Genomic DNA, 144,179 nt, shown 5'->3' on the forward strand with positions numbered 1-144,179 from the left:
GTGCTGGAGAGAAGGTGATATCAATAACATGATCAGAATACTTCACGAGTGCAAGGATCTGAAGACACTGAGGGATCTGTATTGATTTAAAATCCACGGCCATTAGTGGGATAGTTAAAATAAGCCTCAAACATGTAGGCTAACTGTGTTTTTTATTCGTGGGATTGCTAACGGCACATGCATAGGTTAGGATTGTCTTTTCTTTTTTAGGATTGTCATTCTGGGATATGGAATTCAAGTTAGTTTTTGTTAAAAAAAATTATACCATGAGAATTTTTTATAATAAAATTGGAATATAAATTTTTGGAGAATTGGAAATTTCTTTCCACAGATTGGATTTAGATTCAGTCTTATTATTGTTTATTATTACAATTATTTTATAAATATTACACATTAATAATTATGGGTATAATTATTTCATAAATGTTACAACTTGACAAATCTTGGTTACTTGGTGCAAGGGTTCGGAGTGATGATTGAGGTTATGTGATTCATTTCATTGGTTTCAATCCCACTTCTTCACCCCACTTAGCATCACCCATGCAATGAGTGCTAAGTGGACTATTCAAAAATTATGAGAAATTAGTGCTACCTCTCATTGAAATGGTCATAGATGAATGACTTACTTAATGCACTTGAATCCCAAAAAATGATATGGGATCTGTGAAAACCCCTCAATACTTAAATTCAAAAAGAGTGAAGGGAACTCTACTTGAATGGTTCATGAAGCACAATAATGGGGTAGCAAGCTAAGTGGGCTTGATTATGGGGAAAACTGCACAGCTAAGTGCGTTTATGCCAGAGGCGATTTGGGATGGGTGACCTCTCGGGAAGTCTTGGTTACTGGGTGCAAGCCTCGGGAGTGATGATTGATGCTATGTGATTCATTTCACTGGTTTCAGTCCCACTTCTTCACTATGTGAGCATCACCCAATAATTAATGCATAATCCCAAGGCTTTGTCTTTCTTCCGAGCATATAGTGGCTAAATCTGAAGTCAGGTTACGGGTTCAACATCCGGAGCTCCATGTGACCTTGCATGCCCATATCTAACAACTTTGTAGCTTATTTAAGTGTTTTAATCAGAAATGAAAACTTTAAACTCCGTATCTGCCACCCTGTGTATAATTAATATAATCTGGGTTTTCTTTCAGTATTGCAATGATTTCTTATTTTCTGTTTAATAGGTTTGTAGGGTGTTACAAATGGTATCAGAGCTCAGGTTCGTACACTGAGACTCTTTGGGAATTATATGTACATGAAATGGATGTGATTTCTTAAAATTAACTAAGTAAATATCTATGTGAATTGAGAGACCTACAGCAGTACAAAAAGGGTCAAAATGCAGAGGAGCCCACGACCACCAAACCCACCAGAAACAACTTATGTGAATGCTAACCCTGATATTTGGATACTGTTGGGAGAAGAATATCTTCGAGCTAATGATGTTTTACTAGAAACTGTTCAGCAACTACATGCTTAGATGACCAATTTAAGAACAGACAATGAATGACTACGACTAGAACATGAGAGAATTATAAGACGTCTATCAAATCAACAGAACCAACGAGATCCAGACACCAGTGCTAAAGACAGAGAGAAGACCCCAATGGCTCAACATGGAGAAGAAAATGTTGAGTGACAGAGATAAGAACCCAACGGCTCAGCATGGAGAAGAAAATGTTGAGTTAGCTGAAAAACATGGAGAAGACAAAAAAGGATGTTCAAAGAATGTTTCCGATCAACGCAAGACAAAAAGACGGAAATCTGAATTACAAGGAGAATTTAAAAAAAATTAAACCGTCACTCTTTGAGGGGGAATCTGAAGAAGTGGCTGAAGCTTGGTTAATAGCTATGAGCAAATATTTTCAGATTTATGATTACACTCATAAATTGAAAGCACATTTGGTAGTTTATCGGTTAAGGGGTAAGGCTACCCTTTGGTGCGAAGAAATCAAAATAATGAGGAAAATTGATGAAGAACATATTACATGGAAAGAGTTTCAAAAGCATTTGAAGGATAAGTATCTAACCGAAAGTTATTATAACGAAAAACCAAAGGAATTTCACGACCTAATATTGGGAACCTTAACGATGGACAAATATGTAAAACGATTCACCTCCCTGCTGCGCTATGTGCCTTATATGCAAGAAGAAAAGGCCAAAATTCTGCATTTCATTAGTAGCCTACCCAATTTTATGAAGGAGAAACTTGAGTTTGACTACCCAAAGACAATGGAAGATGCAGTGTGTAGAAAGTCAGCATCTACTAGCAGCAAATGAAATAGAAAAATGAGGGACCTAAATGTACAACGAAACCCATCAGTGAATTCCCAGTAAGGAACCAACCCGAAGTTGAATATTCTAGAAATAGACAGTCAGAAGGAGCTAATAAATCGGTTAATGACTAGCAGTCAAAGCCACCGCTGTAATGTTGGGGATGCGAAGAACCCCACTATTAGAAAAATTGCCCGCATAAAGCAAGAACGGAACAACTATCAAATATGTAGGAAGCATCCATGATCGTAGAAGTAGTGAGGAGCATGCCCAAAATTAATGTTGCTTTGGATGATCATCAAGCAAAATACCAACCCACCATGATCGAATGTGAAGGTATGATCGCTAAGCAACCTGTCTCTGTTTTGTTGGATCCCGGTGCTAACCTAAGTTATGTTAGTCCTAAGGTGGTATAAAAATCTCAGCTGCAAAGCAGTAAGTTTCCAAGACCTTGGTTAGTCTAGTTAGCCACCGGGACAAAAAGAAGGGTAGTTGCAAAAACAGAACGTTGTCCTATAACAATCTCACAACAACCCATTCACGTTGATCTTAATATACTTCCTTTGGGTTCATACAACGTTTTAATTGGGATAGATTGGTTGGAAAAATGTTGGTCCCTAGTTGACTGCAAGCAGAAAACCATTAACTTTATCACTGAATCAGGACAAAGGAAAGAACTTCAAGGAATCAAGACAACTACCAAATTGCGTCCTATTACTGCTAGTGAGCTAGGAAGATGTATTAGGAAGGGTTGTTAGATATATGTTTAGGTGAGATTTACGAACACCAAAAACAAAATGACCTTCTTGGAAAACATTCTTTCCATTCAGGAATTTGTTGATGTATTTTTAGAATCCATTTTTGGATTACCACCCAAGCATGATATTGATTTCACCATTGAACTAATTCTGGGTGCAGTCCCTGTATCCAAGGCCCCATATCGCATGAGCATATATGAGTTAACATAACTCAAAATGTAGCTCTAAGAGCTTTTGGATAAAAAGTATATTGGCCCGAGCGTGTCCCCTTAGGGAGCCCTCGTATTGTTTGTATAGAAGAAAGATAGAACCTTGATATTATGCATCGATTATCATCAGTTGAATTCAAAAAAATGTTATATGATATTTAATAGATGTTACACATTGGTAATTACAATATGTTTCTATGTATTTTAACCCAAACAAATAATTAAAAAAAATTATTTACTTTCATTATTACATTAGATTAGATTGACTATTATTATTAATACAATTATTTTATAAATATCACAAATTAACAATTATAATAATCAAACTAACATATTTTTTAACACAACTTTTAATTATAAATTATATATTAATTTATTAAATTTAAAATTTACAATAAATATAATATTTATAATAACTAATCAAACTGGACTTTGTTTTAAATAATCTAAAAAATAATACTTTATCCCAACAAATTCCTTATATCTCAAAACTTTCAGCGTGAATGGTACAAATATTAATAATTACCATATATCTAATTTATTTATTAAATATTCGTAGAAATAAAAATATATATTCTTTATTATATTATATTTTTTTAAAACTAATTTCATATAATATAGTTTTATATATATATTTTTAAATATTATTTTAAACTGTAAATACATTTTCAAAGGTATAAAACGGGTAGAGTTTAGATTTGAAAAAAAAATTGACTTTTCGAAACTCGTTTTCGTGATTCGTTTACCTAATTTTTATTTGAAGAGGATTTCAAAGATTAAAAATAGAAATGTACATTTTAAATTTTAATTAAAAAATTAAATTATTGATGTGTAAGATATATTTATTTCTTATATTATTGTTCATTCTTACTTAATTATAGTTAATCAAATATTAAATCTAACTAGTTTTAAAGTTGACGTTGTAAAATAAATTTTTTATTTTCTTTATTTTTTAGTTTTATTTATAGCGTTACAGCGTAGTTGTTAGGATATTTCGACACATCGGAAATAGTTAAGTACAACTTGGTCTAATATAGAGTTAGGTAAAGTGTGTTTCTTTACTATTTATATTTTGTAACTTACAACCCCACGATCACGATATGTAGTGATCCGACAGTTCATTCTCTCCTCGGTATTACTGACACTTGATCTGTGGCTTAACACCCGATTGGTCCATGATCTCTATTTAAAGAGCATAGAGGGTCACTTGTAGGTTAACTATTCATGAGAGAAGCTTATGTAAATTTTCATTCTTTTATTAATAAATTGTCTGAAGTGGCCGCGTTGGCTCACGCCGTGGACCGTTTCCCTCTTTGAGGGTTTTAACCACGTCAAAAGTACTGGTGTATTGATCTGCGATCTGTTTGTGATCGGTGTCCTTTGGTGTTCTGTCTGAGGAACTTACCCTGTAAATTCCTACATGGTATTAGAGCTATTTGAGGGCCGCGTCAGTTGGTGATCCAAATCTGAAGCCGGTAGAACTGCATCCGACTACCTTTTCCTAGATCTACTGTTTCTGACTGCTTTCGGGCCGAGAGGACTGCTTTGTTGTGTTGGGAGCATCTGTTCGAATGAGGAACCCCTTTGGTTTCACGCGAAAAGGTTTTCGGTAGCCCTAGCTGCGTCATTTTTGAGATCTGGAGGTATACAGTGTTTATTTGCAGTTTACAGTTATTTTCTCTCTGTTTATTTCGGTTTTCGGTTCATTTATCTTTTTTTATACCAGATCTATACCTTTCATTTCTGGGTATGCTCTTTGCCCTGCGACTCTGTGCGATCTGAGCAAATCAGAAACAGAAAGGAAGGATTTTTCTCATGCGTGTGCTCTTTTCTGTTGTGCCTTAGTGTGATTTCGGAAAATTAGAAACATTGAGGAAAATATTTAGTTTCCGGCTAAAGCTAACTTCGAACCTCAAGGTTCATTTTTTTTTTGTATGTCCGTGTTGGGTTTTTTGTTTTTTGTTTTGTAGGGAAAAAGAGCTTTCTCAAAGCAAGCATGCAACCCAAAGCATCAACCTAACTCTCTCTCTCTCTCTCTCTCTCAAACTTTTTGTATAGCTCACTTGGTGCAAAGCTAATTTATGAGAGTAGAGGTCTTGGGTTCAAGTCTCCATTTTGTGGGGGCGGATTTTTCATTTCTGCGCATTCCCGCACTTCGTCGGCGACTTCATCAAATTTTCTTCAAAAAGCCATAACTTCTTCATCTGGAAGCCGTTTTCAGAACCATTTTTTTTGAAACAGCCTAATTTTTTGAGATCTTTCCATTGAAACACTTAGTTTTAGCATCTATAGCTTCAGTTTTTTTTAAATAGAAAGTCCATGCCAAGTTATTCTTGACAGCACCAACTACTTCCAATGGTGGTCCTACATTGTGGATTTACTTAGAAGTAATGGTCTTTACAAAATAGCCACAGGCCAAGAGACCAAACCGAAAGATGAAGACAAGGCAACTAAATGGGAAAATAGGCAAGACCAAGCACATGGGTTGATAGGGATGTCTATTTCTCCATATCTTAGATTCCATATTGCAGAACTTGATACTCCTGATGAAGCAATGAAACAGATTACTAAAGTCTTTGGATTTAAAAATGAACTTAAAGCCCATCAACTCGAAAATGAATTGTTTACATTGGACCCCAATAATTTTTCTTGCATTGAAGATTTTTGTCCAAGTTCAAGACCCTTAGACTTCTCTTTGAAGGTGTTAAGGTTAAGAAAGAAGATAGTAGCCTTATCTACTCCATTCTTACTAAGTTGGGACCAACCTATTCTGTGTTTGTTTCTGCCTTCCATTCTACAAGAGAAGCCTTCATTTCTCAAGGACAAGCCTACAAGTCCCCTTCCTTTGATTCCTTTTGTGATTCTTTAATAAGAGAGCAAGAAAAACTCTTACACCTCGGTCTTCTTATTCTTGGAAACTATTTCAAGAAAGCGTTAGCTGCCCAGCAGCAACCAAATTCAAAGAATCCTAAGAAGTCGTATCCTAAAAGGAATGGTCCTAAACCAAACAAGGGTCCTAAGCAATTTCTGCCTCAAAATGAAAAATCATTTCAACAAAATGATAAGACAAATAAAAACAAATGGAAGAAGACTGATAGACATTGCAACTTTTGTAATCGAGATGGCCACTTAGAATCCAAATGCTTTAAGAATATGGAAGCCTTGGAAGCAGCAATGAAGAAGCATCACATCCATTTGGAGCAATCTTCAACTCCAACTACATATTCAGGAATGGCACTTTCTGCATGTGGTTGTCAAGCATCTCGGTCTGGCTATGCACTAAATGTATCTTCTTCTTCTCATTCTCATGAGTGGCTCATTGATTCTGGAGCTTCTTATCACATGGCCAAAAACAAAGCCATGTTTTGTTCTTTAAATGATTGTAACACCAAAAATATATATGTTGGTGATGATAGATCTCTTAGTGTTGTAGGGACTGGAACTGTTCATCTAGACAATGGTGAATTTAATGATTTATTATGTGTTCCAACCTTATCCTGCAACCTTCTATCTATATATCAGATAACCCATTCAGGTGAAGGTAAAATCGTTGAATTTTCACCTCACGATGTTGTAATTAAGGACCTAAGAGATCCTAGACAGATTTTAGCTACTGGCATTGCTGATGATTCTACAAGGTTGTATAAGTTTCACAACTTTGGGTCATCAAATATTCCCTTAGTATTTGTTGCTCATAATGACGAAGTGAGAAAACTTTGGCATGAGCGATTTGGTCGCTTAAACTATCGCTCTCTTCAGAATCTATGTAAAGAAAATATGGTGATAGGTCTTCCAATGGTATCTTGCAGAGATGGTGTTTGTTCCGGATGTGTACTCGGAAAACATCATCAGGATCGTTTTGAAAAACGTGCCTCTTGGCACGCCTCAGCCCCTTTACAGCTTGTGCATAGTGATTTATGTGGTCCACTTCCAATTGCTTCATTCTCTAGCTACAAGTATTTCTTAACTTTCATTGAGGCTTTCTCTAGACGCACTTGGGTATACTTCTTAAAACTCAAGAGTGAAGTATTTAACATGTTCTTGGCCTTTAAGGCCTTTGTTGAAAAACAATCTGGACATCAAATTCTTAAGCTAAGATCTGATAATGGCGGAGAATATGTTAAAAACACATTCATCAACTTTTGCACTGAGAATGGAATTCAAATGCAACATACTGTTCCATATACTCCACAACAAAATGGTGTAGCTGAAAGGAAGAATCGCACCTTAAAGGAAATGGCTAATTGTATGCTTCAATCTAAAGGACTTAGTCTTAATTATTGGGCAGAAGCAATTAACTGTGAAAATTAAATAATAAATGACACTCCTACTAAGGTTTTAAAGAATATCACTCCAGAAGAAGCATGGAGCTCAATCAAACCAGATGTAAGTCACTTTCGTGTTTTTGGAAGTGAAGCAGGGCCCATATTCCAGATGAGAAACATAAAGCTTTAGAACCTAAGAGTGAAAAATGTATTTTTGTTGGATATTCTGAAGATGTCAAAGGATATAGACTTATTCCACTTAAGTCCAAAAATGTTATCATTAGAAGAGATCTAAAGTTTGCAGAAAATATATCGGCCTGCGAGCCTAGTTCGGCGAATGTGCCACCTCTCCCTATCTCTTCTACTTTTGAAAATATTTCTTCTTCAAATATTGGGAATTTCACGACTTAATATTGGGAACCTTAACGATGGACAAATATGTAAAACAATTCACCTCCCTGCTGCGCTATGTCCCTTATATGCAAGAAGAAAAGGCCAAAATTCTGCATTTCATTAGTAGCCTACCCAATTTTATGAAGGAGAAACTTGAGTTTGACTACCCAAAGACAATGGAAGATGCAGTGTGTGGAAAGTCAGCATCTACTAGCAGCAAATGAAATAGAAAAATGAGGGACCTAAATGTACAACGAAACCCATCAGTGAATTCCCTGTAAGGAACCAACCCGAAGTTGAATATTATGGAAATAGACAGTCAGAAGGAGCTAATAAATCGGTTAATGACTAGCAGTCAAAGCCACCGCTGTAATGCTGGGGATGCGCAGAACCCCACTATTACAAAAATTGCCTGCATAAAGCAAGAACGGAACAACTATCAAATATGTAGGAAGCATCCATGGTCATAGAAGTGGTGAGGAGCATGCCCAAAATTAATGTTGCTTTGGATGATCATCAAGCAAAATACCAACCCACCATGATCGAATGTGAAGCTACGATCGCTAAGCAACCTGTCTCTGTTTTGTTGGATCCCGGTGCTAGCCTAAGCTATGTTAATCCTAAGGTGGTATAAAAATCTCAGCTGCAGAGCAGTAAGTTTCCAAGACCTTGGTTAGTCTAGTTAGCCACCAGGACAAAAAGAAGGGTAGTTGCAAAAACAGAACGTTGTCCTATAACAATCTCAAAACAACCCATTCACGTTGATCTTAATATACTTCCTTTGGGTTCATACAACATTTTAATTGGGATAGATTGGTTGGAAAAATGCTGGTGCCTAGTTGACTACAAGCAGAAAACCATTAATTTTATCACTGAATCAGGACAAAGGAAGGAACTTCAAGGAATCAAGACAAGTACCAAATTGCGTCCTATTACTGCTAGTGAGCTAGGAAGATGTATTAGGAAGGGTTGTTAGATATATGTTTACTTGAGATTTACGAACACCAAAAACAAAATGACCTTCTTGGAAAACATTCTTGTCATTCAGGAATTTGTTGATGTATTTTTAGAATCCATTTTTGGATTACCACCCAAGCGTGATATCGATTTCACCATTGAACTAATTCTGGGTGCAGCCCCTGTATCCAGGGCCCTTATCGCATGAGCATATATGAGTTAACAGAACTCAAAATGTAGCTCTAAGAGCTTTTGGATAAAAAGTATATTGGCCCGAGCGTGTCCCCTTAGGGAGCCCTCGTATTGTTTGTATAGAAGAAAGACAAAACCTTGAGATTATGCATCAATTATCATCAGTTGAATTCAAAAAAATGTAATATGATATTTAATAGATGTTACAAATTGGTAATTACAATATGTTTCTATATATTTTAACCCAAACAAATAATTAAAAAAAAATTATTTACTTTCATTATTACATTAGATTATATTCACTATTATTATTAATACAATTATTTTATAAATATCACAAATTGACAATTATAATAATCAAACTAACATATTTTTTGACACAAATTTTAATTATAAATTATATATTAATTTATTAAATTTAAAATTAATACGAAGAGCTTCGGCGTAAATCACATAAAGAGAGACATTTGTCGACGCGTTTCGAACCAACCAGTGTGGTTCATCATCAGGACAAGTTGAAGAAACAGATCCAGCTTAGCAAGTTAAATAGACAGAGCAGAGCCTCCAACGGTTAAAAAGACCAATAGCTGCTTTGGACTGGGTACCGGGATCAAAACCCCTTTTTTAAGGAAAAAGGTACTCTAGGGGGACCAATCCCTTAAAATAAAATAAATAAAAATAATATCAAGATAATAGTTAGATAAAAATTAATAAATAATTCAATAATAAGTAAAAAATTAATTCATGATAATAGTTAGTTAAGATAAAGAATTAAAAATTATATTTAAGGGAGAAAATTACCCTCGGGGGACCAATCCCTAGAATAAAATAAATAAAAATAATTTTATGAATAAAATTATTAATAAATAATTATTAATTTAGTAAAATTATTATAAATAACTAATTTTATGATATAATTGCAAAGTTGTGTTAAATTAGTAATTAAAATAATTTATGATAATAGTTAGTTAAAATAAATAATTAAAAAATTTTATTAAAAAAATAAAATAAAATAATAATAATAATAATTACCCTAGGGGAGCAATAAAATAAATAAAAAATAATTTAAAGATAATAGTTAGTTAAAAATTATTATTAAAAAAAAGAAGAAGTCAAATTAGTAATAGAGGAATTAAAAACAAGATTAAAAGAAAGATAAGGTATTAATGAAAAATTAAAAAATAAATAAATAAATAATATAATAATAATAATAATAATAATAAAATTAAATTAAATTAAAAATTAAATAAAAATAAATAAATAAATAAAATAAATATAAAAAATAAAAAATAAAAAAAATAAAAAATAGAAAAATAAATAAATAAATAAAAATAAAAAAAAAAAATAATAAATTAATTAATAAAATAAAAAATAAAAAAGAAGAAGAAAAGCGACTAGGACGAGAGTGCTGGGACCCAACATCGACTGATTTTCCAGCCATCATCTCTATTGAGATTATTCGGCCTCTTTTCAATCTCCAGCGCTACCCTAAATTTCCGATGATAAAAGCGCGGAACCTTAGCAATAACACTAGCTTCCTCAATACAAACATGATGATTGGTTTTCTCAACATGCTCAGCTAAAGCGAAAGACTTAGTTCACATATACTCAAGGTCTGCTGCAAGCTCAATAACTGATTATTGTAAATTTAAAATTTACAATAAATATAATATTTATAATAACTAATCAAACCGGACTTTGTTTTAAATAATTTAAAAAATAATACTTTATCCCAACAAATTCCTTATATCTCAAAAATTGCGTGAATGGTACAAATATTAATAATTACCATATATCTAATTTATTTATTAAATATTCGTAGAAATAAAAATATATATTCTTTATTATATTATATTTTTTTAAAAGTAATTTCATATACTATAGTTTATATATATTTTTTTAAATATTATATTAAACTGTAAATACCTTTTCAAAGGTATAAAACAGGTAGAGTTTAGATTTGAAAAAAAATTTGACTTTTCGAAATTCGTTTTCGTGATTCGTTTACCTAATTTTTATTTGAAGAGGATTTCAAAGATTAAAAATAGAACGATGTAGATTTTAAATTTTAATTAAAAAATTAAATTATTGATGTTTAAGATATATTTATTTCTTATATTATTGTTCATTCTTAATTAATTATAGTTAATGAAATATTAAATCTAACTAGTTTAAAGTTGATGTTGTAAAATAATTTTTTTATTTTCTTTAGTTTTTAGTTTTATTTATAGCGTTACAGCGTAGTTGTTAGGATATTCCGACACATCGGAAATAATTAAGTACAACTTGGTCTAGTATAGAGTTAGGTAAAGTGTGTTTCTTTACTATGTACATTTTGTAACTTACAATCCGACGGTCATGATATGTAGTGATCTGACGGTTCATTCTCTCCTCGGTATTACCGACACTTGATCCGTGGCTTAACACCCGATTGGTCCATGATCTCTATTTAAAGAGCATGGAGGGTCACTTGTAGGTTAACTATTCATGAGAGAAGCTTATGTAAATTTTCATTCTTTTATTAATAAATTGTCTGAAGTGGCCGCATTGGCTCATGCCGTGGACCGTTTTCCTCTTTGAGGGTTTTAACCACGTCAAAAGTACCGGTGTATTGATCTGCGATCTGTTTGTGAGCGGTGTCCTTTGGTGTTATGTCTGAGGAACTTACCCTGTAAATTCCTACATGGTATCAGAGCTATTTGAGGGCCGCGTCCGTTGGTGATTCAAATCTGAACCTGGTAGAACTGCATCCGACTACCTTTTCCTAGATCTACTATTTCTGACTGCTTTCGGGCCGAGAGGACTGCTCTGTTGTGTTGGGAGCATCTGTTCCAGTGAGGAACCCATTTCGTTTCAGGCGAAAAGGTTTCCGGTAGCCCTAGCTACATCATTTTTGAGATCTGGAGGTATACAGTGTTTATTTGCAGTTTACAGTTATTTTCTCTCTATTTATTTCGGTTTTCGGTTTATTTATCTTTTTTTATTACCGGATCTATACCTTTCATTTCTGCGTATGCTCTTTGCCCTGCGACCCTGTGCGATCTGAGCAAATAAGAAACAGAAAGGAAGGATTTTTCTCATGCGTATGCTCTTTTCCGCTGTGCCTTAGTGTGATTTCGGAAAATCAGAAACATTGAGGAAAATATTTAGTTTCCGGCTAAAGCTAACTTCGAACAGCAAGGTTCGTTTTTGAAAATATTTAGTTTCCAGCTAAAGCTAACTTCGAACCTCAAGGTTCGTTTTTTTTTTTGTATGTTCGTGTTGGGTTTTTTGTTTTTTGTTTTTTGTTTTGTAGGGAAAAAGAGCTTTTTCAAAGCAAGCATGCAACCCAAAGCATCAACCTCTCTCTCTCTCTCTCTCTCTCTCTTTGAAATGTTTTGTATAGCTCACTTGGTGCAAAGCTAATTTATGAGAGTAGAGGTCTTGGGTTCAAGTCTCCATTTTGTGGGGGCGGATTTTTCATTTCCGCGCATTCCCGCACTTCGTCGGCGACTTCATCAAATTTTCTTCAAAAAGCCATAACTTCTTCATCTGGAAGCCGTTTTCAGAACCGTTTTTTTTGAAACAGCCTAATTTTTTGAGATATTTCCATTGAAACACTTAGTTTCAACATCTATAGCTTCAGTTTTTTTTTTAAATGGAAAGTCCATGCCAAGTTATTCTTGACAGCACCAACTACTTCCAATGGTGGTCCTACATTGTGGATTTACTTAGAAGTAAAGGTCTTTACAAAATAGCCACAGGCCAACAGAACAAACTGAAAGATGAAGACAAGGCAGCTAAATGGGAAAATAGGCAAGACCAAGCACATGGGTTGATAAGGATGTCTATTTCTCCAGATTTTAGATTCCATATTGCAGAACTTGATACTCCTGATGAAGCAATGAAACAGATTACTAAAGTCTTTGGAATTAAAAATGAACTTAAAGCCCATCAACTCGAAAATGAATTGCCTACATTGGACCCCAATAATTTTTCTTGCATTGAAGATTTTTGTCCAAGTTCAAGACCCTTAGACTTCTCTTGGAAGGTGTTAAGGTTAAGAAAGAAGATAGTAGCCTTATCTACTCCATTCTTACTAAGTTGGGACCAGCCTATTTTGTGTTTGTTTCCGCCTTCCATTCTACAAGAGAAGCCTTCATTTCTCAAGGACAAGCCTACAAGTCCCCTTCTTTTGATTCCTTTTGTGATTCTTTAATAAGAGAACAAGAAAAACTCTTACACCTCGGTCTTCTTCATCTTGGAAACTCTTCTAAGAAAGTGTTAGCCGCCCAGCAGCAACCAAATTCAAAGAATCCTAAGAAGTCGTATCCTAAAAGGAATGGTCCTAAACCAAACAATGGTCCTACACAATTTCCGCCTCAAAATGAAAAATCATTTCAACAAAATGATAAAACAAATAAAAACAAATGGAAGAAGACTGATAGACATTGCAACTTTTGTAATCGAGATGGCCACTTAGAATCCAAATGCTTTAAGAAGATGGAAGCCTTGGAAGCTGCAATGAAGAAGCATAACATCCATTTGGAGCAATCTTCAACTTCAACTTCATATTCAAGAATGGCACTTACTGCATGTGGTTGTCAAGCATATCGGTCTGGCTATGCACTAAATGTATCTTCTTCTTCTCATTCTCATGAGTTGCTCATTGATTATGGAGCTTCTTATCACATGGCCAAAAACAAAGCCATTTTTTGTTCTTTAAATGATTGTAACACCAAAAATATATATGTTGGTGATGATAGATCTCTTAGTGTTGTAGGGACTGGAACTGTTCATCTAGACAATGGTCAGTTTAATGATGTATTATGTGTTCCAACCTTATTCTGCAACCTTCTATCTGTATATAAGATATCCCATTCAGGTGAAGGTAAAATCGTTGAATTTTCACCTCACGATGTTGTAATTAAGGACCTAAGAGATCCTAGACATATTTTAGCTACTGGCATTGCTGATGATTCTACAAGGTTGTATAAGTTTCAAAACTTTGGGTCATCAAATATTCCCTTAGTATTTGTTGCTCATAATGACGAAGTGAGAAAACTTTGGCATGAGCGATTTGGTCACTTAAACTATCGCTCTCTTCAGAATCTATGTAAAGAAAATATGGTGATAGGTCTTCCAACGGTATCTTGCAGAGATGGTGTTTGTTCCGGATGTGTACTCGGAAAACATCATCGGGATCGTTTTGAAAAACGTGCCTCTTGGCACGCCTCAGCCCCTTTACAGCTCGTGCATAGTGATTTATGTGGTCCACTTCCAGTTGCTTCATTCTCTAGCTACAAGTATTTCTTAACTTTCATTGAGGCTTTCTCCAGACGCACTTGGGTATACTTCTTAAAACTCAAGAGTGAAGTATTTAACATGTTCTTGGCCTTTAAGGCCTTTGTTGAAAAACAATCTGGACATCAAATTCTTAAGCTAAGATCTGATAATGGCGGAGAATATGTTAAAAACACATTCATCAACTTTTGCACTGAGAATGGAATTCAAATGCAACATACTGTTCCATATACTCCACAACAAAATGGTGTAGCTGAAAGGAAGAATCGCACCTTAAAGGAAATGGCTAATTGTATGCTTCAATCTAAAGGACTTAGTCTTAATTATTGGGCAGAAGCAATTAGTTGTGCAAATTACATAATAAATCACACTCCTACTAAGGTTTTAAAGAATATCACTCTAGAAGAAGCATGGAGCTCAATCAAACCAGATGTAAGTCACTTTCATGTTTTTGGAAGTGAAGCATGGGCCCATATTCCAGATGAGAAACATAAAGCTTTAGAACCTAAGAGTGAAAAATGTATTTTTGTTGGATATTCTGAAGATGTCAAAGGATATAGACTTATTCCACTTAAGTCCAAAAATGTTATCATTAGAAGAGATGTAAAGTTTGCTGAAAATATATCGGCCTGCGAGCCTAGTTCGGCGGATGTGCCACCTCTCCCTATCTCTTCTACTTTTGAAAATATTTCTTCTTCAGATGATGAAAGAGAGGATGAAAATCCTCGCCCACCTTCTCAGGATCCTCCTTCAGCTCCTCAGCTTCCAAAATGGGTCCATGCTACTCGGGATGCAGCAAGTGATCTTGCTGGTGATCCTACAGATCAGCGATGTACACGTTCTCAATTAGAGAGAGCCTCTTCTTTACTGGCTCAAGATTCAGTGAATTATGATCCTAACACCTTTGCAGAAGCTTCAGGCCATCCAGATTGGGAAGTAGCTATGAATGAAGAATATCATTCATTATTGGAAAATGATACATGAGATCTTGTTCCTCTACCAAAGGGAAGAAAATTTGTTAGATGCAAATGGGTTTACAGAACCAAGTATGGACCAGATGGGAAAGTTTATAAACATAAAGCTCGTCTTGTTGCTAAGGGTTTTTCACAAGTTGAAGGCATTGACTATACTGAAACCTTCTCCCCTATTGCCAAAATGATCTCTATCCGCCTTGTTCTTTCCCTTGCTACCTCTTTCAAATGGGAAGTCCATCAGATGGATGTTAAATCCACCTTCTTGCGTGGGGAATTGCATGAAGAAATCTATATGGAACAACCTGTTGGCTTTATACAAACAGACTCCATCCTTGTATGTCGGCTTAAGAAATCCCTTTATGGTCTCAAGCAAGCTCCTCGAGCTTGGTATGCCAAAATGGATAACTTTCTTTTAGAAAATGGCTTTTCTAGGTGTCATTCTGACAATACTGTCTACACCAAGAAAGTGGGCAAGTCTCTTATCATTCTTGTTCTTTATGTTGATGATCTTATCCTGACTGGTAGTGATCCCAACCTTATAAACCATGTGAAGTCTAGCCTTAAAAGGAAGTTTGAAATGACAGACTTAGGACACTTACATTATTTTCTTGGTCTTCAAGTCTTGCAATCCAAGGAAGGTATTTCCCTTTCCCAATCCAAGTATGCATGTGATATTCTACGCCATTTTCACATGGAAGGCTGTAAGCCAGCCCCTTCTCCCTTTCAGTTTGGAGTCAAACTTTCAGTCACTTGTACTTCTCTTGAAGTTGATGCTACCTTATACCATCAACTTGTAGGAAAACGTTTGTATATAACCCATACTCATCCTGACCTTTCCTTTGTTGTTGGCCTTGTTGCTCGGTTTATGCAAAACCCACGTGAAAGTCATTGGAAAGCAGCTAAAAGAATACTTCGTTATGTTCGAGGTACAACTCAGTTTGGGATTCATTACAGTGCCGAAGCATCTCCTCTATTGGTTGGTTTCACTGATTCCAATTGGGCTGGTGACCCTGATGATCGGAAGTCTACTGCAGGTTATGTGTTCACTCTTGGTCCAGGACCTATTACATGGGCTTGCAAGAAACAAGGTGCCATTTCTCTTTCTTTAGCAAAAGCAGAGTATCGTGGTGCCGTAGAAGCTAGTAAGGAAGCCTTGTGGCTTCGTTAGAGTTTGGATTTTAGCAGCAGTATCTGACTACACTTTGGTGTGATAATCAAAGTGCCATTCAACTATGTAAAGATCCAGTCCAACATCAGCGCAACAAACACATTGAACTGCACATGCACTTCATCAGAAAGCTCATTCATGACCATGTTCTTGAAGTGCAATATTGTTCAATAGATGATCAAGTTGCAGACATCTTTACAAAGGCTCTCACAGAGGTGAAGTTCACTAAACTTCGATTTATGGTTGGAGTTCAGGAAGTTGTCACTAAGGGGGATAGGCTCTAGTGCCTCCTTCCTTCTCCTATTATGTCATATTTGTAAATCCTTCAATCCTATCCCAGGTTTTTCTTAAGGGGGGATGTTAGGATATTCCGACACATAGGAAATAGTTAAGTACAACTTGGTCTAGTATAGAGTTAGGTAAAGTGTGTTTCTTTACTATGTACATTTTGTAACTTACAATCCAATTGTCACGATATGTAGTGATTCAACGGTTCATTCTCTCCTCGGTATTACCGACACTTGATCCGTGGCTTAACACCCGATTGGTCCATGATCTCTATTTAAAGAGCATGGAGGGTCACTTGTAGGTTAACCGTTCATGAGAGAAGCTTATGTAAATTTTCATTCTTTTATTAATAAATTGTCTGAAGTGGCCGTGTTGGTTCAGGCCATGGACTGTTTCCCTCTTTGAGGGTTTTAACCACTTCAAAAGTACTGGTGTATTGATCTACGATCTATTTGTGAGCGGTGTCCTTTGGTGTTCTATCTGAGGAACTTACCCTGTAAATTCCTACAGTAATATGAGGGGATGTGTAATTTTATCCGTTAACATGTTCCTATTTAAAAAATAAAATAAAATTATGCTCTAAATAGAAAAAAATATCCATTATAAAATATATATGTGTGTGTGTGTGTGTGTGTGTGTGTGTATAAAGAAATTAGAAGTAAAAAGCATGTGAGTAAAATGTTTAAATCTTATACTTTCAAATATATTTCAAAAAGAGATATAAATTTTAATATTTATGCTATTTAGGTTGATGTCAATTTCATATATATCTATATATAGAAAAAAATTGTTAAAATAAAATATTTTAATACAAATTAATATTGGCATATGCTTAAAAATATATTAATAATAAAAAAATCATTTTAATTTACACTATAACATGTATTGATGTACATGTTATATAAAATATTTTAATATCAATTATTCATATATTATATATTATTTTATTTTATTTTATGTATATATCATGAAAAAATTAAGTTTTATGATTAAAACCTATATTTGGTCCTATATATACTCTATATAGCATTCAAAAATACAATTTAAACAAGGAAAAATAACACTCTAAAGAGGATTATACATGAAGAAATTTGATCCCTCTCGCCTCATATTAGATCCATACTTAAGATGGATATATGCTAGTTTAGGCTATAATTGGTTGAGAGGGGTAGATCTTATTTAGCAATGATGACTTGCATCATCGAATGCCATGTTTGTAGGTTTGTTTAGTTAATATAATTTACAATTAGCACAGAGATTGGAAGTTTGAAAGGATAGTGCCGGTGTGTATTTACTTTTTACCTCCATGTGTTAAATAGAAACATTCTTTTGGAGTGGTCGCGTGAAACTATGAAATGCACACAGTGTTGGACATTGGATAAACCAATGCTCTGTGTGTTTCACGACATGGACTAATTTCCTATCATGGACCCTTATCTCTGGAAATGCATTCATTGACTAACACCTGCAGGTTTTGGTCTAACGACAATCATGATTCCCAACAAGTGGTATCAAAGTGTAGGTCATGAGTTCGATACACACCCAACTCACTTGGGGGGGATTGTTGCACATTGGATAAACCAACATTTCTTGTGTGTTTCACGACATGGACTAACCGCCTCTCATGGATCCTTATCTCCGGTGATGCGTTCATTGACTAACGCTTGCGGGTGTTGTTCTAATAACAATGATGATTCCCAACACACAATGCCAAGGAAATTCAAGAGTGGCACCTGAATATTGTCGACCTTCCTCTGTCGCATGAGATTTACTCCAGATGACCAACTGTTGACTATTCAATGGATCGATTATCTTTTCTGTACACAAAGGTTTCTTATTTGTTAGTCTAGTCCTTAGCCTGCGGCCTATTCAGCCTCATTCTACTTTGTTGGTACATCAAGCTTGCCTGACCGAGGCACAGTCCACACCTTGACTAAATTTAAAATATCTATATACAACAATTTGAAATATATATATATATATATATATATATATATATATATATATATATATAGATATATATATACCTCTTGACAGTTAATAGTGGCCCATGTAGTAATATAAAATTCTAACAACCTCGTTCATCTTGCATGTGGTAGTTTCTCAGTGGCCCAGGTGGTAATAGTTAGCTCAATGGGTCGATTTTTGTTATTTATGGGCCTGACTCGTGACCGAGTCAGGGTCAGTCCCCTTCATTGGTGCATCGAGCTACTTGAGCCGAGCGTAGTCCCAATTCTGACTAAATTTAAAATATTAATATACAATAGTTTGATACATATATATACACACACATACACCACATGGCAGTGATTCAGTGACCCACATGGCAATATAGAATTGTAAAAACGTCGTTCACCAACCATGTGGTAGTGGCTTAGTGGCCCAGGTAGTAGTAGTCAGCTTAAAGACCAGTTAGAGTTGGCCCTATCCATTTACACACCTAGTTTCTTTTTTTTAGGCATGACCCCTGACACTTGAGCTAATCATGGTTGGTCCCCTCCATTGGTACATCAAGATGTTTGACCCAGGTGCAATCCTGACACAAACTAAATTTGAAATATTAATATATAATAGTTTGGTATATACATACACACACACACACACACACACACACACACACACACATATATATATAGATATATCCCACATGGCAACGATTAGCTGGCCCACATGGTAATATAACATTGTAGCAATGTTGTTCAGTTTTCCTTATCCATTCGTGTGCACAGATTTGTTATTTCTAGGCCCAACCCTTGACCTCCAACATAGTTGGGGTTGGTCCCCTTATTGGTACATCAACCTGCAAGTCAGACACAGTCCTAACCATGACTAAGTTTAAAATATTAATATATAATAGTTTACAATATATAATAGCTTAATATATATAGATCATGTGCTAGTGACTCAGTGGGCCACGTGGTAGTATATCATTGTAACAACATCGTTAATCTTCCACGTGGCAATGACTCAGTGGCCCAGGTGGCAGTAGTCAATTCAAAGGCGAGTCAAGGGTGGCCCTATCGATTAGTGCGCATAGTTTTGTTATTTATGGGCTCGAACCCTCACCCCCAATGGTCTGTTGTTGTGCTCGTCTTAAGAAATCTACCTCTGGCCATGTCACTCCTTGTTTCATCTGATAGTGATTGGGTGATGCTTATGCATTCAATCCATAGTTGCCATGATTAGGTCGTCATTAGACTTGATGGATAAGGGTTATCTGATTATAACTATAAGGTTTCATTCTCAACTAGCTTCTCCGTCATGTGACTCTGTGCAGGATGTTACCGTGGTCTGATTGGTTGATGACTTGGTTTAGGCTATGATTGGTTGAAAGGGCTAGAGTCTTATTTAGCAATGTCAACTTGTGTCATCAGATGGTATGATTGTAAGTTTTTTTAGTTGATATCATATATGATGAGCACATAGATTGAAAGTTTGTAAGGATAGTGTTGATGTGTATTTATTTATTTCCTCCATGCACTAAATAAAACTTCTTCATTTAAAGCAGTTGTGTTAAACTCTGGAATACGCACAGTTCTAAGGCAAGTTAGGAGTCGGACCCAACTATGGTCAACCTTCCTCTGCCACATGAGCTTTAATTTGGATGACTTACTGTCGACTATCCAACGGGTCAATTTTCCTTTCAATGTACACAATTTTACTATTTGTGGGTTGAATCCCCAACCTTCGATCTAGTTAGGCTCATTTTCCTTCATTCGTATATCAACTTGGCTAACCAGGACAGGGTCCAAACCTTGACTAAATTTAAAATATTTATACAAAATAGTTTGAAAAATATATATATACCACGTGGCAGCATGTTACTGGCCCACATGGGAGTATAACATTGTAACGACCCCATTCATCTTGTGTTATGCTCTTAACTGAAAAAAGATACCCAAGTACAGAATATGCGAAGAAAGATACCCAGAACATAGAATAGTGCGAGACAACAACAAATATCTTATTATTCAGAAAGCAATGTTCACTGGCCTCTTCGAGGGGGCAACCTCCAATAGAGCAGAGCTCGATACAAAAATAAGACACAATGCTCCTCGCAGGGAGTCTCTATCCTTTATATATGACTCATACATGCAATACCAAGGATCAATACCATGGTTTTATTAATACCATCTATCTAATACTACGGCCCATTTGCAACTAACTGTGGTCCCGTCATTAATTGCGGGTTAACCACTTACAATTATTAATATGGGCTTTATTGACTCTTGACTATGACTCAATCCCATTACATAAATAAGGGGGATATGGTGGGACCTTAACATGCACTCCCCCTTAAGACTAACCTTGTCCTCAAGGCTGAAGCTATGGAAACTGCTGAAGAATAGTGGTTGGTTCCCAAGTTGCATCTTCCGGAGAGGTTTCTTTCCACTTGACGAGGACTTCCCTAATCATGCGGCCCCACAGGTGCCTATCTCGTGTGTCTAGGACCTGTTCAAGTTGGAGCCAGATTGACCCTTCTTTGTCCAATTCAGGTAGACTGGTTTGAATTCTGCAATTGTTCCCAATCACTTTCTTGAGGCATGAGACATGGAAAACTGGATGGATTTTTGTAGTAGGTGGCAAAGCCAACTTGAAAGCCACTTCTCCAATGTGCTGAAGTACTTGATATGGTCCTTAGAATTTTGGAGATAGTTTCTAACAACCCTTGTCTTTGAGTGATGTTTGCTTATATGGTTGTAGCCTCAAAAATACTTGATCCCCTTCTTGAAATCGGTGCTCTGAGCGATGCTGGTCTACCTGTTGCTTCATGCGGTTTTGAGCTTGATGAAGATTCTCTCTAAGATGGGCGAGCATGGTTGCGCGGTGTTGTAGGAGTTGATCCACTGCTTGTACCTTTGAGCACTACTTGATATAAGAAGTAGGGGAAGGAGGGAGTTGACCATATACTGCTTCATAGGGAGTCATTTTGGTGGTGGCATGGTAGTTGGTGTTATACCACCATTCAGCCAGAGGTAACCACTGTACCCAAAGATGTTGCTTTTCTGAAGTGAAACACCTAAAGTAGGTTTCCAGACATTTGTTGGCGGCTTCAGTTTGACCATCTGTTTGCGGATGATAGGAAGTACTGAGTTTTAGTTGAGTGCCTTGTAGCCTGAAGAGTTCCTGTCAAAAATTACTAGTGAAGATCAGGTCGCAATCGAACACAATAGAAGTGGGCATGCCATGCAATTTGAAGATCTGATCCATGAAAGATTGAGCGTCCAAAGTTAGTGTAAATGAGTGGGGTAGGGTGCAGAAATGAGCATACTTCGAAAGTCTGTCCACAACCACCATGACGACTGACTTGTTTCCTGACTTTGGAAGATCTATAATGAAATCCATAGAAACCTCCATCCAAATTGATGCCAGGATGGGCAACTGTTGTAATGTGCCTGGTGTGTTAACAGTCTCCCCTTTGTGGCGTTGACAGACATCGCATTCTGATATGAAAGTAAGGATGTCCTTTTTCATGCCTATCCAAAAAAATGATCTTTTGGTGTGAGCATACGTCTTCTGAAAGCCTGAATGTCCTGCAATGGGGGATGAGTGCAATTCTACCAAAATGCGACTTTTGAGGGTGGATGTTGGTGATATTACGACTCTGTCCCTGTAGCGAAGAATCTCATCCTGCCACGAGTAGGCCTTGGTGGAATTTGGATCTACCTGCAATTGAGAAATGAGTTGGGAGAGCCTGGGATGTGAAAACCAGTCCCTGCGAGCCTCTTCAATCCATTGTGGAATGGGGAGGGAAATTGCTAGTAGAGTACTTTCCTCCTCAAATTGGTGAGATAATGCATCTTCTACACTATTGTCTTGCCCTTTCTTGTAAATGATCTCATAATCATATCCCAGCATTTTGGCGAGCCATTTATTTTGTTGTGGGGAGGATAGGCGTTGCTCCAAAAAATATTTAAGACTATGATGGTCTGTGCGGATTTGGAAACGTCGCCCCAATAAGTAAGGTCGCCAGGTCTCTACTGCATGTAAGATGGCCATCATTTCCTTCTCGTAGGTAGATTGGCCCAGATTCTTCCCACTTAGTTGTTGGCTTGTGAAGGCCAAAGGTCGCCCTTCCTGCATTAAGACCACCCCAATACCTATACTCGAAGCATCACATTCAATGACAAAAGATTTGGTGAAGTCAGGTAGTGCTAAGACTGGAGTGGAACACATGGCATTTTTGAGAGCTATAAATGCCTGTTGTGCGTCATCATTCTAGAAGAATGAATTTTTCTTCAGGAGTTGAGTGAGGGGCTTCGCTATGCGACCATAGTTGTGGACAAATTTACAATAATAGCTTGTGAGACCCAAAAATCCTCTCAAGCTCTTCAAGGTCTTAGGTTGAGGCCAATTCTGCATTGCCTGGATCTTTTTGGGGTCCACCTTGACACCTTCACACCCCACAATGTGGCCCAAATACTCAACTTCTTCCATGCCAAACGAACACTTGGACATCTTCACAAATAATTTATGCTTGTGGAGAAGTTGCAAGAGTAGATCTACATGCTGAAGATGTGCGGCCCAAGTGCAACTATAGATGAGGATGTTATCGAAGAAGATAAGGACAAATTTCCTGAGATATGGCTTGAGAATGTGGTTCATAAGGCTCTGAAAAGTAGAGGGGGCATTACAAAGACCGAATGGCATGACTAGGAACTCATAATGGCCTTCATGAGTTCTGAAAGTAGTCTTTGGAATGTCGACTTCCTTCATGCGAATTTGGTGGTAGCCTGAGCGAAGATCCAACTTAGTGAAGAATTGAGCCCCATTGAGTTCATCCAGCAAATCGTCAACCACCGGGATGGGAAATTTATCTTTGACTGTCAACTTATTGAGGGACCTGAAGTCTGGAAACATCCGCCACTCCCCATCTTTCTTGAGCACCATGTCCACTGGTGAGGAATAAGGACTAATGCTGGGACGAATGACACCTGCTTCCAAAAGTTCCTTGAATATTTTTTCTATTTCATTCTTTTGGGTGAACGGATATCTGTATGGGCGCACATATGGGGGTTGAGCCCCTGAAACCAAGGTGATGCTATTATCATGTTCCCCTCTCGAGGGTGGAAGCTCATGAGGCTTGTCAAAGACCGGCAGATGGTTATTTAAAATCTGTTGCATCTTAGGATGAATTGGCAGAGACTTGATTTTGACTACCTAGATGGCATTAAATTGAGCTATAACTCCATGATGGCCCTTTTTTAGGAATTTTTCCATCCTATGCGAGTTGATGATAGAGGGAGCTCCCACTTGGAGTCCACGGATGGTATGTGTGGAGTTGTTCTGCTTAAAACTCATATATAACTCCTGGAAATCCATTGTGATTGGCCCAAGAGTGCAAAGCCATTCAGCACCGAGGACAATGTCGCACCCTCCTATGTGTATGGAAAACATGTGGGTCTTCAACTGATAATCCCCCATTTGAATTTTGACATTTTCACAGCAGCCTTCACATTTCATTGTGCCCCCATCCGCAATTTGGACTTGGAAGTTAGAAACTGCTCGTACAAAACAATGCACTACTTCCATGACTTTTTGATGGATGAAATTATGTGTACTTCCACTTTGAGAGTTTGAGGTGAAGAAATCCCTGCCAGAGCATGCAGGAAATAACTGGTTCATCAGACACATTATCCTTTTGGTTCTCCTCTTCCACCACCTCATGTTCCTCCAGTTGTGGGTCTTCCTCCGATGAGCTGTAATCAGTGGCATCAATTTGAAAAAATTTGGGCTCCTTGCATTTATGACCTGGGGAGTATTTTTCATCACAGTAGTAACATAATCCTTGTTTTCTTCTTTTGGCCATTTCTGCAGGTGACACCTTTGGAACCTTAAGTGTTTGAGTCGTGCTGTGAGCATGTGGGGGGCGACCCTTAGCGATGAAATTTTGGCGATTGTACTGGGCTACTAATGCACGTTCCACGTTACGAGATACCTTACAAGCCTCTGTCCATGTGGGAGGGTGGTGCAGTAAGACGTGGGCTTTTATGGCTTCTTTAAGACCACTGATAAAACATTCCGTGTAGAACACATCTGTGAGACCCCTAGTGCGGAAGGCTAAGGCTTCAAAGGCTGTAATATATTCATCCATTGTGCCAGTCTGTCGGAGCTTAGTAAGACGACCCAAAAAAGAAGAGTCCTGGTCAAAGCATTTTGTAAGAGCTTTTTTGAAGGAGTTCCAAGTCCTAAAATGTCCATTGCAACGTTGGTGCCATTCCCACCATTGCCACCTTTCATTGTCCAAGTACATGCTCCCCACCATAAGCTCAGTCTCATTATCTAAGATGTTATTTAGATTGAAATATTGCTCCATTTGTGCTATCCATGCTGTCGGGTGAGAACCATCAAATTTATGCATATCCAACTTGGGAGGTCACGGACGGGATTGTTGGTGGGGGCCCCCGAGGTGAAGAGAGTGGCCAGACTCACCCCCACTGTGTCCATTGCCAATATACGCCTCCTCATGGGCTTCCTCCTTACCCGTCGGGATTATGCTCAGGATTAGGCTATTTAGTCGGTCAAGCTGAATGTGGAGGGATTGCAAGGATTGTTCAAGTTTGTCCATCCTTTCATTGGCCATAGCTTGAGCTCTAGTTTCTACCATGCACCGACCTGATGTTTTTGAAAATTGGACCACTTAAAAAAAATTTCACTAAGAATTTAATGGTACCACCATGCTCAACTCGCCGTCCTGATTCTGATGGGCTAGATCACCAATAAGCGCCTCGGGAGATCTGGTCTGCTAACTCGGAACTGCAGGATTGATGTCTACTGCTGCTGCACCTCTTTGCGCGCTGATTTGGTAGAGATGACGTGTGATCCCCAGATAGAAAAGGGAACTATAGTCTCAAGGAGTGTCAGGTGCTACAGAGCGCAATATACATAAGGGTCTGATAGTAGTACTTGGCCCAATGTTTCAGGGCTCTAACTAAGGAGGATCAACCGTACCCTTAGCCATACAACCCGACTACCTTATCGTATGGGTGACTAATCTCTCGGAGTGCTGTTCTCGGTGTACTGTAGCAGCAAGAGAGTCGAGGGTTTATCTATGGTGAGGTGGCCGAGGACCTAAGGGGCTTCCGATATACCCAGAAGGTACTTGGAAGACAGTTCGTATGTGGTTCTGTCTAATGCGCTACTACTCGAAGGGGTACCCACAAGGGTTACAAGGGTGTCCAACAAGCGTGACCACCTCTTGTATTTCCTACGTGCATGCCTCCCCAAATCCGTAGGTTTATGCGCTCAACGATAGATCTTGTGGTTTAAAGACGCCGGAACACGTCTCTAGCCAAATTTTTTTTTGCCAAGAAATGGAGATCCTACTGGCCCTGGAAAGTGCTCTGATACCATTTGTTATGCTCTTAACCTGCAAAAAGATACCCAAATACAGAATATGCGAAGAAAGATACCCAGAACATAGAATAGTGAGAGACAACAACAAATATTTTATTATTCAGAAAGCAATGTTCACTGGCCTCTTCGAGGGGGTAACCTCCAATAGAGCAGAGCTCGATACAAAAATAAGACAGAATGCTCCTTGCAGGGAGTCTCTATCCTTTATATATGACTCATACATGCAATACCAAGGATCAATACCATGGTTTTATTAATACCATCTATCTAATACTATGGCCCATTTGCAACTAACTATGGTCCTGTCATTAATTGCGGGTTAACCACTTACAATTATTAATATGGGCTTTATTGACTCTTGACTATGACTCAATCCCATTACATAAATAAGGGGGTTAGGGTGGGACCCTAACATCTTGCATGTGCTAGTTCCTCACTAGTCCAGGTGGCAGTAGTGAGCTTAGCGATCCTAGTCAGTGTTGGTACCCTTAATTGGTACATTGAGTTGCTTGACCTAGGCGTAGTCCCAATTCTGACTAAATTTGAAATATTAATATATGATAGTTTGACACACACACACACACACACACACACACACACACACACATGACAACGATTCAGTGGCCCACGTGGCAATATAACATTGTAACAACGTCGTTCACCTCCCATGTGGCAGTGGCTCAATGGCCTAGGTGGCAATAATCAGCTCAAAGGCCATTTCGAGCCAACCTTAAACATTCTCAATCCCACTTTTGTTCTTTATAGGCCTGACCCTTGACCTATGAGCTAGTCATGGTTCGTACCCTTCATTTGTATGTCAAGCTGCTTGACCCTGGTGTAGTCAAGACCCAGACTCAATTTAAAATATACATATACATATATATATATATATATATATATATATATATATATATATATATATATATATATATATATACCACATGGCAACGATTCACTGGACCACATGGCATTATAACATCGTAACAATGTTGTTCAGCCAGCCATATCCATTCGTGCACCTAATTTTGTTATTTGTAGGCCTGACCCCTGACCTTCGACCAAGTTGGGGTCGGTCCCCTTCATTGGTACATGAACCGACTTCACCCAGGCGTAATCTGGACCCCAACTAAGTTTAAAATATTAATATATAATAATTTTAAATATATATATATATATATATATACCATGTGACAGTGACTCAATTCTCCACGTGGTAGTGTATCATTGTAACAAAATCGTTCATCTTCCTCATGGAAGCGACTCAATGGCCCAGGTGGCAGTAGTCAGTTCGAAGACCAGTTGGGGTTGGTCCTATTCATCAACGTGCGCAGTTTTGTTATTTCTGGCCTCGACCCCTAACCCCTAATGCTTTGTTGTTGTGTCCATCTCGAGAAATATTCCTTTTTCCACATCACTCCTTATTTCATCACATAGTGATACGGTGATGCCTATGTGTTCAATTCAGAGTCAGCATGACTAGGTCATCATTAGGCTCGATGGATAAGGGTTATCTGATTAGAGTTATAAGGTTTCATTCTCGGATAACTTCTCCACAATGCGAATCTGTGCATGATGTTATCATGATCCAAATAAGTTATTGGCTAGTTATGAGCAGTTCGATGGATCTTAGATCCGATGGATTTTATCACGTACTGCTCCATTCTTACGCACTCTACCCATCGAGAGTGGATTTAGCTATGGCTTGGATAAAGTGGTTTTACAACCAGCTAGGCCTATGCCAATGTCCTTAGAAAGTCACAACGACTCACTAAAACATCCACCAGTGCTATCCCTCTCAAGCTTACAACAAGGACACTCTTTCTGAATCCACCAGGTTCTTCGAGTACAAAAAATGACACAAGAAGATTGTACTTCAACACACAAATGGGAAATTCTCCTGAAGGTTCAAAAATCGGCATCGGCTGTATGGACAATGGTGCACTGGGTGAGATTTTGATTTATAAACATTTTCTACTTAGGGACAAGGAATTCTAGGTAGGACACCCCCAACCAATAACTTAATGCCTTCTGAAGGGCCTTCGACTCTATTGCCAATAATAGGGATGTGCTACATATTGTTCATGGTGGGATGACTTCATCTACCTGTTAAATCAATATCGAGGTAGTACATATGGTAAGGCTTTCAGCCTCATGAAGTTCAATAAGAAAGAAATGCAAGTCAATTCCTACCATGAGGTTATTCCCTACCCAAGAGAGTACATTCCACCGTAGGCTACACAAGCCCTCATGTAGAGTTAAAGCCTAAAATCCAAGAGAGAAGAATATCGTCAGAGTTCCTAATCATTCACATTCTGTAACATGGGATTGTGACCCTCATCAACTCACAAACTGGGTTGACAGTATGTACTCAATGTATTGTATTAATTGCAATAGAAAAGGAACTTTGTTAAATATTTTCATAGTTAGTACAGGTCTTGGTGGACTCTGTGAATGCTTTCACACTTTACAATTTATATTCTTATTAATAATTATTTGTTATATTTATATTTATTTTAAAGAACATATTGTTTGTTTTATATTCTACTTTGTAAATTTTCCATGTAGATAATAAAATTTTCAAAACCATTAGTTAACATGAACAATATTTTTTTGGGAAAGAATTTATTGCCATAATTTGTTATTGTTGTTACATTGCTTAAAAAAATAATTTTATATTTTTATTATAAGTCACATATAAATTAATTATGATTCCAATATGTAAGGAATTTAAAATCAACAATGATTAGGATTTTCATGCTTAACACAGTAAATAAAGGCAATATTTCATTAATTACACACTCTGGCTTCTTGAGTGAGCCATTATTAATTGTTCCTACAAGATATGAAGGAAATTTAATATAGAAATAGTGCACTACTAATGGTTCTTTAATATTTGAATTTATTTTGTGTCGAGTTTCCATGTTGTGAAAACATAATTGTTTGAGCCAAATCAATGGCTTAATTTTGGGATGGTGCGAGCGTGATAGTAATAAAAGAAAATATCCCACAGCCAGAATTCCCCAAAGCAAGTCGGGGGTTGAGAATTCTCTCCTTTCGCCAAATTGTTTCACTTCCCACTCTTGACTCTGGATTATGCGGGGAAACAAATTCATATGTTCACTTATTTTATTTTAGTAACTTATTATTGACGACTACCAACAAAAAATCATGATAATATAATTATAATTATCATAATAATAAACAAATATTGAGTTGTTTTAAATATGGATTGTACTGCAAGGTTCAAAGTTTTATGCAATTTTATGCATTTAATGAAATTACCTATAGCATTAACACTTGATAAAAAATTTCGTCCAACTTTGCAAAACTTGCGGCAATTGAATGTGTATCATGGAAAGACATTGTTAATAAAGTATGTGACTCTCCCAACTTGTTTTTTTTGAACTGCAACATATTGATTCATTAATACTCGGTAGCATATTCATTCTTAAAACTTATCTAAAGAGATGAGAAGTTTTAAAATATAAATTAGAAATGACAGACACATATCACGAGTGTACATCCTTTATAACTCAGGTTATTCCATGTGGACAATACTTGTGGGTCACAAGGGAAACAATTCAGGAGTCAGGTTTTATTAGTATGTTCTTTCACTTAATGCACCTCAATCAGCGACGAGGCCAACTATAATCAACCCTGACGGCGTGCTGCACTAGAACATGTCGGGAGGTCATGCCCAACTTAAGGTCGGGAATCAGGTCTCCTTCTCCCCTTTGTTTTCCACATATCTCTGAATGTCGACTAATTTTTGGGCCCACAACATAAGGAATGGAGGTTAGATCTTTGTTCACTAAAAATTAAATAAAAAAATTGCAAACATTAGAAAACATATATATATATATATAACTTCTTAATTATATTTATTTACATTTTTATTGGTTCAAATCCCTTTTCTTCTTATTTTCAAATGATATATGTGCCTCCAGATTGTTTTTTTGGAGGGCATATTTAGTTAATATAGTGTATGATGAGTAGGGTGGAATGTTGTCGGATCATTCGTTTGCAGTGGTTTTGAATTAATACAATGCACGATAAGGAGCACATGTTATCATCTTTATTATTTTGTAGATGGATTGGGACATACAAGAAAAAAATAAATTTAATATTTTATGAATATTTACACAAGTTTCTATTTAGTGCTTATCCTTTTGCATGCCATTGTCAGGAGTTGGCGTTATCTCACTTTATGCATTGCCAAACCAAAATAGGGCCCGACGTCCAAATAGTTGGGGTGAAGGACCTATAACTATGGATCCCACTAGAATAGGTCAATAAGTTAGGGTCGACATGACATAGGGAATTAGCCCTCCTTCTCCTTATTTACTTTTTTGGCCCACATGTTGAAAGTACAACACGAAAATCCTAATTTATTTTTGTCCTTGAATTAAATTAGGAATTAAATTGTAATTCGACATCTCATGACAACTTGTAACAGTTAACTAAGTTAATTGACTTAGTTGGCTCAATTAATTCGGGTTGGGAGTCTAACTAGAGTCATGTAGAGTGTCTCCTACTTTTTAGAATCCATGTTTGAGTTTATTTTGAGTTGCAATTATTTATTTTAGTCTAACTAAGTTAAGTAAGTTAAACTAGTTCTAACTGATGGAGGAATCACTGGGAGATCCAATAGTGGGGTGTAACTTGTAGTGATCAACCAATAAACTGAAGATTCACTCATAATTAGCTCATGCATGTTAGATCAAAGAAATACCTAGTTGCAATTGGAGTTCAGGGACAGTGTACTATCAGTTGTATAATCATTGGAATTGTACAAGTGGTGCATACAATCAGAGGAAGGCCTATGAGGATTGCACAATTCATATTTGTGGAATTTCCCAATTAAAGATGGGCTAATTCCCAAGGAAACTGCGCAAGGAAATAGGAGCTTGGAAGGCAAAAAAATTGGCTAAGTATTATTTTAAAATTTTCTGGGATGCAGTGAGATAGATAGAGATAGTGCAGAGGTTGATCGGGCTTGAGAAAATAATTGTAATATTCTCATATTTTCTAATTAATGCAATATACATATAGGAAGGGTTTTTAGCTTTGGCTTTCCCCCAAAAATTATTGTGTTATGTTTGATTGAATTCTTTCTCTTTTATGCTCCGTGATTTCATCGATTATTTATTATTTCCACTCATGAGTAGAGTAGATTCAAGTCAATTGTTTTAGCATATTACAATATACAGTTTGAATCTACAAGGAATTTCTACATGGTGTTAGAGCTGAAATAACTATAGAAGAGGAGAATATGAGTTTGTCTTTTGTAGGAGAAATCGAATTTATATTATCATACTTTAGAGCCAACAAGATGTTGTTCTATAGATTGAGACTTGAATATGCCCTTGAGGTTAGTTCGAACTATATTTCATGGAAGGATAGGATAGAGACAAAGAGCTTAAGGAATTAAAAAATATATACATATTCCTAAGCTAGTTGATGCTTAGGATCTGGCAGAGTGGAGAAAGTGTATTGAAAAGGAGAGAAGGATTATCCTAGAAGGAGTTCGAGATCACATTGTCTCGAACCTCCACAGTAAGGAAACTCCATTTACAATGTGGAAGGCCTTTACAGACCTGTTTCAAAGCAATAATGGCCATAAGAAGCTGGCATTGAAGGATAAGATTAGAAAAATGAAGATGGAGAAGGGTGACATAATACCGAAGTATTTGACCAAGTTTACCCAATGTCGAGATGAGATTGGAAATGTTGGTGTTATAGTTGTTGAAGATTATATGGTGAGCCTAGCATTCTAGGCCTTCCCAAGAGCTAGCACAACTACTAGGACTTAGTTAATGGGAGGGAGAAGCTAACAAAGGGGGAATGATTGTGGTCCAACTTGGTACAAGAAGAGATTCGATGGGCATCAGAGATGGATCCTCATCCAATCATGATGATGAGGAGAATTTTTCCTTAGTTGGAAATGCAAAGAAAGGGAAGGGGGATTCATCCCATTCCAAATTAGATTCTAGTTAGGGTGGCAAGAAGAAGGACATGTCAAAGATTAAATGTTTTCACTATCATGAGTTGGCACATTATTCCACAAAGTGTCCACACAAGAATGTTGGTAAGAAGCCCTTAGGAGGAGTGACAGTTGAAGCTCCTACATCCTAATTCGAGCTATATTTCACCCTCATCAATTACAAGTTGACATCATTGATGGGTACTATCTGGTACCCAGGCAGTGGAGCCTCATTCCATATGACTGAAAACAAAGAGTTCTTTAGTGACTTGGAGGAGAAGAGCCTCCAAATGCACATCGAGATGGGAGATGATGGGAGGTATTGCGTGACCAGAATCAATATTGTTACCTTTTAGATGGATTCTGGTACTCCTCTCACATTAAAAGATGTCATGTATGCTCTAGCTTTGAAGAAGAATTTGGTTTCAGTTTCCATGTTGGAGGACCATGGCTATGCTGTGATATTTAGCAAGGGAAAGGCTTTCCTTCGTCACATAGCCTCAGGATAGGTGAAGAAAATCAGGGTTCAGGCGAATAACCTATACAAATTGGATGTAGAAGACTATGTTGCTTTGAGCACTAAAGCATAGAAGGTTCATAATTGAGACATCGATGAGTTGTGGCATAAAATATTGGGTCACTTGCACCATGGAGATTTGAAGATCATGCAACAAATTTCTACAAGACTTCCCAAGGGTACATTAGAGTAGAGAGTTACATGGAAAGGGCGTACATTGCGAAAGTACACCAAATATTCCTTTCATGATAAAGAGAGTGGATTGCAAATGATCCTTGATAGAGTTCCTTCATATGTTTGTGGACCATTCTCGATAGCGTCCATGACCAAGCACATGTATTATGTAATAATTGTTGATGATTTCTCTCATAAGTGTTAGATTTTCTTCATGCGGAAGAAAGATAAGACGTTCACTAAATTTTATGAATTTAAAACACTTGTCGAGAAAGATGATGACAAGAAATTTAATGCTCTGAGAAGCAATAACAGTGGATGATATGTGTCGAATGAATTCAAGAAATTATGGTCATGAGAAGGAATTAGAAAAGAGTTAATAACACCTCATAAACCACAAAAAAAAGGGGATGGCTGGAAGGGAGAACAAAAGTATTGTGGGAGTTGCATGGGTGATGTTACATGATCAGGGCCTACTATTGCACTTGTGGGATGAATCATGCAACACAACTGTTTATTTACAAAAAAAAAAGTCCTCATGAAATTATTAGAATGAGTACACCAGAAGAAGATTCTTCAAATAAGAAACCAGATGTGGCACACTTCAAGATATTTCGTTCATTAGTCTATTGTCGTGTTACCAAGGATGCATGGAAAAATCTAGAGCCAACAACTAATTTGGGAATATTTGTAGGGTACACTGATACACCTCAAAACTATCAGGTGTACCTTCCATCCAACAAGATGACAACAGTTTCTAGAGATTTGAAGTTCAATGAAGAGAAGGCCATGACATGTTCCCTTGAGAGGGAGCTTCAGTTACATGCATATGAGGAGATTTTAGTTCCAAAAGTGGAACCTCAAGATGATGTGGAGTAGCTACATGCAGAGGAGAAAACAGTGGAAGAACGCACCCATGCAGAGACTTCCAGAGATGGAAGGAAGTGCACCAAAGAGGTTGATAGATTGATGCATTATGCTAGAGAGAATGTGGGAGCACCAACATTAGAGCGCACATAGAGGATTTCACCAGATTGGTACACTAGATACATGGCTCTGATGACTAAGAGTGTAGACGTTGAGCCATCCTCATTTGAGGAAGAAGTTTAGTAACCCATATGGGTTGATGCCATGGTTGAGGAGTATGAATCCATTATCAGAAATAATTTTTTGGAAGTGATCCTGAGACTAGCAGACAAGTTAGTGGTGAGTTCCAGATGGCTATAAGGTAAAGAAAGAAGCATATGGGAGTGTGTAGAAACATAGGCCTAGATTTGTGGCCAAATGGTTCTATCAGGTGGAGGGAATTGATTATGATGAGACCATTGCTCCAGTAGCAAAGTAATCTACAATTTGATCTATTATAGCACTATCAGAGGAGATGGGATGGAAGATACATCAAATTGATGTGAAGACAACATTCCTCAATGGTATGATTGAGGAAGAGGTGTATATTGAGTAGCTAGAAGGATTTGAGACCTTCAACACAGAATCACATGTGTGTAGATGGAAGAGAGAATTGTATGTGCTAAATAAAGCACCATGTTCTTTGTACGCCAGGATTGACAATTATTTCACTACGTTGAGCTTCACCAAAATCGAAGTACATGCGAACCTTTACCATATTGTGCTTGAAGGTAAATTGTTGATTATAGTATTATATGTTGATGCTTTGATTCTAACATGTGAGAAGAAGCTGATAAAATCTTGCGAAGACGATATTCCAAAATAATTCGAGATGAAGTACCTAGGGCTCATGCATTACTTTCTTTTTATGGAAGTATGGCAAAAATATAAGGAACTATTTATTGCTCAGGGTGAGTGTGCCAACGAGATACTGAAGAAGTTCCACATGGAGAGCAGCAAACCCATGGAGACTCTTCTAACAAGAAATTGAAGGAAGATGCTACTTCAGGTGAAGAACTGGAGGATACTATTTATAGACAACGTGTGGGTTCTCTTACATATTTGGTGTCATAAATTTCATTTTTACGACATTTTCAACTATGTAATGATCCCTCTAGATGAAGTCATCTTTGGCAGTGCTCCTACAAGGATTAGCCAAGATTTGAAAGAGGCACTTAATCAAATAGTATATTGGTTCGTTGAAGAGTTGTTTTTCTATATTAGAATAAATGGGAGTGAGGTTGGCCCACATGTATTTCCAAGGTACATTTCTAAAATAATTTCTCTTAGAGAAGTAGAAAATCAAACAAAATTAAATGGTCAAAACAAAATAAGAGTAAAATTCATAAGAACATTTGGCCAAATTTTCCAATAATGTTTGGAAGAATAAAATTGATGGACAAAGGTCATGCATTCAGTGAAGCTGAAGAACTTGACAATCTATTGTTTCACTCATTACCCCATTTTGATTATGACACTAGTGGAATAATAAATTATCATTATAAGTTTATAAGATATATAAAAACATTTACTCATCAAAAACCTCCTTTTGATTCTGATGTTTCCATAAACATTGATAGTTTTGATCAAGTGAATGAAAGAGGAAAACTAATGAGTGTTGAGGTTAGGGAAAAACCACAGGAATTTAGAGAAAAAGCTTATGAATATTTTCTTCAACATAAAACTATCATGTATTCTATTATAATTGAATATTTGAGATCCCTTCAATGTCTGAAAGTTAATTTTACTCATCCACTTTTAGAACCAATGTCATCTTCTAAACAGTTTCAAAATATTCAAATTGAAAATATGTTAAATTATGTTTCTACTACGGTCTAGCAATCAACGAGTCAAGACACTAGCAAAGATGTTAATCTTAAATAATTTCCACAACAAGTTCATAAAATTAAAGAAAGAATGATAGAAATAGATTAATAACCAGAAACAAGAAGCAGAGGTGCAAGTAACCAAGAAGAATGTCTTCCACAAAGATATTATTGTCCTTGATCCTGCAGAAGAAAACACCCAAGGAGACCTACAATCCAAAAAAGATGATTAAAAAACCAAGGAGTTGGATACTAATGAAAATGAATTACAATAAATTGTTACAAAGAGTTGTGATAAAGAGGAAAATGTGGTTGAATAACACACTAAAACTACTAACCTTCCAGTACTAAGAACATCCCCCACAATTTCCATGACTCCCATCTCCACAAAAATTCCTCTAACTTCATTTCTTTTTAACAATGTCGCTGAGATGGAACCAATATCTTAAATTGTTCCAACTTTAAATGAATATTATTTAAATACACAGAGAAAATACATTGTAAGAAGGGTTAAGAGGAGGAAACTTGACACTCTTAAAACAATATTTGAACATAGATAACAACCAACTAGAGATGTGAGACAGAAAGTTGAATAAACTTCACATGCCTTTGGATCATTTGTTAAGAGTCAACAGTATCATGTCAGTGAAATTCGAGCAATTTATCAAGGTAAGCTGCAAAGAATTAAAGAGTTAGAATTGCAAATCAAAAAGAGCAGATAATTTGGTGAAGAGAGTGCGCAAGCTCATTTTACGGCCCTAGTTGGAGGTTTTACTATTGAAAGAGACAAATTACAAATTCATTTTGGAAGTAGTTGAATGAATTAGAGCTCAATCATTGCCAACTGATTGAGAAAATGAGAAAGGCACATGAACAAGAAAAATGAATATTGAAAGAATAATTTGAAAGCAAAATTAAAGTTATGACTACAACACTAAAATAAAAAATTGAAAATCTACAGTCTCAATTGAAACATGATCATGATGCTAATTAGAGTCTAAATGTAAGAAATGAACAAGGAGTGTAGGTTAACCAAATATTGAAAAAAATGGAGGTAGATTCTATATAAAAATGTATACAATTTGTAGAATTTATCACGAGATTGTGAATCTGAATGAAAGTATTGAATCTTTGGTTGAAGAATATAGAAGTGTTAAAGCAATATTTTCATCAATTATCCAATGGGAAAAACAATTATAACCTCAGCACATTCCTAAAACCACTAAGAAGGAAAAGAGACTCATGTATGCTTCATTAAACCACAGAGAATCAAAAGCAAAGGAAATCCAAAGGAAAAGAGACTCATGTATGCTTCATTAAACCACAGAGAATCAAAAGCAAAGGAAATCCAATTGTGGACCAAGAAAGCCATTGAAAATTACATCAACGTATGGGACATTGGGATAGAATTCATTGAATACTTTGATCTTTATGGATCCAAACCAATAAGGGAGGTTGTCATGGGTTATCTGAATCAATAACAACAACAAAAAATTGCGTAATAGAAGATCTGTGAGAGATGAATGAAACTGAAATTTGGACACAACAAGCTTTTCAAAAAAAAAATCAATTTCCTTTTGAAGAGATCAAAGTAATTTCAAAATTTAATGTTAAGTATAGTAAAAAGAAAATGTTTATTCAGAACTTAGTGTCAATGTGCCAGGTCAATATTATTCATTTCCATATGATTTTCTTTTCTCGAATTTCTCATGTGTATACAGATTGGGTAAGCTTTATCCAAACAAATGATATGCATCTACTAACCATTGAATATAAAGTCTCCAAAGACGAAGACGAACTTTGGAAGAGTTTGCTACTTTTTCTAGGAAATTATCCTTAGAAAAGGACAATATTTCATTTTTAGCATCATCACTGACTAAAGAAAATATTGAATATTTTGTAATTATTTTATCATTTATATGACCTCTTACATTGGTGTAAGAGTTGATGAGTTGTGAACTGAAGACTTGCATTCTATAATCAATTTTTAAAGCAAAGCCTTTTTGAGGGAAAAATTTGACATTGAATCTATTTATGAGTTATGCATATGATGTCTTGTCATTATTTTAATTATTTAATAGATGCACATGCTATTCGTTTTCTAACAATATTGATGTTCAACTTTGATTGAATCTTGCGATATTTTGTTAACATTTGTTAATATATGTTGCAATGTATGTTTATTGTTATGCAAATATTATGAGTTGTTTGTTGTTCATGTTCTTATAAGATGGTGAAATATAAAATCAAAATAGTTTTCATTGTACTTTTATTTTAAAATATTCTTCATAAACATCTTGTGTGGCTAGTTGGAACCAAATTCCAGTGATATTCAAACATACTTAATATTTTCTCTTAAATAATATGTTTGAATGAAACCCTCATCCCACCACCTTCATTGTTCTTTGTTCCATCAAATCGAGATTACTGTGCATCAACACCAGTTTGTATATTTTTTGTAGATAATAGTAAGTACCAACATATGTCATATTTTCCATATTTTTCATTTTAATCCAAATGGACTAATCACTATTGAGGAGCACATTAAATAATTTATGTTATACATGAAACTAGGAGCAGTTTAACATGAAGATAGATTCTTTGTTATATATGTTTCATGTGTTGAGTGATCCTCTAAAAATGTTTGTCAAAATATGTGAACATAGGTCTATGGATGGTTTTTCCAATTTTATATTATTCTAGGTTTGTCGTTAGCTACTCATATATTGTTCTTGTATTTACTCTTAGGAATCTAAATCAAAGGGTCATTTCTACGAACATATATTGTTTGATGTTTTCCTTTTGCTTTGGTTAGATCTAGAAAAATTCATTTTCATCTTAGGTTAACTACATTTAATTATTTAGTTTATAAAACCATTAATGGTTGACCCAAACCATTATTTATAAAATCTCAACCCAGTAATGGGTACAAAGCTACATTTTGATCTAATTGGCCAAGCTTATTTTGACCCATCAACTAAACAAAATCCAATCTTTTAATTTAGGCATATTAATAAATTCTAATGTTACATAGTGTAATTAATTTTTTTTTTAGGAAAGTTGACTATGTCGATTTAGTGTCCACACACTGGAAACATAGCACATTACTAGCCAAATCAACTCATAGTTAGAAATAGTTCATGGAATTATTTGTCATTTCTCAAGAAAAAATATGATTATGAAGAAATTTAGAGTGAATTAAATACAATACAAAGGAATGGAAATGAACCTATGGGTAATTTACTTCAAATTTTATGGGAATTTGTTGTAGTATTCCTAAAAGTAATAGCATCCACCCAATAAATCGTTGACTAGTTTTCATACCTTCTTTATGCCCCTAAAGAAGATGAGTTTCATTTGGGAAATGAGAATAATTTAATGTTTTGAAAATTATATTTCTCTTGACAACTGAAATTTGTAATTGAAATGTTAACAATTGGTGTAGATTCAGGAGATTCAGCAATTGTTATGGTGGTTCCATTACTACTTGGGATATTTTTGAAAATAAATTTATCAAGAAGTTTTGTGGGGATAAAATAAAAGAATTCTTAATTGTGGAAATGTCAAATATTAAAATGAATTCTTCTGAATCAATTGAATATTTCAACCAAATATTCCATTCTATTCTTAATGGAATAATGAAGACAAGGAGATCATGTGTCAACTAAGGTTTATACTACTACCCTTCCCTCAAATGTGGCTTTTTCCACTATTGGAGAAGATAAAGAAATATCAACCTTAAATATGGAACAAGCTTTAAATGTTGAAAAAGAAATTCTTAAGATAAAATCCAACCAACTTTCTGGTCAGCGGAAAACTAAAACAACTACCAAGAAAAACCTTTAACTAGCAAAACTAAAACAATATGTTTTATTTTATTTTATATATTAATTAAAATGTTATGTTTTAATTTATTTTAATAATATAAATAATTAATATACGAATTGCATTTTGTTTCTTTCCCAATTTTTTCACGCTAATTTTTAAATAATAGTTTTCTTTTTTGTAAATGCCCATTATTAATTTATAATTTCATAATAATAAATATAAAATACTTTTAAAATTACTGATTTTTTAAAAACTATTCAATCACACAATGAAACATCAAGGTTAGGTTCTATGGGTTAATTTCGTAGGAAGGTATTAGAAGAGCCGACCTCAACTATGGCATCTTTAGATTAGTTTCACTGCCTCCATGTGATTGTCTTAATTATTGAGATTATTGTCACACAACGATCCTTTGGAGGCATGACTTTACTTCTCACCAACTAGTCTATTACGACCATGTCAATTTAATTTAACCAATACAAAGAAAAAATCAGCTAAGCAACACCATAAACTCAACTAAACAACACCAAACTATCATATCAAACATGCTAAAAAAATATCCTTCGCAAACATTTGTTAAAAAAATAGATTTCTCAAAAGTAACATTATATTAATAAATTTACAAATAAATATTCATTCTTGAGAAAAAAAACTCGTTTTTCTTTTCTTACATCTTTTCAACTAAAATTTCTTCCAAATTAACACCACCAAAAAAAAAAAATTTAAAAATATGATTTTGCAAGTACACTGAAAACGTTGTGCGTCAGAGTCAGCCTCCATTCAAACTAACTTCTATGCAACACCATCCCAATTTCCAACTTTACCACTCTACTAAGCTCTGCTCAACAATGCAATAATTTTTTTTTTTAATTTTCGTGCCAATTACAATCACCTTCTCTTACTTTCAAATTTTTAAGCATGTAAATTATCATATTAAATATGCTCAGAAATATCTTTTGCAAACATTTATATAAATAACATTATATCAACACAATTTGGATTTTTATTTTTATTCTGATTTTTTTATCATTTCTATTTTTAAAACATCTTTTCAACCAACATTTCCTCAAAATTAACATTTCCCTAACAAACAATAAAAAAATAAAAACACTATATCGACATGCTCCAAAAAAAATATCCATTTCGCAAACTAATTTTTCCTTTTAAAGATCTTTTCATCTCACAATTCTTGCAAAACAACAGCACCCGAAGAAAGTAAAATAAAATATATATATATATATATATATATATATATATATATATATATATATATATATATATATATATATATATATATGCAAGTATGGAAAAATGTTAAACCCCGCGGTCAACCTCCACACCAACTAACTTCTACGCAACACCATCTCAACCTTTGACCACTTGTCTACACCTCCAACCACCAATAAAAATTTCACTTTATTGTTTGTTGTGCCACCAATCACTTTCTCTTACTTCCAACTTTTTAAACATGCAAACTTTCATATTTAACATGCTCAAAAACATCATTCACAAAACATTTCTTAAAAAAACAATTTTATTAAAATAACATTTTATCACGACAATTCGAAAACAAATTCCTTTTCTAAAAAAAAAAAAAAATCATTTCTCTTCTAAAACATATCTTCAAATAACAATTCTTCGAAAATAACATTTTCGTAAAAAAAGCATTGCATGATGACTGTGTTGCACATCAGGGTCGGCCTCCCCTCTAACGAATATCCAACAACATCCCACCTCCTGACTACTTGACTAACTTCAACTTTGACCACTAATACACTGCAACACCTTCTACGTCAGGGTTAGGGTCACGACTTTAACCAACTCATATGCATTTCCATCCCGCCTTCCCACTACCCAACTAAGTTCACCTTCGACTTTTTTGGAAAGATTGCATTCGCCTATATTTTAATTAAACCTTCCCTTCTAACACTTCGCCCGACCTCACCTCGATGTTCATACATTATTTCTTGTCGGCAACCTTTTAACAAAATTTTCCTCCTTTCCTCCTTTTTTATTTTTGTTTTGTAACCTCTTGTTCACACCCTCCTTACACTGCATACCTCAAACTTGCATCCATTTACGAAGAAAGAACTTCCATTTGACATTGTTGCTCATAATTTGAAACGTAAATTCTTTTGCTTCCTTTTGACAGTCCACTACATAACAAACAAAGGTGAATGTTTTGAACACCTCATAACAAATTATATATCTAAACAAACACACAATGATTTCTCTTACTATATAGATGAGAGTTCGTCGACAAATTGTTTACCTCTAGTCACTGCAAGAAAAACACTTAAATGACCACCAATAAAATTGACACCTTTACCAATTTGTAGACTAGTTCTACGCTATCAGTATAATGAGCCAAGAGAACCCAAGAGAAAAATTTCCTTTTTAATAAAACTAGAATCATATGTTGTGCATGATTATGCAACCATTCACCTCTTTCTATGTCTACATGCAGTCCCCTAGTATTGCTCCATGCTCATTCCAACCACTCATATCTTCCCTAAAAAAATCTCCCTCCGCTGCAATTACAAATCCAAAAAATCACAACTAAAGAATACTAAATCATTCTTCTCTTCGATCTTTAAAACATTGATCTTCTCTTCGGCACTGAAACATCTCATATCGTCATGTGGTGTTTGCTCTTTCCATGCTATGCTCTCCACCATGCCCACCATTTTATTTTAGATGGACCTTCGATTGTTTGTGGCCACTTTTCCATGCCTCTTCAAAGTCCCTCTTATCACAATCGTCCATTGATATCTTAGATGAAGAATATTCTGCCAATAGTAGATCCTAGCCCTTGATAAATAAATAAATAAAAATTCCATCGATGGACTTCCATTATGATTTGAGATAGATATGCCTATAAGCAAAAAATATTCCAAGATTCATCCAATTGCCACTTTCCCAAACTCAAAATTTTCTATCTCTTCAAGCGACCAAATAGATGTTGAACCATTGTTCACAAGACAAACCAGTTGGTTCGCATGCAATCCTAATTCCACACACCGTATGTTAGGGATAGGAACAAATGAAAAGCCCCATTGGATTCTTATAACATCCAGCCAATATATAATGTATCCATAGAAAGGGTAATCATCATAATATTTGTCTAAATATAACCAACCAATATATAGCCTAGCCATAGAAAGGGTAATCATCATAAGCTTTGTCTAAATATAACGTGAAAATTTTCCCTTTATAAAAGATAACCTCATTTGGGGCCATTACACCACCAAAATGGGGTATCGTCCTTCTCCAAACCATGTCTACACTAGGGCAGATAAGAGAATATGATTCCATGTTTCTGCACACGTTTTAGGACAACCTAATCATTTTTCTGCCAACTAAATTTCTCCAACAAAGAGAAGAATCCTCACTCTACAACACTCAAACTCCCAAGATTTCTAATGGTCTTTGTAAAAGGGTTTACTATGAAAAAATTCTTTGAATGCAAAGACCCTCCAGGTGTAGTTAATAGAACCATCAACCTAACTATATGTTGAATTTTGTACCCATAGTCCAGATTTAAAGGAAAACCAACCGACAGATGCATCCTTTGTCCTTAAGGTAAGATCCAACAAAGAAACTATCCTTGATAACAATTTCCAAAGAAATAAATCCAAATTCTCTGTTGCTACATTGATTGCAAGAAGTAAAAAAAAAGGGGGCTTTCCAATAAGAGACTCCATTTTTTACAGACCAACCAAAATTTTATGAGCACCGATAGAGGAAGCCAATGAAATACAAGCTCAAGAATCTCAAATGGAAAAAACTTCCAAATACTTGGATCCATTAGAAAATGAAAAACATTCTTAAAACCAAACCAAAGATTAGATGTTACATTGCGAAGGATCAAATCTTTAAAAAGGACTCATCACGTCAAACATGCAAATAATCAGATTTAAAATTCCATTAAATATCCTTTGCAAACATTTGAAAAAAATTCAAAACATTCACATTCTTGAAAAACATTTTTTTTTTGTCTTAAAAAATCAATTGAACTAACTATCCTTGGAAAATAACATTACCAAAAATAAAAATAGAATAAAATAAAACAATATTTTGTGAATACATCGTACATTGGGGTCGGACTCCCCTCCAACTAACTTCTAAGCAACACCATACTGAGTTCTGACTACCCGACTGACTTCACCTCTGACCACTAGTACAATATTCTTTCTCTTTTTCTTTTTTGTTCCAACAATAAGTTTCTCTTACTTTCATCTTCTTAAACATTCAAACTATCATATCAAACATGCTAAAAAAATATCATTCGCAAACATTTGCTACAAAAGAAAACTCTTAAAAATAACATTATATTAATAAATTTACAAAGAAATATCCATTCTTGAGAAAAAACAATCATTTTTCATTTTTTACATATTGTCAACTAACATTTCTTGCAAATTAACCACATCAAAAAAGGCAATTCGAAAATATGATTTTGTGGGTACGACGACAGAGTTGTGTGCTAGGGTTGGATTGCGCTCAAACTAAGTTCTATGGAGCACCATCCCAACTTCTGGTTGCCTGACTCTCCTAAGCTATGACCAAAAATACAATATTGTAATTTTCAATTTTCATACCAACAATTTATTTCTCTTACGTTCATCTTTTTAAACATGCAAATTATCATATTAAACATGATAAAAAATATCCTTCGAAAACATCTATAAAAATAACATTGTATCAACACACTGAGGAAAAAAAATCCTTTTTTCTCTTATTTTTTTTTATCATTTCTCTTTTTAAAACATCTTTTCAACCAAAAATTCTTGAAAATGAACATTTCCCTAAAAAAAAAATAACAACATTATACCAACACAATTCGGAAAAAAATTCCATTTATGTAACTCATTTTTCCTTTTAAACATATTTTCATTCAACAATTCTTGCAAAATAACATTGCCGAAAAAAAGAATTAAAAACAAAAAATATGTGATTACGGTGAAAACGTTGCAGTTTGGGGTCGGTATCCATGCCATCGATAGACCTCTGACCACCCGACTGTCTTCATCACCGACCACCATTACAAAATATATTTTATCAATATATGTGCCACTAATCACTTTATCTTACTTTCATATTTTTAAACACACAAAATTTCATATTAAACATGCTCAAAAATATCATTTGCAAAACACTTCTTAAAACAAAAAACATTTTTTTTAAAATAACATTTTATTAAGACAATTTGAAAAAAAAATCCCTTCTTAGAAAAAGAAATCATTTCTCTTTTAAAACATATTTTCAACTAACAATTTTTCAAAAATAACATTGTCGTAGAAAATAACTGCATGCCAACTACGTTGCACATTACGGTCAGCCTTGCATCCAACTAACCTCTATCAAATAGCATCCCGCCTTCCAACTACCTAACTGACTTCATCTATGACCATGAATACATAACAACACCTTCTATGTTGCAGTTAGTGTCATGAATTTAACCAACTCGTGTCCATTTCCATCACGCCTTCTGAGTACCCCACTGAGTTCAATTCTCATTGCGTTTGAAATATTGTTTCTCTAGTTTTTTTATGTCACACCTATCACTTTCCTCTACTTTGTTTCAATCACCTATATTTGATTTAAACATTCCCTATTGTCCCTTCATTCGACCTTACCTTTGTCCCTTCATCCGACCTTACCTCCATGCACATATTTTATTTCACATCGGCAACATTTAACAAACTTTTCCTCCTTTCCTTCTTTCCAATTTCTATTTCATAATCTCTTGTTTGAACCCTCCTTACAATGCTCTCAAACTTGCATCCATTTACAAAGAAAGAATTTCCATTTGACGCTGTCACTCATAATTTGAAACATAAATTCTCTCTTTTCCTTTTCACAGGACATTACGTAACAAACAAAGGTGAATCTTTTGAACAATTCATAACAAATTCTATATCTAAAGTAACACAAAATTCCTTCTCTTACTCCATAGCTGGTGGACAATACCAATTTTCGATGACAAGATTCACTGCAAATTCGATAAGATCACTGACGTGTTGTTTAAATCCACTAACCGCAAGAAAAACACTCGAATGATCACCAATAGAAGTAACACCTTTACCAATTTGTAGACTCATTCTACGTTATCAGTATAATGAGCCGAGACAACCTAGGGGAATTTTTTTTTTAATAAAATTAGAATCATATCATGCGTGTAATTATGCAACAACTCACTAATTTCTATGTTTGCACGTAGTCCATTGGTATTTCTTAATGCTCATTCCAACCATGCATATCGTCCTTGTAAAAAATATCTTCATCGACTCCAATTACAAATCTGAATAATTGCAGTCGAAGAATACTAATCCAAACCAGCAATACAGAGCAAAAATCATCTACGCAAAAATGATAAACCATTCTTGTCTTCAATCTTTAAAACATATATCTTCTCTTCAGCACTGAAACATCTCATTTCATAACGTGGTGTTCACTCTTGCCATGCCATGCTCATCCCCACGCCCAACCTTCACTTTCAGATTACCCTTTAATCCTTTGCCACCATGTTTCCATGCCTCTTAGAAATCCCTCTCATTGCAGCCATCCATGGAGCTCTTAGACGAAAAATATTCCACCAACAATGGATCGTGGCCCTTGATAAATCACAAAAATAAAATTCCATCGATGGACTTCCACCGTGAGTTGAGATATATACGTCTATTGACGAACTAGTAGAACCACATTTACTTTCAATTAAATGTGGTTGGTATATGCCAATAGGTGTATATCGATCAATCACATGCACAACCACATTATTAAATGTGGTTGAAATATGCCGATAGGCAATAGGTTTTATTATTAATATTAATATTATGAAATTAATTTTTTTTTATTCATATATTAATTAAATTTCATTTAATTAATCATTATTTTTATTATTATTCTTAGTAATTTTAGTATTATAATTAATTATATTACTAATTAATTAATTAATATTAATAAAAGCAATTAACAATTAATTAATTAATTATTATTAATAAATTAATTTATAGTAATTATAATTATTATTATTATTAAAATTTTATATAGTATTTATTAATATAATCACCATTATTATAACTAATCATCATCATCATAATCATCATCATTATTATTATTTTATTAATCATTATATTTCTCATTATTTTAATCATTATTAATCATTATTATTAAAACAAGTTGTAGCATGAAAATGAAAAATGAAAAGTATAAATATAAACAAAATAGATGTAAGTTGGAGGTCAGATGTTGGGGTTTCAGCCGCATACCATAACATAATGAAAGAGAAATCTTCTGACCCGACCTTCCAACTCCCGACTTCCCTCTTGATCCGAAAATAAAAACAAAACAAATGTTAGTTGGAGGTCAGAGGTTGGGAGTCGGGCCGCATACCACAACACAATGAAAAGAGCAATCTTTCTAGCTGACTACCCGAATCTTGAATTCCCTTTTAGCCCGAATAAGATGCACGCCACGGTCGGGCTATCCACTAACATAATCATGATATCAACACCGTCCTGACTTCTGACCACCTGACTATCCATCACTATCTGACTTATTCCTAGCTGTCTAAACTAGGGTGAGGTCGAATACCGTAACACAATGAAAGAACAATATTCTAAGTCAACCTCCCAACTCTCGACTTCCCTCTTAGTCCAACTAAGTTGCACGTGAGGGTCACGACATCTGCTGGCATATACATCGTCGCAATTTTCTAACCACTCAACTCCCTACTACAACGGGATGGGACAACATAACTGACCAAAATGAAGTGTGTTGCTCTCACACTTAACCTCCAAACTACCGACCTCCATCTTACCTGACCACAGTGTAGGTCAAGATTTTGGTCACCATTCACAAAATTTTTAATTTAAGTACATCATGACTTCTGACTAACCGACTGCATTCTACTCCTGAAATCAATAAAACATTTTATTTTTCATTTTGCATGCAAACCATAATTATCATTCTGATTTCTTTGAAAAAGATTAAACAAACTCTAAAATGGAAAGTCATTATGTTTCAAAAAAACATTCCCCCCACTCTCACCATGAAACCTCACCTTGATTTTCCCACAACAATGGTTGAAACGTCTCATCACAGTAATGAATAATTAACACGTTTCATGTGAATTTATTGTTAGACATCCCAAGGCTCAAAATAAACTTTAGAAAATTTCCTTCTTGCTACTCTCTATTTTGCACTTTCTTCTATGTACTTTGTTTCTAGTATTTCTATGAAACTTATCCCTAATTAGAAACTATCAAGTTCACATTCACTACAAGGCTTTTGATTTCTGGCAAACGTGCACTACCATACAAAACTACACTAGTAAATTTGATATCTCTCATCAATTTTTTTTTTTTTTTCATTTCCAGGGCGCAACAGGGAAAGAAAGGCAAATCCATGATGTTAAAGAATACTATACAACACATTAGGGAACGCCTAAGGGGAGCATAAAATCTTGAGCCACAGCTCTATAATTTCAACACAACTCTCATCTCCAACACCACCTTCAAAACCTCAATGGGAGGTATGATGAACTGGGAAGAAATTTATAATTTCTTTGAAAACAGAAGTTGGTTAAATTTTTAAACTTCAACTAAGGATGAAAACATAATTTAAAAAAATATAGGTACATAACTCCAAAAAGTTGCTTCTAGAGTGAAATTTTTTCCTTATTGTGACATGGTTGCATGGGCCATGCGACACTAGATTTTCCAACCCATACTATATTAGACTGCAACAAAAATTTTATAGCCTCTTGGAATCTAGGAGTACTTTCAGGAGTTTACAAGCTCTGTTCTCTCAAAGTTTTCTTGAGCACCCATTTTCTCGATAACTTCAACAACACAATATTCAGGAAGTGTGAAGGGAATTATGAAAAATTTGTCAAACATTGGTTGCAAGAAGATAGAGAAGGATACAAACTTAAGGGATCAAAATAATATCCAGTCGTCATTTTCAAATGACCCGTTAGGTTCCACATCAAAATTTTGTCTCATCTACATGGAGAGAAAGACCCTGAGCATTGAAAATTGTGATGGATGGCTTTAATACACAACCTAATCAATGATTCATAGCATTTCAATTGGGCAGATTTTTTTTCTCAGAATTTAATAAATGGCCTTATGTTTTCCATTTTGTCTCCTCCAGGATATGATCAATTTTTTTGCATGTCATCCTATATTATTGAAATTATAATTGCTTTTGTTCTATTTCCTCTCATGAAATGGAATTACCCAGTTGATGAGTAGCTTCCTATTCAGAACTATGCCCCTATTTTTTGGGAAGGTAAATTCAAAATCCATTTTTATGACATTTGTAATTATGTGATGACCATTTCCATCAAAATTTGTTTGGAGAAACCCCTCCCAGTGTTAGTGAAGGCCTTAAAGAGGCCTTACAAGATATAGGAAACTGGTTCATTGAAGAATTATTCTCATATATTAGATTCTACAAAAGTGAAGTTGGCCCTCACCTTATTCCTAGATATATACCAAAGAGGATCAATTTCAGAGAGGTATCCAATCAAACTGCCTTGAATCGTCAAGCTCGAAAATTTAGCAAACTTCAAAAGAAAATATGGTTGAAATTCCCAATTAACTTTGGAAAGATTTTCCTTAAGGACCAAGGACACACATTAAGGAGGTTTAAGAACTCAACCATGTTTGGTTTTATTCATTTCCCCTTCATGACTATGGCCCTTGAGGAATCATCAATCACCATTATAAGGTTGTTAGCTACATCAAAACCTACACACATCAACATCCTCCTTTTGATGAAATTTTCATTAATATTTATATTTTTCACCAAGGTTTTGAAAGAGGAAAGTTGTTGACTAGGGATGATAGAAGTAGACTGCAAGAGTTTATACAATCTCATTATCACGACTAACTTAAACAGAAGAGTCTTCATACAAACACTCTAATCCAAGAGATCAAATATGTTGAGAGTCTGAAATACAATTTCAATGGCATTATTTCAAACCTTGTTTCCACCTCTCCAAAAATAGAAGAATCCCAACTTGAAAATTTCCTGATGTTTGTTTCACAATTCCAGAGACAAGCACAACAAAAGCGAGAACTATTAATGAAAAAGAGTCGGTTACTGAGATAGAACAACAAGGTCAAATAAACAAAAAAATCAAAGGTCAGAAACAACAGAGATTAGAGAAAGAACATGCAATAGAAAAACAGAGTTCCTCTAGTGACAATATCACTAATATTGACGTCACATATGACACCACTAGGGCACATACAAAGTCAAAGAAAATTAATGATGAACTTCAATATATGCATATTGATACAAACAAAGAAGAGAAAATTACTCAAGACCCCTTTGTCAACATTGATTTGTTTCTCTAAAAAAGAAAAAGAGTTTCCTAAGCAGTAAGAACAAAGTACCTAGATATTTATTCCAAAAACTTCTCATGACACATCGATGACACCAATTTCTACAAAAATCCCTCTTGATTATTTTTTATTTACACTTGTCACTAAATTAGAAACTGTTTATGGGAATATCCCATCCTTGACACAGTATTACTTTAATGATCAAACTAAGTCAATTGTCAAGAGAACAAAGAAAAGAAATCTTGAAAGTTTTGAAAACATTTCAGAATTCAATTGGTAGGCAATAGGAAATGTTGAGGAAAAAGTTGAAGAACCTTTCGAGGTTCTAGGAGCCTTTGTCAATTACAACTAACAACATTTTGGTGAAATTTCCACCATCTAGAAGAACAGTCTGTGAATATGAAAATTAGTTGAACGAATTGAAACTTAAACAATCCACATAGATCCACCAAATCCAAGAGGAACATGAACAAAAAATTAGAATATTGAAGGAATAATGTAACAACAACATTATAACAATGAAAATTGTTGGTGTCCAAGTATGAATCATGCAATTCACCCAATCCACATTTAATTTTCAACCTAGGGTTCAACCAATTGTTCCAAGGCTATCATTAATGTTGCAAGAGTCTGGAGAGTTGCGCTCTGCAAAGCCGTAGCGATTAGGGTTTTGCGGAAAGCTACGACGGCGCAGACAGTACAGCACTGGCTCTGCTCTCAAACTAGACCAAATTGACTGGTGCGTAGCAGAATAGCACAGTACTAGAGCAGTTCAACGGAGTATCCTCAGGGGGGGGCGTCAGAGCCCTCCCTAATGCAGCATGATCCGGAACAGGCGTTCCTTTTTGGATCGGTTGATAGGGAGATCTTGAACAATGGGAACAGGCAACAGCAAGGAAACAAGAAGACAGGAGGGCGACAAGACCAAGCCAGCGTCACTCAAGACAGAGGGAAAAATCCGGAGGAAACACCAAAAGTATCCTCAACAACATGCAAACCAGTAGCTACAGAAAGGCCACGAATAGACCTACCTGGACACAAGATAGATGCACGAATCGAGTTCATGAGAGATCATGCCATTATTGGGAAGTTTATAGGGTTTTGGCTGACGGAAAGAGCCTTATACGGGTGGATCGCAGCAAAATGGAAGCCAAAAGGAGACGTTACCCTATAGCTAGGGCAGAAGGGCTTCTTTACAGTCATTTTTTACTGTATTGAGGACAAACTCAGAGTTCTGGGAACAGGGCCTCACTTCTTCAACGCACCGGGCTTGTATATGAGAGACTGGATACCAAGATTCAATCCGGATAAGGAAGACCTCACCTGGGCGCCAGTCTGGATCAGAATGTATGGCCTTCCAGATGAATATTGGGACGAGGACATACTCAAGAACATAGGGAATGGACTATGGGAATACATCAGGACTGCAGAAGAGACCAAACTGCGCAGATTCATTTCCTATGCTCGCATCTGCGTCTTCATGCGACTGAATGAAGCATTACCAGAATCGGTAAGTCTCTCCCACCGGGATGAAGAGTGGATCCAACCCTTGGACTATGAGCATGTACCCTTCCGTTGCAGGAGATGCCATGCTCTTGGGCATCTTTTCCGTGACTGTCCCCTGAATGCCAAAGCCACCTCTCATGACCCCTCTGTTTCGGCTTCCCAAGATGGCTTTACCAAAGCCCCTAGTCGAAGACGAGCGCACAAGAAACCTTCTAATGGGCTCAAGCCCCAGCAAAACAGCACTATCGGCCAAGCTTCTAAGAACAGTTTTGAAATCCTGGCTCAATCCTCTGATGATCTTCCCCCGATCTCTGAGTCTAACCCTTCCCATCCCTCATCTTCCGCCCCCCCTCCTCCCTCAGCCTCCTCCCCCAAGCACCAATCACCGATAATGTTCCATGATTTCCCCTCCGGAGATAGGAAAGAACCGACAGAGAAAGACAAGGATATGGAAATAGATGGAAAGCAAGACCCTCCTTCAAGCTCAGAGATAAACAGGGCAGAAGGTGATCATGTGCAACAGATGGAAGAAGAACCAGAAATCATAGACTTGCATGGCCTAGACATTCTGGAACTGGAACTAGCATGCAAAACGAAAGCATATGACAACATAACCGAAACTCAACTTAGCAAGCTGGAGGTGGTCATTTCAAGAGCTTACCAGCAGCAACAACTTGGGATTCAACCAGGAGGCTAGTGGGATGGAATCCACCCCCCAAAAGAAACCAAAAAGAGAGGACGAAGAACAGATCTATAGAGAACGATCGAGATTGGGAAACTCCTGGTAGACTCAGGCAGGTATGCGAAATTGACAAATTACTATAAACCCTCTGCAAATAGTTGAACCATGAAGCTGGTATCATGGTACTTAAGAGGGCTCAATAGCCCAGGGAAACTTAGAATGTTAAAAAACATGATTAAAATGGAAAAGCCGCAAATATGCTTACTCCAGGAAACCAAATGTAACGGATCTACATTAGGTAGCATTCTTACAAAAGCTTCGCCAGGATGTCGCTCAGTGGCAGTAGATGCATCTGGAGCGGCAGGGGGCTTGGCCATTGCATGGAACACTCAAGCAATAAATCTCACAGATTTCCATGCCTCTCATCACCTCATACAGGAAGCCTTCCACATTTTGGGCACGAATGTTCATGGAAATCTCTCAAATGTATATTTCCCGCAAGATACAGGGGGCAAAATCGCACTTCTAGACACCATCGAGGCATTGAACAATAATAGGAGGCACCCACTATGGATCATAGGAGGGGATTTTAACATGATCACCAACCTAGAGGAGAAGATTGGGGGGAGACACAGACTGGAACAAGAAAACATCTATTTCAAGGACTTCATTCAAAACGCCTCCCTCATAGACTTGCCTTTTTGCAATGGAACCTTTACATGGAGCAATCGCAGAGCGGGAAAACACCAAATCGCATCCAAACTAGATCGCTTCCTTATCTCAGATAATGCGATTCACCTTGGAGGAGATATAACAGCTACAATTCTACCGCAAACTGGCTCGGACCACTCGCCGATAGCTCTCCAATGGCAATGACCCGGTGATCAGACTCGGAGACCCTTCCACTTCGAAGGATTCTGGCTCACGCACCCTGAGTTCAAGGACTTTGTCAAAACCACATGGACATCCTTTATCCCTCCAGAAGGGTCTAAGATGTATAAATTCCAACAGAAGCTCTGGTTCCTTAAAAGCCACCTAAAGCGCTGGAACAGAGAAACCTTTGGAGATATTTTCAAAGCGCAGCAAGACCTCAATCGGGAACTGACGGATCTCCAACAAAGAGTAACCACAGAGGGACATACTGAAGGGACCTTGGAACAGGAACGACGCATCCACAGACAGATTGAGGAAAGGCAGAAGCAGGAGGAAGTTTACTGGAAGCAAAAGTCCAGAATAAGATGGCTGAAGGAGGGCGAACGCAACACCAAATTCTTCCACAAAACCACCATTCAAAGAAGAATGCACAACAGCATTCCGTTTATCCAAAAGCAAGGAGGGGTGAAAGTAGAAACGCAAGAGGAAATCGAAGAATAATTTTGCAATCACTTTAACCAGATCCTTCAAGAGTCGGAAGGAGATAGACGACAGGCAATTGGTAAAATCACCAACAATGTGCCAAGGATCATCACGGAGGAACACAATGAGATACTCCTCCGCCCGATTCAACCTCAGGAGGTGGATGAGGCAATGTCCCAGCTTAAGGAGGGAAAAGCCCCCAGACCGGATGGATTCACCACCACGTTCTTTCATACCTTTTGGGAGTTGATAAAACAGGAAGTCTGGCAAATTGTTGAAGAATCGAGAGCTCTCCACTGGTTGCTGCCTTCTCTCAACACCACCTTCATTGCCCTCATCCCCAAAGAGGAGGACTCAATAATGCCCGAAAAATACAGGCCGATTTCACTTTGCAATGTTGTTTACAAAGTTATTTCTAAAGTTGTGGCTAACCGGCTGAAGCCCCTGCTACCGTTGCTCATATCTCAGGAACATTCGGGTTACGTGGAAGGAAGAAAAATCATGGATGGGATTATCCTTACGCACGAGATTATACACTCCCTCAAACAATCAAAACAAGCAGGTATGCTTCTTAAGCTAGATCTTTCTAAGGCTTTTGATAAACTCAGCTGGACGTTCATTCAGCAAATGCTAAAGGCTTTTGGTTTTAGTAGTATGTGGATTCACTGGATTATGAGCTTAATTAACTCCACTCAATTCTCCATCTTGGTGAATGGAATCCCTTCTCGGCCCTTCAAACCATCAAGAGGAATTAGGCAAGGGGACCCCCTATCCCCCTTCCTCTTCATTCTCATGGCAGAAGGGCTTGGCCGTCACATTAAGCAAGCTCTCCATTCCCGCCATCTCAAAGGTCTTTCAGTTCACAACACCCCTGCCACTTCTCATCAGCGGTTTGTTGATGACACCATGCTTTTTGGATATCCCTCGGTCCAGGAAGCCGCTTGCCTCAAATCCCTGCTCAATGACTTTGCTGAAGCTTCTGGCACTGATGTTAACTGTACCAAATCGCAGATATTCTTCTTTCACACACCTCCTCTTGTCAAATCGGCAGTTACCCGAATCCTTGGCTTTCCCTCCACCTCCCTCCCCTCAAAATACCTAGGAGCCCCCCTCACTGCCTCAGCTATAAAGCACTCCTCCTGGTGCACCCTCATTGAGAAGCTGGATTCACGTCTCAACCTTTGGGCGCACAGATCTCTCAACCTGGCTAGCCGGGTTATGCTCATTAAGTCAGTCCTTCAGGCAATGCCCCTGTACCTTTTCTCAATCCTTGTTGCACCCAAATGGGTCTTAAAAAGAATCAGGAATCTTCAGCGCAGCTTTTTATGGGGAGGTTCGGCAACTAATCGTAAATGGGAGTTAGTCAAATGGCCCACAGTCTGTCAACCAAAAGATAAAGGGGGCATTGGTCTGAGAGACCCGGAGCATAGAAATTCCATCATGAGTGCCAAAATATGGTGGCACTGGATCACTAATCCAGAAAAACCCTGGGCAAGAATCTGGATGGCTAAATATGCTAATAACCGACCCCAGGAGGAGCTCATCCAGTTTACCCCCACGGAAAAAGGTTCGCTAATTTGGAACGCGGCCAAACAACACTTCCAGTTAATACAACAACACAGTTTTTGGGAGGTCAGGGATGGCAAAACGGCTAGATTTTGGATAGATGCATGGAACCAGATGCCAAAGATTACCCACATTCTTCATTCACCATTGGATCATGTAAGGCAGGAGCAGCACCAAGAAAAGATCCATCACTACTGGATGCAGGAAACGGAGCACGGATTCAGGAAATGGAAACAGGGTAATCAGTTAATTAACTTCACAAACCTACAGGATATAGGGGAATTGGAGAAGGAGCTTGGAAAAAGAGGAATCAGACACGACGAAGGCAATTACATCCTCAGATGGGGATACCGACCAAAAGGTGACTTTTCCACCTCAAAAGCCTACAAGATAGTCTGCAACATCAATACCCCCTCCGATCCAATTTGGAGCAAAATATGGGGTCTTGGCTCCTGGCCCAAAGTCTCTTACTTCCTATGGCTGGTTAGTCACAAAAGAATCCTCACTTGGGACAAACTAAGAAGAAGAAATTTTCATGGACCATCGATATGTCCCAATTGCAATCAAAATGAGGAAACACTCCAACACCTCATGGACTCCTGCCCCCTAGCCAATCAACTATGGGAAAAGGCTAGCTTCAGATGTCAAAAAAGATGCAGAACAAAAAACGATATAACTGACTCCCTAAGACATTGGCCACAGAATCCTTACAAGAGCGAGCTTCTCAATTGTTTGTGGAACCTGATCCCTGGGCTCATCTTATGGGGCATATGGAAGGAAAGGAATAAACCTATTTTCAAAAATCAGAGCTCAAGGATCGAAGACATATGGACCAGGCTATGTGGGAACCTCAATGAGACGCTGCTGCTCCACTCCTGGACCCAGGAAGATCTTCCATCTCTAGATGTTGAAAAAGGTATTCTAAGCAACTGGCAATTGCTCCTACCTCAGACTCAACACAAGATCAGTTCCTCCACTAGCAGCAGTACAATCAGAGGCACCTGGATCGCCCCCCCTAAGCATTCTTACAATCTCAACTTTGATGGGGCCTCCAAAGGTAACCCTGGAAAGGCATGTTTTGGAGGTATCCTAAGGAATCACGAAGGCACCCCCCTGCAGATATACTTCGGATCCTTGGGTTGGGACACCAACAACTCGGCGGAGATTGAAGGATTATGGTGTCTAGTCAATTTAACGTCTTAAATTGCTCTACATAAATTATCAATCCGGGTATCGTAAACTGATGAATTGTGGTGCACTATATGTGCTTAGTTAACCTTTCTCTTACTTCATCGTTTTATAGTTTATGTTCAATAATCAAATAATGAGAGAATGACTATGAGACCCAGTATCCTTGCTGCTTCAGCAAAAGGACAAGATGATTCTATCACGTCATTAGTTCATTAAAAGGCTATGTGCATCACTAATCTACAATCAACTTGAAAGCAATTTATGTACAATAATATACATGTTAAAAAGAAAATAAAATGCAGTAATTCAAACTGTACATTAATATACATGAAAATCAGAAAAAGGAATACAAGAAATTAAAGTGACAACTATACAAGGCAGGGGCCCCCTACCACCTATGAAATCAAATTCTTAAAGGAAAATAAAGACATCAAATAAAGAACTAATGACATCGGCCCAGTATCTCTGTTGCTGATTTAAAATGAAAATGAAATGTGAAATCTAAGTGACACTACATAAAGGAGACAAATCACACTACTTTAACCTTTTCTTAACCTTTTTTCCTTTCAGCTAGATTTATCATGTGATAACAGTTATGAACAAGTCAGCAATGTGAGTCTTAAAGCAAACTAAACCAAGTTGTACTAAGTGATATTTTGGCTCCAATAAAGTTATTTGATTATGGAAAAAGAACCATCAATAGATGAACAACTTGATATCTAAGAGCAAAAAGTGAAGTGCAAGTTAAAGAAATGATACTAATGAAAATCAAACTAGAAAAATAAAGGTCAACAACATAGACAAGATGATCACATATGCCATTAGTCATGAAATCAAAGCAAAATTAAACACACTTGCATGAATTAAAATTGCATGAATGAAAAATCTAATCTACCTTACATTCTACAAAGCAATATTTACAAATTGAAATCTACTCTACTTACATCCTAATATGCTCCATGACATCTACTTCACATCTCCTTCCATGTTGAGAACATCAAAGCTTTATTCAATTTCTTCAAAAGTACAAAGTACAAAATCTTTCAAAATCCATGGGACTAACAAGCTAAAAGGACTAAGAAAAGACTAAAGGAAAGACTAAAGAGACTAACAAATGAAGGAGAAAGATCTCCTATTTATACAAAAAGATGAGAGCCATCTCATTAATGAGAGTCCATGAATCTCTCCCTCTACCTCTAGAGTCCTAATTAAAATAGGAACTGATAAGACACATGTCTTTTTAGAGTTACAATACAATTAGGAGATGTGACACATATCCTCATGATCCCATGATTCTTTCCAACCAAATTCGAATTTGGCCTTGGGGTGCCACATAAGGGTCTTCTAGAAGCCTCCTTTCAACCTACACATGTCAACAATCTCAACCCATTTGTTAGGTATAAGCATATGCACATTATTTTCTAATGTTTAACCACAAATTCACTTAAAAGGCTTAGAAATAATAAAGATTGGAAAAACATAAAGGTGGCCCAATGATAATGAAAGTGGGATGAATGTGGTGACATAGTAGTAAAATGGAGGTGAAATGGAGGTGATATAATGGACATAATAGTGAAAGTGTAATGGAAATGAATGACATTTTCAAGACTCAACATATGGAAAGGAATCCTTCTTGCTTGGAGCCTCAATCTTCAACCCTTGATCGTGGAAGGAGACTCCCAGATACTCATAAACATGGCCAAGAGACTGCAGAATGGCTCACAAGCGAAAAAAATCACAAACAGCTGGAGACTCGCAGCCAGACTAGAAGCCAATGAACAAGCTCTCCGCAGCAATAGGGCCATCACCTTCATTCATACAAAAAGAGAAGGAAACAAGGTTGCAGACCTCTTAGCTAACATGGGAGCAGATAATAATCATAATCTCCTCACAGGAACGTCGGCCATTATTCCAGATAATGCCCAGGCTCGGGACTTCGATAAGTTGGTCCAAAGCGATGCTGCCTCCCAGGATGCGGGTGACACGACAGCGGAGAATGGAATGCCGCATGGTTACCATGGGTAGCCCCAAGCATAAAACTCACATTTACTGCGATCCGCCGCCATGGAGCTTAAGCGTGGGTGCAGGTGCGTTAAGGGACGGCAATTCATTGCCTTGTCTGGGTTTCAATTGCGAATGCAAAGGGCAGTTATGGCATACGAGGATGGAGGAAGAGCAGAGGAGCATAAGAATGGTGAAGGTATGGAAGGTCAAGTGTTGGGTCTAGTTCAGATTTCGGAATTGGGTTTATGGTCGACGACTCTCAGAGCGTATGCTCACGTCGCCCCTTTGGCAATTGACGGTGGTTTCAGGTCTACAAGGGAGGGTGAAGGGTGTTTCAAACTATCCATCTCCTCTCATCCTGCTCTGTTTCATTTTCTTGTTATTAGGGGTATCATGGTCAAGCCTCGACAGCGCCTTCTCAGCCGTCGAGGCTCTGGTAGAGGCAGATCCTCACGCCCCTCAGTCGCAACTCCACCCTCCCGCTGCTGTCGATGTCTATGCCACCAAGTCGCAGAGGCTCATCCCATCCAGTCTAGCCAGTTCATGGACTCCAGCAATCCAGACTCGGGCTCGGCTCCGCTACCTGCGTTTGGAACTGCAGTCTTCTCCTTCAGCAATTCCCAGGGAAATTCTCGTATCAACACCCATGTCTTGGTCTTGTTTCTTGAAGAACTGAAGGAGGAGGGCGAGGAACAACCCAGCACAAAGCTGCACCAGGCTCAAAGCTCCAGGGATGCTGAGGGTCTGCCAGAGGGCAGTCCAGAGCCAGCTGTCATTCCACCTTCGACTCAGGCAGCACCTTCTTTAGAGAAGGACAAGGCCGCCTGGGACTCTCTCCCGGAAGGTATGTGCTGGATTATCGAGGAGGAGCCGGACGAATAGCTGTCCGTTCACTCAGGCTCTCCCCTTCAGATGCTGCTCAGGTTTTCCTATTACTCGCTACTTTTGCTACAATGGCTTACTGTATGTTTTGGCGGTTTCTGTTTGGCTCGAGATATATTCTGTTCAAGGTCTGTCAATGCCCAGGCAAGGGATTCTGATGAAGGTCTTCTTTTTCTTTTCTGTGCCCCTGCGTGGGATGTCAATTTTTGCTCTTAATGCACCTCAATGGTTTAACGCCTCTGCGTGGGTGACCTGTCTCAGTGGTGGCGGCCCTGTGTGGGTGATTTGTCTCAGTGGTTATGCCCTTGCGTGGGTGACTTGTCTCTGTGGTAGGGCCCCTGCGCGGGTGATTTGTCTTAGTGGTGTAGCCCCTGCGTGGGCGGTTTTTATGATCACTGTCAGTCCAGAGTGCCATCCTCGGCCTCTGGCAATATGACCTCATGACTGTAACTGTTTTCCTGTTTCTGTACATAATAGAATAGCATAGTCTTAACGAGAAAAAAAAAAAAAAAAATTGTTCCAAGGCTATCGTGCACTGTATGTGCATCCACAATTTCGCTACCCAACATTCAACATTAACTAAAATTCATCAATGTGTAACAACAATAAGAGTAACAACGAGTGATAATTATAAAAACAATAAGAGTGACAAAAATAAGGACTCACAACAACACACTGATAAACATTCACAACAATAATAAACTCACGGAAATGAACCTAACACACATATATTCCAGTAGCACCTGGTTAGGAGAGTGGGCCCAACACCCTAATTAGGGTTGTGGTGAGATCAATGAAGCTCAGAACATAAACTTGTCATTAATAAAAGAAATATTATACGTATGTTGTTACATACTCAAAGAGTATTTATCATATAACCTTAACGACTCTTAACAATGATAGATTTTAGAGCTCACAACTCTTCTTTATACAATGTTTCAATAATACAACCCCTAGAATTAAGCCATGGTCTACCCTTAATTACATGGTGGTTTTCAAAATGAAACAGAATGTTAAAAGATAGCATTGTGTCAATTGAAATATTGATTCACCATTGCAGCCAGTATTCAAGGATAGCACTTCCAGCTTTGATAGCATCATTCAGTGAATCACAATCCTGGTCATTCTCCCTTTAAATATGAAGAAATAACTAAATTAGTAAGCCACTTAGGTAATAATCCCCTACAACTATGCTTCATTGACCAATAATCCATAAAGACATGACGAGAGGTATACCTGTGCATTTTAAGATATCAATTAACCACTATTGGCGTGAAATGGATAAAAAGAACATGGTAAAAGGGTAAGTAAAAGTATACAAATCTAGCCACCAACATCTCCCACCAACTGCCCTTACTGCATTTCCTCATGTAGTTCATCACCTGCGCAAGTTTGGGTTAGAGCTGCGATGATCAATGTGAAGCTATGCAAGATCGTATTTGTAGACATCTCTATTCCTAGGGGCTTATACACATATATTTGGATGACTTCTTTCCACCAATCCTCACTTACCTTATAAGTCAGAGTGTACTAATTAGTTGGCAGCTAGATGATGGGAAACCAAAACCTCAAACCCATCCATTGGACCCCACGAATCTGTATGCAGGCAATATACCAGGGTATCATATTTAGAGCCTGAGCAAAATTGGGGGTCCCAAAAGGCTCATATATCCTGAGAGTCGATGACGAGATCATCCACCGTTTCTGGAAGTTGTCCTGGGCCTCCTCCTGATAGGTGAAGATCTATTTTGTGCATATATCAATGCACCATTGTTGAGTTTCCCACATATGTTCTTTCGATCCCTCGATCCCCAAGAGAGTTTCATGTTTGTTGTAAACATTCACAGACTGACAGTTCTCCATCTGAATGATAAGTGGCTTATTTGCCTAATTTTCTTCAAACGTATCAAAAGCCTTTTTCCTTTTGACCTAGTTGAATGTGTAGGAGGTAAAGGCTCTCAGTAGAATGTCTCCTACCTATGGCACTGGGTTAAATGATTGATCATCACCCAAGAAGTAGTCATGCATGTCCAACTCACACATCAAATGTTGATCCAAAATATTGTGGCGTCTCATGATGCACAAAAACTGCATTGAATCTTCCATATCATGACTGAGATCTTGGTAGACACTTTCTAAAGAAAATAATAGATATTGTTCATGGAGGAACAAGGTGTAGTTGTAAGTAGGGGGAGGGAAGCCATTGCCTGTTGTGCTAAGGTAATCATATCTTCCTTATTGGCCTTTAATAGCTTCACGTATTCCTCCAGTCCCTCAATTCACTTCTGTTGTCTCTCCTACTTCCACTTTTCCTTTTCTATCTGTTTTATGTAGCCAGAGACTACTTTTACAGCTTGCTCACGATTTTTCCTTATTCCTTCCCGATGTGCCTCTAAAGGAATGGCCCCTCATTGAAAAAGAGTTGTTGTAGCTTGCCACTTCTGTATTTTTGCAGACATGAAAAACTCCCACGCCTCGATCATATGCAAAAACGACTCTATCTGTGTAGCTACTAAAGTCGTTGGCTTGTCTTCAGTCTATGTTTCCACCGAAATAGTTTCAAGCGGGGGCTTTGCAACATTTTCCTTGTGCTTTCTCACTTTTCTTCGTAAGTTCCATAATTGTTTACTCAATTTCATGATTTCTATTTTGACCTACATATTCTCTCTGAATTGTGGCTGATATCTTTTCTTAACAGGGGGTCTCCTTCTCGGACATTGCTCGATAAGCTCTTGTTTCGTAGCTACTTGTTCCATAGGCCTCACAGCTAGTCCAGGGCCTGGTGGGTTGACATCGAAAAAATCATCAAACGGTTCTTGTTTTACTCTAGTTTCTTCTGTTTGTTCCTCGACTCAGGGAACAATCCCACCATCTCCTTCCTCAAGGCTCAGGACCTCTACGTCTTCCCCCTGTGACTCTAGATTTACTACAGGGTCTTATGAGGCAGTGTCTTTGACACCTCCCTCTTGTACTTTCTTTGCTACCCGACCATCCTCTTCCACCTGTACAAGAATAGTTCCTAACTCTTGCAGGTTAGTTTTGTCAACAAATTCCTCTTCCATTTTTCTCGAGAATGGTTCCTAACCGTTGTGGGTTAGTCTGATTAGCATTGTCCTCTCCCATCTTCTCAGGAATGGTTTCCAACCCTTGCAGGTTAGTCTTATTTGCAACATTCTCTTCCATCTACCCAAGAATAGTTTCTAACCCTTGTCGGTTAGTCTAATCAGCAACATCTTCCTCCATCTGCTCAAGAACAATTTCTGTAGAAGTAATACCAGCCATAACTTCTTCATTTTATCCTTCGGTCAACGCTAGTTCTTGTGTGACAATGCCGACATCCAACCCTTCTATTTGCTCAATTCTTTCACCAATAAATACTAGTTTTTGAATAACCGTGTCGATAATGGTGCCCTTATCTTTCCCAACAAATTTCAGGATCAGAGGAGAAGATTCTTCTTTCTCCATGCATCTAGAGGAATGGGTTTTCCTTTCCCTTCTTTGAAAAGATGCAAGGAAAGCATAACGAGTAATAATTTCATCAGTTTCTGTTCTCTCAATTCCTGCTGACGCAGGCCCTCCTTCCTCTTCTTCTATATCCACTGGTTTTTCTATGATCCCTTTTACTCTTCTTGCCTATGCTTCTTCCATGTTGTCCTTCTACCCAGTTGTCGACACTGTCTCTTATGGAGTGGTGTCAACTACAGCCCCTATTTCCCCCAAAGGTTCCACATTCATTTGAACAGGTTGTGCTAGTTCTTATGTGACAACACCACCTACATTTTCAATCACAATTTCTTCAATTGTTTGAATAGGTGGTGCTGGATCTTGTGTGTCAACACCACCTGCATTTCTGACGAGAAGTTCTTTAATTTATTGGACAGGTGGTGTTGGTTCTTGTGTAAAAACACCACCTACATTCTCAACCAAGATTTCTTTAACTGTTTGTACATGTTGTGTTAGTTATGGTGTGACAACACCACCTACATTCTCAACCAAAAGTTATTCAATTGTTTGGATAGGTGATGCTGGTTCTTGTGTGCCAGCACCACCTATAAATGCATCCAAGGGTGATGATTCTCCTCCTATATTGGTAGTCGATGCTGGTTCTTGTGGAGCAACATCAACTATACTCTCTTCTATCTCCATTGAATCTATCTCTATTGGGCCAATAGGTAACACTAGAACAGTTTCGTCTGTGGTGTTTTCTTCCACTCCTACATCTTCTTCCTCTTCCCCTGCAGGTAGCATACCCGCAAGTTCTTCCTCCTCCAACTCGATGAATTGTGGAAAAGCCACAGAGGTTCGAGACAGAGCATGCACCACCAATAATCTAACCAACCCACGATTTTTGAGAACCACTAATGGTTTTCAAGACTGTCAGGAAGATTACGCCATTAGGTGGACACTGCTCCATAGGAAGTATGGGATGTCTAAAGGATAAAACTGCGCATGCCGAAACCAAAGGCATGCAAGGAGTTTGAAATGATACTTAAATAATGAAGAGAAATTACCTTCGCAAGTAACATACCTCATAACAAAATATGCCACCTCACCCCATGAATATGGAAGCAATTTACGATCATACCCTCTTCCTTTCTGGACTGCTCTCTCCCCAACCTACAAAAATAATTTTGGAAACTTCGGCAAAGGAGACTTCCGAGAGAACCATTTCTGACCTACTAGTTGTAATCCACTAGCAATTGAAATAGCTTCCTCCATGACAAAAATATCCAACCCACAGACTCTAGAATTATTTCCTTCCAAGTTTAACAAAAATGCTACTGTGATGGATTCATCAAATCTTTGAAGCCTCTATAAATGCACATGCCACCCTGCATCCAAGAAGAGTTCCAAAACATCTGCATTGTGCCAAACCTGTTATGTACTCTCTAGTTCGCGTCTCACATCCTATCCACCCATTCTGTAATGGCTTTATAACAACTCTTTGGAGTAACAACAAGTTGTCAAGAAGGTGTGCCAACAGGTTGATTTGTAGTGAGAGCTGTGATAGCGATGGGGTGCAGTGAGAGTGAAAACTAGAAGGATAACAATGAAATATGGAAACATTGTGGCAGATAATGGATGATAATGGATGGTAATAATGGTAATTACTTCGCAACGTTGGAAAGGATTGTTCATTAGTACAACAGTACCAACTTCAAATCCTGATGCATATGTGTATCGCATGAAGTATGGTGGAAAATCATGGAGTGAATGCACTTAGCACAAGGTTTAATAAAAATAATGGTAAGTCATTATTATAGCATATTTTCATTTATTATAGTACCTACCCCCAACTAAGGGATGACTTTCCATGAACATATCAAGTCATGTCATATGAATTATTATTCAAATACACAAAGTCAATTACGAACGTACCTGGCAACTTACCTTAATGGAGTAACAACATTGGGGGAGTAACAACACCCGAGGCATAACAACACCCACAGAGTAACAACACATGAGGAGTAAGAGCATGGGAGGAGTAACAACACCAGTGCAGTACTTAGTCAAAATCACCACAATCAGAGTAACAACATTGAAGGAGTAACAACATGAGTGAAGTACTTAGATAAAATTTCCATCATCAGAGTCACAACACCAGAGGAGTAACAATGTGAGTGAGGTACCTGCAAGAAAAATATTGATAGAGTAGTAACAACATTTCAATATATATATTAAATCAAGGGTGCAATGGAGGAATTCCCTACACTAATAACTTCAAAACTAGAGTTATCGGCGAGATATTTGATAAAGGAGTCTCTTGAAGCTGGACGGTGATATAATCTGAGGCGATTTCCATTCATGATCAAAGGAGTATGTGCCTCATCAATTGTGATAAGTTTAACAGTCCCAGTGTCAAACACCTTGTCAATTTCATATGGCTCCATCCACATGGAGAAAATTTTTCCTTTAAAATCATCGAACCGTGAATCATAGAGTAATTCCCAATCTCCTCTTTGAAACACCTTTTTCTTACTGAATTTATCGTGCCATTTAGTTCGTTGATGCTAGATTGCAGCAGCATTCTGGACAACTACCAAACAAATTTCGTCCAACTCATTCAACTATTCCAGATGGTGTTTCTGGGATTATGAAAGATCTAAACCTACTTTAAGGGTTGTCCTGAGCATCTTAATTTCAAATTCCACTAGAAACAAATGGGATTTCCCATAGACAAGGTCATATGGTGAAAACCATGTTGTGTTCCATCATGTTTTCCTATACACCCATAGTACCTCAGGAAGTTTTTCAGCACAATTCTAAAGATGGTTCGCTACAGTCTTTGTAAGAATATTCTCTAGTACCTTATTTGTCATTTCAAATTGACCATTCTCCTGAGGGTGATATGGAGATGTTACCATATGATTGATTCCATATTTATTCATAAGTCATGCTATCACATGTGATGTAAAATGTGCCCCTCCATTTGAAACACTCTCTAGGATCTCTGTATTGTGCCAGATTTTCTTCAAATAAAAAGTTTGAGACAACCTGTTCCATTTCTTTCACCATAGCCTTGGCCAAATTTGTTATGTAATTCGTGCAAACCAGAATGTGAACTTTCTATTGTGAAGGCGGATTAAATGGCCCAATAAAATCGATATACCCATTTTCAAAGGGCTCAAGAGCTAGTTGGGGTTGTGACAACATTTCATCTGCCCGACCAGGTTGACCCATCTACTGGCAACTATCGCACCCTCTAACATATTTCCTTACATGACAAATAGAAGGCCAACAATATCCCATTTGTAGCACCTTATGACCTGTCCGCTTATTTGCAAAATGTCCCCCACAGGGACCATCATGAGCAACTTTTAGGACATCATAGATGTCATCTCCACTTATGAAACGCCAGATTTGATGATCAGATCCTGTGTAAAAGAGGTATCCCTCTATCCATGAATAACAGGCACTGTGATGGATAATCCTTCATTTTTATCTATAAGACAAGTGTTTAGGAACCTTTCTTATAGTTAGAAAGTTAGCAATATTTGTATACCATGAAGTGTAAGTAGAAATTGAAAAAATATGTTCATTTGGAAAACTATCCTCTACAATTTTACCTTCATCACTAGTATCCATCCTAGACAAGAAATCTATGACTGCGTTATCTTTCCATGGTTTGTCTACAATGGTAATATCAAGCTCCTGAATTAACAGTAACAATCTTGTAACGCGACTAGGGGTCATTGGTTTGTTCATCATATACCTGATAACTATATGATAAGTGTGAATGAGAGTAGGATACCCTCTGATATAATGGCAAAATTTATTGACAGCATAAATGACATTGAAGAACTCCTTTTCAGTTACTGTATAATTTAATTCAGCAGGGGTCAAATTATTGTTGACATAGTAAATTGCATACGACTTCTTGTCCTCATGCTGCCCCAAAACCGTCCCTACTACTGTTTCAGAAGCATCAATAGAGATGTGAAACGGAAGTTTCCAATCAGGGTCGCGTAATATTGGAGCCTTCCACACTAGTTCTTTGATTTCTACAAAATATGATTCACATTGATCTTTCCACACAAATTCTACATCTTTAGGTAAAAATTGAAAAATTGGGAATTTTATTTTAGAAAAAAATTTCTATGAAATGCCCATAATAGCCAACATAGCCGATAAAGTTGTGTACCTGTGTCGGTGGCTTAGGCGTAGGGAATTTCAAGAGTACCTACACCTTTGCAGGATCACCCCGAATTCCTACAACTAAAAGCAAGTGTCCCGACACCATCCCTTCCTTCATAATCATATTCCATTTAGTTGTGCTTAGAGAAACATGTGTTTTCTTGCATCTTTCAAGTACTTTCTCTAAGTTTTTCAAAGCTTCTATAAATGAATCCCCATATGGGGTAAATTCATCCATGTAAATGTCAACACTATCATTAACTAGATCAAATAAAATTCCTAATATTTCCCTTTGGAAGGTAGCAGGTGTGTTACAAAGGCCAAATGGAAGGACCTAGTATGCAAAGGTTCCCAAAGGGCATGTGAAGGTAGTTTTTTCCTGATCCTTGGAGCTATTTCTATCCGATTATATCTTCTAAATCCATCTAGAAAGGAGAAAAAATCCTTCCCGCTAATGTATTAAGGTCTTGGTCAATAATGGGTGAGGGAAAATTGTCTTTCTGAGTTGCTTTGTTTATCTCCTTGTAATCAACACATATCCACCACTTGCCATTCTTCTTAGGAACAATGACCAGTGGGGAAACCCATTGACTGTGTAATATTGGATAAATAAAACCCACATCTAATAGCTTTTGTAATCCATATTTGACAATGTTTTTTAAGGTAAGATTCATTATTCTTTGTGGCTTCCTAATAGGTCGACATTCCTCTTTAATGTATATATGATGAGTACATAATTTAGCATGGATGCATTTCATATTAGTATACTCCCAAGGAAAATCTTATTTATGCTCCCAAAGGGCTTTTAGAAATTGTTCGGATTGGGAGTGTGAAAGGTTAGGTTTAATATTCAATGTGTTCCCTGGTTCAATTTCTAAAGGAACACTCTTATGATGTACAATTTCAGGAATGTTTTCTATTTTTGGTTCCGGTTCAGTATCTTCCTAAACATTACATCTCATGACAGTTTCTAACAACTGACGGGTTGAATCAAAAATAGAGTTGGGATTGCTGAGAAAGGTGATAATGACATCGTCCTCCCTTTCATATTTAAAACAGAGAACCTTGTTGATGGTAAGGATGGGTCTAATTTCTTCATCTTCAGATTCGGGCTCTTTGGTAGGTAGATACTTTTGAATGAAGGTAAATCCGGGTTGATTTGATGAACTTAGTTCTATAGGGGTAAAGGATAAGGTTTGTTGTAACTTCCCCATTGGATATTACCATGTTTCCAGATTGACACCTAATATAAGCATCTGCAGTTACAAGCCAAGGTCCTCATAACATCAAAGGGTGCCCACCAACTAGGGATTGGGTATGTAAAACCATATGTTCAATGGGGTATTTCCATGAGTCTACTATAATAGTGATATCTTCCAGCTTCCTTATTGGTCTAATAGTAGATCGATCTACTAATTCTAAGATGGTGCGAGTTGGTTTAAGGTTCTGTAGACCCAAGGTAATCACCATTATAGAGGTTATAACATTAATCTTTGCCCCCAAATCTACCAATACATTTGGGATATCCACCCCATTAATTTGCACTGTCAAAATCAGATTCCCAGGATCCCCGTATTTGAGAGGCATAGATTTCCCCAACATTATATCTGATAATTTACCCATGACATGAATAGTAAGAGGGTCCCTTGGTTTTTTGCTAGGTTTCTTAAAACAATATTCTTTAATTGTCTTAGCATAAATCAGTATGTCCTTCACAGCCTGAATTAACATAATTTTAACAAATACATTATGCAATTCTCTGAGAAAATCAAATTTAGGATGAGGGATTTGTTTGCTCAAATATAATCTTTCAGGATAGGGTGGACCAGTCTGACACCCTTTAGTAACAATAGTTTGTGAAGGGGTTTTCTTCTTTAAAGGAATTTTTGTTAGCTCATCACCTATCATTATTTGTTCTAGTTCTGAGACTTCATCATCGATATGCTCAACAATTATAAGTGAAGTCTAAGCATTGACCACTCGACGAGATCAGAGATTTAATTCATTACATTCCATAGTCACAATACTATATGCAGGGAGGTTGAGTGTCTCAATGTGTTGAACCCCTCTATTATTTGGATTTGGATTGGGTTGGACAAGCAATTGTGGACGAAGAGGAGGATTACTAGTGGGTGCATTAGCAAGGAGTTGTAGTTGTTATTGTGGCATAGGTTGGGAGAATTGTCTTGAAGGACGAGGAGGAGCTCCATGCCAATTCTGGGACCATGAAGAATTTGGACCAGATTGAGGATACTAGCGTTTCCAGGGCATTGGATATTGGTAAGACTGCGACCAAGAAGGCTAAAAAGGTATATGGTGCTGACCAAAATTCATATTATTAAATCACTGAGAGGGGTCTCAACGCGTACCTTGATTCATATTCAATGGTCGTCGTTGCCATGGTTTCCTTGATCCCATAAAATAAAGTTGTTCTGCTTCTTCATTTGTCCCTTGAAAGACTGCCTTCAACCTAGGAAGAGATGGGAAAATTCTCATGGAATGACTATGTTCACATATCACACAAGTCTCCACAAAATTTAATGGACATTCCTTCAACGAGTGCTTCATCTTGCATTGAGGGAAAAAAATAGATATGGCCTCCTCTATGTCCATCTACTTCTGCTTCGTCTGCAACACATCTAGTTGCGATGATAATGTGCTAAGGATATCGGTTCTCGGGTTTTCCAATAGATTCCTAATTTCAAGCTTTATAATTCCACCACTAAATTTTTTGAGACTTCAGACTCCCTCCCTCTGTCTCGCAGCCCCTCATGAACACTTGATGCATAATTACAGATGGTATCAAATTCCTCCTTTGATATATCTCCTTTCCCTACTATGTTCAATAGCTCCAGAGGTTCCTCCCTCATGGCCTTGAGAAAAATGATCTTCAAGGTATTATTATCCAAGTCAATGTGGCTAGATCTCTGCAAACTGTTGGGATCCAATATTGCAACAATGATGCTGCAACTCTTGGGACTCCCTTCTTTACTTTTATCAACCTGGTACTTTGTAACAAACTTGGAAGTGATAGTGTCGTATGCACAAGTACTAGCTCTTATTGCAGGCTATCACTTGATTAGCTGGCACAAGTTTTCTAGGAGCTCAAGCCAACTTCTATGAGTTCTCGGAAAAAGATTTTAATTGTGATGGAAGAAAACTAACTCAAAACAGGCTATTCTACTTGCAGAAAGAAGATAAAGCTGAAAGGAAGTGCAAACCATAGCAAACCCTAGTTTTACCCGTTAACCCTACCTTTGCAAGAAAAAGAGATGAAACTACTAAAATGGATGCCATGGACTACTGTCAAGATAAAATGCATGTACTTAAGCTACTTCTAAAGGAAAACGTGGAAGAACCATCTTTTTGTACTTTTGTGCAATTTTATGCAGAGTTATTATGGTTGTGCTTTAACTTATTTGACTGTGCAGATGTTTGGTGGTGAGAGAAGATGGATTTGGCTGTTGTAGATGATGGAGAAGGTGTGGATAGTACCTAAGGAGTCCCTAGCACCCTTTTGGTGATCAGATCTTGAAAAATTGCTCACATGAGCTTCTACAAGAAGTCTGCAAGGGATCTACAGGAAGTTCTACAGGAGCAGGCCGAAAGTGATTTTCGCAGGTTTGGAGGAGAAAAAATGGTGGAGAAAGGAAAATGAAGGTTGGATGAGGGTTTTATAGGGTCTATGACTCTATCAATGATTATCAAACATGAAGGTGATGGTTGGTTTGGTTCAAAGGATAAGAAAGCAATTTTGCACAAAAACATAGGAAATTAGGGTTGTTTGGGAAAGTGTGGCGAATGATTGAATGAAACCTTGAGAAAGAGGCCAGATCAGATTTTGTAATGGAGGAAGGATAGGTTGGAGTGTCTTATAGGTGCTTTGCACACTTCTTTTCAAAACTAACCAAAGCAAAAACTATGAAAATAGAGTTTTTACTTACTTTTGACCTAATTCTGACCTAGAAACCAAAAAGGTGCTTAACAGAATTTGGTGGATAGGAAGTTATGCAAGAAATCTATGGAAACTGAGCAAGGATAGATCTAAGCATGAAAACACAACTAATATCAACTTTTGCAACTCGAAATCTAACAATAGCAATTGCATTAGAAAGCAAAAACAGTGTTTTGGTGGCAACAAGAGTGCTTTGGTCTCAATTCATGGTCCCAAGGAGGGAGAAAGGAGCTGAAAGCCTACTTGGTAGCCTTTTTGTGGATCTTTTCTATTATTGTAGCAAACTAATTAATCAATCTGAAACTAAAACAACTATTCTAATCATCAAAAACAACCTAAGTAATAAAGCAAGATTTAATCTAAATAACAAAAATTATTTCATGAATGCAAGAAAAAAACATATAAATACAAGAAAGAGGTATTGGGCACTTGGGTTGGGCCCAACCCCAAGAGCTACAACCCCCTTAGAGAGATAAGTTCTGGTTCAAGGCTGAATTCATCTTCATTGATAAAAAAATACTAGTCATAGCACAAAACTGTTTACAGAAAGAGCTTGAAAATGAGCTGAATGCAGAGCTGCACTAAAGTGCGAAAATAAATTGTTCAATAGCTAAAATCTAACTAAAATCTGACTAAAAAACCTGAGGCCCTAAGCCTTTTTATTTATACAAATAGGGACCTCAACAGTCCTCCTAAAATCAAGCAACTCGGCTTCCTGGAACTAAAGATAATAGTAGTCCTACTTGACTTGCTTGGTTGCCCCTTTGCTTTGTGCTCCAAGTTTTTGATGGAGAATTCGAGGTAGGGGCTCACAAGTGAAGGGGACACCCTCCTACAAATCTCTCCCTTGTTCTTCCACGAATTTGGCTGCCAAATGCTCATTAAACCTTTGATTTTGTCTCAAAATTGACCAAAAATCTGCATAAAGCACACATTAGACTTTTTGCCATAATGTCTTACCCAATTCACTCTATTAGCATAAATATAATCAAAAACATGAAATAAACTAATGAAAATGGTGGATTAAGTCAAAATAAGAGGCAAAATGAGCCCATATAATTACCCATTTTTGGGGCTCATCATCACCCCCTACTGAATGGGTTGCTCTTCCTCTGAGAAACAACTAGTCTAACACTTCATCCTTGATGGCTCTGACTATTCCCTTCATGTTGTTGTCTTATTAATGTCTCACTATCTGCCTGGGTTCCTATTCCTATTGCTACCTTTTTAAGATTGATAGCTCATTTCCTCCTTGAGGTTCCCTTTCCTGCAGCTCCTTTCTTAACATTTCATTTTCTGCCTCTAATTGAGCTCTTCTGATGCTTTCTGTATGTCTGACCATGTTCAATTCGTTGTCCATTTCTCTCAACTTATTTTCCATGTGCCCAATGTCTTCCACCCCTTGGTCTACTCTTCTGCCTTTTTCTCCTTTTGTATCTTTCTCTATTTGTGTCTCTCCCTGCTCTGTTCCTTGAGCTTTCTCCTCCTCTATCTTGCTTTCTTCCTTCTTATCTTCTGTTTTGATTTCCTCCTCTGTTTCAAGTTCTTCTTTCTCTATTTTGGTCTTTTCCTCTTTTTCTGTTTCCTCCTCATCTTCCCCTGCATGATGTTCAGAGTCTTCTGGGATATCTCAGGTGAAGAGGGACACAACAATTTTCAAAAACCAGGAAACAGAGAAACAACTGAGGTTTTTTTTTTTGGAACCAGAGAGAGTTTTTCGGGTTTCCTCTTTTCAAAAACAGATTTGAATTTCCCTACCCTTCAAACTCTGTTGTCAACCATCCTTTACTTCTTGGGCTATTGGAGGAAATATATATATATATATATATATATATATATATATATATATATATATATATATATATATATATATATATATATATATATATTTTTTATTTTTCTTTTTTCTTTTTTTAAACAACACATAGAGAAAAACAGTATTTTTTCTCACAAAATAAACAGACTTCCCAATGCAAATTCATTTTTTTCAGGCTTGATTTTCTACGGTTGCATCCCCCTTTTTTTTTTACAGCAGAATTTGAGGAACAAAGAGGAAGATTTTGAATGCAGAGAAGAAAACAGAGAGACTGTGCAGAACTCAGAAAACACAGGCAGAGTTTTGAATTTCTCTTTCATTGCTTTTTTTTCAACCCACTACTGTACTTTTTAATCCACCACCTTGTATAAACATAGCATATGCAAAGTGGTTTCCCCGACCTACCTATTTTAAAGCTTGAATTTGACGAAAATCTCGAGTTTTTCTTCTACAGAGCTACTCTCTGGCCTTCCTATAGAACCATTACAGCTTCCTGTAGAATGCCGATAGCAAAAAATAATAGTGAACGATGGTTTCGAGGCTATGGAGGTGTTATAGAGCTTGTTGCAGCTATAGGGATGATTATAAATTGAAAAAAAAGGTGGTGAATGAGTTCGAGGCAAAATACTTATCTTTTCTGTGAAATATTTCCGCTGATGGTGAGCTGGCAAAAATGTGTGTTTGCATTATTTGGACTGTTGGTCCCTACTGCAGTGCCATCATGAGACATTACGCTTTCTGCTTGTAATCAATTCCCAATACATCTACTGGAGTTCAAAATATCTGCCACTACCTATTTTTTTTAGATTTCCCATGAGTTGACTAGACATGTGTGCTGTATGATTTCTAGCTCAGTGCTGTAGAACTGGACAAGGCATTGTCTGAACTGGATGAGGGTGGCCAGTTAGCTGGCCACTGATCTCATTTAATCACAACCATCTCACTGTCAATGCAGTTTTTAAATTACATTCATGCAATAGAGGAACATGTTTAGTCACTTACTTGGAAGTCAAATGCGTTTGCCATGAGGTGTTGTGGCCTTTTCTTCTGCTGCATGCCTTTGTTTATGTGGATGCATGCTTGTATGGTTGCTGATATGTGGCTATTTTTCTTGTGCATGTATCCTCTGGCTGGATTTTATCTTCAAGGGTCTGCTTCAACCTTCATATTTGCACCCTCATGCTGCTGATGCTAGAGTTTTGCAGGACATCGAATTTTTTTGTCCATAGCTCCCAAACAATAGACCGTATTGACCTGAAATTTTCCGAGCATGTTTCAATCATCATTATGCACCTCCCATAGAAAATCGTGGTCAATGGATGCACGGATTTTGAGAAAAATGGAAAATGGCTGCAGGTGATGGAGGCTAATTTCTCGGAAACCGTGCACTGGAATTGGCTGAAATTGCTTGGGCATGTGACTGTCACCCATATGCATCTCCCCATGAAATAGGTTTTTAAATGGATGCACGGATATGGAGAAAATGCGAAAATTGTTGAAGGTGATGGAGGCTGATTTCTTGGAAACCATGCACTGGAATTGGCTGAAATTGCTTGAGCATGTCGCCATCATCCCTATACAACTCTCCATGAATTTTTTTTTAAAATGGATGCATGGTTTTCAAGTTAGGGAAAAAAACAAATTTCTGCTCTATGTATTTTTGTATCAGAGCATTCTGCAGTTTTTGCACAGTAAGAAACTATGAGCTTGGGCTGTAATGCAGAATTGGAATTGATGGGAGAGAGGTTTGAAGATTGCAGGGTGATTTATAAATGCTTTATGAAGCTTCCCTATTCCCAAAATTGCTTGTGAAGTCCATTTCTAGCTCTTTGTAATTTCTACAGGAGCCTCTTGTAGAAAACACAGTTTTCAGAAAAGAAGCACAGTGAGGTGGAAAGAATGTCAAAAATGATGGACAAGGGTGAGGGAAGGTAGGATAGGTGTTGTTATTGATTTTAGATCTTTCTTGGCACTTGCTTTTGTTTCTTGAAGTCCTCTTGCAGACTTGCAATACAACTGGAAATTCATTTTTCATTTTTCTTTTTCTCTCTTTTTTTTTTTTGAAAACAACTAGGGTGCCTCAAGGAGGTTTTCACCCTAATTCCCTACCCTAGGTGCCTCCAAGGAAGGCTTTCACCCAGGGATCTTATTCCCTTTTTCTTTTCTCTTCTTTCTAACCCATTGACTGCCTCATGGAGGTTTTCAATCAATGAGCCAATCTGAGGCGCCTCCAAGGAGGTTTTCACCTTATATTTTTATTTTTCTCTTATTTTTCGTTTATTTCCTATTTTTTTTCTCTTTTTCTTCTACCCTACCCTACTTTAAAAACAAAATCCTTTTCAAGTATAAGAATACTTCCAATGGAGCCATGTGCACATCGAGATGAGAGATAAAATGATGTGGAGGCTCGAAATGCATGCTTTGACAGGTACCCGGATTTCAGAATCCAAATGATTTGACTTTGAAGGGATCAAGCATAGTTGAAGAAGAGAGTATTGTTGTAACTTAGTGACTGTCTAGAACCATATCTCAATATAGTTGTTGTGTCCTTAGTCCTTTTGCTGATCTGGATCATTCTTCATGTTTTCTTCTATTATGACCTTCACATCTCCCTCTTTTTGCTGATTTTTCTCTTGAATACATGGAGGATTTGATGGTAACCATGAGGGAGCTCTCTTGATCTTTGATTTTGATCTCTTCTCTTCATCAAGTGTAGCCCATGGTCCTTTGATCTTCTCTTTTGAATCTTCTTTTGCTAGATGTGGTCCTTTAGTGCTATCAATATAATCTCTTTTTTGCAATAGTGTTCCTGAGCTATGGTGAATATCATTGAGCTCAAGAGGAGTTGTTTGGAAGTGTTGTACCTCATCTTTGCAATTGGGTTGAGCTACTCCAATGTGCGGGTTTCTAAATGGTGGTTCCCCACTATATACTTGTTGGTCTGTCTGTTATTCGGGTTCGGGTTCGGTTGAGCAGGTATTTGGGGTAGTCTTGGAGGAGCAGGAGGTAATGGTTGTGGTTGAGCAGGTGGTGGAGGAAAAAGAGTGGGAGGAGTGTTGTACTAGGGCCTCCACCCTTGATGAGGTGTATTCCACTAAGACTGTGGCTGAGCATAGGAGTGAAATGAATGAGTAGCTGGTTGAGCATGATATTGAGGAGGATATGACCAAGGAGGGGGTGTGGACCAGGAAGGATGAACAGGGAGACCCCAAGAAGGTATGAATGTGATTTGGTTGGGGTTGTAGTATGCCTGAGATGTCCCTTGCATCCCTTGCTGGTATGGTCTGGGTCCATGTGGCCTCCTTTGGTTCATGAAATAGAGTGGTTCAGTGGCGCCTTTGGCCCTCTGATATGTAGCTTTAATTTCGGGCAAGGAAGGACACTGATTTGTAGGATGGTCTTTTTCACAGATAAAACACACTTCTATCGATTGCAATGGACATTCATTCCTAGGATGCTTTCTAGTGCACATGGGACAAAACATGGCCAAAGCCCTCTCTTCTTCCTATTGTATTCTTTTGATATGCATGGGAATAGTTTGTCTCATCTTGCTTTTGAAACCTTCCATATGATTTGCAAATTCACCTCTAGGGGATGAGTTGGAAGAAAATGTACTGCTCCCAACATTTCTGTTTTCAGACATGGGCTCCAAAGGAATGTTTTCTTCTTCTTATTCCCCTATAGGTTCTTCAAATATGTCTTGTTGTTACCTAAGGGTGCTTCTTGATTGCAGCCACTGAATAAGAGAGAAGGTTGGCTGTGTGAAGCAGTGGGGGTGTTGTGCAAACATTTTTCTTAATTATCTCTACTCCTACAAGGCATGAAAGGAAATCTTTTTGGTTGATTTTTGTTTTTTTCTGCTTGTACCTACAAAAATGGAATGGATTGAACCGCAAATTGCAACTAACTGAAATCTATTTCGCTGAAATGAAATTGCAAAATTGAAATGAAAGCAAGGAAATGATTAATCTATTTTGCTGAAATGGAAATTGCAAAATTGAAATGAAAGCAGGAAATGTCTAGTTTACGCTGGCTGAAATGAAATTGCAGAATTGAAATGAAAGCAGGAAATGTCTAATTTACACTTGCTGAAATGAAATTGCGAAATTGAAATGAAAGGAGGAAATGTCTAATCTAATTTTGCTGAAATGAAATTGCAGAATTGAAATGAAAACAGGAAATGTCTAATCTACTTTTGCGGAATGGAAATTGTTGAATTGAAATTGTAGAATTGAAATAAAACAACTACTCTACTCTTGCTGAAATAAACTACTTAGCAGAAGGTTGCAGTAGAAAATAGAAGAAAAGCAGTAAGCATAAATACTCTGACGCTTCCCCAGCAATGGCACCAAAAAGATGGTGGGCTCCAGTATTGCAACAATGATGCTGCAACTCCTGGGACTCCCTTCTTTACTTTTATCAACTCGGTAGTTCATAACAAACATGGAAGCGACGGTGCTGTATGCACAAGTACTAACTCTTACTGCAGGATGTCACTTGATCAGCTGGCACAAGTTCGCTAGGAGCTCAAGCCAACTTCTATGAGTTCTCAGAAGAAGCTTTTAATTGTGATGGAAGAAAGCTAACTCAAAAGAGTCTATTCTACATGCAGAAATAAGATGAAAGCTAAAAGGAAATGTAAACCCTAGCAAACCCTAGTTTTACCCATTAACCCTACCTTTGCAAGAAAAAGAGATGAAACTACCAAAATGGATGCCATGGACTAATGTCAAGATAAAATGCATGTACTTAACCTACTTCTGAAGGAAAATGTGGAAGAACCATCTTTTTGTACTTTTGAGCAATTTTATGCAGAGTTATTATGGTTGTGCTTTAACTTATTTGACTGTGCAGATGTTTGGTGGCGAGAGGAGATGGATTTTTCTATTGCAGATGATGGGGAAGGTGTGGAGAGGACTTAAGGAGTCCTAGCACCCTTCTGGAGAATTTCATGGTGATCAGATCTCAAAAAATTGCTCGCATGAACTTCTACAGGAAGTATGCGGGGGATCTACAAGATGTTCTACAGGAAGTTCTACAGGAGCAGGCTGAAAGTGATTTTTATAGGTTTGGAAGAGGAAAAATGGTGGAAAAAGGAAAATGAAGGTTGGATGAAGGTGTTAGAGGGTCTAGGACTCTGTCAATGACGATCGAACATGAAGGTGATGGTTGGTTTGGTTCAAAGGATAAGAAAGCGATTTTGCATAAAAACGTAGAAATTAGGGTTGTTTGGGAAAGTGTGGCGAATGAGTGAAGGAAACTTTGAGAAAGAAACTGGATCAGGTTATGTGATGGAGGAAGGATAGGCTAGAGTGTCTTATAGGTGCTTTACACACTTATTTTCAAAACTGACCCAAGCAAAAGCTATGAAAACAGAGTTTTACTTATTTTTGACCTAATTCTGACCTACAAACCAGAAAAGAGCTGAACAGAACTTGATGGATAGGAATTTATGCAAGAAATCTATGGAAACTGAGCAAGAATAGATCTAAGCATGAAAACACAATTGATATCAACTTTTCGAACTCAAAATCTAACACTAGCAATTGCATTGGAAAGCAAAAACAATGTTTTGGTGGCAGCAAGAGTGCTTTGGTCTCAATTCATGGTCCCAAGGAGGGAGAAAGAAGCTAAAAGCCTACTTGGTAGCATTTTTGTGGATCTTTTCTATTATTGAAACAAACTAATTAATCAATCTGAAACTAAAACAACTATTTTAATCATCAAAAACAACCTATGTAATAAAGAAAGATTTAATCTAAATAACAAAACTTATTTCATGAATGCAAGAAAACCACATATAAATACAAGAAGGAGGTGTTGGGAACTTTGATTGGGCCCAACCCCAAGTGCTACAACCCCCTTAGGGAGATCAGTTCTAGTTCAAGGTTGGATTCATCTTCATTGATAAAAAAATACGAGTCATAACACAAAACTATTTACAGAAAGAGCTTGAAAATGCGCTGAATGTTGAGCTGCACTAAAGTGTGAAAATAAATTGTTCGATAGCTAAATTCTAACTAAAATCTAACTAACAAAACTGAGGCCCTAAGCCTTCTTATTTATACAAATGGGGACCTCCAACAGTCCTCCTAAAATCAAGCATCTCAGCTTCCTGGAACTGAAGATAACATCAGTCCTACTTGACTTGCTTGGCGGCCCCTTTGCTTTGTGCTCCGAGTTTTCGATGGAGAATTCGAGGTAAGGGCTCATAAATGAAGGGGATACCCTCCTACAAATCCTCTCCCTTGTTCTTCCACGAATTTGGCTGCCAAATGCTCATTAAACCTTTGATTTTGTCTCAAAATTGACTAAAAATCTGCATAAAGCACACATTAGACTTTTTGGCATAATGACTAACCAAATTCACTCTATTGCATAAATATAATAAAAAACATGCAATAAACTAATGAGAATGGTGGATTAAGTCAAAATAAGAGGCAAAATGAGCCCATATAATTACCCATTTCTGGGGCTCATCACAAACTATATTGAAAACGTTCCACAAAATCTTTCTTATTCTCATCCTCTTTCTGTATAATCTTAAAAATTTATTCCTTTACATCCTGGGATTTGCAGTAGTGTTGATATTTCTCAAGGAAAATTGTTTTCATATCATCCCATGTAGCAATAGAATTTTCTCCCAAACCCATAAACCATCTTAAAGTTGTGCCTTTCAAAGTAGCAACAAATGTTTTCAATTTCTGAGCATGAGAAATATTGTAATCATACCACAGACAAACAATGTCAAATTAGAAAAGGAATGTGTCCTAGTCCCCAGAAGTAAGACCATTTAAATTAGGTACTTTTTTCAAAGGAATAGGCTTCACAGGTGCATCACCTCTGATATCTTTGATTAGAAATTCAATTGAAGAAGTTGCAGGAGCCACGAATATTTGTCAATACTCAATTGGAATTTCAACAGGCTCTGGCTTTGGAGGTTCTATAACAGGTGATGGAATTTATTTAACAACACTCCCTTGATCAAATGCTGCCAAGAATTCCCTCAGATCTTCTTCCTCTAAACTTGTAATATGTAGTTCCTCAGATCCTCTGCTTGCTACTTCTTCTTCCCCTAATTGCACTTATGCTATTGAAGGAGGTTCTGGTTGTGAAACTGTTCCCTCCAGATCTCGTATGAGACCTTACCTTAGCAGAATCTCGTGACAATGCTCCAGATGGAGCCCTTGAGATGATCTCTTGGATGTAATTTTTTCTGCCCAAATCAACCCCTTTTCTTTTTAGGGGTCTCCCTCTGCCCCTTTTATTGGTGTCTCTGTTCATACAATCAAGAAATAAAAGGGAAACATTCAAACAAATTAAAAGCTCAAGACCTGAAGTAAGATACGAACTTCCTTCCCCAGGATGAGAGAGTGGCCCCTAAAGAAAAAAAAAGAAAGTAAATAAGAAAATCACAAAAATCAAGCTCGGGACCTGAAAATAGGGTGAAAAATAAAACTTCCCTTCCCACGATGAGAGAACAATACTTATGAAAGCAAAAACAAGGCAATCTAAAGCTCTAGACATAGATCAAGGTGATAAAAAATTCCTTCCCGAGGATGAAAGAATAATCCTATAGAAACAAGAAAAGCAAGGAACCAAACAACCAAATGATCTAATACTCAGGACCTCCCTCTAGGTGTAAGCTTCCTTCCTCAGGACGAGAGATCAGTCTTATGGTCAATGCTGGTTATAATTTCGCACCTTTAATAGCCTCCCCGACAATGACGCCAAAATGTTGGTGTCCAAGTATGAATCATGCAATTCACCCAATCCACATTTAATTTTCAACCTGGGGTTCTACCTATTGTTTGAAGGCTATCGTGCACTATATGTGTAGGCCACAGTTTCCATAACTAGTATTGAACATTAACTATAAATTCATCAATGTGTAACAACAAGCAATATTGTAACAACAATAAGAGTAACAACAAGTAATAAACGTAACATCAATAAGAGTATCGACAATAAGGAATCATAGTAACATATTGATGAACATTCACAGCAATAATAAACTCACGGAAATAAACCTAACACACATCTAATCCAGCAACACCTAGTTAGAAGAGTGGGTTGAACTCCCAGATTAGGGCTATGGCGAGATCAACGAATCACGATATGATCAGAAGATCAAATTCTCAATAAAAGAAATATTACAAGTATGTTGTTACAAACTCAAAGAGTATTTATATTGTAACCTTAATGTCTCTTAACGGTGATAGCTTTCACACCCCGCAACTCTTCTTGATACAATTTGTCAATAATACAACCCCCAGAATTACGACATTGTCTACCCTTAATTACATGGTCATTTTCAGAATGAAACAGAATGTTAAAAGATAACAGTGTGTCAATCGAAAGATTGATTCGCCATTGCATCCAATATTCAAGGATAGTGCTGCTAGATTTGGTAGCATCGTTCAGTGAATCGCGATCCCAGTCATTCTCCATTTGAATCTGTAGAAATAACTAAATTAGCGAGCCACTTAGGTAATAATCCCCTACACCTATGCTTTAGTGACCAATAATCCATAAAGACATGACGAGAGGTATACCTGTGCATTTTAAGATATCTATTAACAAATATTGGTTTGAGTTGGATAAAAATAACAGGGTAAAAGGGTGAGTAAAAGTACGTAAATTTAGCCACCAATGATGACGATAATGATGTAGAAATTGAAACTCTTAGGTTTCAATCAATTCAAAGTCATGAAGCGAAAAATAATATCTAGATTTTTAAGGCCCAAGAAACACACGTGAGCCAAATATTGAGGAAAGTGCGGACTAAGTTTTATAAAGAAATGGACAAAATTTGCAATTTTTTTCTACAAAATTTGGATCTTCAAGACATAATAGAATCTTTGGTGGAGGAAGGAAAGTACATCAAAGAAAATTCACATCAATTCTTGAATGGGAAACATAGTTCAAGCTTGACAACATCTCAAAAGTAACAAAAATGGATAAAATACTAATGTTTACTGAATATTTAAATCAACGATGGTTTGAGGCTAAAGAAATCAAAGATTGCATCAAAAGGGCCACTAAACATTGTCTGTTAGTATGGAAGATGGGGACAAATTTTAAAGAGGAATTTGATTTGTCAAGATCCAAACTATTGGAAGATGCAAAATCTGGCTCAATGCAACATAATCTCAAAGACACTGCCACAGATGACTAGAGAGTCATAGACATCTTCAAAACCTAGAATCAAAAAAACTTTCAGAGATTTTTGAATTTTCCCTTTGATAAAATCAATTTGATTTCCAACTTTAGAATCAAGTAAAAAAACTAGTTGTGCAAAATTTCATATCTATGTGAAAAGTGAATATCACTCATTTTCATCCTATCCACTTCTTAGTAGTTTCTCAACATTGGGCTAACTACATCAAGGAAAACACACCACATTTACCTATCATGGACAAACTTTCCTTTTATTCAATGTTATTTATATGACCTCTTACATTGGAGTAAGGGTTAGCATGTTGAAGATGTGCAAGAATTTTATTTTCCTAAGTATTGTTTTGAAATGAAAGCTTTTTGAAAATGACACTACTTGAATGCATGTTGTTCATGTGATCACTTTCACTTCTTGATGGATATAATTGTTCTTCAGTTCTTAAGTTTACTCATCTTTACCTATGGCTCAATATTGGCATATTGTGCTTGACAATTTTTTTGATATGGTACACCTTGATTTCTTGTTGAAATATATTTTCTATTTTTGTGTGTGATTGCATATCTATTTGAAAGTCAAGTCTCATATTCAAACCATAATGCACTAAAATGCTTCAACATAGTTTATTTTAATGCTACGTATTTCAAGGTTTACATGTATATATATTTTTAAAACATCACTTGTATTCACCAAGTAGTTTTTAAAGTGAGTTTTTTTCAAAAACAAAATTCTTAGTTAAATGTGTAGCTATATTTTAAATAGATGTATATGCTGCTCAATTCTTAACTTTATTCATGTCTATTTATAATTGAATATTTCCACACCTCTTAACATATGGCACACTATTTTTTTCCTTTGTCAAAGAAAATGTGGTTGGGGTTTCTTCTTTGTACTTGCGTATCTCTTTTCCACTTAAGTGAGGTATTGTAACTATACTGCACCAAATTGTTCATATTTTCAAGATAATTTCCTTTCAAGTTTCTTATTAGTGCCATTGCATACAAACATATTTAAGCAACAAGATTTGTATTTCCAATAAAAAAATTTAAAAGAAGGCTTTTTGCAACACAGTACTAGGAGTTGAATGTGTTTTGACCTATGAGATTGATTTCCTGTCATCACTCTAATTTCTTAATGCATGTATCTGTTACACTAAATATTAAGATATTCTTTTAAACACAGGTATGTTACACTTATTTTTCTTCCCTGTCAAAAAAAAATCTTAACATCTTGCTACAGTGAAAATAATCACTGTCATTTTGAACGTAAATCCTTTTCATGGATTTCTGGTGGGAAATCCCATCAAGTCTGTGGCCCGTGGGTATCTTGAAAGTATATCACATGCGCTGGACTACGCTAAAGATCTTCTTGAAGCATGCACAACTTTTATATTATTATTCCAATTTTAATTTATCTCTGTACCAAATTAATATTACCACCACTTACCATGTTAATGGTATGATTTCGACACACCCTCCAATCCAATCCTGCCTAATGTTTTATTTCCATCTGGGTCAGATTCTGTTTACATGTAGTGTATTAATGAATTGTTTATGTCCATTTAACAGTCTGCAATAACATGTGCTTTATATCATACATTCAATGTAAAATGGCAGTATGTTTTATGGATTTGTTTAAGGTATAAAATAAATCATTTTTAATTATTTTAATCGTATTGAATTACACAACCCACAAATTTTTATCTACTTTAAAACAATCTTTTTTTTTTCTTGAGCAAGACTCATTCCTTCTATATCATTAAATCAAACATAATTTACAATATATACACTATCGACCACACTATGTGGTCTAAGGAGAAATATGAAGATGTCCTACAGAATCAAAGCCCTCAATCCTCAAAAGGTTCCCGCCAAACATTTTGGAGTACAGACAAAAATAGGCCACGGGAGTCGCAGGGCTTATGAACCCTCCCCACAAACACCTGCGCCAGCAAACCCCTAACTTGCCTTTTAATCACTGCCACTCATTTTTCTTCTTAAATCTCAGAATGGAGATGCACATCGCACCATGAAAATGCACGATATTTAACCCCCCATCCCCACCAAACCACTCGCACCATCGTGATTGTTGATCACTCTCACTGAATCGGATGGTTGAGCAGCAAATCGCACGCCTGAAATCATCAGACTTTATAGTACGATGGGGGTGGTTTTCAGACCGAGCCCTCATCCACTTGTCAAGATCTGTATGGTATCGCTACCAAAAACTCCAAACTGCCTTCAACTTGAAAGCCGTGCGAGCACTCCCAAACCACTTGTGAAGTGGTTTTTTCTTTCGGTACAAGAAAAGAAGTGGAATGTTCCCGCCAGAACAGGGCCTTTGATCATTGCCCTTCACCTTTATCCTAACTGAGAAAACCATGCTGTAGACGTCGAGGAAATTCAGGGTTGTAATAACCACAGCTAAAGAGGCCGACCCTTTCCATCCTTCCAACTTATATTTGTCTGCCCAAAAAAGAGATTCCTGCATAAATATATTCATTGCTAAATGGCTTCCTTAGTCTTGTTCTAATACACTTCTTTATCCTCTTCTGCCTAGGTATGGAAAAGATATTTTAGGTTGCTTTGTGCCATTTCCAGCCAAACCATCGAAATTCTGTTGTCCTTACAGTTGACACCTTGGTTGGCAAGAATTTCTATGAATTTTTTGGCCTTTCTGGACATATGGATGAAGCAAAGTGTGCGTAGTTCCTGAAGATGCTCCTAAATTTTATGAAGAACCCTTGAAAGCCTCTGGTGTTTATTAACATTTTCCAGCCCGGTGCCATGACCAATTCTCTTGGCCACATTGATGACTAACTCTGAATCAGCTTTTATTATCACATTATGGTAGTTTTCATGTTTCAGGAATTCTAAGCATTGTTCCAATGCCATTAATTCTGCCATGTTGTTGGTGGCTTTTCCTAAATGACAATGGAAGAGGGAGATGATGCTTCCGGTTTCGTCTCGTAGAACTCCTCTGAAGCCAGCCATTCCGGGGTTACCTTTTGAAGCTCCATTGATGTTATACTTCAAAAAACCAGGCGGGGCGGGGGGCGGGGTCGGGGGGATTCCAGAAATATTTAACCTTTTCCCTCAAGATTATTTTCCTTTCTAGACCTTGTGGAACAAGCCCCTGCATATCTAACTACCTGAGAATTCCCAAATCTTCTTCTAAGGGAGAATTTTTGGGGACATCCTTAACTGTGGTGCCAACTATTTCTTGAAGCTGTTTCAAGATCTTCTAAAACAAGTGAAGCAAGGAATTCTTCTCTTCCTTGAAAATTCTTTTATTTCTTTCTTTCCACACATTCCATATGATGAAACTTGGCAGAAGAGCCCAGGCAGAGTTAAGGACTTCATAATCCAAAAAATTATTCCTCCAATTGTTTAAGGTGTTAGAAATACTTTCTTTATCTCTATCTGACTAATTGAAGACGGTGGAAAAAATATACCATAACCTTGAGGTGAAAATGCAACTATTGAGAAGATGTTCCAATGTCTCCACTTGGGCTTCATAGAGCTAGCATCTGGAAGGTCCAAGCATTCCTCTCTTTCTAATGTTGTCCCATGTTAAGATTTTCCTATGGTGAACCAACCACATGAAGTTTTTGATCTTCATCTAGCCTTTGTGCCTCCATCGCTTCTGCCAGGTTCTAGCGAGAGCTATGGAATCTAGCCAAGGAGAACACCTTTTTCTTCCTTAATATTAAAACTTCCCTCTTTATTGTTACCCCATCTTAGTTGATCCTATCCTTCCATGACTAAAATCATCCTTTGGTCCAACATCCTCTTCAGGGTCTCTGCTCTACTGTTAAGGGTTTCCTCCTCTCTGCCATCTATCTTTCTCCATGTTCTCCATCTTCTTGTATTGTGAGGTTCTCCCAAAAGTCCTGAACCTTTACTAAACCTTCGTTGTCTATCTCATACTTGAGGCCCAAAAATTCCTCTTTCAGTAGTGTTGGTTCTTGTTGCCATTTATCCTCCCAGAAGAGTGCTAGATCTCCATCTCTGATTTCCCAAAAGCTATTTTTTTGAACCATCTCTCTGTTCTCCGAGGCCTTGTTCCATATGGGAAAGCCATTCAAGTTTCTAGACATTCTTATTAGCTCAGAAGGATGCCAGGAGCTGGCATATTTTTCCTTCCAGATAATTTTCCATTGAGCCTTAGGATCCTTAACCCACCTCCACCAATGTTTGGCCCCAAGAGCCTTACTCAGAATCTCTAGATCATCTGATCCTAGTCCTCCTTGGTTCTTGGGTTTACAGATCTTTTCCCATGAGACTAAACCCCATTTTCTCCTAGTTTCCTCCTTGCCCCAAAGAAAATCTCTTTGGATATTTCTAAATTGTTGTAAGACTCCTTTTGGAACTGGGAGAGCAGATAGCATATAGACTAGGATAGCTTGGAGCACTGCCTTTGTAAGAACCAGTCTGCCCGCCAGATTTAAAGATCTGATTGTCCAATTCCTAACCTTATCTTGCATCTTGATAGTTAATGATTCCCAAATACTCTTGTGTAGAGGTTTGGTCATAAGAGGAACTCCCAAATACCTAGAGGGGAGGGATTCTCTTTGAAAGCCAAGAATTCTGGAGACATTTCTCTGAATGGCTATATGGGTGTTAAAGAAGAAAATTTTTGATTTGGAAAGATTGACTTCCAAACCTGTTGCCTTAGCAAAGTCATTCAAAATTTTTTTGTAAGCAAGCACTTCCTTAACTGTGGGAATTCCCTGTAACATAGTATCTTCAACAAATTGTTGATGAGTCCGAGCTTGACCATTCTACGATAGTTGGAGTCCTTGAATTTTACCTATTACTTTAGCCTTCTTGATGGACCACCGTAGCCCTTTCATCATAAGGATGAAGAGAAAAGGAGATAGTGGATCCCCTTGTCTGAGTCCTCTAGAAGGAATAAAATTTTTAGAGGGAGAACCATTAACTAAAATTGAAAAGCTGGAGGAGGTTAGTAGGGCCATGACCCATCTGACCCAATTATGATCAAAACCAAATGCAATAAGTACCCTCTTGATATATGTCCAGTTCACGTTATCATATGCTTTGGCTATGTCCAATTGCATTATCATACCTGCTTTCCTTTTGCTAATTAACGAGTGAACACCTCGTGAGCTTGAATGATGTTATCTAGTATTTGTCTACCCTCCACATAACTAGATTATTCCCCCGAAACTAATGTAGGCAACAAGGGTTTTAGTCTATTGGCCACAACCTTGGAAATTATCTTGTAAACCACATTGCATAAGCAATGGGCCTATACATCTATGGCATTTGAGCATTATGCTGTTTTGGAAATAGAGTGATGAAGGAGGTATTGAGAGCCTTCAAAATACTTATGTTCAGCTTGGAATCTTCCACAACCCTTAGAATATCCTTTTTGACAATATTCCAGCGAACTTTGAAGAAGTCCACATTGAATGCATCTTGACCTAGAGCTTTGCCATTTTGGATTTCCTTGAGCACCTCACTAACCTCCTTTTCGGTTACAAGTCTGTTGAGATTACAATTATCCTCTCTGGAAAGCAACTTAGGGATGTGCTTGGTGATGTCCTTGATAAACGGTTCCCTTTCTAAAACGTTTTCCCGATCAATACCTCGGAAGTGCCTGACTAACACTGCTTCTATTTCCTCATGGGATTGATGTGTCTGTCCATTCTCGTCCTTGATCACAGAGATCCGGTTGGGAGCCCTATTTGCAATGGTGGATTTATGGAAAAATTTAGTGTTGCGCTCTCCTTCTTTTAGCCATTGAACTCTTGATTTTTGTTTCCAAAATATTTCCTCTTGTCTACACAACTTTTCCAATTCTTGATGATGCTTCTCTACTTGCTCATTTTATTTCTTATCAAAGCCCTCCTTGATCAAAGCTTGATTGAGCTCTAGCATTTTATTTTCTACCGATCTCTTACCTACAAATATATTTCCAAATTCATTTTTGTTCCAATCTTTTAGCTTCCTCTTGATGTGCTTTAATCTTTTGTGAAGCAAGAACATTATTGATCCTTGAATCTGCAAATATTCCGCCCACTATTTTTCTATGCTGCTAATGAAATCTGGGTGTGAAAGCCAAATATTTTCAAATCTGAGAGGTTGGTTTCTAGGGGTGCCTATGCCCTTGATCTCCAATTAAACCAGCCAGTGATCTGAACCTCCAAAAGGGAGAATTCCTGCTATTATTTCCTTGTTTATAAGCATGAGATCCTTAGAGATCATGAATCTATCTAACTTGGAGGCTACCTGGGAATCCCCTCCTCTTTTATTGTTCCAAGTGCAGAGGCCATTGTTTGTCTCAATTTCAACAAGCTTCATGTTCTCAGAAAAGGATTGGAAGGCTGGGGAATCTTTGTTTAGAGCTCTTCTGTCCCCTTTTTTCTTCGAGAGAGATCTGATCATATTGAAGTCCCCTCCTATGACCCAAGGTAACCCTTCATGCCTGACCCTAAGATCCACCAAGGAGTCAATAAACCTGATTTTTTCATCTAACATTTGAGGGCCATAAACATTCATAACTAGATAAGTATTTCTATCCCCAACAGGCTGTATGACCACTGATAAATAATTCCTTGATGCCTCAGCATCAATTATTCCAATTTTTTGTGGATTTCAGAGAGTAAGGATACCCCTTGCTGTATTTTCAGCTTTAACTTCTAGAAACTCAAACCTGTTGAGCCATTTAATATGTATTTGCCTTAACTTTTGAATGGAGCATTTTGTTTCTTAGACAAAAATAATATCCAGAGCTGCCTGTTTCATTCTGTTATTCAACATTCTTTATTTTCTTTTGCTACCTAGACCTCTAATACTCCAAGTTGTGAACTTCATAATTAAATATTGGTGAAGGAGTAACTAGTTAGATCTTTCTTCTTACCTAAGTCTATCATAAGCTTCCCACATTCTATCAGTAGCTCGTTCTGCTTTTTCCTACCTCTTTTTTTTCCTGAATTTCTTGGTGCTAACCCCGAAGTCATTTTTACTGCTTTCACCCCTTCATTACTCTATCTTTCAATGTTGTTTGCTTCCTCCTAGCCCTTTTCCTAAGTTTTCCATAAGAATAATTGTTGTACCCGATTGAACTCTTCTTGTGGTAGTGATTCTACCCCACTAGTAGTTCCCTGATTCAAGAACCCTTCTAGATCTAGGTTTTCTCTTTCAAGAATCTCCTGAAGCTCATTTTCCTCTATTTCCATCTCACTCTAGATCATTTCCTGATCCATTTCCAATTCTGAGTCACTCAACATGATCCCTTTCTGTTTTTTGTGTTCCTAAGTTTGATCATTACCTTCTTCCTTCCCCTTCTTCTCAAAACCTTCATTAATTATTTGATCTTCTACTACTATTTCTTCATACTCTTCGAGCACTTGGAACTGATTCTAACTAGCCTTTTTCATTCAACCTGGTGTTGCTTTGTCCCTTTTTTGTCACTTTTTCCTTTATGAGCAACCTTGTGAAAGTTGTCTGAGTCTTTCTAAGGATTAGTTTTGTGTTTTTCTTCTTTATTGAGAGGGTAGTCTCTTAGAATGTTCCCATGTTCATGGCATCTGTGACATCTAAAAGGGATATGCTCATAGTATACTGTCCGCACCCAATCCTCATCAAAAACCTCCAAGATGATTTCATCCAGAAGAGCTCTAGATAGATCCATTTCCACACAGATCCTTGAAAAGTAGGTATATTTTCCCCTCCTTGTGGCTTCAGAAACTTTGACAAACCATCCTAATTTATTTCCTATGGCAGCTAGTGATTCATTTTGCCAATAATCCATAGGTAGAGAATAGAGTCTTACCCAAACCGGGACTGAAGTGAAAGTTTCCCGCTTCAGAACGAAATTTGTCACCCAAGGTCTCATGTAGAGCCCTGCTACTACATAGAAGTATGGGCCACCTTCAAACACTCTCTCTTTATCTTCAATGTTAGTGAACACCACAGTGAAGAAACCCTTGGACCCTAGGTGATTATCAATGCTTCCTTTAGGCTTCCAATGGTATCTGATCCATGTTTGTAAAGCTTTTTCAATGGGCCATAACCCCATGAATTTGCATATGATTGCATAATTCCGCATGTGATCCCTGTGCGCTTGCAACGCTGGATCATTTAAAAATACTCTGGGAGTGAAATCCATCTTGGGTTTACATGGTCCCTTCTGATTTTTGTCTTTTGTTCCTTGTTTTTTGTCGTTTTCCTCTTTGTCTTTTGTACTCCCATTCTCCTTCAATTTGGTGCCTTCTGTTTCCTCTACTCTGTTTCTACATCCTTCCTTTGCATTACCTCTGTCTTTATCCGAAGGTTTCCTGCTCTTGCAAGCCACCACCTCCTTGTAGGAGGGAGTGGATCTCCCTCCCCCGCGCCTATCCATGGGAAAAACTCCTCAGTAACCTGCAACCCTAGTCACCACCGTTTCGCCTCCGCTCCTAACTTTCCTTACTTTAAAACAAATTTATTTATATATAAAAATTAAATTTTATTATAAAAAGTATTTATATATAAAAATTATAGTATATTATATATAAAATTAAAATATTTAAATTACTTTATATAAAATTAATTATTTTTATAAATAATTAATTAAAAATTGATTTATTATTTTAGGAGTAATTAATAAAAAATTGATTTTATTTAAATGGTTAGTTTCATTGATATTTTGGAAAAGTCCTCGAATTATGAAAAGTTCATAACTTAAGCTTTCTATTCCACCTAATCTCCACCTAATTCTATTCTAGGTAAGCTCAAAAATATAGTCCTATTTGGAGGAATTTCGGGATGGTAAAAAATAGTTTGAATTGGGAAAAAAAAAATCGAAAATCTTGTAGAGGGAGTGTTTGAATTATGTTTTTGATTGTGGAAATAGATTCAGCGCCGTCAAAAATTTGTGGGGCACGTAAAATCTTGAAGTTTGACCACTGTAACTTGGATTGCAAAAATCCCTGCTGGATTTTCTCAAAATATGATCAAGATTTCCATAACTTTCACAGAAAAAAAGAATCCCTGCTGGATTTTTTCAAAATATGATCGAGATTTCCATAACTTTCATGGAAAAAAAAGCATTCTCATTAGACTATGGTGATATGGTAGATTGGAGTTGCTTTACTGATACTTTTTCAAATTTTCGGTGATCCGACAGTAAAATTTGAGGTGAAATCTTCATTTGTGTTATTTAAACTGGTTTTTTTAGTGTATAGATGGATTCAGCACTATGAAAAAAGTTGGGGCACTTCCATTGTGCAGAGGTTACCCATCAAGTTTATCATTTCAAGAAATTCCTGCGAGATTTTAAAAAAATTAAACCAAAAATCCAAAAAATCTCAGTAAAAACAACTCGATTAATTATCATTATTAAAACAATTACTTTATTTTTCAAAGAAAAAAATCGAACTTTTTATTATTTAAAATAAAAAGTTACAAGTATATGGGTAAAGCATTCAATTGACTGCATGAAAATGGATCATACAGTCCGCAAGGTACAATCCTGCCTACAAGCTTAAAAAAGAAAAAAGCTCTCCAAATATTCGAAGAGCAAAACAATGACTTTATAAATTTCACAAATTAACAATTAACATATTTCCATAAACTCGAACCCAAACAAATAATATATAGATATATATTCACCATAAAAATCAAATTAACATCTTTTTTAACCACAAATTTAAATTACAAATTTTATATTAATTTACTCATTATCAATATTTAGTTTAAAATTTCCAATAATATATTATCAGATGTAATATTTATAACAACTAATCAAACCGGATTTCTATTTTTTAAAACATTTAAATTATAATTTTATATTAATTTACTAATTATTAACACGTACTTTAAAATTTATGATAATAAATTATCCAATGTAATATTTATAATAACTAATCAATCCGGACTTTGTTTTAAATAATTTAAAAAAAATATTTTATGTAAAAAATTTCCTTATTTGTCACCAGAACTCAAAACTTTCAACATAAATGGTATAAATATAAATTTTTAAATATTAATAATTACCCTGTATCTAATTTATTTAGTGTAATTTATTATTAACTCTGGGTGGAAGTAAAATATTTGTATTCTTTAATATTATATATTTTTAAAATTAATTTTTATATTCTAGTTTTAGATTTTAATTTTGAAATATTGTATTAAATTGTAAATACCTTCTTCTAAGTTCTAAAACATGTAGAGTTTAAATTTGAAAATTTCTTTGAATTTTCGAAATTAGTCTTTGCGCTTCGTTTATATCAACTTTATTTTAAGAAGATTTTAAAGATTAAAAAAAGTTGTGAATTTTAATTTTTAATTAAATATTAAATTATTGGTAATTAAGACCTATTTAATTTCTTATTATCGTTTATTTATGTTGTTGGTAGGATAATGTGTTCACTCTGGATTAATTTATAGTGACTAAAAATGAAACCAATAATTTTTAAAGTTGATACGACATAATAAAAATAATTTATTTTTTAAATTTTATTTATTTAGGCCATCATTAGTTGAGAGGGCTAGAGTCTTATTTAGTTATGATGATTTGTTGTTAGATGGTATGTTTATAAGTTTTTCTTAGCTAATATCATGTACAATGAGCATATAAACTAAAAGTTTGAAAGGACACTCCGAGTGTGTATTTATTTCTTACCTCGATGTGTTAAATACAAATATTTATTTGGAGCGGTGACGTAAAATTGCAGAATACGCAAGTTCCAACACAAGTTGAGAGTCAAACTCAACTATGGTCGGCATTCTTATGACACATGATCTTTACTACGGATGACCGACTCCCGATTATACGATGGGTCGATTATCCTTTCAACATGTGTAGTCTTCTTATTTGTGAGCCCGACCCCCGGTCTCCAACCTAGTCGGAGTCGGTCTACTTTATTGGTACATTAACCTGCTTGATCAGGGTGCAATCCTCATCATGACTAAATTTAAAACATTAATATATAATAGATTGAAAAATATATATATATACCACGTGGCAGTATAGCATTGTAACAACCCCTTATATCTTGCACGTGGTAGTAGTGAGCTCAACGAGTCGAGTTTTGTTATTTTTGGGCCTCAACCCCAACCTCTCACCTAGATGGGGTCGATCCCCTTCGTTGGTACATTCAGCTTCTTGACCTAGGCACAGTCTTGACCCCGACTAAATTTGAAATCTTACTAAACAATATTTTGAAATATATATATATATATATTTATATACACACCACATAACAACGATTTAGTGGCCCACGTGACAATATATCATTGTAACAATGTCTTTCACCTCCCACGTGGCAATATCTTAGTTGCCTAGGTGGCAGTAGTCAACTCAAAAGCTAGTGAGAGTCAGCCTATCCATTCATGCACCCAGTTTTGTTATTTCTGAGCCTAACCCTAAAGATTTGAGCTAGTCGTGGTTGTTCATCTTCATTGGTACATCAAGTTGCTTGACCCGGGTGCAATCCCGACCCTGACTAAATTTAAAATACTAATATATAATAGTTTAATATATATATATATATATATATACCATGTGGCAATGATTTAGTGGCCCACGTAGCAGTATACCATTGTAACAATGTTGTTCAGTTGACCTTATTCATTCACGCAACCAATTTTTGTTATTTCTATGCCTGACCTTAGCCGACCTAGTTGGCTCGACCCCTAACCTCTGACTTAGTCAAGGTCAGTTCCCTTGATTGGTACCTCAACCTGCTTGACCCAAGCGTAGTCCCAACCATGACTAGGTTTAAAATATTAATATATAATAGTTTTACTCACACACACACACACACACACACATATATGACGTGGCAGTATATCATTCTAACAACACCATTCATCTTCCACATGGCAGCAAATTAGTGGCCTACATGGCAGTGGTCATCTCAAAGGCTAGTCAGGGTTAGTCCTATACATCAACGTGAGTAGTTTTGTTATTTTTGGGCCCGAACCCTGACCCCTGATGCTATATTGTTGTGCTCATCTTGAGAAATATTCCTCTAGCCAGGTCACTCCTTGTTCCATCTTATAGTGAGAGGACGATGCCTAGGCGTCAAATTTGGAGTTACGACGACTAGGTCATTGTTATGCTCAATGGATAAGGGTTATCTAATTAGAGCTATAAGGTTTCATTCTCGGTTAGCTTCTCTATAATGCGACTCTATAAAGGATATTACCATGGTTTGATTAAGGACGTCTTGGCAAGTTATAAGTAGTTGAATGGATCTTGGATCCAATGGATTTTAGCAGGTCTTGCTCCCTTCTTTCACACTCTACCCATCCAGAGTGGATTTAGAAATGTCTTGGCTACAATGGTTTTGCAACTAGATCGACCTACGTCACCATCCATCTAAAGTCACAATGACTCAAAAAGTGTCCACTGGTGCTATCCCTCCCAAGCTTATGACAAGGCCACTCTTTCTGAGTCCACCAAGTTCCCAAAATATAGAAAAGGACACAAGAAGATTGGCATTCGGTACACAGATGGGGTAATTCCCTTGAAGGTTCAGAAACCAACATCAGCTGTATGGACAGCGGTGCACCAAGTGAGCTATTGGTCTATAAACACTTGCCACTTGGGGAGAAGGAATTCTAGGCATGCTACCCCCAACCAAGAAATTGATGCCTACTGAAGTTCCTCTGACTCTCTTTCCAATAGTAAGGATGTGTGACACATTGATCATGGTGGGATGACTTCATCTACCCGTCAAGTCAATCTTGAGGTACTATGCAGGGAAAGGATTTTGGCCTGGAAAAGTTCAACAACAATGCAATGCATGTCAATTCCTCCCGTTAGGTTGTGCCCTACCAAAGTGAGTACATTCCAACATTGGCTACACAAGCCCTCATGTGAAACTACAACCTAAAAGCTAAGAGATAAGAATATTCTCAACATTCTTAATGGACATTCACATTTTGTAACATGGGATTGTGGCCCTCATCAGCGCAGATAACAGATTGACATTATGTCCTCGATGTAACCTATTAATTTCAATAAAATAAATCCTTTGTTTAACATTATCATAGTTAGTCTAGGTATTGGCGAACTCTATGAATTCTTTCGCGCTTTGCACTTTATATTATTATTAATTATTTTTTATATTTCTATTTATTTTTAAAGATAAATTATTTGTTTTATATAGTACTTTGTAAGTTTTTTATAGATAATAAAATTTCCAAAAGCATTAGTTAACATGAACAATATTTTTTAGGGAAGAATTTATTGCCATAAATTCTTATTTTTATTACATTGCTTAAAAAAATAAGTTTAATTTTTTTATTATAAATTACATATAAATTAATTACAATTTCAATGAGTAAGGATTTCAAAATCTACGATGATTAGGATTTTCCCGCTTAATGCTAAACGTTGTAAATAGAGGCAATATTGCATTAATTACACACTCCATCTTCTAGAGAAAACCATTATTAATTGTTCATAGAAAATCCCAAGGAAATTTAATATAGTAGCACCTCTCTACTAATGGTGCTTTAATATTTGAATTTATTTTATCTACAGTTTCCATTTAGTGAAAACATAATTGTTTGAGCCAAATACATAGCTTAATTTAGTGGTAGAGCTAGTTTGAAAGTAATAAACAAACAGTTATGCCACAACTAGAATTCCCCAAAGCAAGTCAGGGGTCAAGAATTCTCTTCTTTTGCCAAATTGTTTCACTGCCCACTCCTGACTCTAGATTGTGCAGCGCAATAGGTTCATATGTTAACTTATTCTATTTGGCTAGTAATTTATTATTGACAACTACCGAAAAAAATTCATGATAACATAATTATAATTATAATTATAATAACCAAATATCAATTTCTTTTAAATATGGATTGTATTGTAATGTTCACTAAAATTTATGCAATCTTAAGCATTTAATAAAATTACCCAATCTTTAACACTTCATAAAAAATGTGTGGAACTTTGCAAAACTTGCTGCAATTGAATCTCTATTGTGGAAATACATTGTTAATAAAGTATGTGAATCTCCGAGCTTATGTTTTTCGAACTGCAACATATTGATTCATTAATACTCAATAGGATATTCACTCATAAAACTTATCTATAGAGATGAGCAATTTGAAAAAATAAATTAAAAAGTACATACACATATCACGAGCATAGACCCTTTACAACTCAGGTCATTCCATTGGGACAATACTCATGGGTCCCAATGGATACAAGTCGGGAGTTGGGGTTGACTGGTGTGTTCTTTTTCTTAATGCACCTCAATTGTTGTTGAGCCCGACTATAATAAACTGCAATTGTGAGTCCCATCGGAACAAGTCGGGAGGTTGGGCCTGACTTAAGGTCGTGAATCAACCCTCCTTTTGCCTTCTCATTTTTTGTCTACGCACCTCCAATTTTTTACTAACTACTAAGACCACAACATAAGGTCAGGAGGTTGTGTTTCTGTTGGCTAAAATTTAAACAAACAATTTGTAAAGTAAACATTAGAAAACATATATATATATATATATATATATATATATATATATATATATATATATATATATATATATATATATATATATATATCGTAATGATGTTTATTTACATTCAGATTGGTTCATAATGATTTTCGTCTTATATCACATTGATATTTGTGCCACCAGATTATTTTTTTGGAGGGGTGTTGATTTAATACAATTTACAGTGAGGAGGGTGGACCGTTGTCGGATTGTTCGTTGGCAGTAGTGTTGAATTACTACAATGCATGATAAGGACCATGTGTTATCATCTTTATTATTTTGTAGATGGCTTGGGACATATGAGCATACAAAAAAATTTATATTTTATGAAAATTTACACAAATTTCGAAGCAGAGCCCCTTCTTATGCATTCCATGGTTTAGAGTCGGGGTTATCTCACTTTTCCCATTGTCAAATGAAAACAAGGTCAAACCTCTAACTAGTCAGGGTCAAGGAGCTCCCAGTACAGGTCCCACTGGAATAGGTCGGGAGTTTGGGTTCAACATGGTATAGGGAGTTGATTCTTCTTCTCCATATTTTATTTTTTTTGTCCATGTACCTCGAACTGTTGAATAACTGTTGGGCCCACAACATGAGGTCGGGAGGTTATGTCTTTGTTCACTTTGTATCTCTTCTTGTGACCTGACTTTACTTCAATAAAAACTATGATTTTTGTTTAGTGGCCCTTTCACATTGCAAGGATTGACCGCTTACTTCCCCTGTATTGACCTATTTAAATATATCAATTCTCCTTTTGTAGTAGTGGTATGATAAGTTGGACATATGATTATTTATAAAAAAAAATCATTGCTCAATTTCTGACCTCTTAACTCAAAAATTCCTCCAACCCTCCACCCTAGACATTGCCCCAACTTGTTTTTGAGTTGGCATCAGAATCGGTAAAGCTATCTAATTTTTTTAAAGTACCTCCGACTATTCGACTAACCAACTTCTGGGTCCTCAATCTGTGAATAAAATAATATTAATCTCGACTTGAGCTCCTTTCATTATTCTTAAATTATTCTTTTTTTTCCAATAAAATTAATTGTTTGTTTAGCTTCGATCTAGGTTTTAAAAATAGGTTTTCCCAACTACAACATTGATCTTGCCTCATTTTTTGAAAAATGGTTGAGAGGTCTTTTCACATTCATTTGAAATTCGTTACATGTCATGCGAATTAAACAACTCAGTATCCAAGAATTTCAAAACCTTGCATTTATGATTAAACCTCCTATGTCAACTGTTCTCTAAAAGAACAACCCAGAAACCTGAACTTCAACTTAAATTGTAGCAATTTTCTCTATAACTTGCAACTTTTGGTAAGTAGTGATATTTCAGAAGGTTTTATTTATTCAATTAGACTGGTCTTCATAAAAAATCTTAATTATTTGTCTTATTGCCCATAAAGGCCGTAAAATGAGGAAAAAAAACAAATCCCTTGCTTCAAGGTAAGGAGCTAAATAGATTAAAGATAAACTAAAAGAGGTAGAAGATCCAGAACCAGAAATTTATTATCTGAACTCAAATTTTGATTTCCAACACTACTTTCAAAATGAAAGACACATGTACAATGAAATGGGAGGAAATTTATAATTTATTTCAAAATAGGGAGTGGCTAAAGTCAGAAAGTTCTAGTAAGGAGAAAAATGCATTGTATGAGAACATTAAAAGGACAAAATTACACATGATTACCGCTAGGGCTAAAATATTTCCTTATTATGACATGATACAATGGATTTTGGGTCATATTAACATTTGTACATGCACAATTATAAATTTCAATAGAAATGTGATAGCATCTTGGAAATCAGACACCCTTTTAAAAATTTATAAGAACAATTCTCCTAACCCATTCTTTACTTCTAATTTTCTTGATAATTTCAACAACACAATTTTTAAACAAATTGGCAAAAATTATGATAAACTAATTCAATTTGGTCATAGGAAGAGAAAGACGGATTGAAACTCAAATCACCTAAGGATTTCCCTATTGTTATTTTAAAATTTTAATTTAGGCTCATCATCAAAATGTTGTGCATATTATATGGCGAAAAGCACCTTCAGCATTGAAAAACGCAGTGGTTGTCATTGATTCACAGTATCCACTATGATTGAAAACATTTCAATTAGGCTAAGATTCTCTCTCAAAACATGAAAAATGCTTTGAAGTTGGCAGTTTCATGCCCTCCAGGCTATGAACACATTTTTTTATGTCTACTTATCTCATGGAAATTGTGATTACCTCTGACCCCTTTCCTCTCATGAATCAGAATTATCCCACTGATGATTAGTTGCCCATTCAAAATTATGCTTTAGTGTTTTGGGAAAGTAATTATAAATTTCATTTTTATGACATTTGTAATTATGTAATGATCCCTTTACATGAAGTCATCTTTGGCAATGCTTCTCCAATGATTAGCCAAGAGATGAAAGAGCCACTAGATCAAATATGAGATTGGTTCATTGAAGAGTTTTTTCCTATATCAGAATATATGGGAGTGAGGTTAGTCCTCATGTATTGCCAAGGTAGATTCCAGAAAGAATTTCTCTTAGAGGAAAATGGTCAAGATATCAAACAACATTAAATGGTCAAGCATGAAATATGAGTAAAATTCAGTGGAAAATTTGACCAAATTTTCCAATTATGTTTAGAAGAATAAAATTGAATGAAAAGGTCACGCATTCAAGGAAGTTGAAGAACTTAACAATCTTTGGTTTTACTAATTATCCCATTCTTTTATGACCCTAGTGCAATAATAAATGATCATTATAAGTTTGTAAGCTATATAAAAAAAATTACTCATGAAAAGCCTCCTTTTGATGATGTTTTCATAAACATTGATTGTTTTGATCATGTGATTGAAAGGGGAAAAAAAATGAGTGTTGAGGATAGGGAAAAAATTTAGGAATTTAGAGAAAACACTTATGATTTTCTTAAACAAAAATGTGTCTTGTCTTAAATTATAATTTAATATTTGAAATATTTTGAACATCTAAAAGTTAATTTTGTTTAACTTCTTTTAGAAGAATCGTCTTCTTCTGAGCAGTTTCAAAAAATTCAAATTAAAAATATGCCTGATGTTTCTGTTATGGTCTAACAATAAAATATTCTTGAAGATAGCAAAGATGTTGATGTTAAAGAAAAACAATGAAAGTATTGAATATTTGTTTGAAGAATATAGAAGTCTTAAAGCAATTTTTTCATCCATTCTCCAATGGGAAAAGAAATCACTACCTCATCACATTCCTAAAACCACTAAGAAGGACAAGAGGATCATGTATGCTACATTAAACCATAGAGAAAAAAAAGCAAAGGAAATCTAAGTGTGGACAAAGAAATCCATTCAGCATTGCATCAAGGTATGGGAAATTGGGACATACTTCAATGAATAATTTGATCTTCCTGGATCCAAACTAATAATGGAGGCAGTCCCAGGTTCTCTGAATCAACAACAGAAAAAAGATTGCATAGTAAAAGTTTTGAGAGAGATGACCGAAACCAATATTTGGATGCAAAAAACTTTCCAAAAGTTTCTACAATTTCATTTTGAAGAGATCAAAATTATTTCAAAATTTGATGTTAAGTATAGTAAAAAGAAAAGGTTTATTTAGAATTTAATATCAATGTGTGAGGTCAACATTGTTTGTTTCTATCTGATTCACTTTTCTACAATTTCTTATGTCTATAAAGATTGGGTATGCTTTATCCAAACAAATTCTCCTCATCAACTCACCATTCAATATAGGGACTCTAAAGAGGAAGAGGAAGTTTGAAAGAGTTTGCCACTTTTTCTAGGAAATTATCCTTAGATAAGGACAATATTTCGTTTTCAGCATCATCATTACCTAAAGATGATATGAAATGATCATAAACTAAATACTGATGTAGAATTGATTAACCATTAATGATTTGAATGTTAGCTGAAGCACACAAACCGAGGAAAAACTGCTTGAAAAGAACACTTTATGACAGCTGATTAAACATAAAATCGATGCATAACAAAAGTGCAAACAGTAAAAACATAGCGATACCAGACAAAAAATTGATGATGGAGTTCGTCCCTGATGGACTACGTCTCCAGGTTTGCTTTCAAGATGGGTAACTATTTTTATTAGGAATGAGAATAAGGTGTTTAATACACAGAGAAAAGACTAGACTGAATGTGCATGCACGCACCTCTGATCACTGTCATTAGATAGCCCTCTAAACCAGCTTTCCAACACTTCTTACAGTTTCCAAAACCGACCTCGGATGCTCCCATAACACTAAGAACAAAAACCACCTATGTCCTCTAGAATCTGCATACAAAAGTCAAGAACCACTCTAATGTCTTTCAAAGGACAAATCTGCCTCTTATAGGCCTACAAATACATTCAAACTCCCTTCACTGAGTTTAGGGATGAATTTGGCCTAATTTGGGTTTAGGAGCTTCGGTCTTGTGATTTCTTGACACCTAGGCTAGGCTTTTATGACCTTTGAATTAATTTTTAACAACAAAACCATAGTAAACCCCAAATAACTTTATCATAAAGTTTTCCCGCTGGCAATTAGGTTGACGGTGTGGAGTTGGTTGACCGCCCAAGTGAATAGGCTACGGTCTAACCCCGATGGATTATCCATCCATTTTTCACATGACCTTCCGATATAGTCTATGTTCAGTGCGTGGTTTAGATGGTTTTATGGTTTATTTGTTATGTTTTACAATGTGATTTATGCCGAGAGCTATATGGTGAGGTTTTGAGGTCATAGAACTTAGGTTTAGTGTTAGGCTTTAGACTTAGGAATTGTATTAACACATAGTTTTTGGTGTTGTGATAGGTTAGGACTTAGGTGATAGTATGTAGCATGGTTTAAATGTAATTTTAGGGTTTTATATTTTACATTAGGTGTAAAAACAACTTTTTCAATTATTGTCACAAAGTGACATAAAACCACATACGAATCGTCGACAAAACAATGTTTGTGATGACACCCCTGACGAAATATCAAACCTCTGCAATGGATGACACAAACATGTCTACACCAAAACTTGCTTATCGAATGACAAAAACAAATGTGATCGACCATTCCTGGCGGAAGTGTCGATGAACTCAAGTCGACAACCAAGTACAACCGATATCAACTGAATGCCATGAAAAGTATGAACATTACATAAACAACCTAATCCCTAACCAACATTATTTATCTGTCGAAGCTGAATTGAAGCGACGATGATATTGAACACTGGTGACGACACTCGAACACCTATACAATTGAATCAACAGAATCCTCGTGGATCATTCCTTTCCAGTTGCAAGCTTTTGGGCCACAAAGGTTTTAATAAACAAATAGTCAATGAGGGTAGAACTCCCTCTCTTTTCACCTTGACCTGACAATATACCAATACATTTGATCAATCAGCTGCAAGTGATGACCTTGATGATGTTGACCAAGGCACTTTTTGATTCAGTGACCTATTTCTTCCATCTGCAGTATGAAAAACTTGTGACGATGGGAAAACAACATATTATCAACATAGAAATTGAATTCTTTCCATGAAGACTCGTGAGTTAGTGATTCACAATCTTTGAAAACACTCTACTGGATGTTGTTTAATACCATCAACCGGATAAACATTCTATTTTGCAGAATAACAGAGACAATTAAAGATACCTTCGACATCAAACCAACTACATGATTTAACATACTTTCCTCATTCTTGTTTACTAAGTGAACTTTCTACATTGAACCTATCCAACTGTAAGGTGAAATTTGTTGCAACTTAGTTTGTCTTTGAAAGTATTGAGTTAGCTCTTGATTTTTTTGAATCACTTTTCCTTTATTTATTACATGATGTTTCCATTGATTAGCACTTTCCCCTGATGCATATGTTCCCATTAAACACTTTGACACTGCTTTAGAAAAGGCTTTGATATGAAAACAAATAGGTTTCCTGTCCACTTGAAAAGAGGTTTCTAAACTGTTCGAGACATGACATGGTGACATAATACAAGAGAAATCGAGCATCAACTTTCCCCAATACTAACCTGTATCCCTACAACCGTTAAGTTCCAAACTTAAACTAAATTGATTCATTCTGATAATGGGAAGAGGAGCTTTAGGCACAAAATGTGTTTCATGTTGTATTGCTTGCTTATTATTAAGATGTTTGGTTTTACATAGGACTGAACAAGTTTCTATCTCTTTAATAAAACCATATTTAAGCTGAGTTGCATAACTTAAACAAGATTAATGTTCATTGTTATGTTGATAATTTACACACATGATTACAAACCGCTTGTTTGAACTTATTGATCACTTCATTTGATTAACATTAACTGAATTCAAGTTATTTTTACTTTGATGTGCCCTAACAATAAATTAAACCCCATCTTTCTTAAGGTGATATTTATGTTCTCTGCTGTAAAATACTACATAACGATCAGAAAGATAAGGAGTTCCTAAGACAACTCCACATATGTCTACTAAAACCACATCTAATTCCACTTCATGAATTTAATTAGTTGTTATAGAAAATATTAATCGACATTGTTTGGTGACTTTTATCTGAGTTGATTTATTTAGCCATACTAATGGGTAAGGTCTTGGATGATTCCATGTTTCCAAACACAAACTTTTAACTAAATGTTCAGATATTAGATTTGCCTGTGATCCACTGTCAAACATTGTGTCTATCTTTGTATTCTTATAAGTTATCTTTAGGTTAAACAATTCAGCTCTTTTATCCTCATGCGAAAGATTTATGTTTGAATAAGATGCAATAGTTTTCGAACTTGAACCAATTTCAGAAGTTTTACTTGTTGTAACCATGGTGGTTATCCTCCTTTAATCATCTGAATCTAAACCTAGATCTTGCTGGACTGCTGCAATGGCCTTCTTTTCATCCTTCTCCTTAAGGAACCTTTTGGGCTTACGTTTTGGATGAAATTTCCAACACTTAGATTCATCATGACCGATTCTCTGGCAATGAGAACAAGTAGGTCTTTCCTTCTGAACAATCATTGATTTCTTTCTCTTCGAAACGTTATTCCCCTTACTATCATTGAAATATTTAGTTTCCAACTCTTTGGATGACTGTGATGAAAACTTAAATGGTTTTCAACCTAATTCAATATGTATGGCTTAAACACACACTTCATCGAAATCATCAGGATTAAACATCAATAATGTATGCCGCACAGATGAATGTAAATTGCTGATGTATTTTAACAAAGTTTCACGTGTATCCAATGAAATACCAAGCACCAATAATTTATTTCTGAAATCCTAAGTAAAATGCTGAACACTCTGCCCTTTACCTTGCCTCAGATGCTGCCAATCGATAAAAGCTTGCTACATGTATCCTAAAGGATAGAACTGTTTCCTAAGAGCTTTTAGAAACTTAAACCATGAAGAGATGACTTTTCCTTTACTCTTTACATCTATCTGATTTTTGCTTCCCACCAGATTAAATTCTAAGTGTAGCTAACTGAATTTTAGTTCTATCACTTGAAATGTTCTGAATGCTACAATACAATTCTAACTGCTTTATCCAATTATCTAGCTTTTTAGGATTCATTTCGCCATCATAAACAGGTAACTCAAATTTAACATCAAGTTTCAAAAGAGATGTTTTCTTAGGTTTCTTTTCCGTTTTAGATTCTACACTGGAATAAGAAGAAGAAAAAGAGGATGATGGAGATGATGCAGGGGAAGGTGGTTTATCAGTCTTACCTTTACCTTTGTCTGTTTTCGATGTCTTTGAAGAAGAAGCTACATCTCTCACCTTCTCATCTTCGTACAATTCTCCCAACATCTGCTGCATGGTTAAGAACACCTAATGAAACTGTTCTTCACTTATGTTAGTTTTAGTGTTTTCACCTTCATCAGGTCCTAACATGGTCGATTTTTGAATGACTCATCGCTTTCCAATATCTGGATCGATCTACTCAAGGATTCCTTCTCCTCGTTGCGACTTTGACCTGCTAAACATTCGATTGCAAATTATACAAACGAAACCTACTCTGATACCAAATTATATCATTTGAGATGATCATAAACTAAAAACTGATGTATAATTGGTTAACCATTAATTATTTGAATGTTCGTTGAAGCACGAAAACTAAGGAAAAATTGCTTGAAAAGAACACTTTACGACAACTGATTAAACAAAAAATCGATGCATAATACAAGTGAAAACAATAAATACACAGTGATACTAGACAACAAATTGATGATGGAGTTCATCCCTGATGCACTATGTCTCCAGGTCCGCTTTCGAGATGGGTGACCGTCTTTATTACGAATGAGAAGAAGGTGTTGATTACATAGAGAAAATACTAGACTGTATTTGAACACAGGCACTTCTGATCATTGTCATCAGATAGCCCTCTAAACCAGCTTTCCAACACCTCTTACAGTTTCCAAAACCAACCTTGGATATTCCCGTAACACTGAAAACAAAAACTTCCTATGTCGTCCATAATCTGCATACAGAAGTCAAGAACCACTCTAATATCTTTCAAAGGATAAATCTGCCTTTTATAAGCCTGAAAATACGTTCAAACTCCCTTCACTAAGTTTAGGGATGAATTTGGCATAATGTGGGTTTAGGAGCTTTGGTCGTATGCTTGCCTGACACCTAGGATAGGGTTTTATGACCTTTGAATTAATTTTTAACAACAATAACCATAATAAACCCCAAAATAACTTTATCATAATGTTTTCCCACTGGAGGTTAGGTTGATGGCACGGATTTTGTTGACTTCCCATGTGAATAGGCAGCATTCTAACCACAGGCGGACACCTCTCCAATGGTTCTGCTAATGGAGAGTTCTGACGGTTAAATGTGACCGCTTCTGGCGCAGTCTCTACTCGATTATACTGCCTGCCACGATGATAACCTCTACCACTTACGTAGTTGTTAACATGCTACTGGTTCCGATGTGGTCTCTAGGCCGACGGTTAGGACTTGGCAGTCATGTTAACCCCAATGGCTTATCTATCCGTTGTTCACATGATACGGTCTATGTTGACTGCGGGGTTTAGATAGTTTTATGGTTTATTTGTAATGTTTTATAATGTGATTTAGGCCAAGAGATATATGGTGAGGTTTTGAGGTCATAGAACTTAGGTTTAGGGTTAGGCTTTTAGGCTTAGGAATTGTATTAATACATAGTTTTTGGTGTTGTGATAGGTTAGGACTTAGGTGATAGGTTTGTAGCATGGTTTTAGGCTTTTAGATTTCACATTAGGTGTAAAATCACCTTTTTCAATTATTGTTACAAAGTGACATAAAACCACATATGAATCATCAACAAAACAAAATTTGTGACAACACCCCTAACCAAATATCAAACCTCTGCAATGGACGATACAATCAAGTCAACACCAAATCCTTCTTGTCGAACGACAAAAACACATGTCGTCGACCACTCCTAGCGGAATTATTGATGAACTCAAGTTGACAGTGAGGTACAACCCATACCAACTGAACTCCATTAAAACTATGAACATTACATGAACAACATGATCCCTAACCAACACTGTCAATCTGTCGAAGCTGAAATGAAGTGACGACGATATTGAACACTGATGACAACACTTGAACACTTATACAATTGAATCAACAGAATCCTCCTGGATCAAAAGAAAATCTTGAAGATTTTGTAATTATTTTAGTATTTATATGGTCTCTTACATTGATGTAAGATTCGATGATTTGTGGAACTGAAGGTTTGCAGTCTATAATTAATTTTTGAGGCCACTATTTTTTGAAGACCAAATTCATCATTAAATTTGTTTATGAGTTATGTGTCTAATGTCTTGTCATCATTTTAATTTTTTAATAGATGCGTGTGGTATTCATTTTCTAAAATTATTCATATTGAACTCTGATTGAATATTGTGATATTCTGTTAACATTTCCTAAGATATATTGCAACACATTTTTATTTTCATACAAATATTATGAATTGTTTGTTGCTTATGTTCTTATTTGATGCTGAAATATGAAACCAAAGCAATTTTCATTGTACTTTTAGTTTAACAGTTTCTTTAGAAACATCTTGTGTGGCTAGTTTGAACCAGATTCCAGTGATATTCAAACGTGCATAATATTTTCTCTTAAATGTTATGTTTGAATGAAACCCTCATCCCACCACCTTCGCTATTATATTTTCCATCAAATACAGATTATTGTGCATCAAAAGTAGTTTGTATAGTTTTTCTAGACATACGTAAGTACAAAGATATGTCATATATTTTCCCTAGTGAGTTAAACAATTTATGTTATCCCTGAAACTATAAGCAATTTAACATGTAGATCCATTATTTGTTGTATAAGTTTCATGTGTTGAGAGATCCTCTAAAAATGTTTGTCAAAATATGTGAAAATAGGTCTATGGATGGTTTTTTCAATGCTATATTATTCTAGGTTTTTTGTTAGCTACTCATATTATTGTATTTACTCTTAAGAATCTAAATCAATGGGTCAATGATAGGAATAGGTATGGTTCTATGTTTTCCTTTTGCTTTAGTCAGATATGGACAAATGCATTTGTGTCTTAGATTAACTACATTTAGTTATCTAGTTTTGAAAACCATAAATGGTTGACCTCAACCATAGTTAGTAAAGTCCCAACTCAGTGATGGCGACAAAGCTGCATTCCGATTTAATTGTATATTTTCAGTAAGCGTAACACGTGGTATTGGCCAAGATCATTTTGACCCATCAATTAATGACAAGACAATATTTTCATTTAGGCATCTTAATCAATTCTAATGTTACATATTAAATTTAAAAAATTGTTTAGGAAAGCGGAATATGTCAATCGATTACACACACAATAGAAACATAGCACATTACTAGCCAAATCAGCTCATAATTGGAAATAATTCATGGAACTATTTGTGATTGCTCAAGCAAAATTATGATTATGAAGAAATTTATATCAAATTTGATACAATAGAGAGGAATGGAAATGAACCTATGTCTAATTTACTTCAAAGGTTATGGAAATTATTTGTAGGATTCCTAGGAGCAACAGAGCATCCACCCATTAAATCGTTTACTAGTTTCCATAACTTGTCTTTGCCCCTAAAGAAGATGAGTTTCCCTTAGGAAGTGATAAGAGTTTAATGTTGTGCAGACTTGATTTCTCTTGACTTTTGAAATTTGCAATCAAAGTGTTCATAATTGTCTTCTAGATTCAAGATATTCAGCAAATGTTATGGTGGTTATGTTGCTAGCTAAGATATTTTTGAAAATCAAATTATCAAGAAGTTTGGTGAAGATAAAAAAAAAGCATTCTTAATTGTGGAAATGTCAAATATTAAAATGAATTTTACTTAATCAATTGAATATTGCAACCAAATATTCCATTCTATTCTTAATGGAATATTGAAAACAGGGAGATCATGTGTTAACTAAAGTTTATACTCCCGCCTTCCCTCAAATGTGGCTTTTGCCACTATTGGAGTAGATAAAGAAATATCAGCCATAAATATGGAACAAGATTTAAATGATGAAAAATAAATTGTTAAAGTAGCATATAAACAACTTTGTGGTTACAAGAAAACCAAAACAATTGCCAAGAATTTTTTTTTAACTAGTGAAACTAAAACATTATGTTTTATTTATTTTATATATTAATTAAAATGTTATGTTTTAATTTATTTTAATAATATAAATAATTAATATGTGGATTGCATTTTGTTTCTTTCCAAAACTTATCGCAATAAGTTTTAAAAATGTTTTTTTGTTTGTAAATTCTCATTATTAATTTATAATTTTATAATAATATATATAATACTTTTAAAAATTAATGTTTTTTAAAAAGTATTCGCTGACACAATGCAACATCAGGGTTTGGTTCTATGGGTTTATTTCCTAGAAATATGTTAGCAGAGTCGACCCTGACTATGGCATCTTTGCATCGATTTCGCTGCCTCCATGAGATTGTATTAATTATTGAGATTATTGGGAGACAACAATCCCTTGAAGGCCAAATTTTGTTTCTCACCGACTAGTCTATTACGACCATGTCAATTTAATTTAAACAATGCATGCTTTAGATATGAAATCGAGAAAGATCACATAATTTAGAGTTTTCAATAATGCATTTAGTACCATTTTTTAATGAGAAAATTGAGAAATTTTTAAAAAATAATAGAACTTTCATATTTTTAAACATTATGCTATATGTTGTTTTCGAAACTGATTTTAATTTTAATTTTAATTCATTATGTAAATATAATATATTGTGCTTCAAATACAACTACCTTAAATGCATGGTGCATAGGTATATGGTTGGACATTTTTGCAAGGAGCCCAAAGCCATTATAACTAACATCTGGATTTTCCAACTTAGACATTTTTGTGACTCTACAAGGTACTTGGTTTTCCCAAATTAAATACAAATATGGAAATGTTTCAATCCAAAAACATAATAATTTTACATTATGACTGTTCTACTTCAAAAAACTTTGTGATTTTGTAAAATGGATTGCTCAAAAGAATATTAGCTATGAGAAGATGATCTTTAAAAAAGATGGTTAATTGAAGGTTAATACAATCAAACTCAATGTTTTATGCACATAAAATTCAAAACTAACACATACAACTTGCCCATTGTTATGATTACATCTCTCTCAATCACCCTCAATGAATTCTTTGTTTTTGTAACTCTATTTATCCTAAAAGAGCATCTACAATGTAGGCTTTGTTCAAATGTGGCAATTGTTAAACACACGAGAATAGTGGAGAACCAAATAGGATAAATGTGAATGAAATTTTATTAACAATGATGTACATTTATATTAAATTCCTGTGACCATTGGTCTTCACATACCAGGTGGTCTCTTGGACTACGATGACTATTCACATTCCACACCAACCCTTAGTGGATTAAGTGTCCAACATTTCCCCCTTAATCTGAAGGGGTATATACAAGTCGAAGAAGAGAACTCTAATACCACAATGCATGAAAGAAGTAAGTTGAATGTCCTCTTTGAGATGATGACATAAGGTTGGAGAAATCGAGGTATCAACCGATGGTGGTTTAAGGATGACCACCAACACTGGAATGCTTGGTGCAGTTCCTAGAACACTTCCAAATCTGGCAACAAGCTTATGTATTCTACTAGTGGAAGTGATCCTTAATGTTTTGAAGAGGGATACTTGAACCTGGAAAAACGAGATCTACAACCTGCGGTGGTTTAAGGAAGGCCATCAAATAAAGTAACACGTAGTGAAAATTCCTAGAACTCTTCCAAATCTAGAGGAAGCACTCCTTAATTCTTTGAATATGGAGACTTTTAACCTGGACGAATGGAGGTTTACAACCTGGGGTGGATTAAGGAATACCACCAACCAAAGGCATGCCTATGGGATTTTCTATCTCTGACTACAAATCCGATCTTGGTATGGTTTTCTCTAGCTATAGGCTCAAGCAGCAGGTTCAGGTTGTGGCTCAGGCTCATTTGATTTCTCTTTGAAGCTTTTATATGACCAATAATCCCCCCCGGTCACATACAAGGTGAGAAGATGAAGGAAGTTTTGCAACCTGTGGTGGTTTAAAGAAGGCCACGAACCAAAGGAATGCTTAGTGTGATTCCTGGAACTTTTCCAAATCCAGAGGAACTGCTCCTTAATTATTTGGAGAGGGAGACCTTCAACATGGAAGAATGGAGGTCTACAACCTATGATGGTTTAGGGAATACCACCAACCAAAGGCATGCTTATGGGCTTCTTTGTTTTTGACTACAAATATGAATGTACATGTGGTTGTCTCTGGCTATAGGCTTAGGCAACACGTTCAGGTTTTGGCTCAAGCTCGCTTGATTTCTCTTTGAAGCTTGTATATGACCATCAATTCCCCCCGTGTTAGATACAATGTGAGCAGATTAAGGAAAATCAACTATAAGACTTTTCATTACACGTGAACAAATTTTATGATATGAGCGAAATATTTTCTTGGCTATTGAAGAAGTGATCAATCGAAGGTGAATATTTGTTATTGTAGGAGGCTTTTTTTTGAAGCATCTATTTGAAGAATGAGTGCGCTGACCACAATCCTTGAAGATAAAAACAATGATCTTTCACATGGCTAACTCTATCACAGTGTTGGAATTTAACAATATGCGGTTGTGGAGGAGCGGGATCTACAACATGTGTATGTGAATCGTCCTCAAGAAATCCAACACTTTGAAATTTGATTGGCTTGGAGATTTCTGGATTATGAAATGACACCTCCTTGTCATATCCAAGACTTGTTTTGTGGTTGTTGCTGACAAGATCTTCCCAAGATCTGATGATGGACTTGGGAAGTGCTGGTTGAATTTCTGCATCTGCATGCATATCTTCTCTCGAAATGAGCACTTGATGTGAACTAACCTCAGGTTCACTAAATTGATCACTTGCTGGAAACTGACAGATATTTATTTCAAATTCAAATAGTGGATTATTCTGAAAAAAACAAGTTGAGAGTGATGACTACAGTGTTGTAGCTCCTCTTGCTATAGTTGAGATTCGAGATACAAAAAATCAATATTCATGTGTACCATGCATACATATTTGAATATCAGAAAGAGTATCGTTGTTGGTTTTAATTGTGATTTCATGAGTAGACATTATTGGAGTTCTTAATAACTCTATAAAGTCTCAATTTTAGCCATTTCAAAACTTTTTGTTGCAATTTCACCTTATGTTTCAAGCCAACGATATCTCTAGTATTCAATAAGACTGACCAAAAATTATACTTCGCACATATGCACAACAACAACGACCAGTTCAACGCAGAAATGACCCACTTGCAGGAGCTCCACACCAGTTAAAGGATCATTCCACACATTCAACACAAGTATGAACACACAAAGATGAATGCACCATACGCTGCTACTGGATGGAGAAAGTACCTTGGCTATTGTCTGTGTATAATGCATGTCAATCACTGAGATTTAAGATGTCGCCTCTTGTGTGAGTGATTCTCGGGTTTATGAGAATAGCAAACAATCCTCCTCCTTTGTAAACAATGAAACCTCCTCAATCGGCCTGTTGATCCAAGTTGAATCTTCCTACTAATTAATTTTCCTGAGAATCGAACCGGGACCAAAACAGCACAATCTAGATCATATATTTTATATTTGTGCTTCGGTTGCATCTCCAACAAAGGGAAGCCTCTGCGCTGAGCTACGATATTACAAAAGCTAGGTCACTCAGACTGTCTCACAACATAGATTGAACAACTACAATGGATGAAAATATCCTGGTAAATAACCAATGTGCTACTTAAAAGGAAGACTGGCAGAGAAATTCAAGAAATTCGGACTGTCAATAAGTTGTATAAGATACACGGGCTTTATCAAATACCATGTTCTACATGTCGCTGAATCACATAGTCATAAGGAGTGTAATAATCCGCTATTAAAAGGCTCACCAGTTGAGGGTATAGTCAAATGCTGGATTGAAAACATGTGTATTTTATCTGTTTGATGTTTGGATGCCTATCAATATATTAAGCAAAACCTATAAATATATCAGAAAAAGTTGCATTAGATGTTACAACATATAAATATATTAAGCAAAACGTATAAAATATTATCAGAACAAGTTGCGGGAGAGTTACAGCATGTAAGCAATATCTATAAAAGATAAGAAATGTGGAGATGCCAGCTCTGGCGCTGCGACATTTTCCTCGTCAGTAGCTATCATAATTGGATTAAAAATTGAGAAAATGAAAGCCTCTACCGTTCCTCACAATCAATTATAATGCCACTTGTCCTGTCGTTCCACAATAAATTATTCCTAACAACTTGCTACACCACTTTGGTTTCATATATATATTCGGAGAAACACAGACCAGTAATGCATACAGTGACTAGTGCTGTTACTAGTCGCTGAACGATTCATTCCTAGATACACCATTTTCAGGGTGGTAATAATGTCATTGCAGGCAGTATGTCCGTTCAGGCTTGTTTTTCTAATCTCATTTGTTGCTTGTTTGGCTGCCATCACAAACGCAGACGTCCACAGATATACCTTCATCGTAAGTTTGTTAATTAGTCATTTTGAAGTTTTAGGTCTGTATAGCCAAAAAGTTTTGGAAAAGGAAAGAAGGAAAGACTTCACCTAGAGGCTATGCAAGTAGTGGATATCTTTAATGTTTGATGTTTGGATGCCTACACAGCTTGAACAGAAGAATATTACCAGGCTATGCTAGAGTATGAGTTAGTCGTCGTCAATGGACAGCTACCAGGCCCAACGATTCATGTACGCAATGGGGATAGTCTTATTGTTAAAGTTTATAACAGAGCCAAGTATAATGCCACTATTCACTGGTATGTCATTCTAACCTCAATGGGAAGAACGGCAGATCTCCTATCCATTATATAGACTCCCCTTAAATGAGAGCTGACAATATAGACTTCCCTTAAATGACAGTTGTCGGGTCAAGGTTTTGTTATTGAAGGTTTAGGTAAAGGTATGTTAAAGCTTCATGATCATGAACATTGCTTGTGAAACATTGATATATATCTTAAGGTGAATCTGTATGATGGATATGCGTTGCCTATCTGCTGCGGTTTATAGATAAATTTGATGCGTATAGATGCGGGCTCTACCGATATATTTGATGGGTATAGATTATAAGATTCGTCCTTATATCTTTCAGGCATGGAGTGAGACAGCTGCGTACAGGGTGGGCTGATGGACCTGGATATATTACACAATGTCCCATTCAACCTGGTGGACGTTACACATACCGATTCAACATTACTGACCAAGAAGGAACCCTGTGGTGGCATGCTCATGTGTCATGGCTTCTGGCTACTGTGCATGGAGCTTTCGTAATCTACCCTAAGAAAGAAAGCTCATATCCATTTCCTAAACCCCACGGGGAAACTCCTCTTATAATAGGTAATGAGTTGCTTTGACGTTCAATACAGAAATCATTAATGTATATTTAATGGCTAATATTGATTAAAAGCGATGCCGTAATTGAATAGGAGAATGGTGGAACGCTGACCCTATTGCGGTTATAGACGAAGCACTCCGCACTGGTGGTGCGCCCAGTTTGTCTGATGCATATACCCTAAATGGACAGCCAGGAGACCTGTATAACTGCTCTAGTGCAGGTATTAATACTTTCCTTTCATAGATCAGGTATTGAAATTATATAAATCGGTTTGTTGAATATTGAATTATACATATTGTTGATGTAGGAACATTTCGGTTTCTGGTAAAACAAGGAGAAACTTATCTTCTACGGATGGTCAATGCTGCACTCAATAGTGCGCACTTTTTCAAGATAGCAGGCCACAAATTTACAGTTGTGGCTGTGGATGGTTCCTACACCAAGCCATACAAAACGGATGTAATCGTCATTGCTCCCGGCCAGACTACTGATGTTCTTGTCACCGCCGACCAACCAGTGGGCAGATACTATATGGCTGCCCGAGATTATAATAATCAGGCAGCAGCCCGTTTCGATAACACTACAACTACAGCAATTTTTGATTACGTGGGACACAGAAATACACGTCCCATTTTACCTAGGTTTCCATACTACAATGACACCGCGGTGGTCACTAGATTTAGTAGAGCACTGCGAAGCCTAAATTCCAAAGAGTTCCCAGTGGACGTTCCACATAGCGTAGATGATAGCCTCATCGCCACAGTTGGACTGGGATTACTTCCATGTGAAGCTGGAAACACCTGTCAAGGCCCCAACGGAACTAGGCTCACTGCAAGCATGAACAACATGTCATTCGTATTGCCCAGTGTCGCCCTGCTCCAAGCTTATTATTTCGGTATTAATGGCGTGTTTATGAGGGATTTTCCATCAAAACCTCCCCTTAGATTCTGTTGAAATCGTAATTTGCTCCAAGCTTATTATTTCGGTATTAATGGCGTGTTTATGAGGGATTTTCCATCAAAACCTCCCCTTAGATTCTGTTGAAATCGTAATTTCAACGCTGCTTACGTACGCAGCCCAAACCACCAGCATGAAAACCACAAAACCGGCCAGAGCTCATCGCACCGCCTTCCCACGAAACGCTGTTTCCGTATGTTTTGGTCAGATGCCCGATGCGTGGTGCTGGCACGTGGCTCTCGCCTGACGTAGGAACTCTGACATATCGAGAGCTATCGTTCACTCATGTGAGGGCTTCCGATATCTTTCTCGTCCGTTGGATCTGCTCCATCTTTTTCAGCTGTTGATTGATTAAACTTGCACACGGGCCTGCGTCAATTCAAGTTACGTGGAGTGTAAGGTTTCAGTTTGACCGCCGTGGAGGATACGCTGTGACCTTTAATGCATTTATGAAGTTTTGGTGAGGCCCTTTTAATATGAGTATGGGCACACATATTATATATGTCTTATATATATATATTTGTTTATATAGCACGTAGGTTTCTTTAGGTAAAAGGTATGTAGCATTTAAAGATAGGTATGGTCGTTTTTTAATGTAATGTAATACAAAAAAATAGGAGCTCGTATATTTGTTTTTCGAGTGTGTTGACTTTTTATAATGTATTGCACACGGGAGGTGAATGTAAGGTGTTCGCAGCAGCGAGAGAGAACGAGGATGTATGCACAGCAGTGCACAAATGTATTTGGTAATGTTTTGTGAGGCATTGTAAAACAGAGGAATAGCAAAAACCATGTGTGGTTTTGCACAAAGGAAATGGTGGAGCGATTTTTGTAAGCCTGAGTAAATTTCTTTTACAGCAGTAAACATATGTAAATTTTTATTACAGCAGTGAGTTGTTTTTCACAGCAGTGAATATAAAAAGGATTTTACAGTGGTAAATCTTTGCATCAGGTTTTAATGAATAGAATGTTTTTATGGTGGTGAAATACTCTGTTTCTCTGTGAAATTTTTTTTAAGTTTTCCTGTGCTTAAAAGATCCTGTGGAGGTAAAACAGAGCATTGCCTCTGTGTGTTTGTTCATTTGGTTTTTGGTATTTTCCCCATTAAAAATATCCAACAGTGGTATCGGAGCAGGACCAGGCTCTTTAAAGAAGTTAAAGAAGCTGAAGGGAGAAGGTTGTTGCTGCAGCAAAACTTCTCAGGCAGACAGAAGACTCAGACATCAAAGGATTCAGGTATTTCAAAAGTTTTTTTTGTGTTGCTGAAGAAACAGTCAGCTGTTTTAAACACACAGTCAAGGATTTAGAGGCATAGATCAGAACACAAGGAATGGCCAGCACAAGCACTGGTATGAGTTTGTTTAACACCCAGCTCGCACAGTTTAATGGGAAGAACTATGACTACTGGTCAATAACTATGAGAGCCCTGTTTGCCTCTCAAGATTTATGGGAAATAGTTGAAGAAGGTTTTGAGGAAGTAGCAGATGAAAATGAGTTCAATGCACTAACTCAGGGAGAGAGAGATCTCCTGAAGGGAAATAGGAAGAAGGATGCAAAGGCCATCTTATTGTTGCATCTAGCAGTAGACCAGAGTATATTTCCAAGGATAGCAGCAGCTAAAACATCAAATGAAGCATGACAAACCCTCAAGACAGCCTATCAAGGCATGGAAAGAGTGAAGACAGCAAAACTACAATTGCTGAGGAAGGATTTTGAGAATCTGAACATGAAGGAGTCAGATAACATTGACTCATTCTTCACTCATGTGATTGGTGTAATCACACAAATGAGAACTCATGGAGAAACCATTGAAGACAGAAGGATTGTGGAGAAAATATTGAGGGTCTTACCCTCAAGGTTCGATGCCATAGTCACCACCATTGAAGAGACAAAGGATCTCTCAAACTATTCAGTTGATGAGCTACATGCATCACTGATAACACATGAACAGAGGTTGAGTAGGAATGAAAACTCATCTCTTGAGCAAGCCTTCAAGACCCAAATGTCCTTTGGAAGAGGAAGAGGTCAAGGAAGAGGAAACAAAAGAGGAAGAGGCAGAAGCCAGAACAGAGGTGGAAGGAACAACCCATCAAATGCACAAGGAAGAGGCAGCAATCCAAATCAGAACCAAGGTCAAGGCAGCAGCCAACAAAGAGATCAGTATCAGGCTCAAGGACAAAGGTATGATAAATCTAATGTTCAATGCTATTATTGCAAAAAGTATGGACATTATGCAAGTGATTGTAGAAAGAAACAACATGATAAGAACAACAGACAAAATGCAAATGTTACAAGAGAAAACAGCAGTCAAGAAAATGTTCTGTTAGCTTGTAACATGGCTGAAACACATAGTGAGGACATATGGTTTTTAGACTCAGGTTGCAGCAACCATATGACAGGGAATATAGCCCTCTTTTCAGCCTTAAATCAGAATTTGAAATCAGAGGTCACACTAGGAACTGATAGTAAAGTGTCTGTTATGGGAAAAGGGGAGGTAAAAATATTTACAAAGCAAGGAGAAAGGAAAACCATAGCAGATGTCTACTATGTCCCCGGAATGAGATGTAACCTATTGAGTGTTGGACAACTTATCCAAAAGGGTTACAATGTTTACTTTGTAAATGATGTGTGCACCATCAAGGACATACCACCCAGCAAAAGATGCATTGCTGAAGTGAAGATGACAAGGAACAGGATGTTCCCTCTCCGGATCAGGGCAGATTTGAAAAACAAAAGGGAAATGGCAGCAGTCACCCAAGAGGCCTTCCAAAGCGTGCCAAAGGATGAGAACTGGTTATGGCACTTGAGATTCGGGCATCTAAATTTTGGAGGTCTAAACTTATTGAGCAGAAAAGGAATGGTAAAAGGATTACCATTGATAGAGAAACCGGACAGCCTATGTGAAGGCTGCATTTTGGGAAAACAACACAGAGAAAGTTTTCCATCAGGGAAAAGCATAAGGGCAAAGACACCCTTAGAGATTATCCACTCAGATTTGTGTGGACCAATGCAAGCTCCATCATTAGCTGGCAGCCAGTATTTCCTAACATTCATTGATGACTGTACAAGAAAGACCTGGATATATTTCCTTAAAAACAAAAGTGAAGTGTTTGAGAAATTCCAAAACTTCAAGACATTTGTTGAAAACCAAAGCGGGCTGCACATTAAAGTTTTGAGAACTGATAGAGGAGGTGAGTATATCTCCAAGGAATTCCTAAGATTCTGTAGAGAAAATGGAATTCATAAACAGTTTACAACTCGGTACACCCCACAGCAAAATGGAGTTGCTGAAAGGAAGAACAGGACCATCATGGATATGGCGAGGAGCATGCTGAAGGCAAAGCATTTGCCAAATGAGTATTGGGCTGAAGCTGTACATTGTGCAGTTTATATATTGAACAGGTGTCCTACAAAAGCAGTCTTGAACAAAGTGCCAGAAGAGGCATGGAGTGGGAGAAAGCAAGGAGTCACCCACATGAGAGTTTTTGGGTGTGTGGCCTATGCACACATACCAGATCAGCTAAGGAGGAAGTTGGACAACAAAGGGGAGAAATGCATCTTCATTGGATACAGTGATGAATCCAAAGCCTACAGGCTGTACATTCCATCTACCAAGAAGTTCTTTGTCAGTAGGGATGTTCAATTCATTGAAGAGGAAGCTTGGGATGGAAGCATAGAGAAAACAGTGAATGTCAAGAACTGTTTGTCTCATGATGAAGATGAAGAGGAAGTGGCTGAAGTACATCCCCAAACAGCAGCGCCAACACAAGGACAGCAAGGGACACCATTGAGGCCAACACAAGGACAGCAAGGAACACCATTGAGGATCAATGAGAGTGCTTCTCTGAGCACACCACAAGGAGGAAATTCAAGTGCATCTTCAAGCACTTGCACACCAAGTGAACGAGGTAAGAAGTTTAGAAATCTAAGTGACATTTATGATGAAGGAATGAATTCCTTATTTGCCTTGTATTGTCATGTTGATGATCCTATTCATTTCGAGGATGCAATCAAAGATAGGAAATGGATAGAAGCTATGGATGAGGAAATTAATGCCATAGAGAGAAACAAAACATGGGATTTGGTAGAGCTACCGAAAGGCAAAGAAGTCATTGGTGTGAAATGGGTCTATAAGACCAAGAGCAATGCTGAAGGCAAGATTGAAAGGCACAAGGCAAGGCTGGTTGTCAAAGGGTACAAGCAGCAGTATGGGAGAGATTATGAGGAGACTTTCGCACCGGTTGCAAGAATGGAAACCGTGAGAGCAGTGCTGTCCATAGCAGCACAAAACAAATGGAAAGTCTATCAAATGGATGTGAAATCAGCATTCCTAAATGGAGTGTTAATGGAAGAGGTCTATGTGGAACAGCCTCTCGGATATGAGAAGAAAGGTGAAGAGCACAAAGTGTGCAAGTTGAAGAAAGCTCTTTATGGGCTGAAGCAAGCGCCAAGAGCATGGTACAGCAGGATAGATTCATATCTATTGGATAATGAATTCGACAAGTGTGAAGGAGAACCCACAGTCTACATCAAGGAAAAGGATGGTAAAATTTTAATTGTTGTCTTGTATGTAGATGATGTTATTTTCACTGGAAATGATATTTATCTTATTGAGAATTTTAAATCAGTCATGAAGGATGAATTTGAAATGACTGATATGGGTTTCTTGAGATACTTCTTAGGCATAGAAGTAGAGCAAAATGAAAAAGGGATTTTTATATCTCAAGCAAGATATGTAAATCAAATTTTGAGCAGATTTAAGATGGAAGAATGCAAGGCAGCAATCACTCCCACAGTGATGGGATTAAAGCTCAGCAGAGAGGACAACAGCAAGGATTTTGATCCTAGTTTGTATAAAAGCGTTGTGGGCAGTCTTATGTATTTAACAGCAACTAGGCCTGATTTAATGTATGCTGTTAGTTTAATTTCCAGGTTCATGGAGAGGCCAAAGGAGGCACATTGGCAGGCAGCGAAGAGAATTTTGAGGTATGTCAAAGGCACCAAAATGTTTGAAATTTTATATCATGCCTCAGAACATTCAGATTTGGTTGGATACACTGATAGCGATTGGGCTGGAAGTGTAGATGATCGGAAGAGCACTTCCGGTTATGTTTTTCATATGGGTTCAGGAGCCATTTCATGGGCTTCTAAGAAGCAGTCCATTGTAGCATTGTCTACAGCAGAGGCTGAATATGTGGCAGCTACAGCAGCAGCATGTCAAGCAGTGTGGATGAGAAGAATGTTGAGAAGCTTAGGCCAAGAGCAGGCAAAAGCGACAGTGATCTTTTGTGACAATAGCTCTGCTATTGCATTGTCAAAGAATTCAGTGTTTCATAAAAGAACGAAACACATTGATACAAGGTTTCACTACATCAGAGAATTGGTGAACAATGGAGAAATTGTCTTGGAACATTGCAGGACTCAAGAACAGGTAGCAGACATCTTGACAAAGCCATTGGATCAGAAGAGCTTTGAATTTTTGAGGAAGTGTCTCGGTATGACCGAATGCCCAGCTGTTGAAATTAAAGGGGAGTGTTGAAATCGTAATTTCAACGCTGCTTACGTACGCAGCCCAAAACCACCAGCATGAAAACCACAAAACCGGCCAGAGCTCATCGCACCGCCTTCCCACGAAAAGCTGTTTCCGTATGTTTTGCTCCGATGCGTTTTGGTGCTGGCACGTGGCTCTCGCCTGACGTAGGCAACTCTGACATATCGGGAGCTATCGTTCACTCATGTGAGGGCTTCCGATATCTTTCTCGTCCGTTGGATCTGCTCCACCTTTTTCAGCCGTTGATTGATTAAACTTGCACACGGGCCTGCGTCAATTCAAGTTACGTGGAGTGTAAGGTTTCAGTTTGACCGCCGTGGAGGATACGCTGTGACCTTTAATGCATTTATGAAGTTTTGGTGAGGCCCTTTTAATATGGGTATGGGCACACGTATTATATATGTCTTATATATATATATTTGTTTATATAGCACGTAGGTTTCTTTAGGTAAAAGGTATGTAGCATTTAAAGATAGGTATGGTCGTTTTTTAATGTAATGTAAAACAAAAAAATAGGAGCTCGTATATTTGTTTTTCGAGTGTGTTGACTTTTTATAATGTATTGCACACGGGAGGTGAATGTAAGGTGTTCGCAACAGCGAGAGAGAACGAGGATGTATGCACAACAGTGCACAAAAATGTATTTGGTAATGTTTTGTGAGGCATTGTAAAACAGAGGAATAGCAAAAACCATGTGTGGTTTTGCACAAAGGAAATGGTGAAGCGATTTTTGTAAGCCTGAGTAAATTTCTTTTACAGCAGTAAACATATGTAAATTTTTATTACAGCAGTAAGTTGTTTTTCACAGCAGTGAATATAAAAAGGATTTTACAGTGGTAAATCTTTGCATCAGGTTTTAATGAATAGAATGTTTTTATGGTGGTGAAATACTCTGTTTCTCTGTGAAATTTTTTTAAAGTTTTCCTGTGCTTAAAAGATCCTGTGGAGGTAAAACAGAGCATTGCCTCTGTGTGTTTGTTCATTTGGTTTTTGGTATTTTCCCCCTTAAAAATATCCAACAGATTCAACTATACAGGGAACAATATTCCCAAAAGACTTTGGGCTCCTGAACTGGCGACAAAGGTGAGAGTTGTCACCTACAACTCAACAGTACAACTGGTGTATCAGACAACAAACATCTTAGTGGCAGAGAACCATCCGATGCATCTCCATGGTTACGATTTTTACGTGGTGGGACAAGGTTTCGGGAACTATAACCCAATAACCGACCCGCTTAAGTTTAATCTGGTTGATCCTCCACAGCGCAACACCGTCATCGCTCCAATAAGCGGGTGGGTTGCCATAAGATTCAAGGCTGACAATCCAGGTATATACATACATAAACTCATTTTCTCTTCAATTTGATTCCTCATTTGCTCTTCAATTTGATTATTATCTTGCCGATTTTATTCCAAAATTACAGCTCGCTCGATATTAAATGCAAATTATCTTCGTTCTTTGGACAGGAGTGTGGTTTCTGCACTGCCATTTAGACGACCATTTAGCGTGGGGATTGAATATGGTGTTCCTAGTGAGGAACGGTCGCGGTCCTTTGGCAACATTGGAACCTCCCCCTACAGACCTTCCAAAGTGCTAGAAAGAGAAGGAAATATCAATAACCATATCAGAATACTTCACGAGTACAAGGATCTAGACACATTGAGGGATCCTTATTGAGCCATTAGTGGCGTAGTTAAAATAAACCTCAAACTTGAAGGCCAACTGTTTTTTATTCGTGGGATTGCTAACGGATCATGAATAGGCTAGGATTGTTTTTTCTTCTTGCAAGGATGGTCATTTTGGGATATTGAATTTAAGTTATTCATGAATAGGCTAGGATTGTTTTTTCTTCTTGTAAGGATGGTCATTTTGGGATATTGAATTCAGGTTATTTTTTATTAAATTTCTATAAGCATGAGAATTTTTTATTTATTTTTTAATAATAAAATTGGATTAGGAATTTTTGGAGAATTCGGAATTTCCACAGATTCAGATTCAGTGTCATTATTGCATCAGATTCACTGTTATTATTAAGACAAATATTTTATAAATGGATATAATTATTTTATAAATATTATATATTCACAGTTTCATGTTTCTATCGACTTCAACCCAAACAAATAATTAAAAAAATAAATTATGCGCCATCATTACTGCATCAGATTTACTATCATTATTAGTACAATTATTTTATAAATCTCACTTTAACAAATAAATATTACAAATTAACACTTACATCATATTTCCATAAACGTGAACACAAACAAATAATTAAAATAAAATAGAAGTATTCAACATAACAATCAAATTAACATATTTTTTAACACAAATTTAAATTACAAATTATATATTAATTTACTCATTATTAACATTTAATTTAAAATTGATAATAATAAATTATCCAATATAATATTTATAACTATTAATAACTAATCCAACCGGACTTTGTTTTAAATAATTAAAAAAAATACTTTATCCAAAAAATTTCCTCATATATCACTAGAACCCAAAACTTTCAACATGAATGGTACAAATATTAATTTTTTAAATATTAATAATTACCACGAATCTAATTTATTTATTGTAATTTATTATTCACTATTCCTAGAAATGAAATATTTACATTCTTTAATATTAAAAATATTTCTTATACTATAGCTTTATATTCTAATTTTGAAATATTATATTAAATTGCAAATATCTTTTTTAAAGGTCTAAAACATGTAGAGTTTAAATTTGAAATTTTGTTTGATTTTTTGAAATTCATTTGTGTGCTTCGATTACATCATTTCTATTTTAAGAAGATTTCAAAGATTAAAAAGAAATTGTGAATTTTAATTTTTAATTAAAAATTTAAATTATTGATAATTAAGATATATTTCATTTTTTATTATTATTTTGGTGTCTAGTAGGACATTTTGCATTGGATAATGTGTTTACTCTTAATAATTTCTAAAGTTGAAATTGTAAAACAAAAATAATTTATTATTTTAATTTTTTAGTTCTATTTATTTAGGTTATGATTGGTCAAGAGGGTTGGAGTCTTATTTAGCAATGATGACTTGCATCGTGGATGGTTTGTAAGTTTGTTTACTTAATATCATGTACAATGAACACATAGAATGAAAGTTTGAAAACATAGTGCGAGTGTGTATTTATTTATTACCTCTACGTGTTAAACACAAACATTCATTTGGAGTGGTCGCGTGAAATTGCAGAATATGCATAGTTCCAACGCAAGTTGGGAGTCATACTCGATTATGGTTGACATTCCTCTGTCGTGTGAGCTTTACTCCGAATGATCAATTTCCAACTATTCGACAGGTCGATTGATCTTTGAGCATGCCTAGTATTCTTAATTGTGGGCCCAACCCCTGGCCTCCAACCTAGTAGGGGTCAGTCTACTTTGTTGGTACATCAACCTACTTAACTGGGGTGTCGTCCTCACCACGACTAAATTTAATATATTAATATGCATAGTTTGAAAAAATTATATATGCCATGTGGCAACGTAGCATTGTAACAACCCCTTTCATATTGCACGAGACAATTGCTTAGTGGCCCAAGTGGTAGTAGTGAATTTAACAGGCTGAGTTTTGTTATTCCTAGGCCTGACCTCCATCCTCTGACCTAGTCAAGGTTAGTCCCCTTCATTGGTACATTCAGCTTCTTGACCTGGGAACAGTCCCGACACTAACTAAATTTAAAATATCAATATACAATATTTTGAAATATATATATATATATATATATATATATATATATATATATATATATATATATATATATATATATATATATATATATATATATATATATATATATATATATATATATGTCACATGAGAATGATTTAGTGGCCCTTGTGATAGTATAGCATTGTAACAACATCGTTCACCTACCACATCGGAACAACGTCGTGGCCCAGGTGGAAATAGTCTACTCTAAGGCCAGTGGGAGTCGGCTCTATCCATTTGCATGCCTAGTTTTGTTATTTTTTAGCCTAACCCCTAACCTCTAAGCTAGTCGTAGTTGATCACCTTCATTGGTACATTGAGTTGGTTAACCCAAGTGTTGTCCTGACCCTGAATAAATTTAAAATATTAATATACAATAGAGAAGGCAAGGAAAGAAAAAATAGAGTAGCAAACATAATTATTAAAGGGGTGAAAGAATATGGGAAAAATGAATGTACTCTTGACCTTGCAAGAGACTTCTTGAAAGACAAGTTCTATGGAAAGGAGAAATATGCCAAGCATGGAGAGGGAGTAAGTTTAACAGTTAGAGATCCAAGCCCATAAAAGTAATCATGGCTAGCTTACGTGATAAATATGTCATTGTAAGTAGGAAGCATCTCTTGAGGGGTTCTAATTTTATCCTAGAAGAAGATTTAACTGTAAGACAACAAGAGGAAAGGAGGGAGGAAATGTTTAAGGTTAGGGTAGCAAGAGATGAAGGTAAGAGAGCATGGATTTATAAAGGAAAAGTTGTGATAGCTCGATTTGGGCCTCCTTCCATAATAGAGAAGCGAGATGTTAATAAAGAAGAGGAAACAAACTCTTCAACATGAAATTAAGAAGCAAGGTCAGTATGGGAAAGCAGGGACAAAGACTCAAATGCGAGTCTTACATGTCAAAATAAATAGAAATCAAGTCATACCCAAGTTTCTTTAAGATTAGTTTGTTGGAACTAGAAATGTCAGCCATGGAGACGAGGACCTACGTTAGGGCCTATTACAAAAGGTCAAGACATAATTTGACTGATAGAAACACATAAGCATGAAGGGTGCAAGACACCTCTCTTTGAAGAATGTTGGAAGATTGCAGTGGGGAACAAGGCAACAGGGAATGGCAAAGGGTACGAGGCTATCATGGTTTCAGTGAGGGAGAATGAAGGTCGTCTCATTTAGTTAGAAAAAGAAGACTCAAATATGCATCTCATTTGGTATAAAATATCAGAAAATGGAAACCACATCAAAATTCCATCATGCTATTTTGCACCACAAGTTTCAAAAATCTACAAAGGTAGATGACTTGACCACAAAGATCCATTTGTAGCCTTAAAAGAAGGTATTACAACATATTCTCAGCTAGGTAAAGTCCTTATAGTGGGTGATTTCAATGCTTGGACTGCAAGTGAGAAATCCAACATTCTTTACCCACTCAAGAGAACGTGCAAGCTTTACTAGGTTCTCATTATATAAATTATTATATATAGAAAGGGGCCTTGAAAAGCTATCTAGATCCACTAATTATTACACCAAAGGTTGTCTATATAAGGGAATGTTTGCTCCCCAACTGTAGTTTGTCCCTACCCTATCGAAAAAGGACATGTGTTTGCACTTTTCTTATTAGCATATTATCAACATGTGAATGTCTTTGATGAAAATGATAAGGGGTTGGCCAATTGAACGGATGCAAATTGACAATCAAAGATAGGATGTGTGTTACTTTGCACTAGCTTCACCACATATGATAGAGAAATCACACTGATCTCTTTCACTGTGGTTTCAATGCATGCCAACACAAACTTGTTTCCAAAGAAACCTTCAGGAAGTTGAGGCTAAATTCTCTTTCAAACATTCATGCTAAAGAGAAGTTTGATGGTCTGCACACTCAGAAGGTCCATGGCTATGATTCAACATCTCTGGACATGAGCGAAAATCATATCAAAGGACATACATTTACAATTCGAATCCCTAGAAACAATTTTCTTAAGCATATGGATTTATCGACAATTGCAAACATCCTCAATCGCTCCTTTAAATTACAAAATTCCTAGATTTGTTTAAATTTAGGATGTGAGTATTCAACCCAAGGGGGACACATAGGGTAAAGCTAATTCCTCCATCCATCTAATATATATCTTTTACTTCATGGATGCATAAATAATTTCATTTAAAATAGCATGTAAACATGTAACATAGACACATGAAAGGAAGTAGAAATCAAAAGCAACATGAGATCAAAACCGCAAGACTATTTGATTATGAAGCTCACAAAGTGCAGGCTACGTCTACAAGCCCTGCTAAACGTGGGGGTGGGGAGGAGGGAGAGGGGGTCATTCATTAAATGGAAGCAGAAATAAATTACAATCAAATGTACATAAATGACCCTTATACATCCATTTTCTGGCATTGACTGAAAATACAAAGCTCATTTGCAGAAACGGACATCACCTTTGGATTCGTGGCGTGAAATCATGTGAAACGACTATAAACTAGACTCCTTTTTGACACTGGTGAACTATGGACCCTCAGGAATCTCGAAGATTCCCCCAAAGATTCCTTCCTAGAGATGGGAAAATTGTGATCACACCACTGCGCTTAATGTGAATTTTTGAGAAAAATTACTATAAAATTAGCATCTTTCTGTCCCTGTCAAAAATCAGCCTCCAAGGGAATCTTTTAGGTTCCTCAAGATTATGTAAAGATTCATCACTGCTGACCGCCTGAAATTTTGTTCCTCAGATAAGGAAATTAACAAAACCACCATGTTCCCTGCAAAATTATGATTCGTTTGAGTATAAATTTGACATGAATTTGACATTGTGAAAAATCACCCTCTAGGGAATCTTTTAGATTCCTCACTATTTCATGGAATATTCCAGGGGATATTCCCTTATAATATTCTCATATTGAAAAACATGCCTATCCTGGTGCAGTTCTGCCTCGGCTCCTGGTTCCATTGGCCTCCACTTCCTCTATTCTGGGCCAATGAATTAACTCAATTTATAAATACATTGGTGGGGGAAGAATATAAGGAAAGCCCATTTGGGCATATGGCTAGGCCGTTTAGCTTGGAGGGAATAGGTCACAAGGTCAAGCCCATAGGCCTCCCCCAAATAGCATGTGTTTTTAATTTTTTTGGCCACGTTTGTTAAATCGTTGGTGCATGGTTTAAATAAATAGGTTATCTGCGTTGTTTAACCATTAGTGGGGGTTGCCAACAGGCGGTTAGCACTTTGTGTGTTGTGTTATGGTATGGGGCCGCTAGTGTGGTGAGCTAGCCAGTTGGCCATTCGAGTTTAAACCCAGCCGACCCAGGTTATATTTAATATATGCGACATATTGTTGTAACAACCGTGGGATGTTGATGGGTTACTGGGTCAGCCGCGGGCCGTGACCCAATTATTAAATATTTATGATAATGACCTTTCACTGGGATGGCAGGGGTGGCAACCCATCACCCCAACTTTTATGTTTTCATTTTTATTTTTTTAATATTAATAGTTAAAATTTCAGTGGCGATGTTTAAGGTTCGCTGGAAAAATTAAAGAGATAACAAAGTTGTCCATTCTGATTGCTGAACTCCATGCGCTAACCCTTTACTAAATTGTTCCCTCGTTAGTGACTCCCACTGGGCTGAGTTTGACCATAACTTTAACTGGCTATATCTTGAGCATATGAAATCATATTTTAGGGTCATTCACATCGTTGCAATTAGGATTATGACCGATACAATTTGGTCCTGATTTGACTTCAATCAAACAACTTTGATTTTTGAGCTTTTCCAAGGCCACCTCTGAATTCTGAGTGTTTCTAGAGTCACATATATCAACATAGGATGAGCTAAAACCATGGTTCCCCCTCTATCCATTTCCACCATGTATCCAGAAATTGTGAACTTCCCAACCCATCACACAAGAAGTGGCTAAATCCCACACAAAAAAAAAACCCTCCAGATCTCAGTCACATGACCTACACTGACAAATGAATGTTACAAATCATTCATATATATATATATATATATATATATATATATACACACTTAGTTGTTGCTTAAATAGGAGATAAAGTTACCAGAACCACCCGTGGTGGAATTCCCACAAAGTTATCAACATCGACCTTATACAGTAACTCCTTCCAAGTCTTGCAAGACTTCTGATTTGATGGAATTTTTTGATGGTCAAATTCGTGGAAGCTTCAACAACTAAAACCCCTTCTCCATTGCAGATGAACTCTAACCTACCATTTCTCTTCTTTTGCAAGTCACGTGATGTTCTTAAACTTCCTGAACAAAGGATAATAGGAACCCAAGACTTTGGAGAGTGCATTTTTGGCATTATGCAATAGAACCATAGAATTTGAGCATGGTAATAAGACAATACTAGTTTTCTTTGGTCATTTTGTATGTTGAATGGAATGGTACCTACAATACACAAAAGGAAGAGAAAGCTACATTTATTTATGATAACACAGGGAGCTAAACTATAGTTGTCCGCTTTGTGACCTTATAGTAGTAGCCCACTCACCCCAACCAACCACAAACAAGGTTCATTATGGCTATTACTCAGTTAATGAAGAATACAAGTAATTGAAATGTAAGCAGTCTGTTAAGTGTGAGAGTTTAGTGGAGACGCCAGGTGGGCCTCACACAAGGGCCTCCATTACATGAGGTTCACATGCATGTTATTTTATTTAATATTTCTTTTAAACTACAATTTTCACATTTTACCAGTGAAAAATGGATAATCGTTACTCTCTATGTTTTTTCCCCTAGCTAACCTTAGATGAAACAATGATGGTAGATTGGATTGAGGAAGCTAATGTTTTGTTAAAGGCTTTCATGAACTCTATGAAGAAGATGTAAGACCCATCACTTAAAAGCATCTAGTAGTTGTTTTCCTACTTGTCACTTGAAATTTTGAAATAAGTAGTTGTTTTCCTACTTGTCACTTGAAATTTTGAAATAACTATTGGTGTTTATTTTTCACAACTTTCTCTTGGACATACTTGTGGGAAGTGCATATGAAATTATGGGTAATAATGTTTTATTACCTTTCCATTTATATAAAAAAAGAAAATCAACTTAAAAAAATTTATTTTTTTAATTTATTTAATATGTTTTAAATTATACAACAATTAAATTTGAAGTAAATAAATTTAAATTATTAATTAAAATAAATAAATAAAAGTAAAGGTATAAAATAGATTATAAATTCATATTGATATTTACAAACTAGTGTGGATATTATATATAATGCCTTATAAGCATGATTTAAATAAAGAAAGAAATAAAAGATGTTATTTTTATCTTTTGTATACATTTTTTTAAGTTAATTTATAGAGTGATTTAATTAATTATATAATATTTAAATTTTAAATTAAAAAAATTAAAATGTAAATTAAATTGATTAAATTATAAATTGATATATTTATATGGTTGCATAACAAATTTTAGTAATCAAATTATAATGTGGAAGTTGATTTATTGTTTCACAAATAAGGAGTTCCCACGCACCATTTTTATGTATTTGGTTGTCAAAGACACTTTCAAGGAAAATAGTATAAACAAGTAAGCCAAAATCTCAAGTTTTTATCAATGTAGAAGTTTATAAATGTGTAATGTTTCTGTAGTTTTTCTATCTTCATAAAATTATTGTTTTTAAATTGGTTATATTTATTATAAATTATTGGTTAGTTAATAAGAACGCTTATTATAATGAGAATGTGGTTTGACACATTATTATTATCTAGTGGATTCAAAATATGATTATTATTATTATATAGTGGCCAATAATGTGTAGATATATACTCCTATCAATTTTTTCTCTTTCTTAAGTTGTTAATCAATTACTTCCCACCATATTTTAAGTCAGCCTTTGCATACTTATCAAAATATACTTCTCATCATTATTTATATAGGACTAAATTTGTAAATGTGTAGACATCTCATTTTATGAGTTCCTTCCAAATCAAGACTATAGTATTTGATTTTCCTATTAATCATTATTAATTTAGCATTGACCAATGCAAGTTATAATATTTTTGTAATTTTTTCTCGAGCATAATTTCTAAGCAACGCTTATTTTAAATAAATTGTTAATTTTTCATTCAATATATTTCATATAATAAATATTTTACCCATCATCAAAATTTATTTAATAATTAATATCTTCCTCTTTGCTGTTCCCTTCCCTTGCTTCACGGGTATGCTAATTTATCTCTATATGAAATTAATATTACCACCAGATACCACGTTGATGGTATCATCTAGGCACACCATCCAATCTTGCCTAATGTTTTATTCCCATTTGGTTCAAGTTTCATTCAGGTGTATTAATGAATTGTTTGTGTCCATTTAACAGTATATAAGACACATGCTTTATATCATATATTCGATGTAAAATGATAGCCTGTTTTATGTTTTTTAATGTATAAAATAAATATTTTTTAATAATTTCAATTGTATTGAATTACACCACTCACAAACTTTTATTTAATTTAAAAAAAATTATTTATATATAAAAATTAAACATTAGTTTATTAAAACTATATAAAATTAAAACAATTAAACTATCACAACCATATTAAAAATATTAATGTGATTGATATAAGCCAAAGACTTTAGTTGTATCTACTATTAATAAAAATATGATAATAGAAATAATATTAAAAAAAAAAAACTCTTACGATAAAAATATTATTATTCCCATTATAATTAATAATATATATATTAATTATTATTTAATATTAAATGTAATTTATTATTATTTAATTTTAAATTATGTATATTTATAATAGCAGTAATACTAATAACTAATAATAATCCTAATAACCATATTTCTTTTAAAATGATTATAATCATCTTTAATTCTTAATTCATATTATTATTATTAATTATTTTTAATAAATCATTATTAATTAGTTATTAAATATTAAATATTTGCTAATTATAAATTATTTATTAAGTATTAATTAATTATTAATTACCAATTATGAATAAATGAATTAATTAATTTATCACAATGTGACGTTGGACCATCGCTAACCACAATTGATTTTATAAAACATGGTTGATCATAGTTGAATAATATTAAACCCAATGGACTAATATTATCAACACAAGGCACATAAAACCTAAGATAAATATTATACACTAAAATAAATGTGGTTGACCATGGTCGATTTTCATATTGAGACAATCCTTGTCACAATGTCACATTAGACCATGGTTGACCATCCTTAACCATGATTTATTTTCAAATTGACAGAATCTTTCTCGGAATGCGACATTGGACCGTGGTTGACCATGGTTGATTCTCATATTGAGACAATATTTGTCACAATACGATGTTGGAGCATGGTTGACCATGGTTGATTCTCATATTAAGACAATATTTGTCACAATATGATGTTGGACCATGGTTGACCATGATTTATGCTATAAATCATAGTTAACCATGATTTATATTATAAACCCTAGGGATTGATACTGAAAACTAAAGGGATTATAGACCTAAGGGAATAATATTAAACCCTAGGAATATGAACCCTTAGATTAATAAACCTATGGGAATAATAAACCCAAGGGATAAAAACTATAATCACAAGGTATATAAACCCTAAGATAAATATTATAATCCCTTAAATAAATGGTGAGCTCTAGTATTGCACCAAGAGTGATGCAAATCCCAGGGCTCCTCAACTCTATTTATCAACCCGGGGTTCATAAAAACTTAGAGATGATAGTGTTATATGCACAATAGATGGGATTCTACTCATGCTACCCTCTACTAGGACATTTGATCAATAGTGCTCTAAGACCATTACTCCTACTCAATTAGAATGAAATCTAGCTAATGAAGGTGAAATTTGGAAGCTACCTCTAACCATGAAAAGGAAAATGTTATTAACTTCAACTAGCAAATGTTATTGAAACAATTCATGAAAATGCAAGAGCTAAATTACTTGCAGAAAGGAAACTACATTATCTTGCAATCATCCATATAGTTATCATATAGTCTTGTAGAATATCAGGTAACCTACCGAACCATAATTCAAGATTCTATGTACCATCTAACTAGATCACACTTGCATGTAAGTCAAAGTTTTGTCTATGCCAAATCTGTGATAAGGAAACTAACATTATTTTGTTTTTGTAGTAAAGGAAAATGAGGGTTTGTAGTGGCCTAGGAGCCCGCCTTAATCATGAAGTCACAACTGGGGGTCAACATCCTTCTAAACTGAGTCCAAGTTGCAATAAGGATAAAAAATGGTGAAGAAAAATGTTGTTACAAGTGTGCTACAAGAGGCTACTACATGTGCCCTGTATAGCTACAAGAGGGCTTGTAATGCTATAGGAGGGTTGTCGAGAAGGTTTAAGAGGTGAAAATGATGGTTTAAGGGCATGGAAAAGGTGGATGAAGGTTGAGGTAAATGAGTGAAAGTTGGAAAAATCCCCTAGCCAAGCGCATAGCCTTTTGAAGGCTTGTTTTTCACTAGGAGGGATGCTCTTAGAGACCCTAGGAAAATGGTCTCATGAAACATAATTTTAGGGAAAAAAATTTGGGGTTCACAAGAGAAGGTGAGTGATTCCAAGATGGAAGTGGTGAAGGTTTCCTTCTATGTAGATTCAAACAACCCTACAATCATCACATCTGTACACCCATTTATCATTGAGAAAATGAAACAACTAGTAGTGGAAAATATGAGTTGAATTTAAATGTTATATAATCTATGTCAGAAATCTGATCTAATAAATGAAACAACTCCTAAGCTACAACAAGCACATGAAAAATAAGATGACTAACAAAAATCTTCTTCCAAGAAATTATAAACATAATAGTTTTAGGTTATGGTTGTAAATCCTTCTATTCATGCTCCCATGAGAGAGATGAGGTAGAGGTTGCAATCACAGATTTAGATGGACTATTCTCTATTGAAATGCAAGAAACTAAACAATACTCTGAAACTAAAAGAGATACAAATATAAAATAGAGACTTAATCCACTGGGTTGGGCCCAAACCAAGAACCTCAACCTTATGGAGCTAACCCAATAATCAATCAACACGAAACTTCTCATTATCATTGAATCAAAGTACAATACAACAAATAACAGTCAAAATAACAGTGCGAATTTTTTGAGCTCAATAACTACCTAGATGAAAACAAAACTTGAATCCTCATTATCTCTTTTACATGCTTATTTATGCAAGAGGGTAGCTACTAGCAGCTCTATAAAAAGTAGGAACATTTGTCTCCTACAACTCGAGAATGGTGGATCATGTTCCTCATTACTGTCGCTTACTTGGCTGCCAATGACCTCAAGCCGATGAGAGAGAGTGTTGTGATATTGGGTTAGTTGAGAGAGTTAAAGAGGTGGAAAACCCCCTATAATCTCTCCTTGTTGTCTACTGCAAGCCCTTGCATCGAAATCATCTCAAAAATTGCTCCATTTCCTACAATTAAAGTATATTAGGCCACATGACATGAAAAACATCTTTTATCCTTCTCACTAGGCATAATATAACAAAAAATGTAAACAAATGTGAGAAAGAGATAGTTTTAAAGCTATAAGATGACATCATGACCCTTATAATGTACCTATTGATGAGCCTCATCAATAAACTTGGTTGACCATGATTAATTTTCATATTGAGATAATCCTTGTCACAACGCAACATTGGACCATGGTTGACCATGATTGACTATGACTGATTTTCATATCGACACAATATTTGTCACAATGTCATGTTGGAAAATGGTTGACAATGGTTAATTTTCATATTGAGACAATTTTCACAATGTGACATTCAAGCATGGTTGTGTATGATTGACCATGGTTGACAATGATTGATATTATAAACCTAAGGGAATAATAAACACAAGGGATTAATACTAAAACCCCAAGGGATTATGAACTCAAAAGAATTATATTAAAGCCAAGGGACTAATATTATAAACCTAAGGTATATAAACCCTAAGATAAATATTATAAACACTAAAATAAACCTGGTTTATACTGTTTGAGCATGGTTTATTTTCATATTGAGACACTCCTTATCACAATGCAATGTTGGACCATGCTTGACCATGCTTAATCGTCGTTTATTTTCATATCAATACAATATTTGTCACAGTTCGACATTCGACCATGGTTGACCATGATTGACCATGGATGTTTAATTTCATAAAACATGGTTGAACATGGTTTACTAAGGTTGAACATGATTGACAAAGGTTGATCATGGTTGACCATGATTATCATATTTAAACAATCATTGTCATAATATGATGTTGGACCATGGTTGAAACAATGATTGATTTTCATATTGAGATAATCTTTGTCACAATGTGACATAGCAGCATGGCTGACCATGATTGAATTTATAAAACATGGTTGATAAATGTTGACCATGATAGATATTATAAACGTAAGGGAATAATAAACCATAGGGATATTTATTATATTATAAACCCAAGGGAATAATCAAACCTAGGGATTAATACTAAAAAACCAAGTGACTATAAACCCAAGGGAATAATATTAATCCCTAGGAATATGAACCCTTAGATTAATATTAGAAACCAAGGGGATAAAGATTGTAAACCCAAGGTATATAAACCCTAATATAAATATTATAAACACTAAAATAAACATGGTTGACCATGGTTGATTTCCATATTAAGACAATCCTTGTCGCAATGAAAATTTGTACCATGGTTGACCATGATTAATTTTCATATTGAGATAATCTTATCATAATGCAATGTTGAACCATGGTTGATTTTCATATTGAGACAATCGTTGTCACAATTAGACATTCCACCATGGTTGACCATGGTTGGCTATGATTGACCATGGTAGACCATGGTTGATATTATCAACCCAAGGGATTAATAGTAAAACTCCAAGGGATTATGTTGTTAGAAATTAATTAATAGAACCATGAAATACATAAAATATCAGGGAAACACAAATGAAGAAACAGATAAAAAAAGAGAGACACAAATATACATTGTTCACTGAATTTGGGCTACATCTATGGAGAAAAAACCAGTCCTTCTTTTTATATTATCCAACAAAATGAAGAGATACAACCTATAACAGATCCACTGTAATTTCCTCTTTTCTCTCACACAATCTCCTCTCTTTCTCTCACTCAGAATAATAATGCACAACCAAAATACAATTCCCCCATGTAAACCGAGGGTTTCCTTCTAGGGAATAAACCCTAAATTAACATAACTTCTACCATCAAATCATATTCCTGATGAATGACCCAGTTTGACTATGAAATTACAATATTTTACAAGGCAAATTTTCATCTATTTTTAGCTTCGGGGGAGTGGGGTGGCTCATAAAATCATCATCACTCCCCCGGACCCCCCTGAAAATTATTAAATAGGAGGTGTTTCTACCCTGTTAGGAATAGAGAACCAGTGTGACTGAAATAAAAAGCATCTGAACAATCAGGAAGATAATCAGGCTCCGCACCCAATGATCTCCCACTTGGAGACTGATTATATAAACTCCATTATTGCTTCACTTAATGGAAAATGACTCCACTTGGATATATATATATCTATCATATTCACCATTATACTTGAATACCAATTGAAATTGAGCAGAATCTCATTTTCTCCCTGGTTACAACTTTCGATAACATATTTGTAGGATTTTGGCTAGTGTGTATATTTTCTATCTTAAACTATCCATCTTCCAACATTGACTGTATGAAATGGTAATTGAGTTGTATATGTTTAATATCGGGACGAAATGTTGAGTTCTTTGCAAGATGAATGACACTCTCGCTGTCACCATATAACCTGCCCATCTCCTGCTTCTTGCCGAATTCATCCATAAACTATTGTAACCAAATCACCTTTTTACTAGCCTCTATAGCAGCAACATACTCTACTTCTATTGTTTAAAATTCAATAGTGTTTTTCATTTTGAAACCCAACTAAAAGATGTTGCACCTATAGTAAATGCATACCCTATGGTGCTCCTCTTGTTATCTCTATCACCTGCCATATACACATCAATATATCCTTGTAGAGAGATATTCGAACCATCAAAACATAATGCTTGATTTTTGGTACCTCCCAAATACCTAAGAATCCACTTCACTTCCATTCAATACTCTTTTGTTGTATTTTTCATATGCATTCTTACAACTCCCATTGCATGTGCAATATTAGGCCTTGTGCAGACCATTGCATACATTATGTTTCCAACTGCTGATGCATAAGAAAATCTACACATATCATCCATCTCTTATTAAGTCTTGGGACGCATATCCTTACATAGTTTGAAACTGCTAGCCAAAGGTGTACTAACTGGTTTTGCATTCTGCATATTAAATTTTTCCAACACCTTTTCTATGTACTCACTCCGCGACAATGTTAATTTGTGACTTTTCCTGTCTCTAGTTATTCTCATACCAAGGATTTGTTTAGCAGCACACAAATCCTTCATTTCAAATGAATTTGCCAATTTTCCTTTGAGCACATTCATTTCCTGCTTGTTAGACCCTACAACAAGCATGCCATCTACATACAATAATAATATAATATAGCTCCATCATTTTTCTTTTTAAGATAAACACGATGGTTAGAGTGACATCTACTATAAATTTGTTCAGACATAAACTTGTCAGATGTTAGATATCACTTCCTTGGAGTATGTCTTAACATACAAGCTCTTCTTCGATTTTCACACTAATTTCTCCTTCCCTTTGACCTCATACCCTTTCGGTTTTTGCATATATATTTCCTCCTCCAAATCCCCATGGAGAAAGGTTGTCTTTACATCTAAGTGCTCCAGATGCAAATATTCTATTACCACTAGACTTAAATAGTTTTGATTGAATTCATTTTAACATCAGAACAAAAATTTTCATCAAATTCTACATGTTTCTTTTGTGCAAGCCCCTTCACCACAAGTCTAGCCTTATACCACTATTTTCCTCTATCTTCTTCCTTCAACCTGTAAACCCATTTATTATGAAATGTTGTTTTACCTACAAACAACTTGAATAAGTCCCAAGTACGGTTATGCATCAAGGAGTCCATCTCTTTATTCATGGCTTGATCCCTCTTTCTCGTGGTTTCTACCTTCATTGCTACTGCATATATTTTTGGTTCACTAGAATCAGTCAACAATACATAATATAATGAAGGAAAGTATCGTTCATGGGATCTACTTGTCCTGGTAGATATTCTAACACTACTTTTAGGTGTTTGACGTGCCTATTTCTATTGTAGTAGTAGTAATAGTTGTTGTTGTTGTTGTGGCTGTTGATCATTATAATTTTCAGACACCTTTACTTTTTCTATGATCTCATCAAACACTATGTATTGTTTGTTTTCCTTTCCTATTTTTTTTCCTGCATTCGGTCCTTATACAAGAAATTTTCATTGAATATGACATCTCTCCTCCTAATGATTTTATGATTTTCATAATCATATAAGCAATAACCAAAATCAATAACACCATATCCAATAAAGGTACATTTCTTTGATTTTGCCTCAATCTTTGTTCCATTTTCTTTATTGGTGTGGACAAAGCTTTCACAATCAAAAGTCTTTAAAATGAGTAGTTTATCTTTCTACCTATCCATCCCTCCTCCAGAATACCACCATCCAAGGAACTTAAAGGCCCTATCTTTATTAGATAGATAATAGTATATACAACATCTTCCCAAAATTTTTAGGAAAATCTTGCATGAAATCACATGCAGCTTGCACGCTCCATGATTTTCATGATCATCCTTTATGACACACCATTTTCCTATGGTGTTTTGGGAACTTTCTTCTCTCTAATAATTCCATGCTCCGAATAGTAGTTATCAAACTCTTGCGACAATATTCACCTCCATTTTATGATCAAAGACACTTGAGATTCTCTCATGTTTGATTCTCAACCAAATATTTCTATTTCTTGAAAGTATCAAATACACCAAATTTATTTTGAATACAATAAATCTAGGTTTTTCTATTTGCATCATCAATAAAAGTAACATAATAGTGAGAGCCACTGAGATATTATATCTGAGCAGGCCCCCATACATCCATATGCACAAGCTCTAATTTTTATCTCTTCTTTTCTTTCCCAAATCTAATAAGTCTGACTCTCTTACGCTTTCCATAAACATAATTCTCACAGAAATCCAAATGAACATGCTTAAAACCTGACAACAAATTTCTTGAGTAAGGAATTTGCATTCCCTTCTCACTCATGTGGCCCGAGCCTATAATGCCATAATGCCATATCTACTCCAGTAGAGGTTAAATCCTTAACAAATTTAGAAATGATATTGAATAAATAAAATGTACCAACATTTTCTCCTTTTGCTATTGCTAGGGCTCCTTTAGTGAGCTTCTAGGTTTTTTCTATAAAAGTAGTTACATAGCCTTCACCTCCCAACTACCCTGTTGAAATTAAATTTTTCTTTAGATCTCGAAAATGCCTTACCACCTTTAATAACCATTTGTTTCCATTGTACTGGTTTATAAAAACCTTACTCATTCCAATGATTTTATAGGGTTTATCATCACGCAGACGAACCTCTCCAAAATATCCTTGAACATAGTCATGAAAATGGTTCTTATCAGCTGTGGCATGGAACGCCCCCGAATCTACCATAAAGGCATCAATATAATATTCTCTAATGAAAGAATCAAAGCATCTTTCAACACATCACTTGTCGCATTCACTTCTTGATTATTCTCTTACTAACCATCTCCTTCTTTTCCATTATGAGATTTGGATTTATATCTATGTTTTCCTGACTTACTATGATTTCGTGAGCTCATTCCTCTTTCCATTTTTTTCCCCTAGCCTTTTTAGTCAAAGCATTACCTAATTTCTTGCTGGATATTTTTCATCACATTTCCTCGTTAATGATGGCACCAACAACATCATTAAACTTTAAAGTACTAGATCGAGAGACATAGTTACTAATAGTCATAACTAGGTCATTCCAAATTTCTGGGAATGAGGACACATATAATAGAGCCCTAAATTCATCATCAAAATTTACCCCTACATAACTTAACTTACTGATAACCATGTTAAATTCATATAAATAATCAATAACAGATCCACCTTCTGACATCTTCATATTAAATAGACTCTTTATAAGAAATACTTTATTTGAGGTCGAGGGTTTTTCATATAGTTTATCCAACACTATCATTAAACCTTTTGCTATTGTTTCCTTTAAAATGTTGAATTCAACTAACGCTTCTAGAAACAATTGTATTGTTCCTGATGCCTTTCTGTCAAGAATATCCCATTATGCATCCATCATACTCGTTGACTTCTTTGACTTTCTTCTCAATAGTAGCTACAATATTTCTGATACAAATAATATTCCATTTGCATCTTCCATAGTTGGTAGTTTTGGCTTCCAAACCTATCATCTTTTGCCATTGATCCCACTCAAACCAAGAACCCTTCTTTGCCACGAGTTTATTAGCCAAATAAACCTTTGACTCTGATATCGGTTTTTAGAAATTCATTAACTAAAAAATGAAATACATAAAATATTGCAGAAACACATATACATAAATGCATAAAACAAGAGAGACACAGATATATGTGGTTCACCCAATTTGGGCTACAACCACGGAGAAACATCCAGTCCTTCTTTTATAGTAACCAACAAAATGAAAAGATACAACCCATAACAGATATGCTATAACTTCCTCTTCATTCTCACACAACCTCCTCTCTCACTCTCGCTCAAAGTAATAATGCACAGCTGTAATACAATTCCCTAATATAAATCGAGGGTTTCCTTATAGGAAATAAACCATAAATTAACATAACTTCTACCATCAGATCATATGTCTAATGAACGACCCATATTGACAAAGAATTTAAATATTTTACAAGGAAAATTTTCATCTATTTTTAGCTTTAGAGGCACTTCCCTCGAACCCTTGCCAAGGTGGGGGGCTCATAAAATAATTGTTTACCCCCCAGACCCCACTTATAGAAATTAAATGGGTAGAATTTTTGCCCCATTAGCAACAGGGACCCAACGCGGCTGAAACAAAGAAACTCTAAACAATCAAGAAGATAATTAGCCTCCACACCCAACGTATGAACTCAAGGGAATAATATTAAGACCAAGGGACAAATATTATATACCCAAGGTATATAAACCCTAATATGGATATTCTAAACACTAAAATAAATATGATTGACCATGGTTGACCATAGTTGATTTTCATATTCAGACAATCTTTTTCAAAATGCAATGTTGGATCATGGTTGACTAAGCTTAACACTGGTTGATTTTCATATCAATACAACTTTTGTTAAAACACGATGTTCGACCTTGGTTGATCATGATTGATGTGTATAATCGTGTTTGATTTTATAAAAAATGGTTGAAAATGGTTACCAAGGCTGACTGTTATTTCCCATGATTGATCATGGATGGCCTTGATTACTGTCATAATGCGAAGTTGGACCATGGTTGAGATAATTATTTATTTTCATATTGAGACAATCTTTGTCACAATGCAATGCAGAAGCATGGTTGACCACGATTGATTTTATAAAATATGGTTGATGATGGTTGACCGTGATTGAATTTATAAAACATGGTCAACCATGATTAATATTATAAACCCCAAGGATTAATACTAAAACCCCAATGGATTATAAACCTAAGGGAATAGTATTGAACCCTAGAAATATGAACCCTTATATTAATAATCCCAAGGTATATAAACGCTAGGATAAATATTATAAACCCTAAAATAAACATGGTTTACTACTGTTGGCTATGATTGACCATGGTTGACAATGATTGATATTATAAACCAAAGGGAATAATAAACCCAAGGGATTGATATTATAAACCCAAGGGAATATTAAACCCAAGGGATTAACGCTAAAATCGTAAGGGATAATGAACCCAAAGGGATAATACTAAATCCAAGGGAGTAATAATATAAACCCAAGGTGTATAAATCTTAAGATAAATGTTATAAAAATAAAAATAAAAATGGTTGAGCATGGTTGGTTTTCATATTGAGACAAACCTTGTCACAATGTGATGTTGGACGATGGTTGACCACGCTTAACCATGGTTGATTTTCATATCAAGACATTATTTTTGACTAATAATATAAACCCAAGGTATATAAATCTTAAGATAAATGTTATAAAAACTAAAATAAAAATGGTTGAGCATGGTTGACCATGGTTGATTTTCATATTGAGACAAACCTTGTCACGATGTGATGTTGGACCATGGTTGACCACGCTTAACCATGGTTGATTTTCATCTCAATACATTATTTGTAACAATGTGATGTTCCACCATGGTTGACGATGATTGACCATGGATGACCATGTTTGATTTTATAAAACACCGTTGAACATGGTTGACCATGATTATTATATTGAGACAATCTTTGTCATAATGCGATGTTGGAACATTGTTGAGAAAATGATTGATTTCCGTATTGAGACGATCTTTGTCACAATTCTTCATTAGACAATCGTCGACCATCATTAACCATTGTTAACCGTGATTGATTTCATAGAATATGATTGACAATCGCTGACCATGATTGATTTCATAAAATATGGTTAACCATGGTTGACCATGGTTGATGATGATTGCCCATGTTTGACTTTCATATCATAAAATATTTGTCACAATGCGACGATCGACCATGGATGACCATGATTAACCATGGTTGATGATGCTTGACTAAGGATCTCTATGAGTGAACAATGTTGACTATCATTGAGTATGGTAAACATACAGCTGATTAACATTGACCATGGTTGACTATTTATATATTGACTGTGAAGGTTATGCTTAATTGTAAGCATTTTAAACATATTTCCTATCAATTATCATTGTTCAACATGATCTTCATGTTCACTACCTTTGACGAAATTTATCGAAGATTGATCATGATTATAATATATTAGTGTTTAAATTAACATATTATTTATGTGAAAAATTATAAATCAATGTAATAATCTCTAGTAATAATGCACTATTAATCCTAATAATGTACTATTAATATTAGTAATTATATTAATGTATTAATAACATTTATTATTATTATTAAATCATAGATCTTAACTTACTATTAAAAATTATAATAAGTAATACTTTCAAAACCTTAATAATAAACCATACATATATATTCAAGTTATGAATTACCATTTTTTTGAGTGGTGCAGTTATCTTTAATTTTTAAATTTTTAAATATTCTTATTATTTTAAAGAGTTATTTTATTTTTTATTAATTTTAGTTGTTTTTTATTTTATAATTGATTTAATTAGTTACAATTTATGTGGTATTATCATGCTTTTGAATTTACTACAAAATTTATTACAATCTTGAACGAAATTTAGTTCAAAATATTTTACTTTTAATTAGGCCGATAGGTCTTCCTATGCATCAACAATTGTCAACACTTTTAACCTGAACCGTTTGATCAAGTTTGACAGTTTCAACCGTTGATTTGAAGTTCACTGCTTTTTCCAAATATATTTAGGCCGATAGGCCTTCCTATGCATCAACAATTTTCAACACTTCTAACCTGAACCGTTTGATCAAGTTTGACAGTTTCAACCGTTGATTTGAAGTTCACTGCTTTTTCAAAATATATGAGTTGCCTTCTTTCACCTCCAGTTCTGTGTGCATTGAACCTGGCCCAATCGTCAACACTTTTACTATCCACTTGACATCTGTGCGTCGAGCTTCCGGGGATTTCATGGAGTTTATGGCTGTTTCTGTTTATGGTTTCGTGGAATTTATGGTTGTTTCCGTTTACGGGCTGGGCTGCATGCATGCCCGCTGTTATTACTAGAGCTTGATTTTTTCTAATTTAATCAAACGAGCCTGTGCAGGAGGCAACGACTGAACATAGGTACGTTCGGGATCAAGTGCGTTCCATCGCTGTAAGGAACACTGCGCTCAAAAAACTATTTGTGCATGGTCTCGGCTCGGAGACAAATGACCAGTCCCTTACCGCCGTATTCTCTCCTTTCAGTGAATTGGATGAAAGCAGTGTTTTCATAACCCAAGCTATGTTCAAAGTTCAAATATAAATTCCGGTTGGAACACTATTGGTGTCCCTTTCCCCTTTCTGCCATGGTTGAAAATATCGTCTATTCTTTGCAGGTTCGCAGTTCTTCCGAATGAAAAGAAACAACAATTCCATTGATGACAGAGTTCCCCAAGCATTGGATGACAAGTTACGTCCAAGACAAGAAGTCATGAGCGGCCTATACAAGAAATTGATTCTCAGAGTTAGCAACACACAATCATGGCCGACCGCGATGGGCGAGAAGAACACTGGCAAAACATATTTCTCCTTCAATTCTACATTCGTTGCCGAGGAAGGGCAAAGTTCCCCCCGATATTTATGTGAGGGAAGCAACACAGGTAATCTTAATTTCCATGATAATAATATTAAATCTATGTTGACGACAGGTCCAGAGACTGAACACATAGGTGTTGTTTCCCAAGAAGGAACTCTAAATTCTCCGCCTTGTTTAAGGCCGAATGAAAACTCCACTACACGTTTCTATGCAAGAAGCCTGGGATCAAATCCCCCGTCTTCTTTGTGGCCAAACGAAAACGCCACAACAACTTTCTCCACAAGAAGCTGTGGATCAAATCGCCCGCTTTCTTTGAGGCCAAACAAAAAACGCCACTACAACTTTTGATGCAAGAAGCCTCGGACCAAACCCTCCGCCTTCTTTTGCATTCTTCAACTCCGCATCTTGGAAAATAATCATCCTAATCGTCTCCAGCAATTAGGTTCCAATAATCTGACGGGAATTTCCCGACATCCTTTCCAGTCCAATTTCATAGAGACTATGTCGTTCGGAAGTGGTGCCAATTTTTTAGGACCGATGTTTAGGCAATCAAAGAAGGAATCTCCTCAGCAGCAGAGAAATACACAACGTCCAAACAGCTTAGACAACGCTAGCACCGTTATATCGCCCTATCAGAACTCGCTGAATGGAACCCCAGCTCCTCCTCTTCCTAGAGCCCTGTCATCTTCAGAGGTCCCTTAGTTTACCGTCGGCAAGTTATTTAGGGAACCAGAAAACCATACCAAGCATATTCCGACGGTTCACCAACAGCCTTTGGCATATTCTGATGCTGCTCCGCCTGTTAATGTGGTCATGGAAGGCTGTTCAATTTTCTAGGCGATTTTCCTTGAAGAACACTCGTGTTATGAAAGCTTTGTGCATGCTCTCAGAGGAATGTTTGTAGGAAGCATTGAGGGAGCTGATCTAATTAATACTAAAAATTACTGCAATCTATCAAACGCGATTCCAGGCAGTTTGATTGCATATGAAGATAATGAAGGCGACTTTCTTTTGACGGGAGACCTTTCCTGGAAGTAGGTTTGCACTTGTTTTCATTTTCTTTATTTCAGATAAAAGGATATTTTTCTTTTCTGTTCGCTATCATTCAATCTAAGTTTCCATGGCTGATTTGCTTTTTTTATGTTCGTTTTCCGAATTTTATTGAACCAGAGATTTTGTTGGAGTAGCAAAGAGAATCCGAATTTTAGGGGCTAAAGATCCTGGAGGCCAAAGCAGAGTACGCAGGAGAGAATCATAATTTTGTACATGGATTCATCTCTTGCGATGTTTTGCGGAATGCTTGTAACACACTCATTTTGAATTTATTACTCAATTTGTGGCCTTTTTCTCCTCTTCTTTAAATGCATTTAGAAGCACAAAACATGAGCTAAGTAGTCCAGTGGATTGCTAATTCTATTCCTGGTCACGGAAGCAAATTAGTTGAGGGAGCGACGGCCGTAACCGCAGCCACTCAGGTGTTAAAATATGTAAAATCTGTTTGGCTATATTGCAATACTTCCAAATTGAAATCCCTTGGGAAATGGGTTGGGTAACGGTATTTTGTTCGGACCAACATCCTTATGATTATGTTTGGCCATCTGTAGAGGTTTCTTAATTTTGGGTAATTAACTTACTCTAAAATGAAATAAGACATTCAATGTGTTTCGTGTAATATAGATATAAAAAAAACATCTAAAGAAAAGTAATTGCACAATGATCTAGTCCAAGAAAACAAGGC

The 144,179-nt window shown here is 36.2% G+C and overlaps 1 pseudogene; it reads left to right on the forward strand.

Annotated features, from left to right (window-relative positions):
- The first annotated feature begins 58,970 nt into the window (after positions 1-58,970).
- Positions 58,971-120,940, forward strand: LOC149164968 (laccase-12-like; annotated as a pseudogene).
- Positions 120,941-144,179: the final 23,239 nt, after the last annotated feature.

Source organism: Pinus tabuliformis, chromosome 5_1 (genome assembly GCF_031772625.1).
Source record: "Pinus tabuliformis cultivar Carrire ecotype Pingquan chromosome 5_1, CPIR1, whole genome shotgun sequence".
NCBI lineage: Eukaryota > Viridiplantae > Streptophyta > Pinopsida > Pinales > Pinaceae > Pinus > Pinus tabuliformis.